The sequence below is a fragment of the Podarcis liolepis genome, assembly GCF_965112155.1.
Source record: "Podarcis liolepis genome assembly, chromosome: 9".
NCBI lineage: Eukaryota > Metazoa > Chordata > Lepidosauria > Squamata > Lacertidae > Podarcis > Podarcis liolepis.
Genome location: NC_139564.1, coordinates 33233078 through 33377256, shown reverse-complemented (window position 1 = coordinate 33377256; position 144179 = coordinate 33233078).

Here is a 144179-nt window from a genome sequence, read left to right as displayed (position 1 = left end):
GCAAGGGTGCAGGTAGGTTAGTGCTGTGCTCCTACAAGTGAATTTTTACCCTACCAACCTCTGTGTCACCTCAGCCATTCCCCTCTCTCTCCTGGTAAGCAACAGTGATGCACCTCAGCGGAAACTAGCCTAGTAGCTCTGCCTAACCCGATGAGCTGCTTATTTCCATAAGTAGCAATACCAACTTTCTACCAGACTTAGGAAGTGAGTGGAGTAAGTCTCAACCCCCAAGGAGGCCAACTGACCAGAACAACTCTTATTGGCTGCATTGATTGTCCACTTATCCATCCATTCTCTTCCATCTAGTACTCTGACCCCAAGCATTGAGTGAGGAAAGCAGGCAACCAACCTCTTCCATAGAAACATATGAAGCTGCCTTAATACTGAGTCAGATCATTAGTCCATCAAGCCCACTATGATATTTGCTGGCTGGAAGTGGCTCTATATGATTTAGATGTGTCCCTCCCAGTCCCAGTCCTGGCTAGAGATTAGGAGGACTGAATCTGCATGCAAAGCAGATGCTCTACCACTGAACTGTGGCCCTTTACCAAATCAGTTTCAGCTAGTACAAATAGCATAGGCAGTTGCCTTATGTGGAGTCATAAGTCAATCTATCTCCATATTGTCTACACTGATTGGCAGCAGCTCTCTAGGTTTTCATGCAGGAGTCATTTCCCATCCCTACCTGGAGATGCTAGAGACTGAAGCTCTATACCAATAAATTTCTCTGCCATTGACCTACATGCTTTTTCTTGGCTGCTACTCTCAGTGCAGACACTTAGTTTCTGAAGTTTTGTGGTATAACATTATGCAACCATTTTATTTTCTCATGTTGCCCACCAGCATGTACAGAGTGCAAGTATTTATCTAGCTGGCAAGCACATGGGCAGATAGGAAAATGGGCTTGTAGTGACAACAGCTGTATGGTGTGTGAATATAGTGTGAATATTGTCCATGTAATATAGGAACATTTCCATAATCTGATTTTTTAAAAACCAAATGCACTTCATTCTTCATCATTGTGGTCCTTCTCCTAGAAAAATGTAAGAAAGCAATCCGATCAAACTCATCTCTGAAAGTGCTCAAACAGGCAGATAAGGGGTGGGGGGAAGGATTCTATATTTTTCTCAGCTTTAAGTCAGCCTAGTTGACTTGACCTTCAATGGTGAACTCGATGGATGTACATAGGTGACATATAAGAGTCTGCCTGAAAAGGTCAGGTAAGCTGCTAGCACACTTTTCCTGCTGAGACACCTGTAGGAAGCAACTGAATATATTTATTTTGTCAAGAGTCAAATGCATTTGCGGCACGAGGGACTTCATGGCAGGAGAGAGGGTATTTTAAAATCTGTAATGTGTCATTTCTGAGTCTGGTGCAGGGAGGTGGGGGGCTTAACTATGGGAACTTAACTGGAATCAGTCAAAGTTGCTCTGCTCTTCAATCTAAAGCCCTGAGAAGCTTTTTGCAGGTTTGCAACTGTGATGGATTTCAGAACACATTACTGACAATCTAGTATCTTTCCCCAACACTTCTCCTTTTATTTATTTCTCTTTTTTTTAGAAAAGTCAAAACCTTTTCAGAGTCTTAGTTTGGATTGCATGTGTCATATTTCATTTCACTTTCCAGCAGGCACCATTATGCTGTTTTGATGGAAGAAGACATCATTGCTTTCCATATGTGATCATCTGAAGCATTGCTATAGCTCATCTATAAGGAATGAGTTTGTTACATAATTCCAGTGCTTGAAGAGATATGGAGATCCTCCCCTTATTTGCCATGATATCCTAAGTAGGACTTTTACAAAATACCTGAAAAGAAATACTCTACTTTTCCCTTAAACTGTTCAAACCCCATTTTGTACTGAGTGGTAACTGACTGTTTTTGTTAGCGATATAAACCATCACAAAATGAGCCAAGCCTTTCCATCCATTACAATGCTTTAAAGTAATTTATTTCTATGTCCATGTAAAAGACCATATACTAACACTTACAACACAGATCTGGACAAACACCAGCTGCTGCTGAGGAAAGGCCTGGGATGGAAAGCACAAGAGAGAGAGAGAGAGAGAGAGAGAGAGAGAGAGAGAGAGAGAAAGAGAACGATTGGTAGGCAAATCATATGGGGTGTAATCCTGTACTTTGGGAAGCATGCTTGAACCTGTCAGCTAAACTGCCCTAGGTGTGTTTGATATGCTGTGTTGTGCATATAGTAAAATTTGCATAAAAATCAAGTTAAAATGCAGCTGCATTCCATTGTTGGAGCTTCACATTTTGAAACTTGATTCTAAACTCAAATATGAAGCATCTGTGTGCTTTCTAGTCTAGTTAGAAAGCACCACATAATACACTGAACATCTTCCTCATTTTAATTTCCCTTTTAAGTTTCATCCGGGCTGACATTATTGCCCTAATAGGAGGAAGCTGAGAAAACTTATATGTTACAGTGATTTGGGGCCATTTTCACAAATCCTTTTAAAAAAAGAAAATAGCTTTATCTGCTAAGCTTCTATTATAAAGTTGTTCGACTTTTGGCACTGCACAATGTTGGAGGATATTTGGAGTAGAGTGATTACTATTAGTGTTGATAGTTCAAGTATCATGGGTTCATATTGGATATTTTGATGATGTCCCTAGTGACAGCCCTCACACAATCTTCCAACACGCATTTTTGTGAATGAGGCTGCTCAACTAGCCTTTTGTGAAAAACAAACATTTCCAGCAAAATATATCACTGTGCTCTATCTGCGTTCGTGCCTTGTAGGAACTGAAGCCTTGAACAGGTTTCATTACTGTACTCAGTATGAGAATGAAATGAGTCCCAGACCTCTGCCCCCTGCTCTCTAGGTAGAATATAACACAAGGCCCAGTGTGGTAGCTGATATCTCTTTGAAATCTCTCACTATGAAAAAAGAAGGTATATTTTAGGTGCAGGAAGATACTTGGTACAAATAAACACTGCATTGTGCTGTGTCAGGGATTATTTTACACCTAGGGACAGAAAGCTTAGCCTGGTTTGGATTTTAATGTGACCCTATCTAATTTGCACTCACCCATCTCAAAATGCAGCTGAAAGGAAACTGAAATGCAGCTAGCCTTCAAGTTGAACTCTTTGACTCCTGTAGTGCAGTTCTCCAACCAAAAAATATGAACCTTATGAGAAAGTGTGCATAGAAATGTATACATTAGTAAAGATAACATAGAAAAAAATGGCTGTGGTCCCCAGTGTTGGGCACAGCTGGCCTTTAAAGGCTGGGCGTGGACTGGAGTGAAGCCTGCTCCACTCCAGTCCACTCCCAAGCCATGACCACCCAGTGACGCCGCATCGGCCAGAATTCAAATATTGAGCAGTGGGAAAGCACACCAAACCTAATGGCCAGTCAAGGGATTTACCTGAAAGCCGCCCGCCCAGCCATGTGTTGCTCCCTGGGGGGAAGGGGCCAGTTGTGATGGGGCTACAACAGCTGCCCACTCTGAGACTGGGTAAGAAGTCAGTATTACATAAAATTGTAAAAAAAATGTGCATATTAGAAAAATGCACACTAAATGAAAATGATTTTTTGTAAGGGATTTAAAAGATGTTCACTGGCAACATGGTGAAATGAACTTAAGATTCGGAGAACAAGAAGCTGAAAGAAAACAAAACTGGCAGATCTTTGTGCATAAAATCTTACATGCTAGCCAAAGTCACATGCTTAATTAATAAATGCATAGGTATAACACACATACAGTTTATAAGATGCATGATTTGAAAGGTGCATAGATGACAATCAAATGAGCTGTTCCAACCTGACTGGCAGAGGTGAATCTGGCAGGCAGAACCAATTTTCAAAGTGTAAGAACCAAAATATTCTTCAGTAGCAACGAGACAGGATTCTACCCCCTCCACCCCCCAGATTAGAGTACATTTATATTACTTCCACATTCTTTATATATTATGGTTGTGTAAGTGTGAATTAGCCACTGAATCTGTGATTACAGCAACAAGTCCATAAACTCACCTCCAGATTATCAAAATTTGTGCATTCAAGTATACACCAGAACTTTAGGCTTCTACAGTTAAAGTGGATTACAGCGCTCTCTTGCAACAGATCCATCAAAAGCAAGTAGCACAAGCAAACAAAACTCTGAACTTTTTGCAGCTAAGAAAGTGATAGGGTGTGGTATGAATGGCTAGTTAATGGGAAGATGTCTACAAATCAGGATGAATTCAGGATGACTGTTCATTGTCAGTACAGCATCCACACAAACCAATCAGAATGAATAAAGATCAAACACAGGCTGTATACTGTACACACTCCTATTTATTCAGGATTCAGGATGCCCCCACTTTTGGTTTGGGAAACAGAGTACACAGGATGGTAGCCACAAGCCATAATCAATCCTGTATCTATCTTATAATTCCTTATTAAATAATGTCTTTTGATGCAGTCCCCCCCAAACCAGCATTGATCTGAATTGAGAAAAAGAACAACCTAGTTGTGTTTTAAGGCAGTAATGTTTCTCATTCTAACCTTAGCTTCTGTAAGCAAACCAAGATGGATGCTCAATCAACAAGGCACCTGAAGGAGTCCTGAGCCTGGCAAAATATTCCAGAAGCAAACTTACTGCTGGTTAGCCACACATGTTCTTTCCTAATATGGCCATAGGCAAAAACTTCATTGAGAGATAAGAAATTATACATTAGAAATATTTTCGCACTGACTGATTGTTGAGTTGGAGGATGTTGGGGGAAGCATGAACAGCTCACAGGAAGCAATTTTTCTTTTGAAATTTCTCCCCTGATTTTTTTGGCAATATCACAATAAATATTTAGCCAGTTTTAGAGATTCTTAAATTATCCTTTACAAAGAAGACCAGCCAACGTTAGCATTTTTCATTGAACTTCCATTGGTAGGCAGATTCCCCCCCCCCCCAATTAATGGTCAATCTATATTATATTAAAAAAAACAGAAATGGGCAGGGGCTGTACAATTTTAAATGCCATCTGCATCTTCTGAAGTTGAAACTGTTTATATCTAAGCCACTGATTAAGGGCCAACAAAGAAAACAATGAGAAATCAAATTCCATTCAGAACCAAATCAGTGAACCCGGATGGACTCTTCTGCAGTTCATTCTGGTGGCAAAAAAAGCTCTTGGATTTTAGTGCAGTATATTCGTTTTGAGCTCTGACAGCAAAGAGCATTTTCATTATATTTGTGCTAACGTTGTTTCCGGGATGAACTTATATTTGGCAGAATGGAAGTGCCAGAATATTAATCAGGAAAACAGGCAGATCTGGGGTATTCAAAACAGTTACTGTTGGCATCTGCCTGTCTTGAGAGAGGATCGAAGAGTGTGTCATCAGGAGCAAAGTCCAACCATTGGAGAGTTACAGTGCCTGCTGTGACTGTAGAGACCAATATGGGAGAGACATGTTTCACTGAAATTGCAGCACCTGGTTTCACAGGTGCACATGCACCATGGCGTTTCTTCTCTTTCGGTATTCAAACAACACTGCCTTTACTTTTAAATAACTTCTTTTTAACATCCTGTAGCTAGTTTTCAAATCTTGAAGTCAGCTCCTCAACTTTCTCATTTGCTCTCATCAGTGGAACATATGGCCAGAAATAGTAAAGTTAATAATAATGGGGAAACAAGTGTGTGCCAGAAGGTGTCTTTTTTATCGCTATTAAGAAACAAAAGTTTTAATACTGACACACTTTGGTCTCCTGACCAGCTGTTAGTGATACATCTTATTCTTCTATCTGCTTAGGGTATTGCCTGAAGAAGTTATGCAGTCTAGGTACCATATCTATAGAACCTTGTTTTATTGTTCCTTATTGGGCCTCCCAACTTTCTAAAAGTGCTACAGTTCTGTACACGAAATAGGGCAGGAAATGTTGTGCTGATGTATGATTTGTTCTCAAGACAGATGTGGATATAATCAACAAATGGAGGGAGAACAGGTTGCTTTGAAAGTTTAAAGAATAAACAGACACAAATTTAACACTGAAAATGGAAATATGCAACAGCCCATGGGGGGATATTTAAACAATCCAGGACACTCTGGAACAGGCATAGGCAAACTCGGCCCTCCAGATGTTTTGGGATTACAACGCCCATCATTCCTAGCTAACAGGACCAGTGGTCAGGGATGATGGGAGTTGTAGTCCCAAAACATCTGGAGGGCTAAGTTTGCCTATGCCTGCTCTGGAAGCAGCCTTAAAGTGGTCATCCTGGAGGAAGGAAACTGTGATGTGAAACCACTGAATTACAGAGGTCTTCCTTATAGATTTTTTTTAGGACATTATATGTGTCAGTTAGCATACCATGGCCAGGATGTCTGTAGTTTCAACAAGCATTTTGTAAATCTCTGTCTGCAATCAGTTTAACAATCAATCAATATTCACAGATAACTCTGGGAACTGTAGCTGTGAGAGGAGAAGAGGGGGTCTCCTAACAACTCTCAGCACCCTTCCCATGATTCTTTGAGGAAAGTAATGGTTGTTTAAAGTGGTGTGATACTACACTTTCAATGTATAGTGCAGATAGGGACTAAGTCAACTCTCCATCTAGTAATTATATTAACTATGTTCCTTTATTAACAAAGGTGGCTGTGTTGATCCGACATCCTTTTTTCTTCCTTTTTAAATAAAACCATGCAAAATGCTGCAATTATTTGTTTCATGTGTAAAGATTCCTATTTACACTTTCCTGGGAGTAAGTTTAATTGAACTGAAAGGAATTACTTCTGAGAAGGCACACATTGGATTGGCTTGCACTATAAAATGAATACTTGAATTTAGTCACTGAGTGGAGCTAAGATCTGCCCTCATGCCTTCGTCTATCATTGTGATGTATACAGACTGTCACATCACTTAATTGCATAAAAATTAGCATCTAATAAATTTTATCCACTCTTGTTACCGCTGAAGCAATTATATCTCTCATTCGCTGTAGCAATTTAATTTAAAAGACTAAATTGAAGCCATTTTCAGAAAGAGTATTTCCAGTATGCGGCATCACAGTCTGTCAGTAGTATGCGACTGTGTCAAAGAGCTTCCAGCAGGAAATTTATAACACAAGACTATGTGAAATGCCACAGTGTGTCACACACAAATCCAGATCCCCTAGCTAAAAAGGAAGCAGCCTGTGATTATCATTATTTCCCCCCTGTAGAACATGATTTACAGGGATCAAAACTATTGAAAACCTATGTGTGTGTCAGTCTGATGCTAGGTGGTATGTTGAGTTACAAATATTAATGCAAAATCGTACTACTGATGGAATTCAGTGCTATCCGCATCCTGCCATTTTTGTGATATATACTAACATGTTCCTGCATTCCTTTATCTCAGGAATGGGGAACCTGTGGCTTTCCAGATGTCACTAGGCTCAACTCCCATCAGCCCCAGAAAGAGGCAAGGACTTTTGGTTCTACCTCTTTCAGCTCTTGATAGAGAGAGACAGTGGTCATTATGCTTCCAAGGTGCAGCATGTGGTAAGCTATTTTGCACAAGGAGGTTGATGAGACAACATAGAAGCAATTGTGACAAGCTATGAACAAAATAAAAAAAATTCCTTCCAGTAGCACCTTAGAGACCAACTAAGTTTGTTATTGGTATGAGCTTTCATGTTCATGCACACTTCTTCAGATACAACACGAAAGCTCATACTAATAACAAACTTAATTGGTTTCTAAGATGCTGCTGGAAGGATTTTTTTAATTTTGTTTCAACTACGGCAGACCAACACGGCTACCTACCTGTAACTAAAGCTATGAACACTTTATGCTAAACCTCAGGTGATAACTCAAGCCCTGTACCATAGATTGTGTTGCAAGGGTGTAGATTTCAGTTGAGTCTCTTGGTGGAAAGACAGTGGAACCATATACCTAGCAGTGTGGTGGTCTGTTTTTCACTGGAGTTCTTTAAGCAGAGACTAGATTGCCATCTGTTGAGAATGCTGTAGTGTCAGCCTTCTTTCACTGGAAAGGAGTGTTTGTGTTTACAAAATGGCTTACAAGGCTCGCTGCATTTTCTTTGACCTAAGCATGAGACATAGAATTCTCTTCTATAATTTTTTTTTTTGGGGGGGGGATGGCAGCCATCTATCAAAATTCTCTGAATTTTGCAATGCCCTTCTCCAGCAAGTAATGTGTACCAAAAAATGTATTTACTGGGAGTGAGTGGGCATAAGAATGTGTATAAGCTACTACAGAATATAACATATAATGTATTAGGCAAAATTGCTTTGCAAAAGGCTACTCCCACACCATTTACACTTGGAATTATTTTGTCCCTTCCCCCTTGCTTGAGGGGAGACTCGGACTCTGTCCCTGTGTGTGGAAGATGGTGGGAGAATGGAATGGCCAGTGGGGTGAGGATGGCTTCTCCCCTTTATATGGTAAGCATCGTCTTCAGTCTTCTTAACTTGAGCCTTTGCAGCAACCCGCCCCCATCCTGTTAGCAGTGCCTGTTTCCTTTGGAAACAGAGTAGGAATTTTGATTCTTTTTCCCACTTATTCTGCACAGTTCTTATTTGGAGTGTGTTTGTGGATAGTTTTGTTTCCAATCAGCTATCCTTTCTTCACACCTTGGCATTTAGGTTGGGCTAAGAGCTAATCTGAGTTTGACCAAACTGCGGGAGGCAGTGGAAGACAGAAGTGCCTGGTGTGCTCTGGTCCATGGGGTCACGAAGAGTCAGACATGACTAAACGACTAAACAACAACAACAAGAAGAAGAGCTAATATGGATAGAAAGTAAACACTCTGAGGTGAAGGGTATCTCACCTACCACCTCACATTCCCAACCATTTTGAAAGGATGCTTGGGAACTGGAAGAACAACCCAGCAGAATACTGTGTTCACACTTCTGTGGTGAGTTGGCAAAGAGACATATATATTAACAAAATTTGTATTCCACTTAATTGTAATCAAAACCTATAAACCCATAAATGATTAACAGGTCTTACTCGTTGAGTTTGAACTGAGGGGATGTTGCCCAAGAACAGAGTTAAAGGTGCAAACATGTTTTGTTTTGTTTTAGTTTGCTATTCAGATGCCCCCATCTATGTTGGTTGGGCTGGCTTACTGCAGATCTTTTACTAGTTGATTATGTTGCAATATTTCCACCAAATGCATGTCTCATGAGTTTTCTCTCTAGGGGTATGAGGGCAAATTTGTCTATTAGGCAAAATTGCATGCAAAAGTGTCTGTATTAGGGGAAATACATACTGATGAATTTTCATGAGGACTTTTAAAAAATGCAAACTGATATGGAGATGCAGAGAAGTAAAGATTGGAGAAAATGAGAGAGAGAGCAAAATTGACAGATTTGCCCATCCCAACTCAGAACCCTTTCATGTTAAATGACACCATTTCCCACAATTTCATTTTTGCACCAAGGCATTCTGCTGACTAACTTGCTTCACAGCCTCTTTCTGTAAGGAGGTTTACTGTGACACTGCAGTCAGCCATCGCTGAAAATTGCTACTTTTCTTGAATCTGCAGCAAGCGGGAGGAAGGAAGTGGAAGGAAAAAGCTGCTCTTTGCATTCATTACACTTGCATGTAGCTGTTCTTGATTTGTGAATGATTTTCCAAATGTATTCCAGGCTGCATGTTCTTACTGAAGCAATTTGTGGCTTGAAATAGGTAGCCTGTCCACTCAGCACTTTTTATGTCTCTGCAGGCAGGTCTATCGGCCTTCTCTATGTATTACTATTTTCAGATTCTCCCCTTTTATTTACAAACCTCTTTTCCTTTAGTACAAATGTATATATTTTCTCAAGGAATATAAAGTTTAGTCATTTGTTACCGCCTGAAAGAATGCATATCTCACTCTGCCACTCTGTGTGCTGTGCAATTTAACCTCCATTCCAATTCAATGTTACAACTGGGAAATAGACCAAAAGTGCACAGTAAATCGCAATGAACTTCTCCCTAATTGCCTTTTGTCTTTCTTTACATTTAATTATTTCCCCTAGTTGTACTCCTTCCAGAAAAGCTAAAATAGAGAGTTTAAGAAGTATAAAATGGCATCTGTTAAGCTAATTTCATGCGTAGCATAATGAATTCTTGAAAAAAAAAAGCACTGAAACATTTGCAAATATGGAAAATGGTACATATACAAAGAAAGGAACTGTGTGTGGGTTTTGGGGGCTTATTGTAAACTTCATTTTTTTCCCCTTTTTATTGAGGGTTATTCTAAGTTCAGACAAGGTCACATGCCAGTGAGATCTAAGTAACATCAGTGAGATCGAGGTTGTAGTGTCATAGTAATGAGGGCTGTGGATGGAACTATCATCTGCTATGCTTTGCTTCACTACAAATGGTAAATCTGCCTTTCTCCCTTATTCTTTCCTCACTCTCCACAAGGTTTCATTATTTGAGAGTCATAGAATTTTAGAGTTGGAAGGGACCACAGATGTCATCTAGCCCAGATTGTCCGGAGCTTTGGGCTGGGCTGTCACCAATATGCTGATGACACTCAGCTCTGTCTGCTGATGGATGGCCACACCGCCTCGGTCCTGAACACACTAACCAGATGCTTGGAAGCTGTGGCTGGATGGTTTCATGGGAGCCAATTGAAACGAAATCCTTCGAAGACAGAGGTCCTATGGCTAGGTCGGGATGGCATGGGGATGAGGGACCAACTCCCTTCTCTTGTGGGGGCCCAATTAGTGCCATTGCCTTTCGTTAAGAGTTTGGGTGTAATCTTTGACACCTCCCTTTCCATGGAGGTACAGGTTACAGCAACAGCCAAGGCAGTATACGGAGACCCATAGAGCTCACTATTGCCTGCACTAACTGGCAGCACCTCTCTGGAGTTTCAGGCAGGAGACATTCCCAGCCATACCTGAAGATGCTGGGGATTGAACTGGGAACCTTCTGCATGCGAAGTAGATGTTCTAGCACCAATGTTCAGCCCTTCCCTGATTTGCAAATAGCATGTCTGAATGCCTGAAAATGGCAAGCTATATAGGGTTGAAGAGGTTCTTTATGTAACCTGGCTTGTGGATTGCATGTTCAATAAACTTGAACTAGAACCAAGAATCAGATTGCGTCTTCAAAAATGTTTGCTTTTCTGCCAAAAATGACCACTGCAATAGGATGCTGCCAGCCAATGCCTGCATCACCCAAATGCACTTTCAGAGTCATATCTCAGTTCAAGTGGTCAATAGCATCTAACATATGACATGTGAGCAAGGTTTGTGAGCTTACGGGTCAATCACCAATGAAAACAGAAAGGCATGTAGCTTCTTGTGTTGTGCCAAATGTCACTGGAAAAGATATTCAGTAGACTGACATAGCCAGAGCAGTGACTGACAATTGAGCATAAGGAGCCTGATGAATGCTCATCTCTCTCCCACTTTACGAGGTAAACTATTGAAAATACTTAAAATATTGTCAAGCTAATAAAAAATGAAAATACCTGGCAGGTGTTGTGCATAAAAGGCACTGAGAACGACAGTCTAATTCAAGCTAAAGCACTCTCCCACTCGTTTCAGACAAAAAGGAAAAGAATCTGACAGTGACTCAGAATCGAGTGGGAGGATTGCTTAAATTGAGCTAAAAGCTGGGGGAAAGAGGAACTTTGAAAGGAATATTAGTAGACTGATAGAACATCTTTTTGATAAAATGTGTTTCTGATGTAACCTGGCTTTGGGATAGCATAGCAGAAACACCTCTATGTCAGGAAGGGCATGGATGAGACACGTTTTTCTTTGACACCTCACATGACACCTTAAATTGAGCAATGTGGCATCATTGGGCAATTTATTGAACAATATGGTCTACTACACAGAAAAATCGGTGTCCTCATTTTATTTGTTCATTGCTAACATGATGAGGCATCTTGCAAGCTTTAATTTTGCGGAAATTGTTTATTTTATTGATTTACATATTTATACACTGCCCCTTCATTAAAAATACAACAAGCTTGTCTACTCCATACAAAACTACTATCACAACAATAAAAGCATAAGTAAATACATCAAATAAATACTGGCTGGTAAAAAGAAAATCACATTGCAGAGGCCTGTCTGAATAACACAGTGGTTAAGAGAGGTCTAAAAGAAGGGAGGCATGAGTCCTGATGAACTTCTACTGGCAATCAGTTCCAAAGGGCCTGCCACAGTAAAGGCTTGGTTCCTTAGGCTCACTGAACCTTAGGGGTATAGAGAAACATGAGAAGTGTCCCATTAGATGGTCTCAGAGATCAAGGTGGAGCATAAGGAATATCAGACTGTTCCAGGTTATTTAGGTTTTGTGAATTAACACAAGAAGCTTGAACCCAGCTCGGACTTTAAATCCTTGTTCCTGATATTAGAGAAGATAATCTGCTTGGGTATAGATTCTGGTGAGTCCTTGCTGACTTTTTGTTTTGAGGCACCCACAAATGCATTTTAAAACCAATCTTTAATTGTAAAGCACATTGTCCTTTGTGGATAAGTGACTGAAATAATTCAGCTCTAGCCTACCTACATTCAATCGACCACTCACTCCTCCAGTCCAGAAAACAATAAATTGAAGTAAGGGCCTGTTGTTGGAACAAATAGTAATATATTGCTGGTGGCTTTGAAAGCAGGTTCTAGACTCTCACTACAGAAAGGCAATGCATTCCTCGAAGAGTTCTAGCAGAGACAGAAATGTTACAGTCTTGGTCACCCCACTCCTAATACTGTCTGTCTACTTCTTTGATTTCAGGATTTTCAACTTAATTTATTGACCGATTGACATTTACAGACCATTTTCATCAAGGTGGTGTACATGGTTCTTCCCTTCTTCATTTACCCTCAGAACAACCATATGAGGTGTGTTAAGCTAGGGTTGCCATATTTCAAACAGTGAAAATCCCAACTGGCAAGTTGTTGAGCTTTTGGGGCAAAATTTTTTTTGCCAATTTTCAGCTATTTTTATGGAAAATCAGCAAAAATGGCACTGCTGACACGGGCTACCATACATCTGGATTTCCCTGGACATTTGTCCAATTTCTGACTGGACATTGCTGCCAACTTCAGTATTGTGGTTCGAGGACCCGATCCCCACGTAGTGGAATGAAAACACAAGGACACGAGATATAAGGTTAATGGGCAAGTAAAGGCCACAACTTTATTGATTACAGCAAGTGAAAAGGTATTGGCTTAGGCATGGGATTATGTCAGCTGACTCCACCCCCTCAGAGAGGGGTGAGTCTAAAACAGGGGGGGTTATTCACCAGTAGGTGGAGCCTGTTGATGCTAATCCAACTATAAGCTCTCCCCTGATGTCACCGAGGGTCGTGCCATGGCCTCCCGCCAAGCAGGCATCGGACAGAATACACGACCCCCAGATTCCTTTAACGGAATACCCAAAAATTGAAGGCATAGGCGATGGCCACACCTAGCCCTTCGACACACCACAACACATTATTCCAATGACTAACCTACCCACCAATACCACGAAAGTTGTGACGATTGCTACGAGGTAGGCGAAAAACCCCAAAAAGCCTAATGCCAAATGGAAAAATTCCTACCAGCCCCCCGGACAACCAGGGCGACCAACCTAAGGTCCATAGCAAGGCCAAATGAAAACTGAGACCCTGAGCTCTAAGGGAGTGGAGGGTGGGTGACTCGCGACGGGACGATGAAAAGTAAGGCCGGAAGGCTGGTGCCGCAGCAATTTGGGCTGCTAAACACGCCCCCTCGCAGGCACCTGGTTGGGTGCCTGCCCGTGGGCGTAGGCCAGCCAGGTGAGTGGGAGGCAGGGCGCTAACGCCCCCTGCTTGAGGCGGAGTCCGGCTCCCGACCACAACCACTCCCCTCTCTTTCTAGATATGTCCAGGAAATCCTGGACACATGGCAACCCTAGTTAAACTGAGCGATAGTGACTGGCCCAAGGTCACCCAAAGAGCTTCATAGCTGTGTGCGGATTTGACCCTGGTCTCCGAGAACCTAGTTCAACACTCTAACCACTGCACCATACTGACTTTCATATGGTAGACTGCTAGTGGTAGAACAAGAAGCTCCTAAGCTATAAACCATACACCTGCCATAAAAATCTCCGTTCTTTGCTCAGGATGGTAACCTCAAAGCGTGGTAACCTCAAAGGGATATCATTAAAATTTAGAAAGTGTGTCATATCAAGTCTGCAAAATTTAGTTAGAAATTATGATGCCATTCAATGTGATAAAATGTTTGGCAACAGTACTTGGGGCAAGAGGCATTTTTCTTTACAAACACTTCCTCCTCCAAAATGGTTTGCTTCCCATCCCCTGCAACATCCAAGGTAGGCTAGCACAATATTTAAGCAGATGGCCCAATGAGTGAGTGGGAATGAGTACATGCTCTCCACCCACCCAATGTGCTGCCTCTGACTTCATCAGCCTGCATGGACATATGGAGACAGAATGTATGAATGCTCCCTCAAGTTAACACATATAGGTGAGAATCATATGGATTATTTCCTCATTAAATCTGAAAATCAACCATGCACTTTTCATCTGCATGCATAAGTGGTATTTGCATACGTGGTATTCTCTTTTCACATGGAGATCAAAAAGATAGGGCTGGTACACCAAGTGTCACAGAAGAGCCAATGCCTATGTTTGCTCCTCAGCACATGGTTGGCCAAGTTAGGGAACACATATAATCTGATCTTGCCCTAGGCATCAAATGCACTAACTGAACACACAAGGTTTTATTGTGGATTGGATTTGTGATAGTGCTCTAGGCATTTGTGATGTGGAAATAGCTGGGTTTAATCACCTAAACTATGGTTTACTGGGATTGTGTGAATATGCTGGCTCCTCAAGAGGAACTTGCCCATGCTTTGTACCTCTCTTGTCACTTAGCTCAGTGTGGAGTGGCAGGTAAACCAAGATTTGGCTTACCACATAGGTGAGGGGAAATGCAGAAATGTGAATTATGCAACTGATGCCTTGGAGAATGTACAATGAAATGGTATGCAAATCTAGAATCCAATTCATTTAATGTTCCTATCTGAGTTTGACCCATGTAACCATTTTTAAGGGAGCAGGGAAGAATGAGAGCTCTCAAACACCATGCTTTAACACTATTTATGAATCAACAGCCTTTTTATTAAAATAGATTCTCAGCTGTTCTAATTATCACTTTCTTAAGGAGTTAGAAATAAAACATATGCTTATAATTAACATGCAGCGGCTGTCCTGACAATTGTCAGTATTTTGAATTTACAAGTAGATAATGTCATCAAAGTGTATGGGCATCCACTCTGCTAACAGGATTGGCAACCTCATGCCCAGGGACTGAACATGTCTCTCCAGGACTCTCTATCTGGCCCTCAGAATTCTCCTCAGGTGCAACCTCTTTAAGTATTTTTTTCCTCGCTGATAGTGCCTCCTGGTTGCCTGAATGAAAGATTGAGAGCAGTGTGTGTGTGTGTGTGTGTGTGTGTGTGTGTGTGTGAGAGAGAGAGAGAGAGAGAGAGAGAGAGAGAGAGAAGTAGCCCACTGAACAAATATAAAGCTTGTGTTCATTTCTCCACTCACATTTGCCTCTGGCCTCATGCACCACCAGCTTGTGGCCTCCAGAAGGTTGCTCAGAAGAAAATGCAGCCCTTGGACTGCACTATGTGCAGAACTGACAAGATACAATATCCTGTTCCTAGTTAGGTCTCTATTCATTTTAATTGAGGGTCAGATTCAAAAATGTGGTAATTTGCATGGTCAAATATACACAGTGGCTGAAAAACTTTCTGCCAGATAATTTTAGGCATGCACTGGAACTTCCATAATACTTTCCAATAAGCCCAAATTGATGATACGTTGATGATATAGGGGAGCATTGGGTTAGGATGGACATTCCCTCTGTGCAACTTTTCAGCTTTCCAGACTGAACCACCCCCCCCTCTCCTTTTCCTGAATGCTGCTCTGGGGGTTCTCCCAAATCCTACCCAAGATAAGTTTGGACTATGTGGTGTGCACAGGGGGAGGAAGTTTCATTGTGTAACTGGAAGTTCTTGTGTAGGGTTTCCACTGACAAGTCTTGTTAGCTGAATCCCTATTTCCCTTGAGCATCAGGGGTGGAGGAGACTATAGACAATAAAAAGAAAATAGCTATCCAGTTCCAAATATCTGACAACAGTTCAGGAGATGGTTCAAGAAAGGGACAAAGTTATGATGAAAACATGGTGGCACATAATCCAAGTTGTATCTGGCAAGCAAACTAAGTAGTCAACGTTAGTTACTGGGAATTCATTTCCTTCTTCTGAGGGGAAAACCATCTTGGGTTATCCATTGTAGCTGCCACAACTGGAAAAGTGAAAGTAAAGCAAAAAAAAATGCCATTATGTTTCTAGTCCTAGAAGACAGTACCTCAAGCGACTATATGCCTGAGGCATAAATGAATCTATTGCAGAGAATGAAATGAACACCCTAGATCAGGAGGCAATGGCTTGTTAATGTCCTCCAGATTGTTAGCGAAGCAGCACATCCATCCTTTCAAAGCAGAAGGATACACCGGGAATGTGAAATTGATTCCTTTTAAATATTACTATGCCAATATTAACACTTATCATTTACATGATATGAGGGATGTCAGGGAATTCTGTTGAAAACAAGAAATTGCCAGTGTTCGCTTATTTGTCCCATGCCAGGAGCAGAACTCAGTCCAGTGAATACAATCAAATTTCTCCTCATCCCTCTTTGTAACTTACCTAAGCAGCTTACATGTGAACCAGTTCTAACTACATAAAAAAAGTATCAGCTTAAATAGAATACTGGGATTGCTAACCGGATGTATTCAAAACACATGTATCATGAAATGCAATGGGTCTAAAGCCAAAGACAATTTTAATCAATTTCTGTTCTACTCTTTGATTCTAAGACAGTGGTGTAAGAAAGGCTTCCATAGGCAGAAGCATTTGACAGCTTTGCAGTGCTTGATGCACCAATGAACTTAAAATGATAATAAATAAATACAATATTCATGCAAAGTCACCTGTCAACACAATATCAAAAGCCAGACTTAGTCAGACATATCTCTCCAGCAATGCAGGTTGTGCAGATATTTATCACAGTGCTGAAGTGGGGAAATTAGAAAAGTTTTAGGTTCCAGTTCAGATTGATCCCATTTATTTTTTGATGGTTGTTAAAAAGCCATGTGCATTATTTTAGGCAATGCGATTAAGTGTTTTAAAAGGTGAAAGAAACTGGGGTAGATTTGTACCGGGCAAAAAAATAATAAAGGATCTACACTATCAGGACAGAATGAGTGGAAAATGTAACCCACTCAGTTGAATGCAGTCTATCAGCCACAAATAGTAGCCTACAAAAGATGCAATAATCCTCCTCGTTTGTTTGCAGTGCCCAATTTGGGATGGCCAAAACTGGGGTGGAATGAAGTTTTCTAGCACCGGGCAGGGTATAAAGACAGCTGATGGCTAGCAGTTGGGGTTAGCAAATCACTGCTTCTACAGACAGTAGAATATTGGGCGAGGAGATAAGAAAATAGTTCCACAGCATGCCATTTTTGAAGAGAAAGGGAAAATGGTCTAGTTCAGGAAACTATCATTTTATCTTTATTTTTCTGTAGAGAATATAAGATGAGCCCATCTAGTCCAGCATCCTATTCTCACAGTAGCCAGTCAATGTTCATGGGAAGCCAGCAAGCAGGACCCAAACATAACAGCACTCTTCCCTCCTGTGGTTTCCAGCAACTGGTATACAGAAACATTACCAGTAGCCATACCATACCATTATGGCAAGTAGCCATTGATAGCCTTCTCTTGAATGAATTTGCCTACTCTTTAAAGGCATACAGGTTGATGAACATCAGTTTCCTGTGGGAACAAGTTTCATAATTTAACTATTCACTGCAAATCACATTTCAGCTGGGATCATTCCAGCTACTTAATACAAACCCTAGATGGCCAATGAAGAACAACACAGGAGTATATATTCCCAAGGAAACCTGTATGGTACTTTACTTTCTGGATAACAAAATTGCTTTGTCCCTCCACGCCTAATGAAATATTTATAAGAGAAACTCATGGGACACTGGTCTTTCTATTATTAGTCCAGGCAGTGTGTGTGTGTGTGTGTGTGTGTGTGTGTGTGTGTGTAAGAGGAAGGATAATATTTTAAAACTAATTTGTCTTCTTTTAAACCTCCTTTCCAAAATGTTTTAAATAAATCAAAATCTGTTTGTTATTCTAGTCTTTGAGGGGCCATCAGGGCAACCAACATACTAGTAAAGGTTTCCCAGCACACTAGGAGAATGAAACTGTACCTCTGAGAGTGGAAATCCCACTCTGCAGAGAGAAAATTTCTGGGAACAGGTATTTCATCAAGTACTCATTGATGACAATTATGTGTTATTTTCAATTCAAAAACAATGCCAATAGAGCTCTCTCAGTATGAAACTTTAATGAGCAGCATGTTTTGTTGGAAGTGTCATAAAAGTTTCATCAAAGTTCAGAATATTCCCATGCAAACAGCTCTCTCTTTGACAAGAAGATCAGAATTTTGCAGTTCAGATCAAACAGTGAGAAGGAGAAGAGAAATGTCTTCTGTTATAATTATTAGGATACGATAATTATATCTTTACAAGCTCTGAAAAACTTTGAACGAGTCATTTTGGTTGGGGGGGGGGTTCACTTGCAAAGCATGTAAATAAAACTAGCTATTTTGGCACTAGGTTGGCTACTATTAAAATAGTGCCAGTTTGGAAGGTTTGAACAGAAAAGGGTTTACTGAAGCTCAAGCCTCTAGTCACCATGTTTTGCTGTAACTAAGAGTAAGTCCACATATCTGAAAGAACAAACTCCTTTCCCTAGTCTCCTCTTCCCTTTGCATCCTTTGTTGTTTTCCCTGTGTTGAAATACAGATTACAGATCCTCTAGACAGGGTTCTGTGCAATATAAAGGCAGGGACGGGAGCATCTTGCAAGCCTGTTATTTGTGAACTACTACTACTACTAATAATAATAATAATACAGGGTCTACAAAGCATTTCCTCAGTTTTGCCTAGGTTAGTCTTTGACCCACTTGTAACCAGTTACAAGAAAATACCATGACAGCAGAGCAAAAGAAAAGGGAATGGAGGATAGAGAGAAGTCTGGGCCTATGAAGAAATCTCAGACTTTTACAGGGGTGGAATTCAATCTCCTGTAGAAAAAATGAGTCATATCTATTGTGCCCACTCCCACCCCTGGCATTTTGCCCATAGGGAAGATGCCCTTTGAAATACAATACATTTTCTCCCCTTAGACTATGCTTAGTTTAATACAGCTGAATATGCTTAGTTTAGCCCAGCAGGAAAAATGGCAGTTGGGATACTGCCAGGGAGACAAAGTCCATCATGGCCCCCAAGCCGGCTGCCGGACAATCTATTGATCTCCTGTAGATACAGTATCAGCAATTAGCGACACAAGTTTCCAGAAATAGCTTGCCACATTCCAGAGCTCATGCACACTCTATCAGCAGATAATACACAGCAAAAGTCGCACTCAGGAGAGCATTATTTACAAGTTTTATTCAGCGTTGATCAGAACAAAAAAACATGACTGCCTGCTTCAGTGTCTCCAGACACAGAGAGAGCGAAAACAAAAGACACAACAGAAACATCCTGTGAAACAGGAAATACACAGACTCTGACTCACAAAGCCTGCTCCCTTTTAAGGTGGAACGGAAATATCCTAACACTATCTACATTTGTAAAAGGAAGCAAAAGTCTCTAGACATCTTGAAAGATTCTGAGAAAGAGCTTAAGTATGATTGCAAGTTAAAGACATCTAATAAAATCAGAAGGGCAACTGAACTAGAGACTGTTATAAAAAGAGAGACTTGATCTGTCAACATTAACAGAAAGATGGTAATAAGAGTTATTTAGTTAATTGTACTCTTGGTTATATAAGTGCATGAGGAGTTGTATTCATGGTATGAGAACTGAGTATGCTAATCAACTATTTTTCTTGCTCGGAAGCATAAAAATAGTATCAAGTATACGAGGAAAGGGTTCAGTTTAATAACCAAATGTGTATTCATATATAAAAATAATACAGTGTTGTGAAAAATTGTAATAAATTTGTGGGCTGTTATTGGGGAATCTAAAGAATACATATCCAACAGATAATACAAACATAACTATATTTTCCTGGGGATGCTTATGGGCTGTTGTATTAGGCTACAATCCTAACCCCATTTACCTGGGAGCAAGACTCATTGCATCCAATTGCAGTAGGGACTGCTGCCACAGCTTGGTAGTGCTTTGTTTCTGTGCTGTTCCCCCAAGGCATTCATATATGCTTGGGGCAGCATATATGAATGAGATAAGGAAAGAATTATATGAGAAAAGGAAGCATATAGGATAACAGAGGCAAGGAAGTCAAACAAAGTCATCTCATGGAAAGCTAGATCACCAGGGGAGAACATCATTACTGGCCTGAATAGCTCAGTTGGTAGAGCATGAGTCACTTAATCTCAGGGTTGTGGGTTTGAGCCCCACCTTGGGCAAAAGATTCCTGCATTGCAGGAGGTTGGACTAGATGACCCTTGGGTCCCTTCCAACTCTCTGATCCTAAGGTAGGTCAGACGGGAGAGTCTAACTCAATAACCTTAAAGGACTCCCCTCTGCTGACAAGTATCCTGGGATGTGCAGGGGCAGAGGTTACTGGGAGACATGTCCATGCTAACCCACTGAGAAGGAAAACTTTGGAATATTTCCTCTCAAGTCCTTTATCCTCTTCATTACTCCCATCCGTTGTTGACAGCTGAGCCGTCCCTGGAAAAGCAAACATGCCCTGCAGCATCCTAGGTCTTTCAGCATTAAATGTCAATTCCTCTCTTGTTACTGCTCCCCTATGATAATAGGATAATTATATCATCTACCACCTTTACAAGACAAATCTTTTTGCCTGCTCTCTTTCTAGATTTCCTAAGCTACCTTCATATGAGGGCTGAAAGGACAACCTAGCATTTATGTGAGGTCAAATGAACCCTAATTTCTTGCTGAGATGATACAACATGGGGGGAAATGTATCAGTACGAAAATGGTTTCACAAAAGTCTTTGTTGGCTAAATGATGTGAAAAGTGAGTTTTCTGGTTTCAAACCATCTCTAGCCTGCTGCTTTCTGAACAATATTCACAGAATGCATTCAGAAAACTCCCTGAGAAACCAAAACTCAGTGTAAGAGTTAATGATCTGAATATTTCTCATTACAAAAGGGCACCTGGCAGGGGTGTCCTCTTTCCTCTATTATTTCCTATGATGACTGAATTACTAGCAGTAATTATTAGAGGTGAGCTGGATATCAAAGGTTTTGTGATTGATTTCTACAGCAAATACAATTTCATTATATGCCATCAATGCCTAACGACAATGCATTTATTTTAACACTGCCAGATGTTGCTTCCTCTGACCTCTCCTCACCCCTCTCTGTCACAGCTTCTCTGCTGTCATTCTTACTATTTCCTTCACCTATTACTTTTGCCATACATCACTCCCAAGTGTTGTAATTTACCTCCCAACCAGTCCTCTCCTACTGCCCTGTTTTATGTTTTATTACTCCCTTCCGCCTTTTAAATGAGCTCCCTTTTTAATTCCAATTTACCCTTGCACTATCCCTATGAGATTATCATGGGCATCTCACACATTTATTGTCACCACTGGCATCATGTTCTGATTCATAGCATTGAAGGGTTAGAATGATCTCAATGGATCATCCAGATGCCTTTGTCAATCTAGTGTTCTGCAGATGTTTTGAACCACTGCTCCCATCAGCCACAGCCAACACTTGCTGGTCTTGTTTACCCATTACCTTTTAATCAAGAGACCTTACATTTAAAACATGTTTGAAACATGTTCCACCAATATCTCATTGCACAATTCTTATTGGGAATTGATGGTAATGATAAACTGATTCTGCACTTGGGAAACCTTTCCTAACCTTTTACCAGAGCCTCCTGTTCCAACTCTCCTTCAGTGGAGGTTTTTAAGAAGAGAGAGGTCAGATGGTCATTGGTCATGGATGCTTTAGTTGAGATTCCTGCATTACAGGGGCTTGGACTAGATCACCATTGGGATGCCTTCCAACATGATAATTCTATGATTCTGATCTTCGTGGACAGAGTGAGCAACTGCCCTAAGTTTTCTATATAGGTTCCTTTTTGTGCTGTCAGATCAGTAGTGTATGGCACACCAGGGAAAATGTGAAAACTCTATGTGAATCCAAACACAAGTTACAAATGATCAAGACCAGCCCACTATCTGCAATAGGTATGTGTGCAAGCAAGTTCACCAAAGTACACAATATTCAATCTGGAGATGAATCTGGAAATGAATCTGTTGCAGGGCTGAATATCCAACCAGATCAATAGGCCCAGTAAGGTCAGAACTGGTTCATCTATGTCATCCAGACAGGTTAATCCTCCACCTCTAAATTATAGACTATATATATTTATATTACCAACATGAGTTTGCCCGAACTGCGGGAGGCAGTGGAAGACAGGAGTGCCTGGCGTGCTCTGGTCCATGGGGTCACGAAGAGTCGGACATGACTAAATAACTAAACAACAACAACAACATATTTATATTTGAGTAATGTGGCATTAGCAAGCACAAATCAAGTTCAAGGAATTAGGGGGTGTAAACCCAATATCAATAGTTCCAAGAAACATGGGACACTTAATAGTGTCCATCCATGTCTTATCCTAAGGATCTGAAGAAGTGTGCTTGCACACGAAAGCTCATACCAAGAACTAACTTAGTTGGTCTTTAAGGTGCTACTGGAAGGAATTTTTTTGTTTTGACTATGGAAGACCAACATGGCTACCTATCTGTAACTTATCCTAAGGGCTAGTCCTAAATCTTTCTTATCATCATTGCTCTTTTCAAGGCATTGAATTTCTTCTTTGGTGATCAAAATGGGCAATAGTTGTAGTTCCTCTTCTCTTCTACCCTTTCCTCAACCGAAAGGTCTTAACTTGGGGGAGAAGTCAGCAAGTGATTGTAGCTCAGCAACATCTGAAGCATCATACCTTTGGAGGGTCATCCCTCTGCTGTTGATATACACACAGGGTTGATGTGCCTCAGTGGTTTAATCAGCCAGGAGCATCATTTCAGAATATATTTAAATAACAATGATTTTGGAAGGTGTCTGCTACTTAGCCCATAAATTAAATTCATCCTACTAACCAAATTGCGCAATTTCAGGCATGTCTACTCAGGACTTAGTCACCACAGAATCCAGTGAAGCTGAACTCCATCTAGGAATGGGACAGATATCCAATTCACATTTAAAGGCAGACCTACCTAATTTTCACTTTCTCAAACAATATATAAACCAAAATGCTGCCATCCTTCACCATTAACACTTCTCTGAATTTTGCAATGCATTCTCTGGTCAAGTATTATATACAAAAACTATAAATACTGGGATGAAGTTTTATGTACATTAGTGAAAATAATATAAAATATTAGGAGATTTTCTTTGCAAAGATGTGTATATTATGCAGTCACTGCCGCTCTTCTAGTAGTCCCTTCTGCTTTCATCCTTCCCTACCCACTCTGGAATAAAACTGGAGTGCTGCTAACTACAAAAACTGCAGAAGCAAGTGAAATAAAGTCAGATATCTATAACAGCAGGGTCACATGTCCAGGATTTTCAAGTGAAAGCTGTCATTACCCAGGGCAGAAAGGTAACCTATGTGCTTACTTTAAGTGTAATTTAAACCTGAATTGGCTAAAATGTTAAGAAATGCCATAGAGGCATGAATCTTGAAATTTAGGAGACAAAGAAAATCACTTAATGGGTCTTTCCCATTTCAATGATAATTTCACACATCATTGTGAAACATCAGCACTTATTGCATGAAGTCAAGCCATATCTATGGGAGCAAAAAATACTTTAAAAATCATTAAATTGTCATGTTCATTCTTTGAAAAGAAAATTGTCTAGCACATGATTATGGAGATCTTTTCTCTCTCTCTTCATTAGCCTGATAAAATAAGGTAAAGGTAAAGAACCCCTGGACAGTTAAGTCCAGTCAAACTTGACTATGGGGTGCAGCAATCATCTCGCTTCAGGCCAAGGGAACAGGCGTTTGTCTACAGGCAGCTTTCTGGGTCATGTGGTCAGCATGACTAAACCGCTACTGGTGCAACGGGACACCGGGATGAGTGTCAGAGTGCACAGAAACGCTTTTTACCTTCCTGCTGCAACAGTACCTCTATGGTAGTTTTTGTTATGTGAAAGGTGTCATGGATCCCCTGGGGTAGGTTACATAGATCCCCTGTGGTTCACAGACCTCCAGTTGGGAACTACTATCTTCAATTATTTAAATAGGCAGATCCAAACACATTTTCTTCCATGGAGTTGTCTGCATTTCTCTTACAGATGGGAGAGCTCAGATCAGCTCATTTTGGAACCGGCTTCGTGATTAAGTGGTCTATATTAAGCATTAATTCTGATTATTTTGTGGGGAAGTTATACATCAACAAGCATTCATTCTGTTTTGCTTGTGCAATAATTCTATGTGTTTTAGTTAAACATTTATTCACCACAGACCTTTCTGTGCATTTCTATATCACTTTCCCAACAGCAAATCAACAGGTTTTTTCAAAGTGGATTTGTTATGCCAGGGCAAAACTAAAAACTAAATTTCCAGACAAGTGTAAATCTGTCCTGCAAAGCAACAGATAGTCTGGAGGTGACCTCAGGGAACATTTGGGAAGCAAACTTTCTTCTTTTTTTCTGAAAGGTCCATATGCATTCATGAGCACCTTTAGGTTTATAAAATGTGCAGGTGTGTGTGTGTGTGTGTGTGCGCGCGCGCGTGTGTGTGTTTTACTTCACACATATTTATAAATGTTTCAAACATATAGTAGGCTACTGTTCTGCATTCAGTCAATATTACTTTATTAGGGGCAAGCTGAGAAACAGAATATTCTTCTTTGACAAGTCATCAAAGACAAACACGATGAAAAATAAGCTGCATTTGTTACTGGGGTAACATTTGTTTTGGCAGTACAGGCTTTCTTTCTCCATGATTATTGTTAATCCTCATGTTTTCTAAAAATAATAAGAAGTGGTATACAAATTCTTGAATCTGCTAAACTAGGGTGATTATACATTGAAAATAGATAAGCCAAACTATATTTTCTGAATATAAAATGTGGGCAGACAAGGAAATGATTGAAACATCTTATATATGAATGTAGTCTCGATTTGTTCTCTTGTTGGCTTTGGAAATATTAGACTATTCATGACACGTCATAGCAAGGAAAAATTCTAATAGCTTTAAACAGATAGGGTATCAGTTGTTTAAAATGTTCTTTGAAGTTTTTATTTTTCATTTGGGTAATTAAATTAATTTTGGAACTGTTCATCACTGATTTAAGCATGCAGAGCATAAAAACAGTGGCTTTTCACACAGGGAATATTCCATTTTTAGCACTAAGGTAAGGTAAAGATTGGGAAAACAGGATGTAACCAAGTTTTCTAATGCATTTCTAATGCCAGCACCCAGACCTGTTCTTCTGGAGTTCCTGACCACGCCTGGCTTCTTGCTTTGGACCCCTCTTCCCCCTTGGTGGACAGTCTCCAGACCCTCAGCCCAGGACTGGACTTTGACCACGCTTCACGGTAACCCCCCCCAGGACCATCACAGGATCCCACTAGGCATATAAGTCTCATTCCATAATACCAGGCAGCCAGCCAAAGGGAGGGGGTGTCATCAAGAACTTCCTGACAGTAAGAGCTGTTCGACAGTGGAATTTGCTGCCAAGGAGTGTGGTGGAGTCTCCTTCTTTGGAGGTCTTTAAGCAGAGGCTTGACAACCATATGTCAGGAGTGCTCTGATGGTGTTTCCTGCTTGGCAGGGGGTTGGACTCGATGACCCTTGTGGTCTCTTCCAACTCTATGATTCTATGATTCTATGAAGTTCTAGTGGACCACCATGCATGAACAGTGTTTGGGTTCCTCATTGTGGCTCACAAATTGCATAACCCTTCATTTCTAACTTCTATTCTGCAAGCCTCATTCTTAGAAATGGGAGTTGCACAGGGTTTGTTTATATTCTTGGGCAATTCTGTTTTATTTCATTGATAAGCTTTCTTATCTTATCTTCTCCATAAGGTCCCTGGATAGGTTATGGCAATATATAGCTATAAAAACAGATAAAACAGTTCCAACTATAAAAATGAGTGTTCCAACCAAAACTTGACAGTATAAAGTTAGCAAAAGAGATGGGTCCCAAAAAAACAAAATTTCTGAACCATCAAAGGCCAGTTTAGTAGATTCATTTGTACCCAGAGCACTGTACTTTTTGTTTCCCTATTGCTGCCTCTGCTGCTACACTTTTGTATTCCAGATGTTGTTTCACTGATATTCCAAAATTGGGTTTTACTAACAGGTGCTCTCCAGGCTATGGAGAGTACAACACACAAAAGATGTATTATAGCATCCCCTCGAGAAAGGACTTTGCTATTATAGAGAGATGCAGTGAATGGAGCAAAAATTCTAGTGAATGTCCACTGAACTGGCAGCCTGAAAGCCATACTGAAAGTGAATGGAAAAGCCACAGGAGAAAAGAAGGCTGGGGCAGCATAAGACATTTTAGTCGGCAGCAATATTAGCTCTTTCCAATGCATGCATTCATATTAATAAGTGATGAATGATTCTTGGATGAAACCTATTTCAAGGTTACTTAATAATATCCATGGAAGCTTTCATTTATATTTTCGAGAAGCTGTCGCAGCTTCAGCCAAGTGCTCTGTGCTGCAGTCTAGCATTGTGAATGTCTAGGCAGACTTTTATAGGATGCTCCCAAAGGACATGGTTCTGTTTTATTCCTACGGCTGCAGCTGAACCGAGCCATTTCAGTTTCAGCTAGAAAGAGCATGGTCAGGAAACTACCTGTGTTGTTCATGGAACCTGACTATGATTTTATATTAACAGATGAAAACCCACAAGGCATTTGTGGAATGCTTTAAACACCTCAAGCATTGCAAAGTCACACTGGAGACCTTTACAGCGAAGAGGTATCGGGAGTGTATGACTATTGACAGTCAATAGTCAAAGCATCTTCCCAGTTCCTTCTTCACAGAGGTGCGGAATTGGAAGTGCCAATGAAGCCAAGGGTGGGAAGCTATTTTCAGCCCACGGACCACATTTGCTTATGGGGAACTTTCCAAGTGCCACATGCCAGTGGTGGGCAAAAGTGAGAGGAGCAATATCTTTGTCCAGTAGGTTAGTTTCTACAGATGCTCACTTAGCGCAACCTTTTTTCCACACAGACAAGCAAAGGGTATAATTAGAATTCAAGGACAATTCCAGCCAGGCAAAAGTACCTGCGCTGCAAGGCAGGGCCAGTGAGGGGTGTGGACTGTGGGAAGAGAGCATGGTCTGGGGTGAATTCTGAGGGCCTGAGCCTGAGCCTTAAATATTCTTAAGTGGATAAAGAAAAGTTTTTTTTCTTCCCCTCTCGTAACACTAGAACTCATGGCTATCCATGGAGTTGGATGCTAGAAGATTCAGTGCGGGTAAAAGAAAGCACAGTGCATTGTTAAACTATAGAACTTGTGCCCACAGGAAACAATGACAGCCACCAACTTCAATGGCTTTATAAGTGGGTAGCACAAATTCATGGAGGATAAGGCTATCACACGGGTGGCGCTGTGGTCTAAACCACTGAGCCTAGGGCTTGCTGATCAGAAGGTCGGCGGTTCAAATCTTTGCAAAGAGCCAGTGTGGTGTAGTGGTTAAGAGCGATAGACTCGTAATCTGGGGAACCGAGTCTCCGCTCCTCCACATGCAGCTGCTGGGTGACCTTGGGCCAGTCACACTTCTCTGAAGTCTCTCAGCCCCACTCACCTCACAGAGTGTTTGTTCTGGGGGAGGTAGGGAAAGGAGAATGTTAGCTGCTTTGAGACTCCTTAGGGTAGTGATAAAGTGGGATATCAAATCCAAACTCTTCTTCTTCTATCAATGGCTGCTGGCCAGAATCACTATGCTGAGCCTCCACGGTCAAAGGATGCTTCTGAATACCAGTTTCTGCAAGCAACAGGAGGAGGAATTGTTGCTTGTTGGTTTCCCACAGGCATCTGGTTGGCCACTCTGAGAACAGGATGCTGGGATAGATGGGAGCAGGATTCTGGGATAGATCCCTGCAGACCCTTCTCATATTAAGTGTAGGAATACAGTTTTTCCTTAAGCCGTCAAGTAAGATCCTGCCTATGCCACTGTTTCAACAGGAAGCTTCAAAGCTCATAGCTACAAGACAATGTTACACAATGGAACTTGTTCCTCAAGGTGACAGGGATGGTCACCAACCTAGATGGCATTAGAAGAAGACAAATTCACAGAGGAGATGGCTATGGGAAACAATAGTGCTTCTGAATAGCAGTTGCTGGGAACCACAGGATGGAAGAGTGCTCTTGTGCTCAAATCATGCTGTGGTTTTCCCATAGGCATCTGGTTGGCCACTGTCGCAACAGAATGCTAGATCAGATGGGCCATTCGCCTGATTCAACAGGCTGCTCTTATGGTTTTATTCCCCCCCCCCCTTCAATTCACCAAGCTATAACAGTAAAGAATATTATTAAAAGAGCTGGAAAACTATTTCTAGTTCTTGAAAGAAACGCAAAATGGTGTCAGAAACTAATCTTAAATATAGAATTGCCAGGTTTTAGTTTTCCACCCAAACCAGTACATTGAAGATTATGGAGGCAATTTTCTCCTTCTCCATTCCCTGCTTCCCTGGATCCCAAGCCTTTCAAATTAGTAATATAATACTTTAGGTAGATCAATAGTACAAGGCCCCTAGCTGAGATTGATTTTGCTCCAGTGGGACTTTCACCTCATTCATCAAAAATCATTGTGCCCCATGCCATAATAGTCTTTTTTCCCAAAGAACAGAACAGCCAATACTTAAATTATTTTTAATGTGTTTGCTGTTAAAGTTATATGCCACCTATTTATTATTAACTAAAACCTCTTTTCTTGAGTCATTTGATGCAGAGCTAAATTTATTTGCTTGCAATTGAACCACAGCCCACATTTACAAGCAATCTCTTTTATGCTTGCCTGTGAAAAATCGCATTTTAACATTTTGCAACATAATCTGTTCCCATGATATTAGTTCTTGTCTTGCTGGCCATAGTCCAACTGTTTATTACATTCACCCAACAGCATCTGGCCAATACTTGCTTAAGTACAGCTCTGTCTCTAATTTCGAAAACTCCAGAATATGAATGTTTTGAACAAAACTTGAGGGATATAAGAAAGGGGAGTCCAATATACCTACAATGTTTTAATGCAGGAGCATTTGCTTTAAAGTTATTTTAGAACAAATTGAAGAAAGGCACTTTCATGCATCACATAAACCATTCCCCATTAAGCTAACATATATTTGGAGAATGTTCCAGGTTGAAACACAGTAATCCATTGACAGATAAATTACAAGAATTGTGCTCCTAAACTGAATTAAATTCCCTCCTCCAATGCCAAAAGAACAGCAACAAATACTTGAAATACCAGTACAGTGGTACCTCAGTTACATACACTTCAGGTTACATACGCTTCGGGTTACAGACTCCACTAATCCAGAAATAGTACATTGGGTTAAGAACTTTGCTTCAGAATGAGAACAGAAATCGTGCTCCGGTGGCGCGGCGGCAGCGGGAGGCCCCGTTAGCTAAAGTGGTGCTTCACGTTAAGAACAGTTTCAGGTTAAGAACAGACCTCCGGAATGAATTAAGTACTTAACCCGAGGTACCACTGTATAGGAAACCGATGATAGATAACTCCATCATAAGAAAAAAAACATGAGGATTTTTATACATGGGAAGCTCACTGTGTGAAGAGTTGAGAGAGCTGTTATTTTAATTCTGGGGCAGCCTAGTCCCACCTGACTGCAACCGCCATCAGCCCCAGACAATATGACAAATGACCAGAATGTTGGACCAAAAGGCAAAACTGTTGGACCTGTGCCTAGAAAGTACAGGACAAGAGGAAAGCCTCTTTGACCCAGTGCTCCCCGCCCCCTAGAAAAATAGGTGCTGGTACTCACCATGACGTTGTTACCGTAAGTGCCATAATTTTAACAACAAAAGAGGTGCCGGTACTGCGTACCCTTGAGCGCCTGCTGGAAGGGGGGAAAGTCCTGCTCGAACCTATGCATTCTAGGCACAAGACAATTGGAAGTGTGGACAAGCCCTTAGTCAGGTCCATTGGTCAATCTATAGCAGTATTGTCTACAATGGCAGGGAGTGGCTTTCCAGTGTTTCAGACAGGAAGTCTTTCACAGCTTTACCAGAGATTGATTTTGGGATTGATCTCTTGAGCTTCTGCAAGGCAGATGCTCTGTTCCACACTAAAGTGTTCAGAGGCTTAGAACTGCCTGGGGACATCTCCAACTGTACTAGACACCGCAGTTCGTGCATGTAAACATCTTATGGTCATTATAGTGTTTTTAAAATACACATATTGTGCAGATTGCACGATTAACCTTTATATTCAAATGGAGTCTAGCAATATTTCACTTTTCCCCAACTGTTGCATTAAAAATAAATTAAAAATTGATCCTATAAAAGGAAATCTAAATTCCCAAAATATTTTATAAGCTACATCTATAAAATTGAACTGCAAGGCCTGATGTCAGCAAAATGCCTATTCTATGTCACCAAAGGATGGATCATTCACATTTATCATAATTATCTCCACCTGGCTTGTGAATCATCCTCCAACATCAACTATACTTTGGAAGCACAGCGGGAGAAATCAGCCAATCAAATGAAATGATCATCCACAGCTGTCTCTTGTTCAGGATTTCCTCAAGCAGATAACAATCAGGATGACAATGTTCTGGATCTTCCTGCTTTAGTGAAATTTTGGCAAGTACTTTCCCCGGCTGACATTTTCGATGATAACAGAATTGACAAAGCGACTGTTGAATTCATTTACTCTTGAATCCCATATTATGTGTTGAATAGTTCTATATAGGTGTCAACAGTGGAGGCTGCTGCCCAGTGGCACTGGAAGGGCAGAAGGCAATGGTGCCAACAGTAGCTGTAGACAGGGAGTCAAAGTTGGACAGATTCAACCAATCCTGGTTTTGTCATTATCCTCCTCTCTGCTAACTTCTATAAGACAACACTGAGACTAAGGAAGAGGAGAAATTTGGCATAGTGCCACCCGCTAAACTTGTGGTAAGTAAGGAAACAACCTAGGGGAGGGGATGGTATGAGGGTATAGCGAGTTGGTGGGGCAGTGTCCCATTTGCCATAATGGATGAGCCTCCATCAATGATTACTTATTTCAGGAAGGGATTGTACTAAGAGGTCAGCCTGCCAAATGACAACCATGATAAAAATTGTGAAGTGCTTTACAAGTTAAGCATGCTCCTCAAACCAGTAGAAATGTATGTAGTCACTGTCAGATGATTGTTCTGAGCTCAGGTAAATCATGAGCCTGGGAACATATTTCTAGTAATAATAATAATAATAATAATAATAATAATAATAATAATAATAATAATACCTGTGCTTTGGGGGATTTCACAAAAAGACTGATATAAAACAACAGTTGCTTCTATCTATGACATGCCTAATGACATCCTTATAGGTTGAAACACTAGGCATAATTTGTTTGGTTTCCTAACTCCAGTATTTCTAGATCTACAATTTTCTGTTTGGAACTAAAGTCCAATGTGAAACTACCTTCTTCGTGCTATGTTTCCAAAAGAAGGGGGTTGGACTCGATGGCCCTTGTGGTCTCTTCCAACTCTATGATTCTATGATTCTAAGATGAAATCCAACACCAGATGGCACTTAAAGGTCACATATTAGACCAAAATACAACAAAAAGCCCCAGAAACAACCTTCACCCAAAAACCTGAATCCATATTTGATATAGAAGAAATGAAGAGTTTACTTAAAAGGTCACTGAATTTGGTTAGCAAGTTAAGAGTTCAACTTTAAGAGCTATCCTATAAAAAGAAACTGATACGTAATTATTAAAATATAATCATGTATACATATCTCTCTGCAGAATACATGCAGAACATAAACACTTATTAGGTAGCTATTAAACAAAATTCTGAAGTCTGAAATCATTATCACAAAGGGGGGGGGTGCGTGCTACAGATTAAATACAAGCTGTTGTCTGTAGTCTTCCATAGTGAAGAATTTGGGGACAGTCTGTGTGGACGCAGAAAGCTGTTTTATACCAAGCCAGACCACTGAGCTATCTAGTTCAGTATTTTCTACATTGAGAGGTGGATTCTTTCCCAGCCCTACCTGGAAGCAATGAGGATCTTCTGCATCTAAAACATGTGCTGTACCACTGAGTCATGAAACCAAGTCTTACAGGTTAGAAATACCTTTATAAGCTGTCCACCTTTGCCCCTATATTTGGCCCATCCCTTGGCTTGGTACTGTCAGTAGCAGATTTCTTCCCAATTAAAGTGTCATCTTCAGATGAGAAATTTTCCTCAGTGCCACAGCATTAAAAGAAAGGGTTAAAACCACTCTCCACACCTGCTATAATCTCCATAATTGCCACCCCAACTGATTATACTGGCTATTTTAACAACTGCAAATGAAAATGCCTGCACTCTAAATAGAGAGGCTCTCATTTAAAACAGTTTCATGCCATTTTATACAGTCATAGCTTCCCTCAAATTATTGTGGGAATTGTAGTTTTTGATGGACGCTGAGCTACAACTCACAGTGTTATTAAACAATCGACCATTCTACACAGGGATTGTAGTTGTGAGGTGAATAGTCTCCTAACAATTCCCAGCACTCTTAACAGAATGCAGTTCCTACCATTCTTTAGGTAAAACAATGCCTGTTTCAAGTGGTATGATACTGTTTTAAATGGATTGTGCAGATGGAGCCAAACATTCACTGTTCCATTGAGACTGGCATTGAATGTGAGATCATGTGATTTTATCCATTGTTTTGCTTGCTGCCTTTGTAAACTATCAGGACTACATGAATGCTCTCTTACTATATTACAAAAACAGCATGTGATGCTGATATTATTTTGCTCTGAATAGCGGGTTTCTTAAGTACAGTACTTTGTTTTGCAAGTGATCTTTTGTGAAACGAAGTGGCATCAGATGGCCTATTCCTTAACACCCCAAAGCTTCTACTTCTCCTGAGTAGCAATATTCACCCAGCTACTGCCTTTGTCTTCTAGATCATCCTCCCTATCTTCTAATAGAGGTTCACATGATTGGCCATTTGTAGCTTTTTAGCAGAAAGGCATACTATGTGCCAGATCTGAATGTGTTAGGGAAAGCAATAGGGTACATAAAGCAGCTTGTGTCTGCTGTAGTAAGAAGTCGAGGCAATTCAATCCCTGCACGTTTCCTAGGGAAATCTAATTAAATATCACGTCATCAACATTTTGCCCATGTCAGATCCAGCACTTTCAACATGATACAATTTTTGGCATGGAGTAAAACAAACAAACATAGGACTGATGTGATACCTCTGTGGCTTGGTTTCTTACGTCTCTTTTCATCTCACTTTGCTCACATGGGGAAACTAATGAAAAACAACAGAAAAACCATCTTTAGCTGAATATGCTTCTCAAGTTTATTTCTGGAGTTTAGGGATATGCCACGGGGTAGAGTTTCTGTCACATGCAGGGACCTTGTTTGGAAAGCTTCTGCAGACTGAAAGGCTATTTATTTTTCCTTATAATGAAAATACAAGAATAGGATAGGAATTCAATGAGTGATTTTTATTTATTCTGGCACCTACTTTAAATATGCCATTTAGCTGCCAAGAAAGAAACACAAACAACCTTTCTTTTCCCTCTCTCCTTATTCCTCACTCCATCCATTATGTGCACACATGGCACTAAGTAGCGGGTGGTTCTGGTGCTCTGTGTGTAAATATATATGCTGTATGGGGAGTGTTTTGAAACACATAACAGTTGTGAAAATATTGTTAAAAGAAGAGGTACCAGGGGAAGAAATGCACACACACATGCACACACACACACACACACACACACACAAATCTCTACACAATTTCAAACTGTTAATAATATATTAAAGATTTAAGGCTGAGTGAAAAGCCGTCTGCACAAAGTCACACAGCCAAGATAATAGGAAAGTGGAAGTGAATGCATAAATAAATTACATGGGCAGGCAAAGAACAAATCCACAGAGATCGGTGGCAACATATTGTCAGAAGACAGCTTCAGGCAAAATAGGTGAAAATCACAAAGAACAGACTTGAAACACAGAAAGGGAAACAAAATTTCAGGAGAGCAGCAAAAGCAAAAAAAAAAGATGCATGATAGTTTTCTGATGGAGATCAGCTGACAGTGCACCTGAAGAATTAGGATCTAATCAGTCCACAGGGCTGCAACTCTTTGGAAAGGCATAAATCATAGAAATGGAGTATTGCAGGCAGCGGGGAATCTAAGAAACAAAGCAATTGTGAAGAGACTGTTATAGTCTGCTAAATATATCTTGACATGGAAAGTGACTGACAAAAAGCTTCATTTCAGTTTGAGATGTGTGGGTCATGTCGCTCCTGTATGCGCAGATAGGGGCACAAAGGTTTTCCCCCAAGACAACCTGTTGAAGGCCTGCAATGGCAGCTTTTTGTTAGAACAAATTATGAGAAACGCCGTTTAAGAAATAACAGCAGGTTCAAGTAATTATGGAGAGGGCTAATCCGCAAAGCAGTCAAATAAATAAATAAATAAATAGCTGGAGAATGGAATTTAGATTATCCATCTTAAAAAGAATTGGCAAATAATGTCATAGATTGAAGTCTTTAATTCCTTATCGTATTAAGAAGCAGGTGGTCTTCTAATATTTCTTCCTCTAATATGTTAAATGGATTCTCAAAGAAGGACTTGGATGTAAGCTTTCTGTAGCAGCAGGTTCTCATTCTTCTCTTGCATTCCCTTCAGTGAAATCCTGAGCCTGAATAGGTCCAAAAGGAATTTGTAACATGTTGCAGAAAGTTATTTTTCAATGTGGAAACTGTTTTCCTTTCCTAACCATGTGTTTTGGGGATACCTAAAGTTGCTTCTTGGAGATGTTTGAGAACATGTTCAATAATCTGTAACAGGTCTCCTTTATTTTGGTGATTGGTGATAATTGTTTGATTTGGAATGGAAAAGATGACTTTGCAAATGGGAATCATGGTATTAGCTTGATGACCTGTTTCTGAAAGTTCTGGCACGTCTTAGACTGGTGCAAAGTTATGGCTCTTCCTGGCTCAAACTGGACTTTCAAAGTGACTGTCGAACATGCACACTGAAAGCCTATGTAGGTCCTCTATCAAGCTTCTCCCAATTTTGCACACTTACCCTTGCCCCTTATAAGTAAATGGAACAAGCATACCACTCAGTTGTATAGTGAAATACTGTATTTTTCGCCCTATAGGACGCACTTTCTTCCCCTCCAAAAATGAAGGGGAAATGTGTGTGCATCCTATGGGGCGAATGCAGGCTTTCGCTGAAGCCTGGAGAGCAAGAGGTGTCGGTGCGCACCAGCTCTCCAGGCTTCAGGAAGCTATCCGCAAGCCTTGGGAGCCCGGCGGGAGTTCCCGGACAGCAGCCTGCAGCCCGAAACCCGGGGAGCGCAGCGGGGGCGCACCCCGGGCTTCGGGCAGCTCTCCGCAAGCCTTGGTAGCCCGGTGCGACTTCCCGCCAGGCTCACAAGGCTTGCGGACAGCAGCCTGCAGCCTGAAACCCAGGAAGCGCAGCAGGGTGTGTCCCGGGCTTCAGGCTCCCTAGGCTTGTGGATAGCAGCCTGCACCCCGAAGCCTGGGGCGCACTGAGGCTAAAAACAAAGCCAGGACAGCGAGCGGGATCCATCCCGCTCGCTGTCATGGCTTCTTTGGGCTTTGGGGTTCTTGGGGGGGCATATTTTTTCTTTATTTATTTCCCCCCTAAAAAAATAAGTGCGCCAATAATTGCACCCTATGGGCCGGTGCGCCCTATAGGGCAAAAAATACGGTAGTTTATAATCATGGAATTATCCACATGTAGGGGACGCTGCACAATATAAAGGGAGAGTAGACGATGATAGTGGTGAAGATGGTGATGATTTAATATCAATTTCTATCTTACCTTTTATTCCAAAGGAGCCCAGGTTGACGTATATTAAAAAAGCAAATCAATACAAAATATAAACAAAATCAAATATCCTCACAGATAAATAGTTTCAAGTTGCCAGGAACATGATATTTTAGACATCACATGCCTAGGTGAGCAAGGTTGTTTTAAAGTTCTCCATCTGTGTGAATAAGGTGGGAGACAGGTGCCTCTCATCAGAAAGAACATTCCATACATGGGGAACTGTTGCTGACAAGCTCCTGTTATGGTATCTGCATTAACCAGGCAGCACCCTGCCCCCCCCCCCAGAGTTCATGTGTTAGACATGGGCATTTGCAGGAAGGAAGCCTACACGTATTAGCAGGGTTCCTGTAATGAGCTACACATGTAGAATTGTCCCCTGCACATATCTATACCCAACATCTGGATGATACAGGTGAAACTGGGAGGAAACTGAGGAACGTTGGGAATAGGGCACAGGGGAGCACCACTACTGCTTGATCATGTGGAATCTATTTTACGCTTGCACAATCTGATGGGTGCTATTGAGTGTATATATTTGTATCAACCAACCCAGAACTTGTCCATAGATCTCGTCCACCTATTATTATTCTCCTATTGCTCTACCCAGCCAGATAGGCAAGGTATAAATTCTTCTTCTTCATGTCTCCTTGCTCTATACTTTTGCTTCCCTCTACCAACTATATGTTGTGTTCCTCTGTGTGTATGAGTATACACATATATCCTCTGGTGGCCATGTCAAAGAAACCACACCCCAAGGGACAATTCAGATTCAAAGAAAACTGTCCTTGCATCTACATTCTCAAGCAAGTCAGTACCTCAAAACACTTGCAGGAATTGAAGCTAATTATTTGTGAGTTTTGACACTTTTAGATTTTGCAGATTCAGGTGTTAATGAAGCACCTTTCAATTGTTGATAGACAATTCATTGATTATTCCTATTGGAACCAACTTCCTTGACAGCTGGAGGTACAGCATAGCCATTATGGCTAGTTGCCACTGATGGCCTTATCTTCCATGAATCTGTCTAATCATCTTCGAAAGGCATCCAAATTGGTGGCCTTGCTCCCTGCCTCCTGTAGGTGCAAGTTCCATAGTTTAACTATGTGATGTGTGAAGAAGTACTTCTGTTTAGAGTTCTAGAGTTATAAGAGAAGGAATTTTCTCTAGCCACTCTCTCCAGCCCATACATAATCTTATGAACTTCTATCATGCTACCTTATAGTCCTTATAACGAATGAAGATTAATGTTCAGTGGCAATAGATGCCTGTGTCTTAAATGGAAAGCATGTACCAGATTAACTGCATTTGAACAGGGCAACTGAGTGCTGTGACATAATGAAAACCAAACATTTCACTTCCTTGCAAGATGGGGACTTGTACTAGCACGCCTTCTGCGGCCTATTGAAGACCATCCTTGTCCTCATATTACACATCAACTAGTCATTACCACATTACATGATATGTAGGCTGCACTTTACTACATGGGAGATTATTGCTTACCTTGAACAAATTACCTCTAGCTACCGCTTAAAGGGAAGCTTACTGATCCTTAAAGTGTATTTAGCATCAATGGTTCTGGGCTTACAGCTGCCTAGAGGTAAACAGAGCAGTTTCTGGAAACAAGGGATAAATTTCCTATGTACATGAGCTCAGCGTACAGCACCTAGAGAGAATTACTATAGGAAAGGAATCCAAGTAATTTCCCCTCAGCAAGTGAACAGATATCAGCCTTGATTAGGGGAGCCTCTCTGGAAGCATCTGCTCGCATTTTAAAAATGTCCCTTTAAATTAAAATGTTCTTCAAAATATGGAAAATGCTTTGAATTGATTGTTTTGAAATTTCAAAGTCACTTATTTGAACCAGTACAGTACGCATTATATTTTCTAAATAAGAAAACAGCCCTGTTATGCTGCTCATTAACCTGCATCCTTTGTTCAAATCTGTCTTATTTCTGTGTGGAAGTGAAAATATTGGTTTTTGCAGTTGTTGATTTTGGGGGGTGAAGGTTTTGTTTTTTTGCCTCCAGCCTCCTAACAAATCAGTCCTGAGCACATTTATTGGCTGCAACGATGATTTATCTCCAGGGGAGAAATCCACTTGTTTTGTATTTACATTTATTTCGGATTAGAACAGGCTTTGTAATTCTAAAAAGCCTAGGAATATTTAAATGTAAGTAGCTGTAAACGTGCGGAATCATACTGCTGGAATTCAATGTTTATAATAATAATAATAATAATTTATTATTTGTACCCCGCCCATCTGGCTGGGTTTCCCCAGCCACTCTGGGTGGCTTCCATAGAAACAAAAAATACAGTAAAATATCACAGATTAAAAACTTCCCTGAACAGGGCTGCCTTAAGATGTCTTCTAAATGTCAGGTAGTTATTTATCGCTTTGACATCTGATGGGAGGGCGTTCCACAGGGCGGGTGCCACTACCGAGAAGGCCCTCTGCCTGGTTCCCTGTAGCTTTGCTTCTCGCAATGAGGGAACCACCAGAAGGCCCTCGGCGCTGGACCTCAGCGTCCGGGCAGAACGATGGGGGTGGAGACGCTCCTTCAGGTATACTGGGCCGAGGCTGCTTAGGGCTTTAAAGGTCAACACCAGCACTTTGAATTGTGCTCGGAAACGTAGTGGGAGCCAATGTAGGTCTTTCAAGACCGGTGTTATGTGGTCTCGGCGGCCGCCCCCAGTCACCAGTCTAGCTGCCGCATTCTGGATTAGTTGTAGTTTCCGAGTCACCTTCAAAGGTAGCCCCACGTAGAGCGCATTGCAGTAGTCCAAGCAGGAGATAACTAGAGCATGCATCACTCTGGCAAGACAGTCCGCGGGCAGGTAGGGTCTCAGCCTGCGTACCAGGTGGAGTTGGTAGACAGCTGCCCTGGATACAGAATTGACCTGCGCCTCCATGGACAGCTGTGAGTCCAAAATGACTCCCAGGCTGCGCACCTGGTCCTTCAGGGGCACAGTTACCCTATTCAGGACCAGGGAGTCCTCCACACCAGCCCGTCCCCTGTCTCCCAAAAACAGTACTTCTGTCTTGTCAGGATTCCACTTCAATCCATTAGCCGCCATCCATCCTCCAACCGCCTCCAGGCACTCACACAGGACCTTCACCGCCTTCACTGGTTCTGATTTGAAAGAGAGGTAGAGCTGGGTATCATCTGCATATTGATGGACACCCAGTCCAAACCCCCTGATGATCTCTCCCAGCGGCTTCATATAGATGTTAAATAGCATGGGGAAGAGGACGGAACCCTGAGGCACCCCACAAGTGAGGGCCCAGGGGTCTGAACACTCATCCCCCACCACCACTTTCTGAACACGGCCCAGGAGGAAGGAGCAAAACCACTGTATGACAGTGCCCCCAGCTCCCAGCCCCTCTAGACGGTCCAGAAGGATGCTATGGTCGATTCTATCAAAGGCCGCTGAGAGATCCAGCAGAACCAGGAAACAACTCTCACCTTTGTCCCTAGCCCGCCGGAGATCATCAACCAGCGCGACCAAGGCAGTTTCAGTCCCATGGTGAGGCCTGAATCCCGATTGGAAGGGATCCAAATGGTCCGCATCCTCCAGGCATACCTGGAGTTGTTCAGCAACCACACGCTCAATCACCTTGCCCAAGAATGGAAGATTTGAGACTGGGCGATAGTTGCCCTACTGGCTGGGTCTAAAGGTGGTTTTTTTAAGAAGCGGTTTAATGACCGCCTCTTTCAGCGGATCTGGGAATGTTCCCTCACAGAGGGAAGCATTCACCACCCCGCAGAGCCCATCGCCCAGCCCTTCCTGGCTTGCTTTTATTAGCCAGGATGGGCAAGGATCAAGGAGACAGGTGGTTGGTTTCACGCGTCCAAGCAGCCTGCCCACATCCTCGGGGGTAACGGATTGAAATTGATTCCATGCAACTTGACCAGACAGCGCTCTAGCACTCTCCCGCCCCGGCCCTGCTCCCACGGTGGTGTCTAGCTCCTTCCGAATATGAGTGATTTTATCTGCAAAAAAATTAGCAAAATCATTGCAGGAGATCTTGGGGTCTTTACAAGGCCCCAGTGGTAAAGGTGGTTCCGTTAAATTGCGAACCACCTGAAAGAATCTCCTGCTACTAGGTTTAAGGTTATAATGCTTCTTTCTTCGAATGTAATTTCTCATAAATCACAATGCCCTTACCTAATATACTTGGTGGACCTTATATTGTATTCCTGGAGTCAGATCCTTAACTCACTGGCATGTTTAACAGTTTTAATTAGCACCTATGAATGTGTTAATGTTCCATTTATTTCAGCTTTAAAAAAATTGAGCCAATGGGGAATTCAGCTAAGGTGATAGGAAGCACCAGATACTGTGGCACTACCATTTTTAAGTGGATATGAACCAGAATGAAATGCTATTGAGAATCCTATGTAGGAAGAGAATAATATAAGCATTTCAACTTTTAAATGCCTACTGAAAACCCTTCTAATCCACCAAGCCTATGCAGGTAATTAGTACGTATATCCATAATGGCTACTCACTGCCTTCCCAGGGGCAACATTTGTAGTCCCTCACGCTCCAGTTTTGAACCCCACCACCTTGCAGCACTTGCTTTCCACCTGTTGTGGAGGATTCCTTGTGGCCTGGGGATCTAGGGGGAGATTCCTGCCAAAATACCCATTCTAACTTGCAATCAGTGATCACACTGCTAGGGTAGAAACTTGATGGCTGGCCAGGCATTGGCTCCAGCCCTGCCTGGCTGGGTAACAATGCTTAAAAGGGCTGTCTGTGTGGTGAAATTCTGCAGCCCGGTTGGCCCCGGGACAAAAAAGCCCTCCCTTATCCTTATGATGCTTTTAACTCAGGGTAATCCTTATCACATTGTTCATATTATTTTCCTTTTCAGATTCCATATCTACATTGCTTTTCTTCCCTAGGTCATTTCCAGCTTAACCATTTGTTTTCTCCTACCTCCTGACATACATGAACTGAAGCACAAATTTAGGAGGACATGAAAGGAAAAATGTTGGCTGTATAATACATAAGTTCTAGGGCTGTGTATCTGCTCTGTGTATAAGAAAGAACAAATGACATCCCCACACACATACACAAGGGCTCCCTGACACACGGGATAGAGTTTAGAGCAGGGGTCGGCAAAGTTTTTGTGGCTTGGGCCGGTTCACAGTCCTGCAGATGCCTTGGTGGGCTGGAGTGTGTGTGGGTGCATGCACACATGTGCAAACGCTATTTCTGGTGCTCCTTCCGGTGTGGAGGAGGCGTGCACAGCTTCCCATTGGCTGCAGGAAGCTGGCCAGCATCACAAAAGGTGGTCCCCACTCTGTTCCATGCTGGTTTAGCACGGCACACGGGAGCCGATCGAGCGGGCGGCGGGGGTCCAGGGCTGGTTAAATGAGCCCCATGGGCCGCTAGTGGCCCATGGGCCTTAGGTTGCCAACCCCTGGTCTAGAGAGACTCAGGAGTTGAAAGGGGAGTCTCTCTAAACCAGGGACAGATACTTCTGCTCACGTAATATCTACTCCAATCCAAAACAGTTACAACAATAATTGCAGGGGTTTAGACAAGATGTCACTTCCAACTCTACAATACAATGAATTCAAGATTGATGGAAGCCAGTGGATATTTATCGTTACCCTGACTTCATTTCTCCCAGTCACTTAAATAATATAAATAACTAACTGTAAGAGCAGAATAACTGTAATGAAATTGAAGTAAAATATTATTTAGTTTTTCATATTAGTGAACTTTTAATATATATGTGTAGAAAACATGGTGAATTTGAGACTGGGGCAGTGCACTCCTTTTATTAGCTTTAACTACAGGAGAGGAAATTCACTTTTTTAACAGTCTCCTGCTATGCACTAGAGTTACAGAATATATAATTTTTTTTAAGCACTGCATTATCCTAACTTTAAAGTTACATGAGATTTTTTATATTGCCTTTATGAAGCTCATTTATAATGAAAGATGCATTTACCATTTTCGCCCTGAAGGTCAGGAAGGTTTTTTTGCTTAGTGAAAAGCTAAGAATGTAGTCCTAAACCCATACAACCAGTGAGGGGGACTAAGTGTAGTTAAGAATTCTCTGTTTGACTCACTGCTGTAATCTAGAATGGTGATTACCATAGGCGTGACCCAGAGGTTATAAGTGGCATTCAGAAGTGAGTGAGTGATCTTCTTTGAATCTGCAGTATTAGGCAATGTTGTAGACAAGGCTCCCATGGTTGTGATTGGTTTAAAAAATATGATATTGCAGAGGCTGTGAGAAGGAAGCTTACTTGTTAGGAAGGCTCAGTGGTAGAATACCACCATCCCCACCATCTCCAGGTAGGGCTCAGAGACTCCAGTCTGAAGCACCATAGAGACATTGCCAGACCCTGTAGACCGTACTGAGGCTACATGGGTCAATGGTCTGACTCCGTACACAAGCAATACGTTTATGCAATGTCATTTCAAGTATCCTCTCCACAGAGGTTCTTGTGTTGTGGGTGGAATAAAAGCATATTCTGTCTCATTTAAAGAAGGGAAGCCAAGTCTCGCTAAAAGTGTCTATCATTGAAGAGCCTTTAATTACCCTTCTATGGTGAGTAAGGCATTCCGATAGAGAGACATTCCAAATATTATTTACCCAGGTTTCAATGGGGATTTCTATAGGTTGCTTCCAGTACCTGCCTATTGTTAATCAGGCTGCTGATAATAGAAAAAATACTGAGCCTCTGCATTTAAGGTTATTATTTAAATTTGAGTCCAATGTGAACACGGCAAGAGCTGAATTGGGTGGAAGGGATTGCTGAGTAATTTTGGCAATAATCTGGAACACCTTTTCCCAAAAGGAGTATACCATTGTGCAACTCCACCCTGCATGAAAACATGAGCATATCTCTCCTCAGCCCTTTCAGCATAGGGGAGAGATGGTAGTGTTTAATTTGGCTAGACATCATAGAGTACAGTGCCAGCGAAATATAATTTTAAGAGAAGCCTCCTTCAAACGAGCAAAGATTGTTCGTAGGGATGGGTTATGCCAAATGGATTGCTACTTATTATCTGTGGTTATGATCCCTCTTTCCCATACTGTGTCTGGAGGCCTCCTGTATCACCTGCACCTTGTTCTAAAATAATGCTGTAAATTAAAGATGCAGCTCCTTTTATGCCATCTTTTGATTTGTTACATCGAGACTCAAATGATGTAAGTGAATAAATGCCCTCCCCCTTGCGTTCCAAGTATCTTGCAAATGTGCACCATTGAATAGGTTGAAACCAGGTTAACTGGACATCATCCAGTTTCCCCATGAACTCATGCATAGAGTTTGCTTTACCTCTAGGCAGAAGGTCTCCTATCTGATAGATGCCTTTCTCCTCAAGTTTCTTTCCATTGTCCATATTTATCCTCTCGTTGGAATGATGGATGGTCCAACAGTGGAGTCAATGGCAAGGGTTGGGAGGCCAGAACTGAGTCCCATGCCATCAGCACTGCCTATAAATGGGATTTGAATCTTTCTGCACTCAGTCTGCGACAGTTTTAAGAAAGGACATGCCCTTACTGATGGTGAAGAGGGAGGAGCCTTGATCTGTACCCATGGAATATCATATTGTCCCCTAATCAAGGAGATCAAAGACTTAATTTGAAATGCTGCATAATGGAATCCTAGAATGGGGCATCCCTGTCTTGAACATTCACCTCCACTCCATGGATCACACTATTGAACTATCTCTGGGCTTGTCTCAGACCACAATTATCTATATTTTCTAACATAATATCTGCCTCCAGAGGTTATTCCTGCAAAAATGTCAGGCTTGAAAAGGTAACTTTTCTTATTTGATCATGATTGATAAAACCACGAGACTGCAGGTTACTTCCTGGTTTCTACCTCAACACCCTCCTGGAATTAGTGCCACTGTATTTGCCAGGATAGAGATGGGATGGGATGTGATAGCAGTGAGGTTGCACATGCAAAAATGCTTACTCAGAGGAACCCAGAGTTCCTCTGACCTCATCACCACCTCACGTCAACTCATCCTGGTGAATGCAGCACCACTGTCACTGGAAGAGCACTCCATGCATTGCTGCCACAGTTGTTTGCAGGGCAATAGTAAGTAAAGGTAAAGGGACCCCTGACCATTAGGTCCAGTCGTGACCGACTCTGGGGTTGCGGCGCTCATCTCGCTTTACTGGCCGAGGGTGCCGGCGTACAGATTCCGGGTCATGTGGCCAGCATGACTAAGCTGCTTCTGGCAAACCAGAGCAGCACACAGAAATGCTGTTTACCTTCCCGCAGTACCTATTTATCTACTTGCACATGGTGTGCTTTTGAACTGCTAGGTTGGCAGGAGCAGGGACCGAGCAATGGGAGCTCACCCTGTCATGGGGATTCGAACCGCCTACCTTCTGATCGGCAAGTCCTAGGCTCTGTGGTTTAACCCACAGCGCCACCCGCGCCCCCTAGGGCAATAGTACCCTGCACCTATTTTGAATGGCTATGCTCTGCCTCCATGGCCGGACGCTTCTGAATACCAGTTTCTGGAAACTGCAGAGGGGAGAGTGTTGTTGTGCTCAAGTCCTGCTTGGCATCTGATTGGTCACTGCACAGGCAGGATGCTGGACTAGATGAGCTATTGGCTTGGTCCAGCGGACTCTTCTTATGTTTGTATGCCTGCAGATGCTTAGCGCTGTTGCCTCTATATCTGTCCTGAGTGAGTTTTGGTTTAATGATGGCCACAAGTATTGATCAAAGAACACCGTCTTCACTTTGTAGTCACTTTGTTTATCCCTGTTACATACACTGCCTGGTTTATTTCAAAGCCTCTATGAGCTTTGAATATAGAAGATGAATATTTCCCCCTTTTCTTTCTCTGAACATTTTCTGTGTATTTTTAATTATGTATGATGGTTCAGTTCCTTTAGGTAATCAACAAATGCTGTCATGCAGCCACTAGACTGTCAAATACTGGCCATCTGGTAAAAGCATCTCTGCTGCACGTGCATTTGGGTTGGTGAAGGTCCTCAATTCCGGAAGGCACATCATACAAAAAAGATGAGGAAAACCAAAGCCTCCTTTTACTTGTCACATGCTGAGCTGTCAGATTTTGTGAAGCAAATGTAGGAAGCTGCCATAGCTGGGTCAGTATGACAAAAAAATAAAAACAACCCAACTTGTGCCTTCCTACATGGCAGATTGTCATGGGATCATAAGCTAAGATAAGGATGCAACATGCAGACCCATTGCAGGAGAAAAAAAACACCACATCCAGTTTAGCTAATGAGCAGAGCAGCAGAAAGAAAACAAGTCTTGACAGTTCCTTGATTTTAAGTGGTATGACCTAAGCCCATAGCTGTCAAGCTCTTTGCACAGCCAGGAGGGAAATTTTGGGAGTCTGTAACAGTCAAAACAGCTCTAATGATTTAGGCTTAACCCCAACAATGCTCCAAACCACTTTTTGATATAATGACTCACCTTGGAGTTCACTAGTTAAATACATATTTTGATAAATGGGGAGGGAGGGAGGTAGCTCACACAACTGTGTATATAAAAAGAACAATATTGACAAAACTGCAGCAGATTCCACTTTTAACATATAGACCTGCTAGAAAGTGCTTTCCCTGAAATTTGGGCAAGATGGGGTACTTTTTCTAAATGCTTTTTCTGCATTTTTAGATGCTATTGTTTATTTGTTATTGCAAGATTCATTGATTGCCTGCAGAAAGTTTTGCAGTCTCATATGCCACCAAACATAAAATGGTGTAATGCCAATGTTTGAATCACCTTTTGTGATTGCCTCCTTTGCTTATGTTGACAGAAAACAATTGGGTGAGCATGATTAGCCTAAATTTGATAGGAAGACAGAGACTGTAAATTTCTCTAAGGGCCCCATGATATTTCACCCCCATTAAACAATCAGAAAAATAAGTTCCATATACCCAAGCATTGGAAATTCACTTTTCATATTTCTTTTCAGAGATGTAGCTACCGCCCCGCTCTTTATTTTACAGGAAGTTCTCACACAGGTGTTGTGCATTGAATCAGAAAATAGTTTCATTCAAATCTTAGCAGACACATGGAGGTGTCGCTTAGGAATCTAAAGGCTTAGAATGTAAATTAATATTGTTCTCTTGGAATGAGTGTAAGAATTGAGACAAGACACTAATTGGCACCTATCCATGTTCTAGGATTAGATACTGTATCTTTCAATAATAATAAAAGACAGATAAGCAGTTCCCTTGAATTTTACTTCCAGTGAAGATTATCTGTAGTACATCCAAATTTAGGCCAATGAACAGGCTTTTTAATAAATAAATAAATAAATGCCTTGATAACCCTTTACTGTATTTCATGTTTATAGTCCTTAGAGCAAATAAGCTGGATTCCTTGCAATACTTCTTTCCCCTTCCCCCCAACCAACTTTGAATGGTGCTTATTACAAAGCCCACTTGACCTATTCATCTGCAATTTGGCCCAAACTGCACAGTTATAAATATTTTCAATAACAATAATATTAACAACAACAACAACAATTGTTCCCAGCAGAATAGCCTCTGGAGAAACTCTGTAATTTGGAAGGGTTTATCACCTCTGGATGGACTAGTATGCCTACAAATTTCAATAACTTCTGCCATTATGAAAGAAAAACCACATTCTTTTAAAAACTACCCTAGTGTGTCGAGGTGGGGTGGTGGTGGTGGTAGAAAGCAGACTTATGTAGATGTTACTAATAATTATTATTGATTCTCGACAAAATTTTACTTTTGTATATTATATATATTTGGGTCTATTTTCTACCCTCTATTAACTAGCAGCCTACTTCAATAGTTCTTTGAACTTCATTATGCACATGAAATGCCACCAGAATAGGGGTTATCTTATTCTCTTCCATGTAGTGGAAAATTTGCACATCCTCATTCCCATGTGCCTGAATAACTTTCCTTAACATGGAAGAAGATGAGGCAGGCCTTTCTCAGGCAGAATTGCATGTGAGCACATGAGTACCTAAATGCACACAAGAATTGATGGATTGGGGCACATATTTTTAATACTGGACTTAACCTGTTTGGAGGATTTTTTCCTTTTTAAATAGTTCTGTATTAATTTTTAATCATGCTTATTTGGATCCGCCTGTGTTTATAAACATGATGTGCTGATGAGGAATAGAAAGCACAACTACATTTCAATAGCTGTTTCAAGTGATTAGTATAACACCAAAGTGAGGAGAATGCAGTAGGCCAGCCTTCCACAACCTGGTGGTTTCGGTGGACTTCAGCCGACATGCCCATTGGTCAGGGCTGATAGGACTTGTACTCCAAACCATCAAGATTCAGCTAGGTAGCCGTGTTGGTCTGACGTAGTCGAAATAAGTTTAAAAAATTAAAAATTGTTCAGTACAATCTAACTAAGACCAACTAAGACCAACTAAGTTTGTTCTGGGTATAAGCTTTCATGTGCATGCACACTTCTTCAGGTGTTCTAAGAAGTGTGCATGCACATGAAAGCTTATACCCAGTCCAAAGTATCAAGTTGTGAAAGGTTGTATCAGCTTATTCTATTCCTGGAATCATCCTTAGTCATACCTTTTATGACTTTACACAAGCAAAGCAAAAAAAGGTGGGGGGAGACTTTCCTGTGGTTAGTCCCCCCCCCCCTCAAAGCAGGTAAAATACTAAATCAGTCATTCATAGTTACTTGGAACTCATTTCCGCATAAGTGGTTTAAGATTACTTTCTAAGTAAGAACTGTATCACAGAAACAGTTCTCATTAAATGCAGAGTTTGATGGTCAGGAAAAAAGCTTGTTTTCGTGTTTATATACTCACCTCTTGGTTAAAAAATGAAAGAAACCACATGCCTGTGGGGAAACAAGTTTACCACAGGCTGGAGGAGAATTTAATTGCCTGCAAGAGAAAAAAAAAAGTGCCTGTTCAACAAATGTTGTCTTGGGAGAATGAGGCATTCTCAAAGCTTCAATAGAATTTGGTTGTCTCAAACAAAGCTGTTCTCCTATATGCCTATGCTGGAATTGAAAGACCTGCCTGCAGCATATTTTATTTTTTTATCAGCATTAAATTGTCAAGTAATCAATGATGGCAATTAGGGTTTGATTCTTATGCATAGTCTGATATCATACAGGCCTGGGAGCACATGAAAGCAGTAACTACGTGTGATCAGAAGGATAACTATTCCCCACATTACATTTATCTAGCCCCAAGGCGAGTTGCTACTAGCATGTCTATCCCATACAGTTCCTGTTGTCAACTATTACCATGTCATGTGGAAGCTGTGTCTGTGCCACAGAAGCAAAACTAGCTTCCCTTGATTTATTACTTGAGGCCAAAGATATGCTGTTGCATCCATGATGCCACTGCATTTTGTAGGGCAGGGGCCCCTCAGCTGTGAGGATGGAGTTTAACAACATCCTACAAGCTGCCCCTGCTTTTGTCTTATACAATGTGCAGCACAAGCCAATGCATATCCACACATGCATAAATCCTATTTAAGTCAATTGGACTTACTCTCAAGTAATCATATAGGGTTGTAGTCTTGTAGTATACCTTTGCCTGGCACACTACCCCTACCCCTATAATTTTAGTTAGGGGCATGGAAATGGGAGGAAGAGTTCCACTTTTCTTTGTTTATGATTCCACTAAATGCAACAATATGTAGTTTCCTATGGACTCGTCCATTCTGGCAGTAATCATGGCACAGGTGCTGCTCCCAAGTTCCCCAAACCAACTCCTTAGACGAGTAAGATTTTCATAGGCAAAAGCCAATTTAAAATGATGTAGAGCTGTTCATGCACACAAAGCACTTGCTCCTTTCTCTTATTTATTTATATCCTTTTCAGCATTACCTTATCTATTCATAGTTCAGCAGGTAGGCCATGCTCATCAGTTTCCAAATTATTTGCTTCCTTCCTGGCACACCTCTTAGCTATTTTTATCTGATATTTCAAATAAATTACAAAATGCTTTGAATTGCATGATTAGTCCATTATGGATTCTGTTTATTACAATTATATGAACTTTTGATTAACCTCCCTAACTTTCATGAATAAATTATTTGGATCATGGGAAATGCCACTTAATGTAAGAAGGCTCAAGCAGAAAGTTTTCAAGAGATTAATCTACCTGGTTTAGGAGTCCTTTCTTCAGTTTACTTCCTTATTCAAGTTGTTCAGTACTGATACTATATGGAGAGAGTGAGTGAGAAAGAAATAAAGTCTATTTTCCAATCCACCTTATGTGTGGGTGTAATATATACTCGGGGGGGGGGGGGTCCACTCCTCCTGCAGGCATCTGGCCATGTTGCTGGCAAATCTATGCTCCTGTGAATTACTGTTTGTGGATAGATGGTGCCACTTGTGGGTTGCTTTTTAATCCTGCTTGTAGAATAACTATGACTTCTACAACTTCCACTACAATGGAGCTGGGGAACATGTGGCCTTCCAGATATCCTTGGGCTACAATTCCCATCATTCTTGACCACTGGCCATGCTAGGTAAGGATGATTGGAATAGGAATCAGCAATATCTGGAAGGCCACAGGTTTCCCTGATGTGAATTACAAGACTGCCTTTCTGTCAAATTGAAGCTCAAGGTAGCATACAGAGATTGAATACTAATATAAAGCTAAGAATATAAACCAATTCAGTGCACAGAGATGCATATTTACAAAACAACTACCACACAGTAGTGCTGGGCACAGCCCCCACAACCCCACTCGGGGAGAATCCATCCCTTCCTAGATCCCCAATCACTTGGGGGTGTTTTGTTTTGTTTTGTTTTGTTTAGAACTCTAATTAAACATATCGGATGGGCATGGGCAATGGAGATGCTACAATGACCGCTCTCCACATCAAATGGAGGGCACCCTTTGTGTGCCCGCGTGCAGCACCCCCCATTCCTACATGACTCCCGGCAGAGCACTCCTGGACTGCCTCCCCAAGTCGCAAACCTTAAGGATCCTGCCAAACCTCAGCTCAAAGAACCAATTGTGACTGGAGAAGCGTAGCCAGGGTAGAGGACCGAGTAAGGGTTGGGTCCGCTCTTTAAGCATAAAAAGGGGGTGGAACCTACCTGGGAGCTCGGGTGGTCTCCACCTGGGCATGCAATGGAAATATTTCCAATTTTACACCCATCTGCCCCATTTTACAACCATGTATCTTAGGTTGAAACTACACTTCACACCCATCATATAGCTGTCACCTCATCTCCTTTCTCTGAGGTTTTTTAAAGGCAAGTTTTTAATATAACATAACTGTGCTGTGAGATTTTCCTTTCCTGTTCCATTCATTGACTGCCACTTATGATAGCATCAGGAGATCTTCACACTAAACAATTTGTGTTATTTAAAATTCTGTGAAGAAGAAGCAGGAGGAAAAAAACCACAGGGCCATCACTTATAGGGGTGATCACAATGGCAAACAGCAACAATCCAAATTCTCTCTGTGCTTCTAGCTCTTATTTAACAGGTATGATGGAGGTGATGGATGAATAAATATTCATGGTAAGTTCATCATTTCTTCTACTACCTGCTGATTTTTGCAGCATGGTAAAGATTCTCATACAGTAGATAGGATATTGCAATCACTTAGCTCAAGATGTCCATTCATTTTCATACTTCTGCTCCTAACCCACTATGAAGCAGCCTGTGGCCATGTGCAAAACTGGTAGCCTCTTCTCTCATTCACCCACAGCTTAATGAAAACTGAAGAGAAGAAGAATCCATAAGATGCAAAACATACTAAGTCCAGTGCTGGTATTTACAGTTCTGGCATTTACAGGTAACAGGTGACATGAAGGACCTCTGCCTGAGATCCTGGACCATGGGTCACAGTCAGAGTAGGCAATGCTTGGCTGAATGGACAAAGATTTTGAACTGGTATAAGGAATGGTTTTGCAAATTGTTCAAGACTTCCTGTTATTATTTTTAATTCAGATTTCTAAAATAATGTACACGAGACAAGGAAAGATAAGAATAAAGCCCGTTAGATAATGTTCAGGTGTTCCCTCCAAAAAAGCTCAGCTATATAACTTTATGATTTATGATTCTAAAAGGAAAAAGAAATGAGTGGGAATAGAAAAAAAAAGCTGGCATATTTATTCAAGGTTGTACAAGAAAAAAAATATGTTAAGGTTACTTGTGATGTCTTTTCTACAGATGAAGGACATGTATAAGGAGAAATCTAATTAACACACAGTTGAATAAAGATTTATTGTTAGAAAAATCCACTGTGCATACAGTGAGAATGAATTTTGCAGACAACAGAAGCAAACAGCAAAAGGAAAATGTGCATTGCTAAAAGCCATTGAGCCTTGTGTCATCTCCAACTTCCCACCCCGCCAACACACACACACACCTTTATAAAAAATAATATTGAAATCCAGGCCTTTTCATTTTCCTCGGTGCAGTGACATTTTGCGAATGGTAAAACAGTGCAATGCCATCGGACTCCTTTGTCTATTTACAAAAGGAAATGTCATCAAGCATTCAAAATGTCACTACCTGCTGAGATGACGTCATAGAAGCTGCCATGGAAATTCAGCTTTCCCCATCTCCTGTTCCGAAATAAGAGTGTTTTGTGTACTCGGATATAATGTAATTATGATAATCTGCTTTTGATAGTCAAATAATATTGAGTGTAATACCTACAAAATGAAGTGAGGGGCAAACAGAACTGAAGGGATTTTCCAAAGAGCACAGATGATGGCTAACATTGTCTCCTGCTTAAGCCAATTATTATTGCTGTACAGACAAATGTGTGCTAACAGTGTCTACCTCTTAAGCCTTCTTATTACAGTCCCTTTTCAAAGTGTCAGACACACGTAAACCTGCATATGAGTAATCTTTACACTAAGCACACTTCACCTTAATTGCCTTGCCTCACGAAATAATGCAAACATAAGTCTCTTGTATTTGTGCAAGAGCTTTTCTGAAGTCCAAAGAATAGGGATCCACTTTTGCATTACTCAAGCTCTATAGTGGGTTTACCTTACAATCCTTTTCTTCCCTTTTCTCCCATTTCAGAATGTCAAAGCCCTGGTTCTTATTCCTCGCAAAGTGGCTGAAGCATATGACTTTGGGACGCAGATGATATGTTTGAGAGCAGATCTCTCCAAACCTGACCCAAATAATGATATTATTTAAAACATTGTGTACAAGAGGTTGTTGTTTCAAAGCAAAAAATAAAAATAGTGAAACATGGATGAATGTTGCCAATCCCAAAATTCTCCTAATTCTTTTCTGAAAGGGAACAAAAGCATTAGAACTTTTCCATTCTTCTTCCATTTCCAAATTTTGTATGGAGAGCTTTGCATGTACAGTATATAGCTCCTTATGGCCAGATTGTTGTATTTGGGGTCAGTAGTTTCATGTATTAATTCATGAGTCTGAACTGTCCCATTGCTGTATTGTTCTGAATGAAAAAGCAAAGCAAAAATTCACATTATGCTTCTACATATTTTTACAAAATATGCATTTTACCTCCAAAATGTGAATTTTATTCTACAAATGTTAAACCAAGGTACAATATTTTGTATGCCTTTGGGTGTGCTTGTTGAGCCAAGACTATACTGAAAAATTCAGTATAAAAATCAAAGGAAAGCTGCATGAATCAGGCCAGTTGCACTTAAAAAATGTAGGCCAAACGAAATTCTTGAGCATCCCTACTTTGATTCAGGATAGTCCTTCCATCACATCCTATATTACATGTGCATGTACACATTGATAAAGTACTGCAAAAATGAATCTTTCTGTGAGTGTACATATTATTATATCAAGAATGCCTTCCTATAGTGCTTAACCAAGGCCCCTCTGCACTTGTGTTCATTGATAAATCACAGCAAAAGAAGGGGGAAGGGGGAGCTTTTTATATGTTTTTATATAAGTTGTATCAAAATACATTTGGTGTGGTGTTTTACCAATGCACAGGTATACCTGTGGGAACCAGTACACATAAAAAAATATAAATGCAGTCATATATATAACCACAGCAGATTGCTATGTTCAGAGTATTGTCAGTGCATATGCATTTAAAGAGGAAATACATAGAAATGATCTGAAGGATATGAATGGTTTGGCATGCTAAAAATGCTCAATTTCTAAAATAAGCTATAATCTTCTTTTTCTTCTTCACTCGTAGCCAAGTAAGATTGTCTTCCATAAACACGGTTTTAACAATGACTCTGTAAGTGACTGTGGAGGCCAATTCTGGAACCACACGTCCTTCCACAGTGGGGACATTGGTGGAGTTGATCATGGTGTGGATTTGCCAAGCGTGCCTTCCTCTTAGTATGTTTCTCCCTTGCCTCCTGAGTTTGAGTGTCTTCAAAGCCCATGACACCTTTGGTAAAGGCTGTTCTCCAATTGGAACACTCACAAGCGTTTCCCAATTGTTGGTGGTTATACTACATTTTTTTAGATTTGCCTTGAGACAGTCTTTAAACCTCTTTTGTTAATCACCAGCATTACACTTTCCATTGTTACATTCGGAATAGAGTAGTTGCTTTGGAAGACGATCATCAGGCATCTGCACAACATGACCAGTCCAATGAAGTTGGTGTTGAAGAATCATTGCTTTGACACTGGTGATCTTTGTTTCTTTGAACTAATACACTGGTATTAGTTCACCTCTCTACCCAAGTGATGTGTCAAAAGTTTCGAAGACACCGTTGATGGAATCTTTCGAGGAGTTGGGGATGGCGTTTATAAGTGGTCCATGTTTCACAAGCATACAGTAAGGTTGGTAGTACAATAGCTTTGTAAACAAGCATTTTGGTTTCCCTGTGAATGTCCTGGTCCTCAAACACTCTGCACTTCAATCGGGAGAAAGCCGCACTCGCAGAGCTCAGGCGATGCTGGATTTCGGCATCAGTGTCAACCCTTGTGGAAAGATAGCTGCCCAGGTAGGAGAAGTGATTGATGTTTTCCAACGTTACACCATTGAGTTGGATTTGTGGTGCTGCAGAGGGGTTATTTTGTACTTGTTGGTGCAGCACTTTGGTTTTTTTCATGCTGAGCAATAGGCCAAGCTTTTCGTAAGCTTTTGCGAAGATATTTAGGATGGTTTGGAGGTCATTCTCTGAGCGTGCACACATTACGTTGTCATCAGCATACTGAAGCATATTGAATTTCTAAAATAAATTCCTAAATTTCAATTTCCAAAAGTTCAATTCAAATTTAATTCAGATTCAAATTCAATTTCTAAAATAAACTCTAATGTTGTGCAAGTGAAAACCATAATTCAGCAAGAATGGAATTCAGAGCAGAAATGAAGGAAGTGGGCAAGCTGCTCATTCTTAGCAGTACAGCACAGTTCCTCTGCAAACTAGTAAGCACTTGCAACCGGTCTCTCTCTACCACAAACAAATCAGGGCATAAAGGAGTATGATTTTGAATGCTTTCTTAAGTCAGTGAAGTGATGGGGTGTATCTAAGTGCAACTGTTATTATGTGTCCCAAGTGTTTTTTTCCCCACCAGGATAGTAAAACAATAGTAACAAATTCCATGCACACTGAAAGTTGTTTTTGGAACAAAGGGAAAATTCATATTCAGTGTGGCGTGGAAACCTGCTGTTTAAATAAGGGGGGGGGGGGATATCTGCATGCAAGGTCTTGTAACCAACATAGTTTTTCATATATTAAGTTTGGATAGCATCCTTTATGGCCAAACTACAAATTTTGTCATTTTGTTTCCCAATGAGTTCTTCCCCAATAGATGTATAGCCACAGGAGCAGAGGGCTGTTGTTGTTGCTGGTGGGTGCTTAGCTCACCCATGGAAAAAACTACCCATAGCTACTTTCCTACCAGCAGCAGTCTCCATTACTTTCCCTTCAACTGGAGGAAAGCAGTTCCACTACAGTCACAGCAGAACAAAGCGGGAGAGTGGGGAGGTACATATGTAAAGTACATATGTACTTTAGGCATCAGTAAGGCTATCACATCATTCCCACCTGGCCATGAGAGGAAAGAAGGTGAAATAGGGGAAGAGGGGAAGAGGGACTCTTTGATAAAGTCTGGAGGGGACAAAGGAAATATGTTTGACTAGAAATTGTGGACGGGATGATGTGCCTGGGATGATGTGCCTGGAATTTGTTGGGATAGTGTGATAAAGAAGGGAATTAGCAAAGCAGTTGATGGACAAAAAAAACCTGTGGCATTGAGATTGGGGAAGAGGATGATTTGAATGGGAAGGGATATAGAGTTCTTTGTGTGTTCTGCGCAGTCTATCAGATATCATGTCTACAGTTTTATGGAATCCCATCTAAATGCTTACATCTCTAGGAGTGTGGATCAGATGCTGTCAGGCAATGGGGAAATGCTAGAGGAATGAGGAACTGGATCAGCTACAGCAGAGGTAGTATGTTCTGGACTACAGCTTCCTTTAGCCTCAGCTAGCATGGCCAAAGGTCAAGAACAATGGGAGTCTTAGACCAGAACATCTGCAGGGCACCAGGTTGATGATCCCTGAACTAAAAGATCACTGCTAATATAATAAATTATGTTTGATGCATATGGTTTTTTTAGGAGTTCATGTAGAAAAACAAAGAGGGGGCGAGATTTGGATAGCTCTTTGGTTCTACTGAACAAACCACTAAAACAAGTGACATATTAGGATCCTGGTATCTCATAATGTAGTAGTCATGGTCTATTTTAAGTTACCTTAATGCTTGTGATTGTGTAGTTTATTTATAGAACAGAGTCTTTTGATGTAAAGGGTATAATGGAACAAATAGGTTTTATATAGTATTCCTCCTCAAGGTAAACTGGGATGGGTAATTTAATTTCCAAGGCGACAAATTATCTTATCATGAGTGAGCAGGCAATTTCTTTCCTGCAATAAACTAAGTAGGTACAGACAGTTCTAACCAGATGAAATCATTATCCTTTAAAAAAGGGAGAAACATTGAATAAATGTAATTTTTACAGCACTGGTTTTTCAAATCACAGTGGGATTCTGTAAACAAATTTTAGCCCTAGGTAAGATCAACATGCTTAACTCTTTCTCTTCGAAAGGACAACATACATCATAGGTCTATTAGATGTTGGGATTTGCAGGCAAAGACGTTTGCATTTGATACAGAAAAATATATAGGGCAACCTGAACAACTGAAAATAATGGCTTGATTCGCTATTATATAATTTTGAGTATTTTTCTCCACAGTGATCTAGTATTGATTTAATGGCCAAAGTGTATCAGTTAGCTATCAACATTTGTTCTTAAGAAGGCACTGTGCAGTGATGGAGGCGAAGCGTGAACTGGGAGTTAAGAGTACAACTTTCCCTGTTAAATATGGCTCAGCACAACTACAAAGTAGTTCTAAATTTGGGCCTGGGTCCATAATGACTTGTATCAGGTTTGCCCACCACCAGGACTGCTGACAGACAATCTCTCTTTCGTTCCTGCTGCACTTTCCCTTCAAAAGAACAGTGGTGGGTCAGTGACATTGGTAGCAGCAACAAGGAGGTCTCTCTCTCTCTCTCTCTCTCTCTCTCTCTCTCTCTCTCTCTCTCTCTCTCTCTCTCCATTCTTTAAAGGTTGCCTTTTCCTCGCTCCCTTTTTCTCGGGCATAAACAAGAGCAGCATCCCAGGCATAAGCAGCTCTAGAGAGCTATGTTTCTCAAGATTCATGAACTCTTCTTGCATTTTATGATCCCTTGTAAACATTAGAAAAGGCCAGAGAGTTGTTGTTTTTTAAAGAAGAAGAAGAAGAAGAAGAAGAAGAAGAAGAAGAAGAAGAAGAAGAAGAAGAAGATTGCAAGAAGAACTTAATTTTTTTCCAAGCCACCCATCACTAAGTTTCAAGGCTCTTGTCATGTCCTTCCTGGACAAATCCTCTTTGGAATATGACCTGCGCTCCCAGAGGCAAACACCATGGAGGAGCAGGCCATACTGAGAGATCATGAGGCACTTGAGGCAGGTCCGAGAACCCAGGGCCCACATTGGTCATGGCAACCCAACCTCCCCTCAATAAACAGATTTGGAGGTGGATGCCAATCAGGCACCTAAAGGTGTAGGTTCAGTCAACTGCCAGCTGCTGAAGGACCACCTGGGGGACAAGGTTTCATCATGAATAAAGGGATATCCATGAGTACGCTACTCATCACTAGTGGAGTAATCCTCATACAATCAAGATGGCCTGTAGATGTGCTCTGAAGGACAAGGCTTAAAGCCTTCAGGTCCAAGCATAGAGCGTTGGAACAATGGTTTTGCATCAGCTCTGTGGGTGCCCATCTATCAAGTGGGATGGCTCATCTTGTGTTAGTCCTGAGTTTAGATGTTAGACTGTTGTCAGACTGTGATGTTAGTGCTAATCATGGTTAACTCTATACTGCTTTGCCTGATGGCCACCTGATGGCTGACTGGGAGCTTTGATCAGCTTTTGAACCCTGAACTGTGGCTTTGGACAGCACAAGAGCATACTGAAAAAGAAACAAACGATCACTTACAAGGGACTTACTTTAAGGATGGCCCCTTAACTGGTTATCTCTTCTCTCCCCTGTGATTCTAAGGATGATTACTTTAAAGGTTACTTGAAATCTTTTCTCTCCTTGCAAGCCCATTGTGCTGTCCAGCAGAATGGGGAACGGGTGAAAGGTAACCAGACTGTTGGCACTAATATCAAGATGGAGAGCAGTTTTTAAACTGATTTCTCGGGAAAAAGCCAATTTGATGATCCAAACATTTGCACCACTATCCCTCAAGGATGAATTATCCCATTCCAAGTGTATCACTGTTCAAAGTGGAAGGCAAAGAACCTGATAATGAGCGTGTGTGTGTGTATCACAGAGAGAGAGAGAGAGAGGATAGCTGTTTAAAGATACCAAAAAGTCATTGAAGAAATTGCCCATGAGAAGAAATCTGGAGAATGATTCCGTCTGTAAGGTATGCTAATGATAGAAACTTCAAAGTCAAATTGGGAAAAATGAACTACTTGTTTCTAAAAGAAAACTTAGTTATAGTGGCTACATTAGAAATCTAGGGCAATATACACAGTGAGATATGGTTACGCTTGGATATTAAAAAAAAGAACCAGGAAGGATGCATTGAGAATAGTGTTTTTCTGAATGTCAAAGGGGACATGGAGTCCAATGAACTAGAAAGCAAAAGAGGAATCTACTTCTACACAGAATCAGCGTGGGTGAACATACCTCATCTGAAAAGTAATTTAGTACAGAACGCTGTATTGCTGCAATCGTTTTTTCCACACTTGTGATTTTCTTTAGTTTTGTGGTTTCGACTTATGTCTTTAATGAATTGTATAGTGCTTTAAATTGGGAGCTTGTATGTAACATGCCCGGGGACCGTTTGCTGAAGTATGGGTTATAAGTATAACTAATACATAAAAACAAATAACATTGCTTCCTTAGCAAACCTCTGAGAATGATCTTTAGATGGAAAAATAAATTGTGTAATATGAGGGACTAGAGCTATCCTCTTCTTGATTGGGCAAATGTGACAAGAGAGTCAAAAATGCTAGAGCTAATAAATAACTGTGGCTTTGAAGAGTCAGGCATGGAACTGATTAAAGCAGAGACAACCCTGGACTTTTAAGCTTGGGTAGTGTTCAGGAGTAAGATGTATTTATTGTTGAACCAAGTGGGAATAGTGAACAGAGTGCTATCAAATTTGACATATATGCAAGTGGAAAGTTGCCCAGAAGTCCAGCACAGTTACATTTAATTTCATCAGAGGAAAGTTCTCAAAAATGACGGAATTAGTTAGGAGGATGTTGAAAGGGAGAGTCAAGAGGATCAAATCTTGGAGGTTATGTAAAAACTGCAAAAGGAGAAGCTCAAATATAATGACCCATAGATGAGGAAAAGTGTGAGCAAGTTCAAAAAGATGCCACAGCAGTTAACAAGCAGAGCTGGGGAAGGTGTAAAATATCAGAAGACTTATTTTTTTAAAGTGGAAGTCGTTCCCAAACAAGGAGAATGAAAAAGAGAACAAGCTCTGACAAAAAAGAAGGAAACCAGCAAGGGGAAATGGCTGTCTTGTAGAGCTGTGCAGAAATGCTCTCTCAGAATTATCTATCCAATTTATGACAGTGAAAATTGGACGGTTTTTTGTGTTTGTTTGTTTTTTAAGGCTCTAATACAGCACCTTTCTTTTTCTCCCAAGAATACATTTTTTTCTGCTGCTGGTGAGAAAAACAGAAAATCTCAGGAATTTATTTGGAAGACAATGGCACGGAGAAATTTCGATTCAGCTGTGGTCATACTATGAAATGTTGCAAATGTATGAAAGGATTACTGAAGGATAAGTTAATGTTCTGTTCCTGAAGCCATTCATAGTAGTGTTAATTACCTTTAATGTCTTAAATGGTTTAGAACCGGGATATCTGAAGCAGGAGACTATTCATCCCACTCATGTACAGTATTCAGATAGGAATCTTTTTTCCACAACCTGCTGCTATGATGGGTATATATAGGGTGTCCACTTATGTGATACACGAAGAGGAACTAGAATGCCAAATATGCTGGAGGGAATAGGACATATTTTCATACAATTTGCATATGCACATGCAACTTACATGTAGAGATTTAAAATGTAGTACTTATTAATACAATTTTAATATATCTTATCATGGTGGAGAAGACTATAACTACATGATCCTTGTGACTGTGTCTAGGAACTAACTGTTGATTTGTAACATCAAGGTCTCTGCTCTCCTTTCTTTAAGTTTCTTACGTTTATTTATCTTTATCTTTAAACTAGACATAGACCAGAGAACTCTTCAAATAGGGGACTATCCTCTGACGTAGGACACGTGGATGCCCTCGGGATACAGGAGGCCATGTGCCCTATTATCCAAAGGACAAAATGGGGTATTTCCCATAAAGAACTTTGGAATTATTTGCACCAGGAGATATCCTTGGCCCTGAGTGGATTCTGCAGACATGTAAAAACCATGCATATTTCCTTTAGAGTTTGTTTGTTTTTTGTCATTATCAAATGTGTTTAGGATATGTGTTAGGATATGTGCCTACCCACTGAGTCAAAGAAATATGGTTAGGTTGTTTATCTTTCACTTTTGTGATTTTCCAAAATTTGATAGATTATTAGTGGTTAAACTGCTGTGGATTTAGCATTTTGTAATCTCAACACTGAAGATCTACAGTTAGGCCATTCTTGAGCAATAAAGTAAGCACCATTTGGCTGCAAATATTTTTATTATATATATAATTGTGGGTTGTTGTTGTTTTCCATTTTTGAGTAGCATAGCCCCAACAAATGTAAAACTTGGTGACAAAGTCCTGCAGATTTGTGGCTGTGAATCCCTAAATGCTTCCCAGGAACCTATCTTGTTATAAATAGCTGGGTTCTTAAAAGTGCAAATGAATGTGTGGGCACTGAAAATGTTTCTGCAAAGCTACAGCTTTCCATTTGCCCATCCTCTACCAGACCCATTCCCCAAAGAAATGTGCCTTGCTGTTTCCAACAAATATTCCCCAGCTAAAAATAAAAAGGAGCACTATTATCTATGAGTCTTGCATAGGTAGGCTGACAGTTTCATTCAGCAGCGGGGGCGAGGGTGGGGGTGGAGAGGTGATATTGCTATTGAAATGAAAGTTACACTGCCTTGGTGGGTGGTTTCATGTGGACATTATATATTTCTTCCCAAATTGGAAAGGAAAAGTAAACAATTTGATACAAAGCAATTTCTGCCATTCACTTCCAACACCTGATTCTTTAATCTAAAAATCCTTACATTAGGTTCATGTTTCCTTCGAACGGATGAGGAATATGTGCCACCGAGGGATTATGAGAAGATATGGAACACCAACAAAATTACATTGCTACCTACTATTTCTAGCAAAATCAGGTTCAGCAATATCCTTGCTTAGGGCTGTACTACTTTTTCTCCCTTTCAGAACTCTATTACTTCCCTGGATGTGTATTAACTTTGAAGGGCAGAGAGCAGCAGAAAGCAAGGGGTTCTTTATACCTTATAGCAGATTTTCCCATTTATCAACTGAAAAGGAAAGTCCAGAAAAACTCCTATTCTTGCCTTTCTTTCTTCCTTCCTTCCTTCCTTCCTTCCTTCCTTCCTTCCTTCCTTCCTTCCTTTTATTTTTTTCCCGGGACTGATGAGGAATTGCTTTCTGAAAATAATCTCCATAAAACACAAAGCTCACATTTAAAAAGCACCAGTATTCTGTATTATTATTATTTTACACAACTTTGGATGAATCAGTGACATCAGTGAAAACACCATTCTGGACTCACAAATATCATCTTCAGTTGTTTTAAGGTTTTATGTCTAGCATAACCTTTTAAGCATATAAGACATTCATTTTAATACCTCTTTCTCTACTGGTAGAAAACTCTGCTGATAAATCATCCAATAACACACTTCGAGACACCTATGGTGTAAAGAGTGGGGACAGTGTAGTGGTCTATACTGCTTCTTTTCTATACGTTTCAGTGGCAGACCATGGGGTCTCAAACCTGTGTGATGCCAAAATTTGGCACCCTTGCCTCTTGCCTTCCATTCTACATAATAGTTATAGCACCCCCAAGGGGCTGTTTAAAACAGCTTACATCCAGAGGAATAAGACAGACCTAAAAATGTGAACTGCCCTGAGACCTCCGGGTATAGGGCGGTATATAAATCCTAATAATAATAATAATAGTAGTAGTAGTAGTAGTACATCTCAAATGTGAAAAACCAGGATAAAGAGGTGTCTTCAGCATTTGCGTATTGAGTCACAGTAGCCCCCCAATAATTCACACTTCACACATCAATTTTTGTTTAAGGTTTTTGGCATAATTTTGGCCACAACTTTATTCAAATACAAAAAATGTGAGTGGTTGCTTAGGCACTGGTTATGACTATCTGTCCTTGCCCTCAGGGACAGGGCTGGCCTTCCGGACACCAGCGGAAGCCAGCGTGGGAAACAAGTATTGGGTGAGAAATAAAGCCGGGAAACAGACCATTACCTCTCACCCTCATGTTCCTGTGGGGCTTGCCCGGCCCAAGTCCGACTCCGGGGACAAGGACGAAAGGATGGCAAGCCCCTGGATTTCCTTTAACGGAATTCCCATTCGCCTCATTTGGAGGGGTAGGCACTTACCCCTCCAAGCACCAATTTAACCAGTGCCTAACCGCCAACCTTACAAGTTGTGACGATTTGCTACGTAGTAGGCAAAAACCAAATGGCACCAGCCAATCAGCCAGATGGCAAAATTCCTACTAGGCCCCCGCACCAAGGCGGACGACCCCATGACAGGCAATAGCAAGGTCAAGCGAACCAAAACAAAAAACCACCCTATAAAAGGGCGGGAGGGCGGGTGATCCGAGGAAAACGGCCAAGAGGCCGTGCCAAAGTTGGGTCCCTGTATATATAGACTCTGACCCCTCCTCCAAAATAGTAACACTCAAAACACCCCAGCAACCCAATTTAACCATTTAAGTGGCCATGATTGATCTAAATTTGCCTAGTCACAGGAGGGTGGCCTGTTCCCAACCGCAACACGTGCTCTCTGCTAGGGAGAACACGCTTTGCGTATTGAGTCACAGTAGCCCCCCAATAATTCACACTTCACACATCAATTTTTGTTTAAGGTTTTTGGCATAATTTTGGCCACAACTTTATTCAAATACAAAAAATGTGAGTGGTTGCTTAGGCACTGGTTATGACTATCTGTCCTTGCCCTCAGGGACAGGGCTGGCCTTCCGGACACCAGCGGAAGCCAGCGTGGGAAACAAGTATTGGGTGAGAAATAAAGCCGGGAAACAGACCATTACCTCTCACCCTCATGTTCCTGTGGGGCTTGCCCGGCCCAAGTCCGACTCCGGGGACAAGGACGAAAGGATGGCAAGCCCCTGGATTTCCTTTAACGGAATTCCCATTCGCCTCATTTGGAGGGGTAGGCACTTACCCCTCCAAGCACCAATTTAACCAGTGCCTAACCGCCATAGAGCCCTCAGCTCACCGCCAGACCACTCACAACCCCAGCCAAGACCTTAGCTTGGCTACCACCGCACCTAGCCAAACCTCATTCCCAGAAGCAGAAAGGTGCACTCCATCAGCCCTAAAGAGAGCTGCCGCAGGATAGGAGATTTCATGGTGAAAGATCACCTCCCCACCCAGTTCCACAATCCTTTTGGAAACTGCCGCATTGATGCGTTTTCTGGCCCTTTCTGTGGCAACCGGGCAACGACTTCCCAACCAAACGCGTCGTTGCAAAAGCTTAGACCAAAATAACTTAGCTGTGGGCACCATTGCCCGCAGTGTCTCCAGGTCAGCCAAAATTGCAGCACGTAATGATAAGCAGTCCATGGCAACCAGGTCATTCTCTCCCAGCTGCACCACAATAGCCTCCGGCGGCCCCTCCAAGAGCAACTGCCTTCGAATTCGTGGCAAAAACTCTGACCACCGCATTCCTCGTCTGGACAGCCAGGAAACCCGAACGTGTGAAGGAAGGCCGAGACCTGGACCCAATCCGGACTGCCGTGCTGCGACACCAGCCCAATGGATGATGCTGTGGCCCACCATCCAGACGCGTACGGCTGGCAGACCTGGGATAAATAAACCAAAACAGTATCAGACACTAAAATCGTTAGCGAACATATCCTTTAAACGCATTTGACCTCCAACGCCCCAAATCCTGAATTCTAGCAGCTGACAAACCCCAATGAGCTGCAGTCGTGGCAGCCCCTATCCTGAAGGAATGAGGGGCAAAATCCGTGGCCACGCCACCACAGGCCAGGATAGCTTTTCGCATCACCCCTGCGAACTGGTGCCTTGTAAGGGGTGACCCATTCTCGTGCTGAAGCAGCGGCCCATCCCCGTGCGCTCGCACTGTTAGATATTTATTAACATCCTTTACTGGGCAAGGGCCTGCCGCCCCAGTGGCAGGAAGACGAATGAGAGCGCCCTTGCCCCTCTGATCCGTCTTTGAATACCGAACCGTAATTCTCAGTTCAGCAGGGGATAATTGCACATCCTGGAGCAGAAGGCCCCTGGAACGACCATCCCGGTGGTCTTCCACAACCAATTCACCTACTCTCAAAGCTCCAAAGAAGGCGATTGAAAAGGCAGCCGCGAAAAGGCGAGCCTCATAGCTAGACCAACACACCACCCTCAAACTTTTGCGCATCTTGCTCAATAACTCAAACGAGATGGGGCGTCGGTTTGTCGGCTGAGAGGGACATAGACGGCCCCAACCCTCTAGGGCTCTACGAACAACAAATTTTGCACAAGGATCAGTATCAAAATGTGTCTTACAGAAAAATGATATAGCAGCTGCCTGCATCCTAAGAGTCCTACCCGCACGCCCTAGCTGAAATAAATGGGCCAAATATTGTAGCACCTGCGAAGAGGTGGGGGGAACCCCAACTAGTAACCTAGCTGACTGTTGTACAAATGCCTGAAAATCGGCCCATGCTTTACTATAAGATCTCAAGGTAGAAGGGGAAACCGATGCCGCTACTCCCTGAAGGACTAATTGCTGCCAAGGTTCCAGAGATGATCCGGGAAATATTCCGGACGTATCCGCGCCTCTGGAACCAGAAGTCTGAACCGCTCCATCTGAAAACGGGACAGAGCATCAGCAATTTCATTTGACACCCCGGGAATAAAACGTGCAGAAAAAACTATATTACAACGTAAGCAATGCAGCACAAATGCTCGCAAAAGGGCAGACACCCTAGGCGAGCGAGATGAAAGCTTGGCCAACACATTCACCACCGCCTGGTTATCGGTCCAGAAGCAGACACGGCGGTTCCTGAACTCCTCGACCCACAATTGTACTGCCACTGCAATTGGAAAAAACTCGAGAAAAGTTAGATCCCGCGTAATCTCACTTCCCTGCCACTCAGCCGGCCAACGCTGAGCGCACCATCGACCCTTCCAATATAGGCCGAAACCCAAGGAGCCTGCCGCATCGGAATGCACCTGGAAGTCATTATGCAGGTTTAAAGTGTCCTGCCATAAGGACACCCCATTGAATTCCTTCAGGAATTCAAGCCAGATGCGAAGATCCGCTCGCACCTCACTAGAGAGGCGGACCCGATGATGCGGAGCCTTCAACCCTACAGTGAGGCGAGCCAAGCGTGAGCAGAAGGGGCGCCCGGGGGCCACCACCCTACAGGCGAAATTCAGGTGTCCCAAAAGCGACTGCAGCTGCCTAAGAGACACTTTTTTCAGAGGAAGTAAGTCCTCAATGATCTTCCTCAAAGCAACCAACTTGTCCTCTGGCAAGCTGGAAGTTTGGGCCACAGTATCCAACAGGATACCCAAGTAAGTGAGCTGGGTGGAAGGACCCTCCGTCTTGTCGGCTGCAAGCGGAACTCCCAATTCCTGCGTAAGGTCAGCAAAGGCCTGCAGCAACATTGCGCACTCGCCAGAATCGCTTGCCGAGGCCAGTAAAAAATCATCCAAATAATGAGTGACTCCGCCCAAACCTGTTTTAACTTTTAGGGCCCATTCCAAAAAGGTACTAAACGCTTCAAAAGCGGCACATGCCACGGAACATCCCATAGGCATGGCCTTGTCAAAGTAATAGCTGCCCTCAAACTGAAAGCCGAGCAGCCAAAAGTCCTCTGGGTGAATTGGCAAAAGGCGAAAGGCTGATTCAATATCGCATTTCGCCAATAATGCTGCACGGCCGAACTTCCTAATCATCTTGATCGCTTGATCAAGAGAAGCGTACCTTACGGAGCATAGCTCCGGAGGAATAACGTCATTGACTGACGTGCCTGTGGGATGTGACAAATTATGAATTAAACGAAATTCACCGGGGGCCTTTTTAGGCACGATACCCAATGGGGATACATGCAAATTAAGGAAGGGAGGTCTATCAAAGGGGCCAGCCATGCGCTGCATGGCCACTTCCTTCGCTATCTTCTTGCGAGCGACGTGAGGCAGCTCGCGAATTGACTTTTGATTAGCGGGATTCTGTGCCACGGGAGGCATGGCTACAGGAATCCGAAAACCCTCAGAAAAACCCTTGTACAAATAGGCCGCAGCCTCCCTATTAGGGTAAGACTGCAGCCACAACAGCAGGGGCTGTAGGCGAACAGGAGTGTACGCCAAGGAGGTCAGCGTGTCATTTCCCTGCAGCTGGAGTTGCAGGGGAGGGGGTTGGTTTGTGGCTTTGCTGAGAACCCCCTCTGCCCCCTCGAAAGGGCCGGCGACCACTAAAACAAGAGGAGGCGGCATGCGAACCATTGCACTTTTCACAGACATGGGCATATCTGCACCCCTGACGCTGACAGGAGCCCTTGTTAAAGTCCCAGCATATAAGCCTGCGACCAGACCTAAAGGCTGCCGGCTTAGATTTCAGCTGCTCTGGCGCTTTCTTATCAATGAAAGGGGCCACGTGGGTGGTCCAAACATCGAGATCCCTACGATCCCAACGGGCCGTAGGAATCTTGGCCGCTCGGCGCCTGAAATTTTCATCATATTTGATCGCAGCCCGTTCACCAGCTTTGGTGAAAGCAGAACGAACAATGGATAGGTAAACAAACAAGTGAAGAGACCTCCGAGGATAGGCTGCCACAACAACGCCAGCGAAGACTTGAAAACAGTCGAGCCAAAGCTCGAATGTTCTGTCTGTACTGGCAGCGCCCGGGCGCTTCTTGGAAGAAGGCCCCTTCTCTTGATCTTCCGAAGGTGGGGCCAACTTAAAAATGTCTACGTAACGGCCATTCAATATCCTAGACCGAAGCTTCGTAGCCAGGTGTGAACCAGGAATAATGTCCCTGGCTGAATTGGTAGAGACCTTAGTGTCAGGTACCAACACACCATCCCTGCACTCTTGTACTGCACCATACCTAGCACGGTGCGTATTGGCCCTCCGTTCCCAGGCCCACCTGGGGAGCCCAGAAGCCGTCTCCCCGAAACCCCAATAAAGTCCCATTGATTTACCAGCCTCATCGTCGGAGCTAGATGACGTACCCGTATAAGATGAAGAAGAATCCGCCCTCCTGCGTCTGGCACGCTTCCGGGACGATCTTCTGCGGTGACGCTTCCCCCCCAATGATCTCTTAGCCGGGACTGGTAAGCTATCTTCCATAGAAGAGGCCGAGTCAGAATTTGGCTGAGAGGCACCTGGATCCTGCGCTGAATCTGGGACTGATGGAGAAGAGACAAGGAGTGAAAGGCCAGAACCAGACGCCACCTCAGCGGGAGGGTGGGCACTCCTGCCCCTGCGGCTGGTAGATGCCGGAGGATTCCTCCCCCCTGTTGCCCTCCTGGCAGAGCGACTTGTCCTCCGTGGAAGGCCGCGAACTGCAGGTGAGTAACAAGGCTGTGTTAATTGGGAATCAACCCTGCTACCCCCAGCTGACAACTCTTCTCTCCCATCCTCGCTAGAGGCAGAGGACACCGGTGACGACACCCTCACTGGACGAGGCGGCCGTGCAGACGTGGAAGGCTGACTGGAGCATTGTTGCAGGAAACCGTCCATGTCCGCTGCGAAGCGAGACAAGGCTTCAGGATCACCGGCCATGCTTGCCACCAATGACTGGATCCGCCCCACTGGTTGTCTCGGAGCCGAAGAGCGGAGCGCTTGAGATGGTCCCTTAATAGGCCGTTTTGTAGAGACAGATGTGCCAGCACGGGTTGAAGCTTTCTTTGGAGCCATACCTGCTAGTTAAACAAGGAGATAAAGAAGACCCCTATCAATAAACCCGAGCAGACTGTCAGCTTTGGATAAAGGAACCGAGAATGGTCAAAGGCCTTCAACTCTGGAGCACTGGAAAAGTACCCACTAGTGAGCCAAAACACTTTAGGAACCCTTGACTAACCACTATTAAAAGGAACTAAAATCCTGCAGAAATAAAATTCAAGGAAGGTAATTAATTTAAGTAATTCTAATGATTATTATAACACAGTGCGCCCCTCAATGCCGTCCTGCAGGGGCACAAGCAATTTAAGCACAGTGGGATAAATCGCAATACCAGGTCGAGCCACTAGGCAGGGCTATTACAAGTTAAATTGCAGCAGGCTGCAATACTCAGGTGGCCAGAAGGTGGCTCTATTTGCTCTAAACAGTGAGCTAACGAGCTGCAGTGCTGCTCTGAGCCACTAGGGGAGCTCAAGAGCAGGCAGCCTGCAGTTACACCAGGCGGCCACTAGAGGGCCCGCAAGCAATTGAAGCCAGAGCAGGTAGATCAACAGTGCAGGCCGCACCGAAGCCTTGGCCTGCTCGCGGATCCCGGACCGCAGGGGGGGCTAGCGGGAGCTCCGCCGCGCCACCCACTCCCTTAGGGCCGCGTAGGAGCGCGCCGCACCAATGGCGGAGGACCAAGCGCGGCGGCCGCACCGACGGAGCCGGGCCTGGCGTGGTCCGAAGCCTCCCCGCAGGTGAGCAGGGTCAGGAGGGTTAAACAGCCCGGCAGGGCCCGGCGGCCGTGAGGCCACAACCCCCCGGACCGGGGAAAGGCGCGGCGCGTCCGCCGCCCGTCGGGAGCTCCGCCGGTGGGGGACCGCTCTCTGGGCCGACTCTAGGCCCCAAACACAGGCAGGGGTGGGGGGGGCAAGGAGGCGGCGGAGATCCTCGGCGGCGTAGAACCCGCCGCACCCCGAGCTCCCGGGGCCGAGCGGGAGCAAGGCCGCTCACCGCGGCGCACCCGACGGAGCCGGGCCGGGCGCTCGGGAGCTCCCAAGCGGACCAGCAAGGCCGGGGGAAAAAGGTAGCCGGAAGGGGCCCGGCAGCCAAGAGGCCGCGATCCCAGGCCCAGGGGGGAAGCGGCGATTCCGCAGTCCGGTGGTGCCCCACCGGCGGAAGGCCGACCTCTAGGCCGTTACTAGGCCTAAAACCGCGAGGCAGGGGTGAGACGGGGCGAGGAAACGGCCGCGATCCGCAGCCGCGGCACTAACGACCGGGGGGGGGTGTTCCAGAGGGCCAATGCGGCCGCAAGCCTGCCCTCCCAGGCCTACCCCAGGCCGGGGGGGGGTGCCCACCCTCAGCCTTCTAAAATTACGACCAGGGCTGAGTTAAACAGTAAGAAAAGGAACAGACTAGAAAGGAAACAGGCCAATAGAATAAGAAGGGAAACAGTAGGAAAAGGGAGAGTAAGAGAATATGGGAGGAGATGGGAAAGGTAAAGTTAAAAGGGGACAATAAGGGCGAGAATTAGGAATTCAGGTAGGTTCAAATACAACCGTCTTTGAGCTCCTTGATCCGAGGAAAACGGCCAAGAGGCCGTGCCAAAGTTGGGTCCCTGTATATATAGACTCTGACCCCTCCTCCAAAATAGTAACACTCAAAACACCCCAGCAACCCAATTTAACCATTTAAGTGGCCATGATTGATCTAAATTTGCCTAGTCACAGGAGGGTGGCCTGTTCCCAACCGCAACACGTGCTCTCTGCTAGGGAGAACACGCTTTGCCAAAAGCTGTATAATGAAGATGCCAGGCACACATCTGCTGCAGAGAATGTCCTTTGTGTGTCAAGGTCCCCAAGCCACCCCTCAAATAACTCACAACTCACACATAATTTTTGTTTAAGGTTTTTGGCATAATTTTGGCCACAACTTTATTAAAATACATAAATGTGAGTGGTTGTTTAGGCATTGGTTAAGACTATCTGTCCCCCCGCCTGGGGACAGAACTGACTTCCGAACTCCCACGAAAGCCAGTAAGGGAAAACAATATTGGGGAGAAATGGAGCTGAGCCACAGGCCCTCACCTCTCCCCACATGCTCCTCGGGGCTTGCCAGCCCTGGCCCCATTCCAGGGATTCGGATGAAATCATGGCAAACCCCTGGATTTCTTTAACGGAATTCCTTTTCATCAGCAGCACTGGAGGGGCAGGCCCAGCCAATCCTTACCCCTCCTCCAACCAACTGATAGCCAATGCCTAACCGCAACCTTACAAGTTGTGACAATTTGCTACGCAGTAGGTAAAAACCAAATGGCCCAGCCAATCAGTCAGATGGACAAAATTCCTACCAGGCCCCTGCCCCAATGGCAGACGACCCCATGACAGGCATAGCAAGGTCAACACAAACCCCCTAAAATTAGGGTGGGTGAGCAGGTGATCCGGTGCACGCAGAGAAAGAGAAAGCTCAAAGCTGCGTGCACAGAATTTAAAACGTTCGATCCCTCCCACCAAATTGCAACATAGAATTTACCCCAGCAACCCAGCCATCCAATTGTTGCCACAGGTCAGCTTAGTAACCCTGCCTGGCAACAGAGGGGTGGCCTGGCAGACCCCACTGCAACACGTGCTCTCTCTGAGGGAGAACAAGCATTCTCTCACCACCACCACCTGAAGCTGTAGATGGCCACCTGCATGCTTTCATGCTCTAAATAAAGAGACTGTATATTAAATTGGAATAGATAATCTGGCCAGGAGTGCAGTAAAAATAAAGCTGAACTTAATATCCCAAAGATGACCTGAAAGAGCATGGCATTGAATAGGAGTAATGGAAAAGGGGGAGAAAGTGTGCTGACCTTGGAAAGTGAAATTTCAGCCTCGGCAAGGAATGCAGCGGTTAAAACTTACCTTTTGCCAAATAGACCTGCAGGATTCTACCAGTTCAAAGTAAGGTGACAGCAGTGATGAAACAGAGATGAAACTTCCCTAGCAGCAAGACGGCATAAAACACTTATACTCCTGAGATGTACAGGGAGTGACATCCCTGTTCTTTCACTCTGTGTGCTCAAAGCAAGTCATTTCTACATTGTTATAATAAGTTTTGCTGGCACAAGAATGATTCAATAATATTCAAGACTGTGCACCTAGTAGGAAGTTAGGACATGATCTAAGAGGATGCAGTCTGTACAACAGGAAAAATCCTTCATAGTTCAAGCAGCATGTGAAGGTGGTGGACGACAGACACAAATCCAGAACCAATGTAGGCGGTTCCAAACTTGAACCCATTTATGAACAATGCTGTTCTCTCCATGTGAATACCTTGAATAAAAATACATAAACACCTGCTGTACAATGTGCTCAAAAGCCACAATATGCCAGTAATTGTGAATCATCTATTTTATATCGCTGCCGTACATACTTTTGTCCATGTGTAGAATTTTTCAGATATTTTCCTTTATCTCTCTGTATAAAGATTTCTCAGGGCCTCCTTCACATCAGCCATGGGTACAACTTTACAAAGGAGAGCCCTCTGTTTGAAGAACTGTCAGTGGACAATGATCTATTTGAAGGACTCCTCTTTTCTGAAGGAATGCTTGGTCCAAATCTTCAAAGAACCAGAAGGGACCTTGAGCAGGGGCCTTGGATCTGGTCATCAACACTGAAAATCTTGATGAGCTCACCAAGCAGGTACATAGATTAACTTGTGAGATATGTTTGTATTTATAGTAATTATTTCTAATGGTGTTTCAAGACTGTCACTATTTTGGATGAGATTCAACTGCACAGCAGCAAATCCAGATTATGCAACTAAAGAGGGTTTTTTGATCATTTAATTTTTCATAAACAGGTAAGTAAGTATACACATTTGTAACCAAAAGAAATGAAAGAAAATGAACAGGGATGGGACAGAACCCTGTTTGAAATCCTGGAAAGCCACTCTCAATAAGTGAAGACAATACTGAGTGGGAGCATCTGACTCAGTATAAGGCAGCTTTCAATGTTACTATAATAGAGAAGTTTGAAATTGAACATTCCATCACTACTCTCCAATCAATAAAGCTATGAGATACATCTCTTGACACTTACACACCACAGTTCAAACCGAAGCCTGGATGGAATGGTATGTTGTAAAAGTTCTAGTGCAGCCTTTGATCTGAAGCAAGGATAGCTGCAGTAGTAACCAGGAAGATGTGTGTGTTTGGCATGGTGATAGAATAATTAAAAGTCAGAAAATGAAGAAAACATTTCCATGATTTGGCTCTCCCTTAACTGCATTGTAAGTCCTGGGCTAAACACACTGTGTAATGCACGAGTGAATGGCATAACACATTAAGAACATTTATTTCCTTTTGTAAAGTCCTGTCTCCAGACAATTCTATATATCATGACACTGGGGAAAATCGACATGGTGCAGAACAGAGGAAGAAAAGAAAGAATATATATTCATTTTCATCTAGTCACTGTAGTATGTTTGGCCTGTCCCTTTAAGAGACATGTTTATTCTGTAATAGAAACTCCCATCCTTGGTGTGAGTCCCACCATAGCACAGTTGAAACTCAATGGAACATTCTCCTTGCCTGTGTAGCAAGTCTTGGCTGCTTTGCTGAGCTGCTAATCTGTTGTTCACAAATAAGTGCAATTATGAACTTCTCCTGACACCTGCTGCATCCAGACCTGTTGCAAGGTTTCTTCACACAGTGAGTACCTTTCCACAAGATACTATCATCACTGTAGTTGACATCTACATACATGTGTGTGCACATGCACTATAGCAGTTTCTGCAGTTAGAGAGGAAATGTGGATGTCTCTTTCACAGGAACAGTATGATTACTGTTCAACAAGTTTGCCAGAAGCCTCCGGATCTGCTTGCAGGGCAGGCACAGCCAGAGCCCTGAAATTCTATGTTCTGGGTCCCATTTGCCTCTGCCGCTGTCTGAGATGTGTACAGAATGTAGCCTGTACTATGTAATTATTCAGAGTGGGGAAAGGGGTGTCCAGGGAAATCTGTCCTGGTGAATTAAAAATGGAATAGGAAAGAGCTTTCTTAGCCTATCCATGGTCCCACCTCTTTCAGTCCCCTCCTCCCTTTCCCTTTGACTCCTGCAATAAGGTTGCCATATGTCCTACAGTGGTACCTCTAGTTATGGACTCGATCCATTTTAGGGTGCCATTCGCACCCTGAAAAGTCTGCAACTAGAGTGCCACTTCTGTGCATGCATGATGTGCACAGAGCGCTTATGTGCATGTTTGAGATGCGCAGAGTGCTTCTGCACGTGCACGCGTGGCAAAACCCGGAAGTATACACTACCGGGTTTGCCACATTCGTATCCTGAAAAAACGCAACCAGAGACTGACGTATCAAGAAGTACAACTGTACTTTATAAAGGACACTGCTCTATTTGCAGGACTTTCCAGCTGAAGATCAGTGTAAAGATAAAGAACCATAGGAAGGGAGAGGAAGGGACTTTAAGTTGTCCATCAACAAATCATTGCTTGGGCAGATGAAGCAGACACACAGTTCACCTGAAAGCATGTTGTATTTTCTATTTGCCTATATATATATGTAAATGGTATACAAACCTATGTTCTTTTCTTCTTTGGTGGTACATCTGTGGCCATCCTAGATGGCCATCTGTTGGGTGGGCCAGCTGTACCAGACAAAGCCAATATTCTGTGGCTGGGAATCATCTGGGGATCTCCATCCTCTGGAATACAGCACCCCATGCCCTGGAACAGATGAGATGATGGCACCAGATCAGGACTTGGGTGGCATTACACCAACTGGCTATTGACACCATATCTTCCAGTGAATTTCTTTTCCCTCCCCACACTTATGGGTCTCACCTGTATGAGGGCAGAATCTGCATTTCCACCTGTCTCTCATGAGACCTAAAAGGAAGCACACTCATACTTATTTTTGCATTGTCTTTTTCAAAATTCCAAGTATGTGGAAAATAAGTGCTTGTAGTAATTTGTTTGAAAATATGTAAATTCAGTCCTTCTGGAAGCCTATATTATCTTTGATCACTTGAAACGGTACAACTAAAAATAAAGAAAAGAAAGTTCTCCCACACATTAATATAGAATATGAACTTAATATGTGGAAGATTCAAGTATAAAACATATCTTCTAAGGTAATTAATTTAGGCTAGAAGGATATTTTTTCCCCTTAAATTGTTATCCACAGAGAACAGAGTCCTGTAATTACACAGAAGGTGTCAAAAGGCCATTAAAAAGGTCTAAACAATCAGATATTATCTATCATAACAAGATTTTGTGCACCTCTGATTAACAATAGGCTACATCTACCCAGATAACCTAGAAATTGCTCATAACCATGTTACTATTACTGTAGCTGTAGCAACATTGTGGTATGCAGTTACATCTTGCTGGAAGCAGAATCTGCAGATCTTTAATGAGCTAGGACCCTGAAAGAAGTTTCTGTTTTGTTTTCTGTTTCCTCACACCATCAAATTTCTTCACCAAATTTTTTCTGGACTCCAATTTGTGCCACATTTGTCAAATGTCAATATCTCTCAACACTTTTAAAAGTCCCAGTTATGAGTAGACACACACAATGGTTGTTCCTTGTCAAGTAGTGGGCAGCTCCTAGAGCAGGCTTCCTCAAACTCGGCCCTCCAGATGTTGTGAGACTACAATTCCCATCATCCCTGACCACTGGTTCTGCTAGCTAGGGATCATGGGAGTTGTAGGCCAAAAACATCTGGAGGGCCGAGTTTGAGGAGGCCTGTCATAGAGTTTCAGATCTATGGCATTCTCCCTCCCCATGTAGAGTTGGCAAATTCCAATTTCCTAAATTCAAGCAGCCTTAATTGGAAGTTTATGCTAGTAATTTTTCACTAAAACATCATTACTTTGAGGGGTTTTTAAACATTTCTAAATGCAGCGTGTATGCAAGTAAGCCAATGAAACACAAGGCTCTTCTGCAGGCACCTCAGTGCTGGGTTGGGACTGGTGTCCAAGTGACCATTAATCCTGATGACCCATGATAGTGTTTAGCTAGTTTGTCTCATCTCCTGCTTGAGATGGAGCACCAGGTTACCTGTTGGGCTAGGAGGGGCCAATAAGAGAGAAATAGAGGTTGTGGAAATGCAGAAACTTCTTTATACTGTGTCCATCTCATTCAGTATCATCTACATGGACTGGCAATGGCTCTCCAGGAGTCTTTCTCAGTGCTACCTTGAGATGCCAGGATTGAACATGAGAACTTCTTCATGCCAAGCAGATGCTACAACTACCAAGCCCTTTCCTTAAAAGGCAAGCACCACCACCTCTCTTCCAGTTTTTAATATCTGAAGCAGTAGCTCTGCCCCACCCCAGATGTTCAGCATAGGATTAGTCAGTTGACTAATTAAGTCACATAAAATACATTTTGGGTCTGTCTCTTAATTCACAATCTGGAGCTCATTATTTTTAAAGCCTTCTTCATGCTATAGTGGGGCAGTGAAATCATTTGGCTGTTTTGGCGAATTATTTTTTAATTCCAGAGGTAATCCTGGTCAGCACTGGAGAATAGCTTTATGGTGAATGGGTAGTTATGTAACCAATCTCTCACAGCCCTTTGGCTTAAGGGAATATGCAAGGAGACCTACATTGGGCCAAGATGGTTTCATAATGTCTAAGGCTTACTAGTTGGAGTGAGATGGTTATCAGGTGCCTCCTTACAATGAACAGGTGTGGACAAGTAGAGATCATCTGCCAACTGATCTGGTGCTTGAATCCAGGTTGAAGATTTATCCCTTTGTTTTTATCTTATTTATAAATTGCTTCCTATGACACATCACAAATCAACCTTGCAGTGCAACAAAAGTATACATAAACCAGACATTTTATTTATTAGATTTTTTTTGTTACCTGCCCTTTATAATCATGTCCCAGAGCATGCTACCACAATAAAATATACTATCATGAAACTAAAACAGTTACAATCATAAAACAAGTGTAAAAAAGTAAAGCAGTTACATTTACTTAAAAAAATACAGCTACAGATCTAGGTAATCATTAAGGTGACTTGCTAATCTACAATAAAAATTAAAGAGCTGTTGAAACTCCACTGGTAGAATGTCCCACGACATGGTACCAGTAGCACTATGTAAAACAACTAAAACCAATTCCATATACAAATGCTGTTCAAAAAGACTTCCATGCAGAAAATAATATAGAAACAAATTTATTTTTCTAAATAATAATAAAAGTTGAAACAATTGCATATAGAATAAGCCACATATAAAAATGAGATGCCCATGTAGCATAGACAGCTCCTTGAGTAAAGCCAACCTCTTCTCTGCCCATTTCATGCCTCTTCTATAGGAGGGGAGCTTCTTACAGTAGGAGATGGAGACACCCATGACTCTTCCTGAGGCTGACTCATCTCTGCCTCTTGGCTTCCCTCCTCCCCCTTGCCTGCCTCTGCTTCTGCTTCTGGACTTTTCTCTGCCACAGACTCTCTCAGCTCACTTTGCCCTGTTACCTCTTCAGTTTCCGACACTTCCTTCTCCCAAATTTCTCCCTCTTCCCCCTTTGACCACTCATTGTCATCCCACCACCACTCCCTGGGCTCTGAGCCTTTTCCCCTTGACGGCTCCCCAGCTGGTTCCCCCCACCATTCCTCTGTGTCCAACCAGTCCATGACATTAGGTGATTTGGGAAATGGAAATCTAAATTCTCCTCACCCAACCTCTCAACTGCAATATGGGGATAATGGAATGCATTGGCACCAGCACATCAATATGTTTGGAAAGATTTGTTGTTTTCTTTTGGCAGTTCGCACTTCTGCCCTGGAGGTACTGTGAACAAGGAAGTTCCATCTCTGGACAATTGAAATGTTACTTCAGGATTTCTTTTCTCTGTTGATATCACTGTTTCCCTTATGCGTCAATCCTAGCTGTGTCTTCCTTCACTGGTTTGACAGTAGAAGCTGGCTCATGCTTCACAAAATGATTAGGTAGAATACTGCCTGCACATATTTATTTGTTAGCTCCCTTAGCAGCCTGTCACCATGAAGTTCCAGGGCAGGATACAACACTTGAAAAAATAAATCAGTTTTAACAAATTGTCTCTCATATCTGGTTCTATAAAGGCTAGAAATACCTAGCTGTTCTATTTTAAATGTAGATTTAGCACACATGGAGGAGAGTTGTTGAAAGCTCACTAAACTCTTTCCCTATTGCCACCCTAGACACCTTTCATAAGATGGTGGTCAAACTTCAGAGGTTGGGAGATGCTCCTGTACTTGTGAAAGGTCCCCACTCACCAAGGTTCTAAATCATGCAAGGACCCTCCTTGGTTCAGAAGTTCAATCTCCAACCTGGGGAAGGTAATTGTGGGAACTTAATATTCCCAGTCCCCTCTTCCCCTGCCATGTATTAAATAAACACACAAAGAGAACACTGGACTTTAGTTTAAGCATGTAACCCTTTACTTCAGGGGCACCAGCTCTATGGGGCTGAGGTGTCTTTACCCTTGCCCCCAATATTTGTTGGGGGGCGGGCCCTCTCAGTGTTGAGAGGATGGAGGAGGCCAAGCATGGAGCTGATTGAGGCGTGACTTCTCCAGCTGGTTCCTCCTAAGGAGCCACAAGTCATTAAAGCTGTGCCCCACTGGGCTCCACTCACGGCCTCCTTCCAATGACGTGATGTGCATTGCATGTATAACGTTACTTGTGCATGATGTCTGCTGGGCACATGATGTCACACGCATGCTGTGCATTGCACACCTGACCTCACATGTGTGCATTGCACATCAGACTCCTTCAATCTTGGGCACAAGTTGGCACCTCTGCTTTACTTTGATTCTGTGCATGGAGCACACAGGCCCCTCAGCAACTTGGTTTCTTTCTAGTATAGCCAACACGATGGTCCACTGTACTTTGGCTTGCCCTTGGTTCATGATCACAGGTGAGTAGACTGTGAGTCCTTGATGCTCACTATATAAATCAAACAAATAAGCTGGCTTGAAACAATAAAACATTTGGAATTCAAAGGCAAGGTGAAAGATCAGATGGAGAGACATTATACTAAAGATGTCCAAGTTACTTTGTTACATAGCATATTATATTGTTTTGAAAAATGTTTGAGCCAGGGATTGAATTAGTTTAGTTTTAGCCTTAGAACAATATGTCAAACAATCTGTAGAGATCATATGCAACAATTCGAAGCTCATTATTTTTTTGTTCTGAAGATGTCCTGCTGCTCTTAGCAGCTGAAAAGCAGGTCAGAACCAGGATTTCTAATTAGACACGAAGCCAGGTGATGTTGAGAACTTCCCTAATCAGTTTTAAAGTGTCTGCTGCTCTCCAACCTAGAAGGTTGACATTACCCTCTCCCCAGGTAAATACCGTAGATGGAAAGGAAAATTGCTCTCTCCCCTGCATTACTCTTGTCCCAAATTGGCACTCATTAGAATGCTCTATGACCCCAGACTCAGAAATGCCAGCCTTAACTAAGTTTAACAAACTTTCCCCCCACACGTAGGAAGTAGATTTTTACAGCCCTTGGTGAAAAGTATTTCGAATCTTTGAACTTGCTGGACCTCTCTTATACAGAGGAGAAGGGGGGGGCATCTGCCTTTTAAGAGCTTCTCTGAAATATTAAAAGCAAGTACAGTAATGGGAGGACTTTGGTCTTTAAAAATTAGACATATTTAGTTCCTTCACAGATTTTCACAGTCTGGATCCCAACAAAATGACATCTTCCTCGATATGTTCATTGTAGCCAGACATTATCTCTATTAGAATTCTCTGACCCGGCTGATTTGTCTGAGATCGAATGTCAGATTTCAAATAGCACTTTTGCTCTGCCGGTAGAAAAAAAGAGACCTCCAGTCATCCAAGTGTTTTTCAATAAGCAAGACTTCATTTCAAAGCAGACAAAGTGTTGCGCAATCAGCAATATCATGCCTCAAATATGTTTTCTTCTCCCTAACCAGGTAACCTTACCCTATGTTTCAGAACATATTTGCATAGAATCCATTCCTATAGATTTCAGAAACAGTTGAATCCAATGTCATAATTTATTTGAACAAATTTCTTTAATACAAATTTCCTGAATTTCAACAAGAAATTGGGTTGGTGCCTTCCAGCATAGCTATTTCATTGGAAGCGAATCCAGAGGTTACTGTTTGAGCAACACATCTTGAATAGTTTTAGGGGAAGCCTAGGGAGTTAGAATAAGATTGTCAAAATTCCCAAGGGCATTTCACCCAAGGACTCCTCCAAACAACCTATTTATTGAGGATTCATCTTGACTTGCTTGCACAACGCTAATGTGGATAATAGATTGCATCTGGTTTTCTTGTTCTTATTTATTTGTTGCTTTCCCATATTGTTGTGCTTGCTGGGTATTTACACATGTTCTTGTTAATCATTTGTAGTACTTTTTCCAAGGCATTCTTCCATTACTTTCCAAACCACACACAAAAATTTTTAAGTGGATTTGTTGCACTAGGGAAACAGTGCTTTAATCCACTTTAATTGTGGAAACCTAATTTAAGATATGTGCTTGAATTCTGCCCACAATCTGGAGGCACCCTAAGGTGCTACCAAATTTAATCCAAAGCAAAATAATGAGGATCATTTGGTGACTGCAGCATTTTGGAGTGAGTGAAGAGTTTCAACAGAATTAGCAAAATTTCTCAAATGAGTTTTGTGTGTTCTCTCACAACAGAAAGCAATTGTCCAGGGGAAAATGCTTACATTATATATTGCATTTATTATTATTATTATTATTATTATTATTATTATTATTATTATTATTATTATTGCAAACCAACTATTAGGATCCAGGAAGTGTCTTTTTAATACTCTACTGCACTTCAGCTCTCCAAAGTACACTTCATCCATCTGATGAAGTGAGTTGTCGTCAATGAAAATTCATATCTCAGTAATCATAATCATATACCCCACCCATCTGGCTGGGTTTCCCCAGCCACTCTGGGTGGCTCCCAACAATATTAAAAAATAAAATAAAACATCAAACGTTAAAAACGTTCCTAAACAGGGTTGCCTTCAGATGTCTTCTAAATGTCAAATAGTTGTTTATTTCCTTGACATCTGATGGGAGGGCATTCCACTGGGGTGGCGCCACTACTAAGAAGGCCCTCTGCCTTGTTCCCTGTATCCTCACTTCTTGAAGTGAGGGAACCGCCAGAAGGCCCTTGGCGCTGGACCTCAGCTGAACAATGGGGGTGGAGACACTCCTTCAGGTATACTGGGCCGAGGCCATTTAGGGCTTTAAAGGTAAGCGCCAGCATTTAGAATTGTGTTTGGGAAAATACTGGGACCAGTGTTATATGGTCTCAGTGGCCATTCCAAGTCACCAGTCTAGCTGCAGCATTCTTCCTTAATTGTAGTTTCTGGGTCACTTTCAAAAGTAGTCTCAATAAAGACCAGACATAGTTTAACCACCATACAAAACTTTGTTTAAGCAAATCAGGGTGAATGCTGGATAAACAGGCTATCTGAAGGAGGCTTATGTTAGTGAATGAGGTGACTAGATTGTATATGTGAATGAATGGCACCAGTTCTGTGTGTATGTGAATATTTTGTTGATATGCAGTTTGCCGTCACTCTCGAAAGCACACTCTCCTCCATTGTCTCCTGAGATAGACAAATACCAACAACAGCAATATTTCTATAAATTGAGATGACTTGTGAGTAAATGGGAAGGTAGGGTGTGTGTCAATGAAAACTATACCCAGAAGGCACATTTAAAACAAAACAAACAAATTTATGAGAATATATTAAGGATAAAAGTCATCTTCTCTGAAAAGGGACACAGTTGAAAAACTGAAGGAAGGAGAGAAGGTTATACATTCCTATTCTTTGCTTCGTTTAACTTATACAGGAGGTAAGATAAATAACAAGGAAACAGTTCTGCATATTTGCTGTTGGTTTTGTGTAGTACCTGTCATTACTACTATATATATATATATAGTATATAGTATTCTGCTCAAATAGTCCTGAATAGTCCTGAAGCATTTTTTTTTTTACATTACTTGCCAAGATCCTGCAAAATGTATAGCCAGATCACTACTGTTTGTGAAATTGGAAACTATGTTGGAGTTTCTGCAAGAGAGCCATTATCCCCATTTAAATATGGGTGAGAGAGAATGAATATACATACAATACTATCGTCTATCTGTGATAGATTGGCATCTTAAACATAAAATGTAAGCTGTGTGTCCCTGTTACAACTGTTGAATGGTTTCTTTAAATGCAAAGGTTCATCATTGTTCCACTCGATGTGTGTGTCTTTAAGGGGCCGGAGCAAGGGCCAGAGCAAACTAACGAGACCCAGCTTTACAGCTGTGAAACATAGCAGGTGCTGCTGAGTTGTATTTGATTAAGGTGTGTCAGCATTTGGGTAGAGTATATAAGGAGCAGCACCTAGCTCTCCCATTACCCTGGGGGATGGGTTGGTGGTTGGGTCTGGTTTGTTTGTTAATATATTTAGTGTAAATGGAGTTTTTGTTTTTCTTATTAAAACCTTCTTTAAGTTATTTTTGAGTCCCTTCTTTTTAATGCATGGTCTCCCCAGCAAGCTCTCTGCAGCGCCACTATACTGCAAAAAGCCAACATCTTTGGTTATGGGCCCAGCTGCTGAGTGGATGACTGCATATTTTTGGACTCTGAGAAAGGTTTGAAAACTCCTTCTCCTGTTAGCATAGTTTTTGTGGGTCTGGAAGAGTTCCAGAATGGTTGACCGGGTTCCTGAAGCTGAGAAGGCTCTGGTCTTCCCACAGCTAACAGATGAGAACTATAGTTTATGGTCTTTTCGGGTGGAGGCGCTTTTGACCTCTAGAGAAGTATGGACCTATGTAACTGATGACCCTCCTGACCCTGTAACTAATGCTTGGTCGAAAGGAGATGCGAAAGCCAGGGCGATAATTAATTTGGCAGTCAGCGACCAGCAAGTAGTCTATATAAGAAATAAGAAAACTGCCAAAGAAATGTGGGACAGTCTTGCAGCAGTGCATGTTAGAAAAGAGTCAGCGTCTGCATTGACCTTTTTCAAGCAGTTGTACCAGACGAAGTTGCAGCCTGGTGGTGATTTGGCAGCACACTTGAGATGTCTGGAGGCAATACGCGGCGAGTTAATTCGAAGGGACATGGAGATACCTGATATTCAGTATGTTTTTATCATCCTTTGTTCCCTTAATGAGGACTTTGATGGTATAGCTAGCCAGATATCTGCTGTTCCACCAGCACAATTAACTGTGGAAGGGGTAACGGCAAGATTAATGGGCGAGTTGGATAGAAGGGAGGCTTGTGCCATAAGCACTCCTGTTTCCAGAAAGAATGAGGAACGCCATATGCAAACCTGTGGTGATACAACTGCATTTAAAGCGGCAAAGCGTTGTTGGTTCTGCAATAAGCAAGGACATTTTGCAAGGGACTGCAGAGCCAAAAGAAAGCAAAGTACTCCCAAGCCTGTTTCTGTTCGTCAAAACGAGCCGCGAGCTTTTCACGCTCGGACTACAGATCGTAAAAGAATTAAAGATGCCAAGTGGAAGTCTTTTGTTATCGACTCAGGAGCATCTCAGCACGTCTGCAATGATCGAAGCTTGTTTATTTCTTTCGAAGAGGAAATTGGTAATGTACATTTAGCCAATTCACAAGTCCTGCAGTCGCTTGGCAGGGGTACCGTTAAACTTGACTCTTTAAACATTACAATAGCGAACTGCATTTACTGCCCGTCAGTGGACAATTTATTGTCAGTAAGGTGCTTTGCCCGTCAAGGCATAACTGTGCGTTTCTTAAAGTCTATGTGTGAGTTTTTCGAGGGGAACAAACGTCTATTGTATGCCCGGGAGTCTGATGGTTTATATAGACTGTATTTTCACACCTACTCCCAATCGCCTATAAATTGCAGAGCAGCACAGTCAAACCAGGGGTTGAGGAATGTAAGACCACATTCTGGGTGTGTCCACATGGCGCACAGAATTCTGGGGCACCTGAATTTTGCTGATGTAATTAAGACAAAGAATATTGTCGATGGCCTCAACTTAAAACCATGTAAATTCTTTATGCAGTGTCTATCCTGTTGCAAGAATAAGATTAAGGTTGCACGCAAGGGTAGGTGCTCAGATAGGAAAGTAACTGAGCCATTTGAGCGTGTACATTGTGATTTAGTTGGGCCACTCCCACCATCATTAGGAGGTTCTAAGTACTGGCTTACCCTGATAGACCAGTATAGTAGATATTGTTGGACTTATGCAATAGCTGAGAAGTCCCAAGCATTTGAGAAGTACAAGGTTTTTTGCAACTGGGTAAAAACACACTTTAACAAACCAATTAAGAACCTGTTTTCTGACCGGGGCGGGGAATTTGTTTCTGAGGATTTTGAGAAATTCCTGGAAGCGCAGGGGACTACTCCTGAGTTATCTTGCCCCCGAAGTCCCTGGCAAAATGGGCTTGTTGAAGTTGTGCAGCGTGACCTGCAGGCAGGGGTTAAAACTTATCTGCACGATGCTAATCTGCCCAAAGACTTTTGGGCTGAAGCGCTCCATGCCTTTTGTTATGTTAGAAATCGCAGTTATCATTCTGGTTTAGATGTCACCCCCTATGAGAAGTTGTTTAAAAAACGCCCTAATCTGAAATACCTACGCATTTGGGGTTCAGATGTAATTATGCATTATCCTGCTAAGCAGAAATTGGGTGAACGTAGTGTTCAGGGAAAATTAATGGGCTACCAGCAGGGGGCGTACAGAATTTACATACCAGCAACTGGCAAATTTCATATTACCAGAAGCATGATACAAACTGTAAATTGGAATGGGGTTGCTGTTTTCCAAGATACTGATGGTATAAATGATACTGAGGAAGAAGAGGAAGCAGCAGGAGGAAATGATGATTCTGAATTAATAGAAAAAGACAAAAAGCCTGTTGAATCTGATAATTTGTTTGATTTAAAGTCACAGGCATCTGAGGGGAGGTTAGATTCTCTTGAGTTTTCTGACCGTGAGCTTAGCCTACAGGCACCTCTTCAGTCTGACAATGATAATTTACAACCTGAAACTAGTAGTTCACTCAGTCCCATTAAGTCTGAGGAGTCTGACTCTCCTTCCGGACTGAGACGTTCAGACAGAAAGAGGCAGAAGCCACAACGTTTCGCAGATGAACATTTTAATACTGTGTATGCCAATAAGGTGGTTTTTGAGCCAAAAAGCTACAGTGATGTTCAGAATTTACCTAAGCACCAAGGTGTAAATTGGTATAAAGCTATGAACTCTGAGATAGCTTCTTTAAAAGAGCATAACACTTGGTCTCTTGTACCACAAACCCCAGATATGAGACTTATTGATTCAAAATGGGTTTATAGAGTTAAAATGAATGACAAAAATGAAGTTGTAAGGTACATGGCAAGACTAGTTGCTAAGGGTTTTCAACAAATTCCAGGTGAAGATTATGATTTGTGCTATTCACCAAGTGTAAAATATGAAACAGTTAAGCTTTTGTTAAAAGATGCATCACAATGTGGAAAAGCCCACTATGCAATGTTTCTCAGCTCTTAAGAGAGTGGTAATGTACCTTAAACATACCAAACATTATAGGTTGCAGTTTACAACCAGTATTGATAAAGGTTTTGAAATTTTCTGCGATGCATCTCATGCAGTGGAACAAAATAATTGCAGGGGTGTGTCTGGTATGGTGTTTTGTTATAACGGTTGTCCATTTGAATGGAAGTCCCAGACACAAACCATTATTTGTCTCTCTATAACAGAGAGTGAATTATGTGCATGCGTTCAGGCCACTCGTGATGTAGAATGGTAGCTGCAAGTATTTGCAGACCTACAGATGCAAGTAACACTACCAGTAAAAGTTTACCTTGATTCCCAGAGTGGACTTGCTATCCTGTGTTCAGAGACCAATACGCAGCGCACTGGAGTCTTAAGATTACGTTTAGAATTTGTAAAGAAACTAATTGCTGATGAAATGGTTGTATTTAAATATGTTCCAGGTGACAATCAAATTGCGGACATTTTTACTAAAGCACTTCCAAAGGTTACACATGAAAAACATGTACAAAGTATGCTTTATGTTTTTGTTCCACAATGATGAACCGCAGGGGAAATGTTGAATGGTTTCTTTAAATGCAAAGGTTCATCATTGTTCCACTCGATGTGTGTGTCTTTAAGGGGCCGGAGCAAGGGCCAGAGCAAACTAACGAGACCCAGCTTTACAGCTGTGAAACATAGCAGGTGCTGCTGAGTTGTATTTGATTAAGGTGTGTCAGCATTTGGGTAGAGTATATAAGGAGCAGCACCTAGCTCTCCCATTACCCTGGGGGATGGGTTGGTGGTTGGGTCTGGTTTGTTTGTTAATATATTTAGTGTAAATGGAGTTTTTGTTTTTCTTATTAAAACCTTCTTTAAGTTATTTTTGAGTCCCTTCTTTTTAATGCATGGTCTCCCCAGCAAGCTCTCTGCAGCGCCACTATACTGCAAAAAGCCAACAACAACAAGATCCAGGAATGACAAATGAATGGGTTGTGGTATAGAAGCAAATAGCCTTCTCCCTTTCTCCTCTGACTCTCCAGCACTGCTGTTTGTGAAAGTAGATATTTATGTGCTTTCTGCTCCAATTTTATGGAAATGATGTGTTCCTCCCACCATCCACACAAAAACAAAGATCATAATTGCAGCCCTTTAGAATCTGTGCATGTAGCAATCAGCAACCTAAATTATAACCTAGATGTCAGCTTTCCCTTAAGATGTTAAAAGTTGCCCATAATACTTTGCATTGTGTTCCTCAAGGAGCACAAGTGATTTGGAGCTATTGTATGAAGTTTGACATGGTTAATGCAATTTGAAAGTAAGTTAACTGAATATTAACCTCCTTCTCCAGGGCCACGTCAAAGCAAAGAGTGCTTTCTTCCCAGCCAAACAAGCATTTGATTGATTATGGGCTTTCTTTTTCTGAATAACTGTCAGTAGTCTGTAGTTCTATTCACATATTTTGATTGTAGGGCATCACTGTGATAACTCTGGAGTGAGCCATGCTTTTAGGCCCACTCGTGATGTTGCCTCATCCTCAACAGTGAATTACCTGTGGTTGTTTGAAGTAGGAGTCCAAAGTTTAAGCTCCTAGTCATGTGTAGTTTTCCATGCAATTGTGACACCCTGTTGTGCAGGTATCTCAGTCGCATGGTACATATGAATATTGGTATCTCAGGCAACCTGTGGTAGTGTAAGGAGGGAAACACCCCATTGGTGATTTGCCTAAAAATACATGGCAATACTCTCTGCATGAGTAATATGGTTAATAGGGCTTGTAGTGTTAACCAACCAGCAGAAACTATATACCATTTCCTATTACTCTACAACAAGAGACTATAAAATACTGTAGAGGATATTCCTGAATATTCTTGTATTTATGAACTAGTCTCTAGTATGAATGTTTCACATAGCAAACTATGTTTTTTCTGTTGAAATGTACCTAGGCTCTTCACATCTGGCATAGAGAAAAGTTGTTTGGAGAAGTAGTTAGTAGATTCTTGACAACCTAGCTTCCTAAAACCACCCTCTTTTTTTCACCATTACCTGGAAGTTCAGTTGTGCAAATCACTGAATCTTGGGACACATTAGATGCTGATCAATAAGTAACTTGAGCTCTGATCTGCCTTCAGCTGTTAGGGATATAGGAAGCTGCCTTATACTACATCAGACAACTGATCCAGCTTTCTCAGTTCTTCATTATATTTGAGCTTTCACATGATGTAAAAGCCACTTCTGGAACTATAGGGAAATATAGTACAAGTTTAGTGCTCATTTCTATGTTATTTGCGTCCAGAAAAAGAAAATCCATTTTCAAATAATATGTTAATGAGTGCTAAATTGGCACTATATCCCACTATAGTTCCAGAAGCAGCTTTTACATTGTGTGAAAGCTCAGATATAATGTGGAAATTAACAGTTAGGGAAAGTGGAATAAACTGTCATGTGAATGCCACCTAACACTGGCTGTGGGGAGTGCTTTACATAATGTAATACCTCTTATACACAGAAATGGTTATGTTGCTTAATTTTCTTTCCTACCTTGCCTCTTGTCTTATTCCACACAAGTACAAAACAAAATAATTTCCCCTTTGCCACCTCAGTTTAAGCAAACTACTGATACTGAATAGAAAACAGGTTGTCTCAAACACACCAATCTTGGTTTATCATCCAGCAAAGAGACAGGCTCTTTTTAATGGTAATTGTGATGCACTTTGTTAATTTGCTCTTCTACCCTTGTAATAAGCTAACAGTTCAGCGTGTGCAATCTGGTCGGCAAAGTAAGCCCCAGAGGGCTATTAACACAGCTTCGTTATTTAGAAATGTAGGAATAACACTTTATTGTCAATTGGAATTCTTTGTGTGTAGCTTCACACATTTCTGATATAACTGAGAAAACAACATAGGCATTGTACAAAGCCATTTTGGAAAAGTTTACAGCTTACTGTAAGAAGGGCTGTGTTGCCGTTAGAGTCTCATATGTTTTTGCCTAATATAGTAAGTAAAGGAAGAAATACTTTGCGAAGGATTATCAACGCTACCTGCATAATAGACTCTGCTTCCATGTTTTTCTACAAGTTCTAGCTTTTAAACAATACATTAAAAATACTACAGCACAGAGCCCCTTACTGCCTCTGAATCCCAAAATGTCAGAAGATTCCCCATCTGCATAATTGAAGGAAACTGAGATTGAAGCAAGGAAACAAGAGCAAGAGAATACTTGAAGCGGAATTGCTTCCTAGAGAAGAATATTCCGTTGTTAGCTTCACAGCTAAGCAAGGGTTTGGACCTATATGTCAAATACAACACTCTTACACCATACATCATAAGAAACATACACGAATCTGTAGATTTGTACGTATCCATTCTTAAGGAAATCAGCCCTGAGTGCTCACTGGAAGGATAGATCCTGAAGCAGAGGCTCCAATACTTTGGCCACCTCATGAGAAGAGAAGACTCCCTGGAAAAGACCCTGATGTTGGGAAAGATTGAGGGCACAAGAAGAAGGGGATGACAGAGGACGAGATGGTTAGACAGTGTTCTCGAAGCTACAAACATGAGTCTGACCAAACTGCGGGAGACAGTGGAAGACAGGAATGCCTGGCGTGCTCTGGTCCATGGGGTCACGAAGAGTCGGACACGACTAAACGACTAAACAGCAACAACATTAGCTGAATCATCGTGTCATCCATATTCCTTCAAATACATTTCAGGATACAACTATGCCCTTCTACATGGGGGGGGGGGGCATCTCCAGGCATGGATGGCTGTTTTTCACTCTGTACTAAACCACTGCAATATGAAACTCAAACCAAATATCTTATTATGTTTCAGTGTGGATTTGCATAACCCCCATCAGAAATGGAATCATGAAAAGAGCTCTAACATCAACCCATTATAGCACTGCACGAATCCTTACACAAGCAGAGCGGTGCTAGCAGCTACACTTGTCCCAGTTATTGGATCCATCCCATTTATTTCAATAATTCTAGAATGTGGCCATTATTTATTTATCCATATTCCCTTTCTGGAATTAATTAAGCTCATCTAATTTAACTATTTGTTAAATTATCTAATATGACTACAGTCATACCTTTGAAGTCGAACGGAATACGTTCCGGAAGTCCATTCAACTTCCAAAACATTTGGAAACCAAAGCGTGGCTTTTGATTGGCTGCAGGAAGCTCCTGTACTCAATCGGAAGCCACGGAAGCACCGTCGGACGTTCAGGTTCCAAATAAAGTTCGCAAACCGGAACACTCACTTCTGGGTTTGCGGTGTTCAGGAGCCAAAACGTCTGAGTACCAAGGCATTTGGAACCAAGGTACAACTGTATTTGTTAAATACTGGAGGCCCACTAGCCAAAGAACTACAGTTAGTTGGGATATTTTATGTTTCTATATATGAGCCTAACAACTGTTGCCTTTGTTGTTTTCAGCATAATACTATATTGTTGCCAAAATCTGCTATCTGATCTTTAAGTAATTTTAGATATCCTAGCCCCAAAGCAGCCAGAGAAACCAGAATATCAGGAATCCTTTAGATTTGTGATTTTGAAGAAACAAGCATCTTTTTTCCTTTCATTCTTATAACAAATGGTTTCTTGTTCTAAATTAATCAACCCCTTTGGCCCAAACTCATCATAAACAGTTGGCTTTCTAGAAATTCTTTACGGTTTGTGCATATTGGAAGGGTTATAGAATAAAGAACATACAAATGCTTCTAATATTATACTAGAATTGATTAACAATGTTTACAGAACAGATATTTTAATTTTCTAAAGACACATTTCTCTTTATTTTTGGAAGATTTCCATCAACAATATTAATGTGCATTTTAGAATGTTCTTTAGGGTTGTGAAATGTGTGGAAACACCCATCCTGAAGTGAATGAAATGTTTTCTATTCTTGTCAAACTCCATGAACACCATTAAATATAGTGCAGAGTTAATTGGAACCAATAGGCATGGCACTAGTTAGAAAATTAAAGACCAAAGAGGAAACAGAGGGTTGTATCCAATGTAGCATTAAGTAACTTGTTTAATTAATACAAGAATTCATGTTTTTACCATGGAACTTTTTCCCCTCTCCTGCCTCATGCCCACTAAATGTATTCTGGGTTGTAAACCCTCCAGATGATGCACAAGGAAGAGAGGAAGCTTTCATTGTGCAAGTGTAAATCTTTGTACTATCACAATGACTGCATTCAATACCTCCCAGGGTTACTCTTTTTTACTTTGTCATGAAATATTTCACATAACGAGAATATTTCAAACAATACATGTGATTTCTATGAAAAATATAGATTTTTAAAATATGCATTGTTGAAGGAAATGCTCTTTTCAAAAATGGAAAAGATGAAATAATAACTGAAGGCTTTAAAAGGTTCTCATAGTTTACAAACATTGCATAGCCACATACATTTAAAACAGATGGTGCTTTGTGTTTGCATTTATGCATGTGTCTCATAGCTCAAGAATCACTGACACATTGTTGTCCTTTAGTATTAATAATATGCTCCTGGGTCAAACTTTGAGCCAATATCATTTATCTTTTGTCCTGCTCACAAACTTTAATCCATTATTAAAATGCCCCCCTCCTCCTCCATATTTGCTGGTATAGATTTAGCATTTTAAGTGAGTGAATAATGCTAGTTTTCTTAACCTTGCAACAGGAACCTTAGCTGGACCTTCTCAGTGAGAAGCGTCTTAGAACATTGAAGTTGGGTTTAGATTTCATTAATCATTCTCTATCTTTAGCTTTTCCAGATTGATAATCCATAGGGAGGAAGAAGTATTCTCCAGATTGTTCCTTTTCCTTATGTGCATAGAAGCAAGCAGATCAGCTTCACGAATATACTGCACATATGCAAAGCAGTGTTGTCATCACTATATATTTCAGTTGTAGCTAATTTAATTGAATATACCGGTACTTTTCAAATGTTATCTATATAAATAGTGTCATACCCATGATTCTCCTAGCCGCCAGCCAATGCCTACTCCTGTCCAACATTATATGGGGAAGGGCTATATCTCCATGGCAGATCATCTGCTTTGCATGCAGAATGTCCCGGGTTCAATCCCTAGCATCTCTGGGTAGAGCTGGGAGAGATCCCTGATTGAAACCCACTGACCTACAGAGCTTCAGCAATGTGATGGCATCATGTGCCATCAGAACATGCCCTTGGCCTCTTGGCCCACCCATACTTGGTTCTGTTCAATAACAATCCTACTATGAAGCCTCAACTTTGACAGCTTGACTGAAACCACTGAAAAGTAGGGTGACCAAATCTTTTCGAAACCTAGCAGATAGATAGATAGATAGATAGATAGATAGATAGATAGATAGATGATAGATAGTTATAGATGATAGGCAGATAGGCAGAAATCTTGTACTTGACTGTTAGCCAACACTTGAAGGTATCCATTAGAGCTTTGAATGTTCTAACATTCTCACATTATCAGTCACAGAAATCTGCCTGTAAGCATATATAAAAATAATAAGGTAAGAATGAGTCAGACACATATATTCAATAATTGATATGGGTAGGACAACCTCATTTCCACCTTGAAAGTAAGTCTAAGTATGTGCACTCCTCTGTAAGCAAGAGTCATAGCAAGGGAAATAGCTCTCTCTCTCTTGCCTTTAGCTAGAATATCTGTTATGCTGGTAGTTTTCTGCATAGAGATTTTATGTAATCCACTGTGACTAACTGCTTTATATATCACATTGCTCTCAACAGGGCCAGCCCAAGATACTTTGCTGCCTGACATGGAACACCAAATGGCACCCAACACATGGCTTTCCCCATACATCCTTGTGGCCCTGACAAAACAAACCATTAAAGTAATTTCTTATGCACTTAGACGCTGACGAATATCTCTCCTGAGTCTATATTGTTTTCATGAACAAATTATGTAAGACTATAAAACACAAGCAATTAATGCTTTGCTTTCTTAAGAAAAAACTGATAATCAGCGGAAGCCTAAATAATGTCCCTATTTAGTGGGAAACACAATTTCCAGACAAAACTGAACACAATTCAGGTTGTGTTGTTCTGAAACACAAGTTGGCTTTAAAAATGGATGCTTGTTCTTTTCCCCCTCTTTCTCACCCACAAGTGCATTCTTAATCATAAACATATAGTATATTTTCAATGTGCTTAAAGCATTTTGCACATTTCCCCCAGTGCTTCTTCCAAACACTTTCCAGTACAATAGGGTGTCACAGATGAAGTGATAGAAACAGATGGTGGCATAGGAGCCAATTCCTAAGGGTCATGGGGCTTTGGCCCGCCCCCACAATAAATTATTTGAGGGGGTTGGGCCCACAGAAATTTGATGGACATTGCCATTAAAATGGGCTGTGTGCACTGTGTCATGCGATTGCTTATGTGGGGCTGGGCTTACCTGGGCCCTCACAATATTTTATTTACGTTGGCACCCCTCGATGGTGGTCAGCTGAGGGTATAACTAGATGTTGCATTATTGACTCTCCCAATGTATTTTCCTTCTCCTAAAAGCATCTGTGTGAGGAGAATGATTTAAATAAGGGCTTGCGTGCAAGTGGAAAGAAGGCTTAACTCTTTCCCCCTCACACTGATTATCTGATACAAATTCCCTCCCTCCCTAGTTTCCATTAGTTACAACTTGGAAAACTTTCAGGCACTCATATTTTGCTTATGTTTTCCCCACCCCACAGTTGCCCTCTTGAGGAGTAGATTACTAGGATGGGCCACATCATTGCATGAAAAAAGAGTTGCCACAACTGCCCCCCCAAATACCCTTAGGCTCATAGAATTGTAGAGTTGGAAGGGACCCCCCAAAATCATCTAGCCCAGTTCCCTGCAATGCAGGAATCTTTTTGTGAGACTTGAACCTGTTACTCTGACATTAAGAGTCCCAGGCTCTACTGACTGAGCTATAAGAGCAGGAAAATTACCGGTATGTCAAGAGATACGCTCATGAGACTTCCATATAACATCTACTTAGATCCTAAGTGAGTTCACATATATGTGTGCAAGTATGTTGCTGGGAGATGGGGATTGTTAATTTTTTTCACACAAGTTCCCAGGAATCTCGTTGATTTCCTAACATTTCCAACATAAGAATAGTCCTGCTGGATAAGAACAAAGGTCTATGTTGTCCACCATTCAATTCTCACAATGGCCCACCAGATGTCTCTGGTAAGCCCAAAAGCAAGACAGGAGAGCAAGTGGTATTCAGAGGAGTGCTGTTCAGTACTTCAGAGGTCACTTCGAACAAGCAACTGCAGCAAAGAAATGAAAGCATCCAATATTATTTTCTGGCTACAAGGTATGCCTGATTTTCATATGGTATGAATCTGTGTTACTTTAATTACTTTGATTTCCTATATTTCAAGTATCTCTGAGGTATGTGCCATTGCTAAAGAAAGAGCAGACTCCTTTGTGATCCCTCCAAGCCTTCCTCTTCAAAGTTCTGTCTTTATTTCAGTAGAGCAAGAATCAATGTGTTGACCTGCCCCAGTTCTTCAGTATCCAAGTTGCTTAAGCAACTCTTGGTGCATTCGGATTATCAGGTTAGTTTTCCTGGACAGATTTGCTAATCTCAAGCATTTTGTCCTCCCCATCTGGATTTAGACCTAGAAGGCCAAGGGAAAGTATGGGTACATGGAGACTAAGGACTCATTCACAGGTCCTTTTGTGCCATTTTTCTAGGTCCAGTTCCAGACATTCTAGGTCCATGTCTGAATGGGCTTTTGTCCTGGCACTTTTCCTGGGAAAACCCCTGTTTTACCACTGAAGTGGATCAAGCCCTGTATCAGAAATTTTTAATGTTTGACATTTTATTATGTTTTTATATTCAGGTAGGTAGCTGTGTTGGTCTGACACAGTCAAAATATATTTTTAAAAAAATGTCCAGTGGCACCTTGGAGACCAACTAAGTTTGTTCTTGGTATAAGCTTTTGTGTGCATGCACAGTGCATGCTTCTGTTTCAGTGTATCTGAAGAAGTGTGCATACACACGAAAGCTTATATCAAGAATAAACTTAGTTGGTCTCTAAGGTGCTACTGGACATTTTTAAAATATTTTTATATGTGCTGGAAACCACACAGTGGCTGGGAAAACACAGCCAGATGGGTGGGGTATAAATAATAAAATAGTTGTTGTTTTCTACAGATTGCTGTTTACTCCAATTCACTGATGGGTTTTCCCAGGGAAAATGGCAGGACATACACACACAAAAAAACCTGGTCAGACACAGACCTGGAAAGCCCAGGCCTGTGCCTAGAAACACAACACAAAAGAAACACGTAGAGTTTCTGTTCCACTTTCTAACATTCCTTTGGAACTGGGCCTTTTTGATCAATATACCGCCATGTCACAGTAAAATTCTTTCACACCAGTGGGCATGGTATAACAAAGCGGTGGATGTGATTGGGCGTGTTATGACCCTTTCTGTTCATATGTGTTTCTGTTCCCCATGATTCACCCATGAAAGCAGCCAGAAAGAACCGTATGCTGAAGTCCTGCTCCAGATTTTATCACATGGCACAATCTATGAAAATATCTGGAAGATTACAGCAGAACCTGCTTCCTCCAATTATTTTCTGGGTTAAAAGGCATGGAAACAGGTTTGTTTGGTTTTTTTCCTATAAGCAATTAACATGAAAATGAATGTTAACTTTCCACCAAATTTCAAGAAGTGGATTTTCCATCATGTCAAAGATCACTTAAAATGCATAAATTATGAGGTAAGGGTATGTCAGGAAAATGGGATGAAGTGATGTCTGAATGCAGCCTCTGTGTGTCCAAATGTTATCAAGACTATGAAGACCCAGGTGGGCTTTCACTTGTAGGATATGCTTTTGTTTGAATAACACAATAATCAATTAAAATGATATAGATATGTTGGTAGAATTCAAAGTATTCATATGTAACAATGGCTGTGTGTGTTCTGTGTGTGTTTTATATGAGTAACAAAAAGCAGCATCAAGCCTGTGGTTCTTTGATTATTTATCTTGAGGCTCATAAAAGACACTGTACAACCCAATTAGAAAATACAAAGAGTCTTGGACAGATAACCGTTGTAATATGAATCCCTTTAACATGAAAATGCAAAGAAACACTAAAAATTTATAATACAAGATAAAATTTAAAAGGTATCGCATATTGAACACTGGGGCCAGTTTGTCCCAATTAGCTAAGATGGCAAATCAGCCCTATGCCAACATTTGCTGCATCACCAAAAAAAAGTGCTTAGGTGAAGCGTTATAAAAGTTGACATTACTCTGCCATTTCAGAAATCAGTTCCTCAGACTTTAGAAAGTAATGCTAGTAGAAATGTTCAGAACCAAAATCCCAAGCTTTACTTTAAAAAAACTGAAGGGAAAGGTTATTACTGAACTAAATAACCTCCAGATTAATTCACTTTTATTGTGTTGTTTTACTTCATTTGGGTCAGCATTGATTTGATTATCAAGAAAGCAAGATGACAAACTTCAGCACGTTTATCTTTTAGAATGAGTGTGTCCAACCCGTGGCTCTCAAGATATTGTTGCACTACAGCTCCCCTCATCCCTGAACGTTGACCAGCAATTGGAGCCCATCTGTATGTGGAGGACCATACTGCTTTACTTCCCTCTGCTTTACAATAGCTAGTATTCAAAAGGTGGTTTCAAAAAGCAAACCTCCCCAACTCCAAAAAAGAGGGTGCCTTGTTCTCAGTTAGGGCCAGGGACATGTACATCTGGATTGTGGTCAAAGGGTCACTTGTTTTCTGCTTCTCCCTTCCACTTCAGGTTTGTCCTTTTTGAAAGAAGAAATCTGGTTGCATCTGCAAAATGGGAGAAGTAACCAGAAGCAGGTGGGTTTCTTCACAAAATAGGCAGGTCATTTCCTCCTAACAAGGGATTTGTCCTTTCCAGACCATAATTTCTATGTAGATTCCCCACTACTGCATAATCAGAAATACAGCTTGCTCAGTGCTATCCCCAAGAAGTTGGCTGCCAAAGAAGCATTCCATTGTGCTGTTTTCAAAAGAAAAAAGGAAGGAAGGAAGGAAGGAAGGAAGGAAGGAAGGAAGGAAGGAAGGTAGATTTTAACCATGAGGTCATCTCATGGCCAGACAACTTTCATGTGAATTGGCTCACTATCCAATTCTGTTGTCTGCAAAGTTGCCAATCTCATTCATGTGAAATGAGTTTATCTGTACTATAAATCCCATTCTTAAAAATCTATCCCTCTCCCTCTCATATTGATAGCCTCAGGGCTAGCCCACCCATGAGGTAAGGTGAAGTGACCACCACAGGTTGCCAGATCCACAGCGGCAGAAGGTCCTCATGTAGATCTTTATTATTCTCCCTTGTTTCTGACATAGATCTTTACTAGCCCCTTCTGGTGAGGGGTGGATGGGCCCCATCATTCATTCATTCATTCATTCATTCATTCATTCATTATCTTTGACTGGCCAGTAATAGTCTTGTTAGGACTCTGTCTCAGATTAAATGCTATAAAGACTAAGAGCACTTTTTTGCCTCAGCAGTGATTCTACAGGGTTAAGATAAGGTAACATGAGGACACACATTCTTAGCTGGAGGGCAGCACTTTGGTTCATAAAGGGAACAGCCACTCCTTTGAAGAATTTTATATGATAGGTGTAGAAACAAATATTATACAGACTGGTTTTGGACTCATTCGTGTGCTATGTCAGATGCTGTGCTGTGGGGAAACATGAGATCTGACAGTGACAGGTAGACATATCCTTCAAGTTGAGAAGTTAGTCAACAACAGCAGCAGCAAAATCAACATCAAATTCAAAGAAATTATTTTTGGTCCTTTTTCATGGCAATTCAATAACAACTGTCCTTTAATAATGTATTTAAAATATTTTTGAGTTGAATCTTGGGGTTATTTTTGTTCTTCTGTAAGTAGATATTGTTGACATCTTTCCCATCGTTGACAGGTAAGCATCTCTGCCTGCCTGAATTCAGAGAAAGAGATGAGAACAAACAATTTCTGAAGCTCTTCTAAATCAACGGAACTCATTCAGTGCCAGTTCAGAGAAATGCTTTGAAATGTCTGTTTTTCTCCCATGGCCTGGTATAGAAAATAATGTCTAATATTGCACATGTTCTTGAAAACAACTTCTTCTGCATTTGAAATGCTTTGAATCTCCACTATTCCATGTGTTATCTTCCATAAACTTTTATGTAGAATAAAAAAGGTCAATATTCTTATATAATATAAAAATTGAAACAATTGGAAGCAGGCTTTAAATGTCAGAAAACAATGGACAAAATCCATTTATGCCTTCACACTTGAACCATGGAAATTAGCTTATACAATGGGACTTCTTGTTTTCTTCTTTTCCCTCCAACCCCATCAACAGATCCCAAAACAGACTCCACTTTTTGTTCCAGAAAGTTGGAGGACTTCTGAAGTAGATTGAAAGGGCTTATTGGAGAGGGGGAAGAAGGAATCTCACCTTTCTCAAATACAAATAAAAACATTTATAAATTCTACTTCATCACACTTCCCCATGTTTTTATCCATAATCTCATTCCAATTCTATTTTTATCTGTGCTTTAAAACAATTATATTAAAACTTGATTAAATATGTTTGGCTGCATTCAGACAGCACTTTGTTCCATCTTCATGATGTTTCAGTATGTGTGTGTGTGTGTGTGTGTGTGTGTGTGTGTGTGTATACTCTTTCACATAGTATAAAAATTGCTTCTGGGAATCTTGTGAAAGTTTAGTGCTCATTTCTATATTAATACTTTCCGGGGGGGGGGGATCTGTTTGCAACTCTGGAAACCTGGAATAATGTGGGTGTTTTGCTTTGCACATTTCAACAGTTCTGGATCACACCTCCCTTGTTCTCTTAGAATGTCAATGGCACCCACCTGAGATGTGCCAGAACTGAGTTCCGGCAAGATCTGGCTGAAAAAAAGCCCTGGTTGTGGTTATTCATTTTAATAGAAAGGTACCCTCTGAGCCACTCATTTCTTACTGATGACATGCTTGTAAGCTACAAAATACAATTCTTAGCTTTCCTAAAACACCTGGATAGAAAATCCTGAGAAATAGTTGCAAATGGTTCTTCTGAATTGGTAGAACTCTGAATTTGGATTTTGTTTCAGTACAACTTGTGTAAACCTGCATCGATTGAAAACCTATGAGTTTATAAGCCATGTTGGACACCTGCCAGTGTTCATGTTTTTAAGTGAATAATATACAAATAAATAAATACATAAATACATAATAAAAATATTATATAAGAAATTACAATAATTAGCAACAACACATCATACACTCTTGCAGAAGGCTGCCTGCAATATTCATAAGCCCAGGGTAGTATCCAGTGCTCCACATGCATAGTTCCACTTGTGCAATGGAATTTCTGCGTTCTCTCATCCTCTCACATGTCCCCCAAATCTGCTCTAGATTATCATTTCTCCCAAAACTGATTTTGAGGGTAGAGATGACAAGTAGGGGGAGAGGACGAACCATTGCACTTACTTAAGTCCTATGTACCAGTGGGCCTGCAGCACTGGATACAGCCCTTAAACTCTAAAGCATTGCTTTATTCACTTTGTGAAACAAGACCCCATGAAATGTTCCCAGTACTGTACTCTCAGCAAGAGGTTAAGCATGTAGCTTAATATACCTTGGATAACATCTTTGTTGGAAGGTATGTGAACGCCTAACAAATTATGTGTCAAAAAGCACTGCTTTAACATTTTAATTAATTGTGCGTATTTATTTGCCATACCCCTTATCCTGAAGATTCATAGATATTATATGCCAATGGAAGTAACTTGAAAACAATTCCCAGTAGTTCTCATTAAGAGCAAATGACACAAGATGAATTTCTGTATTAAAAAATAATAAAATTAGGCGAAGCAGTTTCAACAAAGACTCTCCTCTTCCTGGAGGGGAGGGGTTGTGAGCGGAAATCACTTCCCGTGTGCACAGGGGAGGCGTGGCCGGGCCCCCTGAATCACTGGAATCCTGTGCCCGTGTCATGCACTCCAGCCAGCCAATCCACCATGGCTGGTGGGCATGGTTTTAGCCATTTAAAACAGCCATGGGCACACAAGCTCCTCCTTCTTGTTCCTGGCTTCAGCTCAGGTGGCAGTTAGGCATTGGAAATGGCGTTGTGTGTTGGAGGGGAGGTTGTGGCCATCACCTACCCCTCCCGTTGAAGGGTATTCCTTTAAAGGAATCCAGCGGTCATGGTTCCTGTTCAATGCCCAGGTGGTGGCTAGGGCCATGACACAACCCTCCGGTGACTCTAGGGTAAAGCTTCCAGTTGATTCGCATCAACAAGCTCCCCCTACAGGTTGTTAACCCTTGTGTGACTCCCTGCAGAGTGGGCAGGAGTCAAGTATAGTATTTCGGGTCCAATGCCTAAGCCAATATCACTCACATTCTGTAACCAATAAAGTTGTGGCCTTTTTTAGCCCATTAACCTAAAATACTTGTGCCCATGTGTCTTATTTCATCACACGGGGGGGGGGGGCTCAACTCACAAACTGTGCTTTCCATGGAAGCAAATTAGAAGTTTGCTTAGTGACAATGCTATTGTTGAGAGAGAGAAGACACTTGGGCATTTGCTAACAAACACATAGCATTAACATGGAGTGGAAACTGCATATTGAGCAGCAGCTAGTATGACGTAGAACCAGACCTGGGATCCATCAATGGCATGATGGCTTATTGTTATGAAAATGTAACTGAATCTATTATGATAAGTGTTCAAGACCTTGGCTTATAACTTCAGTTATATGTAATGAATTACAGAACATTGCACAGGAGCACAGATTTCACCATTGCTCTTCTGCAATTTTTATTGGAGCAATAGAAAAATGTCACATTTCACTGAGGATAGATTAGAAAGAACACTGTAAAAAGAGTCAATGACAAACTGGTGTGCATCTCTAGCTTGGAGTCCTTACGCTGATATGACCTTGGACATGACATGCTCCTAAAAGTAGTAAGGATAAAGGTAAATATCACCAATGTGAGCAAAGGGGCTGCAGTCGCTGCCAGTTACCCAAGTTTATGGCATTAGTTTTGGTTTACAAAGACCTAAAGAGTTCAGGACTGCAGGACCAGTTCCTACTTGCTTCCATTGTCCTGACAGTACCACAGTTTACAAAGGTTGGATTGGTGGGAGAGAAGGGCCTTTTACTTTGTGATGTCTACTATGTGGAATGCTCCCAAGGGAAATTAGGCAGTTAGAGACCCATTTGTTTACCCTGGACTTTTGTAACCCCTTTAGTATCAGTCCCAGATCCATTTGCATTATGAAGCATATGGATTACTTCGGTTTTAGGTGTGTGTGTATGATCCACTTTATTCTTCTCATGAATGGAAAGCGGTTTAGAATTTTTAGAATAAAAATAAATGAGTAAAAATAATAATTTAATGGAAGTGCATGTGCAAAGGACAGCAGTAGATGATCCAGCATGTGTCAGAAGTGATGCAACAAGTAGGAAATTGTGCTGTTTTCTGTGTTCCCTGAACAATCATGCTAGGGAGCTTTGGGCAACTCCTCTCCACTTTGAAAGAATATGGGAAGGGGTTATGGGACCACATAAGCTTAGTGCTGATATACATGTGTTCCACATGAGGCAGAACTCTGGTCCAATCAGAGCACATACTCACCCTGACATGTAGGTACTTAAAATGTATACACCGGTACATATGTACTGCAGGGGAGGAGGAAGGGGGTGCGGTTGGTGTGGGCCACCCCAGATGTCACCACTGAGGCGGGGGGTGGCAAAATGCCAGGTGGCACTCACCACAGGGCCTGCAGCGTGTCCGAGCCACGCATCTCTCCTGGGAGAGAGGCAGTGCTGTGGGTGCATGCAGGCTTCATGCTGCACAAACAGTCTGCCCGCTGCCTCCCCCCCCCCAGCTCTAGGACAGCTGAGTGGGAGGAGGCAGGTAGACTCCGGAGGAGCCGCGTTGCACCCCGCCCTATGGGTGGCTCGCCCCGCCCTGGGTGCGCCGCCCTAGGTGCCCAAGCAGCTTCGTCCACCGCCACCTTTCTGTGCTAGTCAAACAGATGGATAGTAAAGCTATGGTTTGTATGCTCATCAGTTCAGCAATCCTCCTCATGCATTCTAAATAAATTACTTAAATAAGCCTCATTCCATGCCCAATAAGCATGGGATGCCTTTGCCAGGTGGCACTGTGGACCATAGATTGCAGCAAAGTCCTGGGCAATTTGCCCAATCTCCAGTCTGTGTGGGCTCATGAGAAAAAGCTGTCCCATGAGCCCTTGCACAGGGGGAGGAGAGAAAAGGCTATATAAGGCTGCTTCCCCTGGAGCTCAGGGCCATTTTGCCCCAAGAGCTTCCTGCCCACCCACCCTCGGGTTAGAGCCTTCGCTGAGAAATTTTGGGTCACTAGTTGATAGGGCCAGCAAGGAATTTTCTCTCTCAACCTGATAGGCACTTGGGTGTTTTTTGTTTGTTTGTTTGTTTGCCTTTCCAGTAGTGAAATTGTGGCATTCCTTTGTTAGGCAGAAGAACATTGCTTGTATGTGGCCAGAAATGGCATTAGGCAGGATCATACGGGGGGGGGCTCCCATCGGGGCCTAAGAGAAAGATTAGCAACAGCACCTCCACGTTCGGGATGGGGTATCTGCCTGGCTGGAGTCTGTACCCTGCCTCCCAGTGAGACCTTGCTTGCTTGGCTTCCACCCAGCGGCTCCAGAGTCTGCCTGCCTCCTCCCACTTAGCCATCCTACAGCTGGGGGGGGGAGCAGTGGGCAGACCATTTGGGCAGCACTGAGCCTTCGCATGCCCAATCCACCACGTCTCTCCCAGGAGAGATGTGTGGCTCAGGTGTGCTGCAGGCCCCATGGTGAGTGCCACCTGGCATTTTGTCACCCCCTCAGTGGTGACACCCGGGGAGGACTGCACCCACCGCACCCCCTTTCCTCCGCCCCTGCTTCAACCACAGCAAGGTTCAACACTGGCTGACTCCTATGTAACAGGTTTGGGGCAGTCCAAACCCGACAGATCCATTCCATCAACATGGGGTTTGTAGAATGATGAACAGATCCTGGAGCCCAATGCTATGCCAATCCTTGCCCTGCCTGCTGATAGCAATAAAGATTTGGCCTGATCTTGTCCCACCACCATTCTCTAGTCTGGTTATTTGCTGCTCTCATGGGTCACATAATGCGCCTGCCTGGGCAAATAAATACAAATACATAGATATCATAAAATGTCTGATCTTGGACTTCTATCTGTAAGTGCAACCAAAAGCACACTTAGAGCATAAACAATTTCCATCTACAAAGACATCATCTACCATGATTCCAGAGCTTTCAGCTTGCACTCTTTTGTTACCCCCTGTCCTCTCTCTCTCACACACATCTGCCTTGCAGACCATACAGACTCTTATGTGCATTATATGTTTGACATTTGTAGCTGAACTTTGAGAAAGTTTCCTCCTAGAAGTTTGTCCTTCAGACAATGCAATGATTTGTGAAGAGAGGGGGGAAGATCAGAGACATTAGCATCAGTGATCTGGGACAAAGATCTTTGAATCTGCTGACATCAGATTTACCTGTGTTGGTAGTCATCATGGAAATGGACAGGTGATTTTCTGGCTGAAATGGCACATCGTGGAAAGTTTGCGACTTCTGACTGCTAAGATGACATTGGCTCACATGTCACATCCTTTCCCATGTGGAGAAGAACATCATTACTGCCGAGGCAGTTGCAATTGTGTTCCAGTGAAAGCCTACTGAAGAAAAAGCACTGTGTGCTCATTGTCTATCCAGAGTCTGTAAACCTCACAGAGGAACAAAGCATGCTGGCATGGTTGCAGTACCAACAGGAGAACTGCCAGCCTTCTACTGTTTTCAAGTTTTCTCTTGTAAACTCTTCAGAAACTTAAGCACATTCTTTTGCAGCGTTTCCGAACAGAGGAAGTCTACATTAAGTCTCCAAGTGCCTTGATGAACTAGTGACTGCATGGGGTCATTTTCTCTTGTCTCCTCCTGCCTCTTTTGTCTCTTCCTGTCTTTAGAGAAAGTGCAGAGAGAGCAGAATGACTGAAATGACTTTTTTGTTAGATAAACGCTCAGGACTGTCTTTTGTGGTATAGGATATTTCTCTCTTTCAGCCTTTCTTGTGACTCCTCTATGGGTTTCCATTACAAAAACAAAAAATGGGAAGAAGCTATATATATATATATATATATATATATATATATATATATATATATATATGGGAGATATTATTTGAATTCCCTAGCATCTGTCAGGTTTCTTGGTTTCTTCTCATGAGATAAAGAGATACTTGTGCTTTTGATAACCTCTCACTTAGGTTCACTTTTGAATTATGTGAACCAGTTTCAGCTGAACAAGTGGAACCTGCAAAGGAATTAAAGAAATGTTGCAGCACAGAGAGCTTTAGTTGAGGATTCCAGACATTTCATCACACACACCCTGCCCCAGTTCTCAACTTCTACCCTTCTACCCTTTATTGATTTTATACCTCACCCTTCTTGCCCAGGGAGCCCAGGGGTGGGGTGGGGAGTTACAAAATTTTAAAACAAGCATAGCAAAGTCATTCTTGAAAAGTTAAATTATTCTAAAAACAATTGAGATTTTTTAAAAAATCTAAAATGACTACAATTAAAAAATTATAAAAACAGTCACAGTTACAAAACATTATTCCTTCCACTCATCTTAAGAGTTGCCAGGAACAGTATTCTTCAATCACCAAATGTCTGAGCAAACAGAAACATCTTCAAATTCCTCCTGACAATTTAGAATGATGGAGACAGGGTTATCCAGTTATGTGCAATTGGAGGGGGGTGGAGGGGATTCCCCATGTTACATTCCCCGTAATTATGAATGTAGGGAAAACAGAATTTTGTTTTTAGAAGATCTAATTTGGTCCCAGTAACAGGCTGAATTAGAGAGACATATATATCCCTTGGCTACATAGGGCCTCAGATATATGAGCTGGAGTTAGAATATAATGATTCCTATCAAAGAGCATTACTTTCCAATGCAACTCATCCATTCTGCAACACTATGAATCCTGCACACTGCATAACATAATAGCAGGCACGTCACATAACCTGTCTCCTCTGCTAAAGTTGTAGGAGCATAGTGTAGTAATTATAGACATTGTGCTCAGGGGAGATATTCCATAAGATATCTCAGTTTACTAAGCAAATGATCAAGCTGTATCCCAGATACATATTGCTAATGGTACTTGCTGATAAATATAACAATCTTCATAAAGACATGAGAACATTTTTGATGGCTGCAGCTCACTTGAAATTGCATAACATTTGAAAAGTTGTAAAAAACAACAACCCCACTTGCTGATGGCAAGTGACTGGAGATCGTTGTGTTCCTCCATCACTGTAACTTCAGGTGTTGTTCTGGACAGACACTCCATGATTAAAAAAACACCAACAACATAAACACTGTGATTGTGAACATATTCTGTGAGGATACATTTACAAATAAAAATGCCATACCCCACAAGTGTCCTGGAAAAAACCTGGACATCCCATTTTCTCATGCGAGAGCACAGCATCTTAGGGTCTCTGTGATAATATGACACGTGCGGGAGGAAGGTAAAAAAAAAATTTGTACCAACTGTTTTATAATGTGAGGGGAGTCCTCTATCTTCCTTTTTATCCATGTACATAATAAAACTGTGTCATTCATTTACAAAGGAGTCTTTGTGCTTCTACCGAGGTTAGTGCTATAGGCTAGCTTCAGTATATATCATTCTGCATGGGTGCTTGGTTGTAGCAGCTTTTACAAGACTAATCTTTAAATCCTGGGTTTATTTAATTAGTTATTAAGTGTTAAATAAAACCAAGCTTTTTTGATACAAAAAAACTAACAAAATCCACACATTGTGCTGTCCCCCCCGCCTTTATGGCTTAAGCCTGCCACCCAGTCTCTGTGCAACATTATTTATTTTATTAATTAATTCCATTTATCAATCACTTCCAACAAAACCATTTAAGAACAAAAACAAGAAAAATATATCCAAACCAATCTTACAGATTTAGGATACTGCTCTCTTTGGAGATTTATTTGTAGAAGGTGATGGTGACCACATACCTGCAGAAGGAAACTCAAAGCACCTGATATCCCACTTCCCTGAGTTGCTTTTCACAAGCTGCTTTACATAACGCAGCTGAGAGCTGGAAGGCCTTTTCATAGGGAGAATGCTCATCTATCATTGTAGATGATGGATCATTTTCCTTTTCTCTTAAAAAAGCATTTTTCGTGTTAGCGCTTCCACAAGAATAAATAATGGCATTTGAGAATGGCGGAATGTGTTCAAATAAAAATTCATGCTGACTTGAATTCCATACAATCAGGTTTTATATATTCAAGATTTTAAGCCATCAAAGGCAAAGGTGGAGAGTATTGGTATTCATTAACGGTTCATTCAACAGATGCTTAGCCTGCTCCAGATAGTGGGGAAATCCAGTGCTGTCATTAGACTTGCAAAATAGCTTTTGATCCAGCCCAAGTGTCTGCTATTGTAGGAGGGGAGGCATTTTTTCCAGGATTCCCCTTTCCCACTGCAGTCCTTGTGATGCCTTTGATGCTGCTCTGACAGGTCCTCAACCCTCTGGAACAGACTATGTGGGGGATCCAGATCCAGTGGGTCACATTGCTTTGATGGAGGCAGGGATAGCCCATGCAGATCCTCTATCTCTCATACACACACACTTCATGTTTTATTACAACAGATGGGTGTTATTAGGATCTTCCTACAGACTTCCTGGTTTTTGAAAAGATACGAAAACATTTAAAGAAGAAATGTGAACCACTTAATCTCCACTCTGTCATGCTTAAGGACGCCTAGAAAAACAAAGATGGTATGACAGTAGCTAAAAAGCAAAGTATATAGTTTGATAAGGAGAAACAGGAAAACAAATAGAAAAGCATGTTTATTTGCCCATATAGTAGTTCATGGTCTGAGACGTTGCTTCCTTGCCAAGTCAAGTGGTGTTCCAAAAATACACAACAAAATCTCTGGAATCGTGCACATAAATACATGCATTAACATTTATAGACAACCTTGTATTTGTACACTTCTTTTTTCCACCTACATTTGTTTGACTTAAAAATAACACCATACTCAGCTTTCTCACAGCTGGGTTATTGTCTTCGGATGCATATTTAAAAGCTCTAAAATAATGCCAGGTTGGAAGAAACAGAAAAAAAGCTCTAAAATACATGAGAGACAGTTCAGGCAATCTATAATTAGGTGCCTGTACTTTCATTCATTACTCCATTGATTCTTTTATTCTAGGGGAAATTGCAATAAAATCAAAAGTAGACCTAGAAGTCTCAAAATTCATTACAGTTCCTATGCACTTTAAAAGTTATTCCTGATTTGTTCTCTGAAGAATGCACAGCAGTATAATTGGAGTATATGAAAGTGTACAGCCACACTGATATTCTCTTCCCCCGCAAGAGTCATTTAGATTAATAAGGAAACATGACACACTTTCAATGGGCATATGGAGGTTTGCCCCCCTACAGATGTGGCAAACTACATTTTGCTGCCTGAAGTGAACAAGATGCCATTCCCTTCCTATTCCACTTACAGAGAAGTCTGGCAGTGGGCTGGTATGCTGTGCTTGACTGTACACAGCTCTATCATCCAATAGAGCTGCATGAGGAACAGTCCGAGGGCTGCAGCCATTCCCCGCCCTCTCCCCCAAGACCTGCTGCCTGAGACAGGCACCTCACTCTGCCTAATGGCAGGGCCAAGTCCTAGACACTTCTGCAATGTCACAGTTCTTTCTTTGTCAAGGATAGCTTTGTGCTAAAGGTTTATGCCACAGAATAGAAAATGCTCGATATCAAACATTTATTTAGCCAGGAATGCCAGCTGTTCTTACAAGATAATTACAGTGAGGCTCGGGTCAGCCCAGGTCACTTAAGTATGAGACTGAGCATATTTACTTGCAACAAGCCCTAAACTGAATCTAGGCAGCTAGTACAGAGGGAGAAGGCATATATTGTATGTATAGCACAGCATTACAACACAACACTTGTTTCAGAGTTTTGCTGCACTATCCTGTGTATGTTCACCTAAAAGTAAATGCCACTGAGTTTCATTGTATGCATTTGATTGGTAGCTGTTCAATCGTTTTACTATGTAACATTACAGTGTGCATTTCTACATATGCCAGAAAGTCAATTTGTGTAGGATTTGGATATGGCACTCCTAGTGGCCATCTCATGCATATCAAGGATTCCCTATCAATGTAGAATTGAAGAAATACAGTGGTACCTCAGGTTACATACGCTTCAGGTTACAGACTCCGCTAACCCAGAAATAGTGCTTCAGGTTAAGAACTTTGCTTCAGGATGAGAATAGAAATTGTGCTCTGGCGGCGCAGCGGCAGTGGGAGGCCCTATTAGCTAAAGTGGTGCTTCAGGTTAAGAACAGTTTCAGGTTAAGAACGGACCTCCGGAATAAATTAAGTACTTAACCCGAGGTAGCACTGTACCATCGTACTCAAACTGAGAATTTTAGGAAGTAGCTGTCACAGCTAAATACTCCCCTCTGTAGCTCCCTCTAATTTTGGGATACTGTATTTAAAATTCTTGGTAGAATTAGTAGATCTAGAGTTAATAGGTAACTTATTTGCGATTGCGCAGATTTGCATTTTTATGCACCGGCAAACCTCACAATTCCCATCAACTTATGGTGTGTTTTTTTAAAGTAAATAAATAAATAAAGTCTATTTTGCAATATGTCACTTCAAAAATCAAGATGAAATCATTGTCTTTCTTTGCAGATTACTGGAAAAGCAACTTTATACTTAAGAGACAAGCAGTTCTATTTTGTACAATTCATGGGCTGTATTTGGAGGGAAATGAACTGCAGCAGACCGAAAGAAATGCTGATTATGACAAATTCAGGCCAGAACAGAAATCACTGCCTTCTCTCATCCCTAGCTGGGAGACCTTTAGAGCACTTGGGGAGCAGAGGAAGGGGAATTTCCATTGCATTTTTGGTATTTCTTTCTTTCTTTTACTATGCTTAGTTAAGCCATCTTTGATAGTTTTGTCTCTGAATTTAATATAAAAAATATGAAAATAATCAAGATCCAATTTGAGTTGGCCTTTCACATGTGATCATTGTTTCAGGCACTTTGATACAGAATTCACTTTTCTTAACAGTGAGGTCCCCCCCCCCCAAAAAAAACCCATGCAGCAACTTCAGTAATTTGTGTGGTGTAGGTAGCAGTCGTGTCAAATGCAGATTTTGTGGGTGGGGAGAATACCGGTATATGGAATTCCACTTGGAGGAGAGATTGTTTGGCTATAAGCAAAGCTATTTCAAAGGGAGGAAAACCCATCTCAAGGTCAAGGTATGCCCTTTAAGAGTTGTTTTTATTATCCAAACCATCCTCTTTCATGGGAGTATTGTACCTGTGTTTGGTCTTCTAAGAAACCTTTTATCATTTGCTTCACCAGTGAATTATTTGACATAGATCCATAAAGGTCTGTGCTTATTTGACAAAGATATTAAATATTAAGTTTGATTCAGTGAAGGCTAAATTAAGAAGTGACTTAGGGTCAGCAGCAATATTGAAATCCAATAAGATCATGCTCAGCTGGGTGTCTCTTAAAAAGGAATATCATCATGCATCCAGGAAATTCCACCTTATACAGAATGCATAGAGTTACAGATGTCCCTTTAAACAGAAATCACTGTGCTTCCTCTTTTGTTGAGCGAACTCAGCTTTGCAAACACAACACATTTACCGGTAACTAACTTACCAGTGCATATTCCGTTGTGTGCCTTGCTCATTTCTCTGATGTTAGGTAGGCTTTCTGTCTATTTGTGTGCTCATTTAAATGTCCATTCATCTTTTCATTTTTGTTAATGAAGAAAATATGTTTAAACATCTTCCAAAACTTCTCCATGATGGGAAAGAGAAAGGGACCTGTAATATCACAGACACCGGGCAACCAGTGCTGTGTGCAGCCCACTCTAACTGCAGATTGGTAGAAGTGTGTTCCCCCTTTTATGGAAAATTCCATATATGAAACTGAAAGTTTGCATGTACTGTGGTGAATATGATTCAATGGTAGTTCAGCCACTTAGGCACTTAACTAGGGAGAGAACCCCAATGAACTCAATGGAATTTACTTCTGGGTAGACACTGTAGGATTGCACTGTTAAAATAATGTACATCTATAGGTGTACTTAAATGTTTGATTCTTGGGCCATTAAAAGATAAAGTTAAAGGGACCCCTGATGGTTAAGTTCAGTCGTGAATGACTCTGGGGTTGCGGCGCTCATCTCACTTTACTGGCCGAGGGAGCCAACTTTGTCCGCAGACAGTTTTTCCGGGTCATGTGGCCAGCATGACTAAGCCGGTTCTGGCGAAACCAGAGCAGTGCACAGAAATGCCATTTACCATCCCGCCACAGTGATATCTATTTATCTACTTGCTTTTTTTGGCATGCTTTCGAACTGCTAGGTTGGCAAGAGCTGGGACCGAGCAATGGGAGCTCACCCCGTTGCGGGGATTCGAACCACCGACTTTCTGATCGGCAAGCCCTAGGCTCAGTACAAGGAAATGTGCTCCTATACTGAAAATACCACCTTTGAAAGGTATTGAGGGTAGTTATGAGAAAACAGGGCTTTTTACGTAGTAGCTCGCCCTCTATGGAATGCTCTCCTAAAGAAGACCCATCTTACACCAGAATTGTCATTGTCTAGCCACCAGGAAAATATGTATTTTTATCTACTGGACAATTAAAACACCAATGATTGCATATTTTTACTCATTTGGAAAAAAATATCATAGAAAACTATCATAGAACCATAGAGTTTGAAGGCATCCCAAGAGTTATCCAGTCCGCCCCTCTGCAATGCAGGAATCTCCTCCACACATGGTTCCAATTTGAAACCATACTTGACAGGCTTAGCTTTGCAAATGTGTAGGCAGTTTTATTGTGGCACCACTAGGAGGTGATGTTTTTATAATATGCTCATGTGATTTTTTTTCTGTAGCGCTGTATTTTATTCTTACTCTCTCATAGGCTTTCTGTTCTGGGAAGCTGTTTATAAATTTATTTAACGAAACTAATTATTCATTTGTTAAACCATTACAATCTAATTATATATACTTCACTACTATAGAATGTAAGCACAATTCTAAAACATAAAGAATTATCAAGGATTAAACAAAACACATATAGTTCCCTAAGTTCTCGTGTGTCCCTAAGTTCATATCCAGCTCTTTTTTTACATGTGTGAAAGCTTTAATGCATGCACAAGCATTCCTGGTTGGTGGAATTCCCAATTATAATCACATGTACGAGCAGCAGAGGATCATGATTTGGAGAATGCTATTGACTTAATATCCTGCTAGCGGGCTTGTCATATGGAACTAGTTGGCCTCTAGTGCCAAGAAAAAGGTGCCAGAATAGATGGACCTTTGGCTTGATCCAGCAGGGTTCTTTGATGCCTCTGGCACTACAGAGAAACGGGAAGCCTATTCTCACCAAAGCTTTCATATGTTTATCCCACCCCCCGTCAGGGTCCAAGACACAAGAAAGGCCATGGGCAGCTAGCCAAAGTGCATCGCTTTTAGTCCCTATACTTTTCAGTGAGAAAAAGTTAAGCTGTTTTTGAAATCAATTAGACTCAAAAGGGATGCATTTTGGATATACATTTTGTAAATCAATGAAGACTCCTAGCTAGCTTCTCAAAACATGGATTTATTTCAGTATTGTAAGGTGCAACCAGAATCTGAAGCAGATGCCTGCTGTACCAATTTCACAACCAGCCCAGCTCATGTGGCCAGTTGTAAGAACATCAAAGAGCTGCTCAAATCTCTTAAACTGCTTCCTGTGTGTGCACTGCATCTGGATTTAACAATATGTTTTGAATGATTGATAAATTTTCTATGAGAAAAGCCACAGTAAATAAGGAGAACTGGGGCCTGCTGTTCTCAATCTGTCTTTTTCTAACTGAAAATGAAAGTTTAAATTAAAGGGTACTGAACAGTATTTGGTTACACTGCTAGTGCAGAACAAAAAAATGTCAAACTCGGAGCTTCTCAGGGTATTATGTAAAATGCCACACTCAAAAAGTATGCAATTGAAGTAAGTTTCTCAGCTACTTAAAATAGAAATAGCTTCATCATACCTGACTTATTTTTTTACCATGGATGCATCTGTTCCAGAATTAGAATAAAATTCCAGGTGTTTTCTTCCAAAAAGAAATCTATCCTTTGAAATAGTGTTTTATTATATCCTTTGAAATAGAGTTTCTAATAAAAATAAAAAATCAAAAATCCCTTATCTCTTAAAAATGAAATCTGAAAGTTCAAGAATATATTATAATACACCAAAGAGATTCCAGACTATGTTTTATAGATCCATTAAACATAGCCTGGTCAGATGAAGGCATTTGGAAATTCCCTAAGCATATATTATTAATAGCCTTATAAACTGTGGTCCTGTCCCCTGTAAACTGCTGCCTGTCTGCCTTTTACTATACAGAGCAAAAAGTGCATTGCCACATAGGATCATAAAGTTTCCACATACAGTATTCATATTTTGTAAGTTCTGTTGCAGGGGTGATTCTGATACATAGGAAATGACCGAAAAAAACAAAACATTTCAAAGATCTCTCTCTCTCTCTCCTTAAAACAAAAACAAAAAACTGTGCATCATTTCAAAAACATTCTTTTAAAACATTCAACCGCTCTCTGGGATGCATTCAGCTCAGGTTTCTTCAAAACTCTGTGCAGATGGTCAAATGCTATAGAAATGAACATGTGAAGGGAACCAGGGCAGACCTGCATCTGTCGAACAGATGAAGAAGGAGAAACAGAAAGAAGAAGAATCATTAAAAATGTTTACAAGGCAGCTTCATGCCATATCTTGAGTCTTGGACCATCGGGATGAGGAAAACAGAATCCTATTCATTTAAGATATTCAGGACTAATACAATGAGATACCTCTAAGCTCATGAACAGAAATCATTGTGATTGTCTCTGAATGCTGACTATCATCTCACTGGCAATGCCTTAACTGGAAGGCAAAGAGTCAAAATTCTACTTTCAGGTTCTATCAAAGCACACCCAAAACTATCAGGGTGGGAAAAAGCAGCAGCAGCAGCATGGGCCTATGCCAGTGTGTATCTATTCCTTAGAAAAATTCCTTGTATTTTAAGATCTCAGGGATTGTGTATGGCCTTCTTCAGACATTAGTCTTCCCTATGTGTCTTTAAGACTGGAGACACAGAAGTGGTAGAAACAGCTAGTGTTGCTCAATGTCAGGGAACTGCCATCGGCTCAGAGGCGAGAGATAGAGGGGCAGGTGTATTACAGGGAGCCTCCGAAAATCTTGGGAAGCAGTTCCTCTTCTGGCGAGGAGGGAAGCCCCACCTCCAGTGGGGAAGAGGTGCAAGGACCAGAAGATGCTAGTGAGAGCCTTAATGCCGCTCCTGAGCAAGCCGGAGAGGAGGAAAGCACACCCTTGCCATCGCCCATCCCGTGCAGTAGTCTGGGGTGCAGGAAGGGGCAGAAAAGGCTGGGGGTGACGAAACTTTTATGTTGGGAGAGGTACAAAAACAGACCACTCCCGGATTCTGCTAGCGATTGAGCCAGACATGAACTTATGATGCTCTTCATTGTAAATAGTTTGCACCAAAATAAAGACTGTAAAAGACAGGTCGGAGTCCTGCCTGGTTACTCTCGAGCAACCGCAACAGCACCTGACACTCAACTTTGTAATGTATGTGAATTTGACCTATGGAATCTAAATATGCTCCCCATTATTTCATACTAGCGCTGAGGGGGGAAAAAACCTCAGGTAAATCTACGGATCTACATTACTTGCCCATGTGACCATTGCCTGGTTAGCAGCTTGTTTCCAGGTGTAGTTCAAATTGCTGGTGATTCAGGCTGTAAATGGTCTGGATCCTAGATACTTAAAGGGCAGCCTCCTCCCATTACTAGTCTGCCTGTTGCCTAAGATCTGGTACAGAGGTCATTTTATATGTCCTGCAGTTGTGCCTTCCATTGGACTAACATATATAGACACACACATGCACACAGCAACACAGGTGATAGCTGTTACAATTTATTAAAGTGCCGGTTACTTAACTGGGGTACTTCTCATATGTTCTTGTAAATCTTTTGAGGTTAAGGCACTAAGCCTCTTCAGGGTGATGGGCTGACACAGATAAGTAAAAGGGTCATATCATCATAGAATTGTTGAGATGGAATAGGCCCTTAGGGTCATCTAATACAACCCCCTGCAATGCAGGAATCTCAACTAAAGCATCCATGACATATGACCATCCAACCTCTGCCTATGAGCTATTCCCCAAGGTTTCAGGCAGAACCCCTTCTTGGCACTGTTTCTACTGATATTCTTCAAGATAGTCTACTTCCCCAGTCTGTCTCTGAGTCTTCTTCCTGTGAACCACTTCTGCTAGGGTAGAGGTTCAAAGGGCAAATTATGATGGGATACTGTAGAGAGATGACCTTTGGGGGGGGGATAAATACCATAATCCACAAGCCATATGAAGGTGTTCTGCTCACATGACAAACCTACACATGAGCAGGGAGAGCCGGGATATGTACACTAATTTACGGGGAAAGTCTGTTCTCCTTGGGAGTGACAGGATATCACCAAGACCCATGAGGTTCAGCTGGACCTTTTGTCTTGCTGTTTTCCAAAAGGTGATGGAGACATTTATATTCTGTTAGGCTTTTGCCTTGCCAGGTAGATAATGTTTTAAGTGGAAGATTGTTTTTTTAAAAAATTTGTCCTGCCTGCCACTATTATATTTCTATTGGTGCTATGGTTTAATAGTGACATTCTAATTTTAATTAATGTAACCTGTCTTGTGTGATGTGTAAGCAACAGAAAAGCAAGGACAATTTCCCCTTAATAAAAATGGTGACACCATTAACAGCGATTTTTTGCAATGCTGCAAAATTCTCCATGGTTAGATTTACAGTGTATATACCTGCTACTTTTTTCTTTTCTTTTCCTTTCTTTACAAAAGGCAGCAATCTTTTCACATTGTATTGCATTAGTACAGATTATTATAAATTAACGGCAGAAGTTGTGCATTCCACATTGGAAACTGCTTCATGGAATTTATAAAAATAGTCACTAATAATGCATTCATAACTATACTTACTTGAAAAGGCTCCCCTGAAAGACACACAGTGGTTATTATCTTTTGTCCATTCAAAGATATTTAAAACTCATGAAGCGTACACAACTGATGTCTCAGATTTTCTCATCTATTCCCTTCAATTACATTTAATTGTGCTCATTAAAGTAATCTAGAAATCATTTTACTTGTCTACCTAAAGACCAAGGGGCATAATTATAAAAGTAACTTTCCCTTCATTTCCATTCAAAAAGATTTAAATGAGCTGAGGTAAGCACTTTTGTTAAGTAAAAGGTAATAAGAAAAATAAAGAAACTACAAATTAAGAAATATTGAATATATAGGATGTCATCCAACCCAAGAAATTTGAATATCAGTGGCACAGAACATTAATGGAACATGATAAATTGATCAAAGCAGCTATGAAGGTTTTTAGTCTTGCATCTCTTCCTGCAAAAATAATTTAAGGTAAAAATAGAAGTCGAGGAGATCTGTAAATAGACACATACCCAAACACACCTGTTCATTATGTAAATCTATATCGCATGTAGCGTTTTCCCCCCCTTATAAAATCTGAGCTCGTATTTCTTCTTCTTGAATGGATGCCTGATTATTTAGAATGAGTGAACAATAAATTGTAAAACAGCACATTTCTAGAATCCACTTTTGACAGAAGAAGAAATTTACAATGAAAGAAGAGGACAGAAAAGGAGTTAGAAGATGCAGGAGAGATGTCGGGCAGAATATCATATCAGTTCTTGTAAATCATTTATTGCAAATGTCACAAAATGTAATGGTGGGAGATCAAGACCATATTCTCTCATATGAACCTACCAGGGTTTAGGGATATTAGGAGGACGCCCTTCTCTCAGCCCTGTCACCCCCACAGGCACACACAGTGGGGACATGATAGAGGGCCTTCTTGGTGTCTGCTGCCAGACTTTGCAACTCCCTCATTACTGTCCTTCCATCAGCAGGTAAAGACTTCCTTGTTCCAACAGGCTTTGGGAAATGACTGCTTTTAATTAAAAGGCTGGTGCCGTGCTGATGTTTTTATTGCAATTATTTGCATGTTTTAAACAGATTTTATATATGTATATAGTTTTAATTCTATAAATGTTTAATAGTATTTTAACAATCAATATTTCTATCTTTTTAGTGGTTCATGTTTTTATCTGTAAGCCATCTTGAGTCCCATTAGGGAAAAAGTGGGATATAAAGAAATAAAATAATACTATTAATTAATTAATAAATAAATAAAGGAAGAGAGGAAGGAAATTCTTTAAAAGAACTGATTTCAAATACAGACAATAAATGTCACTAGTTGATAGGGAAATAGAACATCCAAATAAACAACCCAAATAAAATAAAATAACCTGGGATATTATAGCACAATTTGTTTAGAGAATAAATTCTTGCTGCATTTTTGAAAGCACAGCACTGCACTTTCTTTCATTATCTGTTTCTTACAAGTTAAAAAGCCATATGGCCTTCCAGCAGTAGCAGAATCATCACTGGTCACTGAGTACGTATCTGAAATGAATCATTCTTAAGCTAATTTTATTTCAGCATTGAAATTTTGAAAATTCTGCTGTATGCAGTTAGGTACTGATAGCATGGACATCCTGATCCTGGAATAGTTCCAACTCTCTGCCTACTACCTTGGAGGTAAGACCCATTTTACTCAGCAGGGCTTTTTCCCGATCCAGAACTTGCCGGAACTCCTTTCCAGCACCTCTCAGGTGGGCACCATTGCCAAGATAAAAAAATAAGGGAGGCCTTAATGGTGAGTTCTGGCACCTCTTTTTCTAGAAAAATAGCATTGGTACTCAGGAGGACTTTTGAATAGCTATGTGTAGGATGGTGCCATCAGGGTCTTAGCTAGCATATCAAATAATATCTGAATGATGCATCCCCATTCACTTAAACATAGCTGGTTGTGCTGGTTGACATTCCTCTCTACATTGGGGGCAGAAATAATGGGTCACAGATGGTGGGCAGGAGTGGGAGGTGCAGACTCTATGTGCTGAAGAGGTTCTCCTGAGCAGTTCTTTTATGATTAATGTAAGACAATTGATCCCTGTTTATTAAGTAGTAAAGGGATTTGTGCTTTATTCATAGGCTCATTCAATTTGTATGGCAATAGTTATAGAATGAATGAACTGGCCAGAGATACAGCATGCCCAAATTTTGTGTGGTCTCAAACATGGGACTAAGGTGAGCACATAGTTCCCCCCTGCCTAAATGACACCTCTGTGTACTTCCACATACTGAAGGACAGTGGACAGAGAGTGTCACAGAAAGCTATGGGAGTAGCAGTCTGGAAATACATGTGGATCATATATATATATATATGATCCACATGTATTTCCAGACTGCTACTCCCATAGCTTATATATATATATATATATATATATATATATATATATAAAACCACAGCTCGCCCCTATACACGAAGCCAAGCCAGAGCACAACTAAGTGCAGTACAGCCATCTTCTCAGAAAAACTCTTCACAAGCTCAAGAGGTCAAGACACGAAAGCTTTAGCAACTAATCCACACCTAATGACCCACCTAAGTGGTACTCAGAATATCACTCAAGAAATCACTCAAGATATCCCTCAAGTAATTAAGGAACAAAAGAAGAAAAGGCACACTAACCTGGGAACTTCCTCTCTGCCCAGAACGTTGGAGGCTATACACCACACCTCCTCAACAGTATTTATAGGAACTCAAACACTGAGATCCTGCTCTGTTCCAGTAACAAGAAGCCGAAAGCACCAGCCTGAAGATGACGAGTGAGACCTCGTCGAAACGTCGCCTAGACACCCCAACTCTTACACGGGAAGACACCCGAAGACACCAAAACCTGCATATATATATATATATATATATATATATATATATATATATATGATATTTTACTATGGCGAGGTAATCTCTTGGTATGACTGATATTAAGACTGTATCAACAATCACAAGCTATGTTTGGCTCCTGCTGTGAGGCATTATTTTTTTTAAAAAAAATCCCAAAGTGCAAAGGATCATTAACTGTTTCCAAATTTTCTCAATTTCTAACCACTGGGAGAAAACTTCGTGAAAAGTCTCATTCCTTGAAAATGGTAGAATTTTAATTTGTTTTTAATCAAGCCAAAAATATATGCAAATATTAATTTTGTGATAATTTAGATCTTCCATTCCACTCATTATTCAGATGATAATGAAAAGATACATTAGCCATGTTTTCCAAAACCTGTTTTTAAAATCCAAGTATGAAGAAACATTCTGCTTTGTAATGTGTTTGCCTGCCTGCAATTGTATGCTACTTTTAAGTGGGAGGCATAAGCAGATGTCTGATACCTCAAAAGAGGTGTGGTGCTGGAGAATCTTGTTTCATGTGTCCGGATTATTGATATGCACTAAAACCTTCATCCTTCTTTGCAAGACAACTGAATGCCAGAGTAGCCAACTGAGGAAAGTACCATATGTTAAAGATGAGCTTGGCTAGGTTATAGACCACAGCAAATGGGAATTTCAGGAGACTTCCTGACCCTGAGAGAATCCTGCATACTTATGTCTGACTAATTGGGGAAGTATCCATAAACTGGTGGAAGAACAAAAACAGAGAGCATCTCAAGAAGGCTAAAGAGGAGTAAAAAGGTGTTTAACCTCCATCTTTTAAATCTAACTTAGTATTCCATTCACGATTCTCTTTGAGTTGCAGGTAAGCACATGAAACAATATTCAGGAGGTTAGATTAGATATACTTCATGTGCCAGCATAAGGTCAGTTAATTATCTCTGATTGTCTATGGTGCATAATTTGGATGTGCTATAATGTTGATCGGACTCCTTTTTCCCAAAAAATAAATAAATGTTAAGATGCATTTGTTAATTACAAATAAGGGGGAGGAAGAGAGTGAGTTATTCATTTCCATAATCTTAATTGGGGAAGGGAGGAGAGAGAAGGAAAATGGGCCATGATAATAGTGTGTTTTCGATCCCAGATATGGAGCCTATTTGTATTAGAGGGGGGAGAAATGAGCAGCTCCAGAAACTTTACTAGGGCTGTGTCCCAAATTTGGGTGAGGCCTGAACCACATTGGGCCTATTTGGAGAGACTGAACAAGTCAAGTTCAAACAGCCATGGGGCACTGCAGATTGGGTTGAAAGGCCTAAAGTGATTTGTGGCTGTCAAAGGGCATAACATCAGACAGTAACATGAGGCTGGCAACATGGGAAAACCTTCCTACCATTTCATGCCTTGCTCATCAAGGAGCACCCCCGACGCTCAACAGCAGAGGGGCTGATACTGCAAGGAAAGCTAACTGAGCTTCACCACCACCCCAGAATCACCCCCTCCACTCAACGGCTGTTAAATGGAGAAAACAATACTTCAAGATGTGTGTGATTAGCCAAAGAGCATCACAAACAAACCAGGATCATCTGGTTTTCTGTTGAGCAGACAGGCAGTCCTGGGAATGGAGAGGAACCCACAGTCTCAGTAGGCAGGGAGAAGGAGACACTCCCTCCTATCATGTTTTCCTTTGTGATTTCCAGATGCAGGGTATTGCAATAGGGATCAGAAACCATGAAAGTATCAGCTGTGTGCATCGGTATAAAGTCCATCATTTGCCCTGAAAGAGAAAATGATGTCCTTGAAGTTGCAGAGTATTTTGTCAAAGAAAGAAAATGAGCACAGTAAATGCCTTTGTGGAGTGGGAAACATATGTTCTTTTCTTCGGCATCATGAAAAGTACATATGTTTAAATTCAAAATATTTTTCCACTATGCCTTCAAGTGTCTGTGATCTGTTTTCCTAGCACAATGTTTGGGGAGCAATTGTTTGAAAAGGTATATCAAGCTAAAGCACTTTTTAATCATTTCTTTTCCTAATAGAAAAGAAACCTTTCATATTTGGTCTCTTGAAAGAAATAGTTTCAATTTATTATTGCTACCTTTGTACAAGTAGTATAGAAATCCTTTGGCACATCACCCCTTGCAAACAAGTGCCATCAAGAATTGTGAAAGAGCAGCAAGAAATGACACCTGTTTATTAGTTTTCAAATGACCAGTTTGAGGAAGGACTATATTTCTATAGTAACTACTGGGCAGCAACATTCTTAGCTATGAAAGTGGTTGGAAGTTAGCTGGTGCTTTGTACCTGTTCACCCACCATTAAGGGGCACAACACTTACTTTGTATTTGAATTAGTCAACAGCTTTATTTCAATGTAAGGGATGTATAAGGGCTGTAGCTCAATGGTAAAGCATCTACTTTGCATGCAAAAGCTCCAACTACTGGCAAAAGATTCAACTACTGGCAATATTAAGCAAGATGGATCAACAATTCCATATAAGCCAACTCCATATGTTTCTTGTAATATCTGAAACTGGTTTGGGTTTCAGCCATGGTTCAGTGGAAGGGTATCTGCAGAAGATCCTGAATTCAGTTCCATAAATCTCTAGTCAGGGCTATGAAAGACTCGTCTGAAATCTCAGAGAGTCACTGCCAGTCTGCATAGATAATACTGAGCTCTAGGGACGAATGGCCTGACTCAGTATAAGGCAGCGTCCTGTGGTCCTATGCAATAGGAAACAGCCTAACATAAATTGCTCTCCCACCTCCGTGTGAGTGACCTGTCAAAATAAGCTAGACAGAAGCATGTTCACCATTCTACCTCATTTCCCCCCTTAGTGAGCTTCTCTGGGTCTTGTGCTATTTACATTTAGGTGTTGAGGATGGCCTGTCCACCTCACCCTTGAGCCTCATGTATTTGTTTAGGTGAGTCAGACAAAATCCAGGTGGAGGTGATCCTGGGCATTATGATATGCTGGAGGGGTTGTTGGGGACATCAGGTTGTGCATGCCATTTTCACAAATGGGGTTTGCTTGGCACACATGAAGACAACACTATAATAATGCTTTTCTATCGAGAAATAACAAGACACCTGTCTGAGCTTGTAAATTGTTGGATTAATAACTTGGCAACCTAACTTATTTTTGATGGGGGTATGTTTATCCACATAGCAATGCAGGCCAAGACTACAAAAAAATAATAATAATTCAGGCCTGGATTCAACCAGCCTGCCAGTGGAAGGGCTTCTGCTCGTACAAAGGTGTGTTTCCTCCCTTTCTTCCTCCATGCCTTCTCCAAATCTGTTCTAGAGAGTCAGGAGAATCCCCAGAACAGAGTGGGCAGAGAGGGATTATTCCATCTGGTAAGCAGAAATGTTTGCACTAATGGAACATTCTGAAGAGCACAGCATTGAAACGATGCCTTATGAGGAACGGCTAAGGGAGCTGGGCATGTTTAGCCTGGAGAAGAGGAGGTTAAGGGGTGATATGATAGCCATGTTCAAATATATAAAAGGATGCCACATAGAGGAGGGAGAAAGGTTGTTTTCTGCTGCTCCAGAGAAGCGGACACGGAGCAATGGATCCAAACTACAAGAAAGAAGATTCCACCTAAACATTAGGAAGAACTTCCTGACAGTAAGAGCTGTTCGACAGTGGAATTTGCTGCCAAGGAGTGTGGTGGAGTCTCCTATTTTGGAGGTCTTTAAGCAGAGGCTTGACAACCATATGTCAGGAGTGCTCTGATGGTGTTTCCTGCTTGGCAGGGGGTTGAACTCGATGGCCCTTGTGGTCTCTTCCAAATCTATGATTCTATGATTCTATGATTCTATGAATCCCTCCCCCAGTGTGGTTCCAAACCCAGCAACCAGTGAAATCTACCCTATCTACTAGGTGGCATTCTCTCTTTTGCCTGAGTTCTCCCTGTTCCGTTATCGCTGTGATGTCATGGGATGTCTGTGGCACACTAAACACTCAAGGGAAATTTCACCTTTGATTAACCAGAAATATATGTTTCTGCAAGTTTCTAATATCTTTAATTTATTCAATGTCTAGTATAGACTGTGTCTCAACCAATCAGGAATATCTCAGCATACTTTGCAGTGTTGTCACTGTTGCCATTTGTCTGTCCCCATCAGGATGGTCACTGTATCTGTCACCCATTTCCCCCTTGCTGCCATCTCACTGCTAATGATGTATATAGGCTTGCATGCATATAGGACCAGTCATGCATAAGCCGGCTTTTATAGCACAACTACAGTATTTCCAATTAGACATTGATTCATATTGAATGGCAATGAGCAAAAAGTGATGGTGGTGTCTTGCAACAATGGAGATGGAAGTAACAGTGAAGCAGATTGAGAAAAGAGGATAACAGTGATTTGGATCTTCCATGCAACAATACAGACAATCCTGAGCAGGAAAGAACTATCGGCATTCAGGGCTGTGTTTAAATCCAGCAGGTCAAGTCATATATACAGTACAGTATGTATCACTTAAACTGAGAGAAAATAAAAAAATTCCTTCCAGTAGCACCTTAAAGACCAACTAAGTTAGTTCTTGGTATGAGCTTTCGTGTGCATGCACACGAAAGCTCATACCAAGAACTAACTTAGTTGGTCTTTAAGGTGCTACTGGAAGGAATTTTTTTATTTTGACTATGGCAGACCAACACGACTACCTATCTACTACTTAAACTGAGAGCAATAACAAATTCAAATCCATTATCTATAGACCTCTAAAAGCATTTCATATTCTCTGCCTTCATCCTCAGACTTTGTTTTCTGATAGAGAAAGAACACTCACATGGCCCTTTTGTACTGGTTTATTATGGTTTGAAAACAAACACTGCTGGTTCTCTAGAATCCATTCAATGTGTGTGTCTGCGAACAGAGGGCAGATAGGGAGGTGAAGCAACTGTAGCAGTTTCTTCAACATTAAGCTCCCTGGGAATGGAAGAAAAATAAAATGCTGATGCTCCAAAGCTTTTAGTTAGTCACTGACGCTTTGTGGCTGGCCTTGGAGACATTCAAGCATTGAATGACACAAAGGCAACAACATAAACTGTTGTTGCTGTTGTTGTTGTTGTTGTTGTTGTTGTTGTTGTTGTTATTATTATTATTATTATTATTATTATTATTATTATTATTATTATTATTCCCACAGGTTTTGACAGAATTCATCTCTGAAATTCTTGGGATGTGTTTAATAGACTATTTAGTGTATCCCTGGCTTAAATTATAATCAATGATACTAATTCAGGAAATTTTGACTCTCTCTCTCACTCACACATACACACACACACACACACACAGAGAGAGAGAGAGAGAGAGAGAGAGAGAGACAGACAGACAGACAGACACACACACACACAAACACTGATGCTAGTGACATTCTTTTTCAACTGATTGCATAAGAGGTATGCTGTTTGATTGAAAGTGTGACAAAGCATAAAAATCATATTCATCTTTACGTGTCAAGATGAGCCAAACTATAGCTTGCTGGAACCTTAAGAATGTGCAACTTTTTCCATTTGTTTCTTGCTCTCCCCTCCTTTTAAACCCACACAACTTAGAGTGCTACATGACTCTTTTTGCAGCTTCCCACTGCCCACACTTCTTGGAACGTGTGGGAGTGACACTTACACCATGTTGCGTTATGTTGCCTCCAAAGCCTTCCAAGAAATATTGCAGGTGGGAAGCACTTCCAACCTCTCTCCACTGATTCCCATGAGCCACACTTCCTAGCATGACCTCGTAAGGTAAGCACCAACCCCATCCCCAGATTTTCAGAGGTTTCTCCCACCATCCAAAGAAAGAAGCAGAAAATCAGGTTCCATTTTTAGAGAGGATGGATATTTCTGGGACAGTTGTGGAGACACTTGGATAAAACATGCAAAAGGAAAAAGATATGATTGCAGGAATGAGTAGAATGAAGCATTTCCCCAAAGGCCACTAGCTGGTACTATGTTCAAGCTGCCACTTGCAGAATAGGCAGAGGAGTGAGGCAGCCCTTTTCTAGGACCTAGTGGCAGAAGGTAATTATAGAAATCATGCTACTTAAAACCATAATTAGGGGGATGCAGAGGATAGCAAATCTATATAATAATAAAGGAACTGAAGGAGAGAGGAATCCTTTCAGTCTCAGTAGCTAGAGTTTGCTTCCTTTTCTCACTATTCTGCATCTTCCTGTGTTCATGATCTAACATGCCAATTTGTTGTATTGGGTATCAATTTTTATTTCAATATTTGGCAGTGACCTAGAGAATTACATATTTGTAATTCTTAGTTGTAAACTACATCTGGCTGAAGTTACGTTTACATCCACCGTATCTCAGGAAAACAGAATGAATGGAGCCTCCCCCTCCCCCGTCCACTTGAAATGTACAATGGTTAGTTATGGCATCCTCTGATTGATATATATATATATATATATATATATATATATATATATATGGTATAGTTTTCAAATATGGAACAACAGAAGTCAGATCACTCTAGAGAGTAACACTCTATAGAAGGAAAATAACACTCATAATAACATAGAGTTAAATACCCAGCTATTAACCAATGACGGTTTGTATGGCAATGATATTATAAGTCCCATCTGGGCTACCTGCAGACCACATATGATCCATGGCCTATTTCCATGCAGCACACAGGAACACCATCCTCCCTCCAGCTGATTGACCCTAAAAGTAGCAGGGAAGCAGGGAGGCTGAGTTACCCAGTTATTCCTAATGCTTATCAGCTGGCCTGCTAGGATGAATGTGAGGGTATTTGTTGGGATACGGTGTCTGCCTTTGTGTGGAGGGGGGAAACTGTGTGTGGGGGGAGAGAGAGTTGCGAAGGGGAAGAGCACATGCTCTACCTCTGGCCACTGATAGCCTTGTCTGCCACATTCATGTTTCCCCCTGTCACCACCCACCATCACATGTGGTCATCAGAGGCAAAACAAAAAACAAAAACCCACTCATGGTTTGCACTTCCCAAACCAAATTTCTTTCAATTTTTACACTTCTTTACATTTTGCACTGCAGTTTTCCAGCCAAAATGTACACACAAGGATGCACATATTAGTGAGGATAATTTATAAAACTGCATTACACCGATGAATTTGCTTGAAAAATTATGCAAAATTGTGTATAAAATTGCATATATTGGAAAGAGTGGCATTACTTTTCTTTTGCAGGCTTTTTTTTAAAAAAAAAACCCTCATAAATTCATGTAGATGTGGGACAAACTGAACTTAAGGTTGGAATCCAAATCCTTGTAGCAAGGAATGGGGGAAGGAACCCAACTGTGTGTTCCAACACAATTTAATAATTGACTGTCACTGTAGAAAAATCTGGATAGTGAGCTATGACTACTGCTTATGGCTATAAGGATGAGCTCTGAACTGGAAGTCTGCACTTCAAATCTTAGTTCAGCCATGAAAGAACTGCTGGGTAGCTTTAGGCAAGCCACTATCCCTCTTCAGCTCTATGCACAATGGAGTACTTTGGGTTGACATGCAATGCAATAGATCAATAAATAATATAGGAATTGTGTGGAAGTGGAAGGCTATAGGGGAAGGAGGTAGCAAACAACTGTGCTTCCAGGAGGGAGGAGTAGAATGAAAGTAGCCAAAGGCTCAGTACAACTCAAAGCTAGCAACTGTGCATTATGAGAAATGCCAAAATGAGCCTAAAGCATATTAAAGATCACTGCAACTGTAAAAGTGGGTGTCTAAAGTTGCATTTGCTGTGGAGCAAACCAATTAAAATTGCTAATAAAGTGATTCATGTTTTTGAGATGTGTAAAACAATCAAAGAATGGGGGATTGAGGTTTTCTTCTTCTTCAATGGAACTGTTAATTAATGCATTACCTTTCAATTAAAGAAAACAAAAGCCTGGTATCTCAAATGCATTCACAAATAAATCTAAGCAAAGGACAAGAATATTTAGTTAACTAACACTGCAAAACATATAAATATGCTAATCAAGGGTTTGGTATTTGAATTGTCCCTTTCATGCATTTGCAATGATTTTAGCATTGTTCGCTTTCTCTTCCTAAATCCCCAGTTAAGAATCCTTATGTGTGCCTTTATTAGCCATGGGATGCGTGCTAAGAGGATGGTAATTGTTTCTTGTCTAATTGGACCAGCAGATGTATGTAGTCTAACATTTTTGCAAAAAATCTCTTTGTTTTATGTAGGCTTATGTGTGAAGCATTTCCCCTATATCACTGTACCTTGGTTTTCTAACACGATCCATTCTGGAAGACTGTTTGAGTTATGAAACATTCAAAATCTGAAAACTCAGTAGCCAACAGCTAGGCCTCAGGATCTTGCAATCAGTGGAAGCCGCATGGCATGTTCGACTTCCGAGGCCATGTTCAAAAACTGAAGCATTTCCTTCCAGATTCGAAAACTGAAATGTTCATCAATGGAGACGTACGAAAACCGAGGTACCACTGTATATATTGTTACTAGTGCTGTGGTCCACCCTGGTTTGCTCTGAGGGATGGAGGGGGCTCTGATTGGCCCTTTCAAATTTATCTTTTGACAGGAAGTCCCACCCCACAGCCAAGCCAGCTGGGGAAAATTCCCAGCAGCTTGCCAAAGAAGTTTGTTTCTGACTATCGGGGATGGTGGCAAAAGGTGAGGAGCCACAACTGCTACCCACCCAGAATACACTACCAGTCAAGTCCTTGCTGCTCACTGAAAAGCTGCTCCTGGAGGTCACGTGACTGTCTGGAATAGCTTGTGATGGAATATGGGGGTGGCAGTGAGATGGAGAAATTGGGAGAATTTGGTGAGGTTGTCCTGCATGAGCAGAAATCCCTTTCCACTCATGCAAAACATGTATGAATCCAAGCACAGCTATTATCTTTTACTGTATTTATATCCATTCAACTGGCTACCTGGCTCTTACATAAATTGGGGAACGACCAGACTGGGGCCTGGAGGGAAGCTCTGACCTCAGTGCTAGGTAAAGTGGAGGGCCAGACATATCAATCTGAATCACTGTGGTCCCTTTTCAGAATTTATCTAGCACTCTTAATCTTGGTAGTCTGAAACTGAGCCTGTCCTTGGTTTCTAGTTACAAGCAGCATGCTGGTAGTGGGCAGATGATGTGTTTGCCCTTTTGCCAGGCATATCAAGATGCTACTTTAGGTGGCTGACCTAGGAAGCCGAATAGCCTTAAGGCTCTTGCTTCTCATACGATTATTTGACATGACATGTTCTTAAATCAGCCTGGCTGTGAATTTCCTGCAGCCTCTTTCTTGTTTTCCTCTTCACATACTTTCTAACATACATTTCTGCATGCACATGATTACTTATGCTATCTGCATACCTTTCCTGCATCGAGTATATCACACTCCTCCAGTGATTCTCGCAAAACAGACTGCAGTTTCCTTCTAGCAGCTTTAAATAAAGGCTTGGTAGCAAGACGATGACCAGTCTCCTCACCATTAAATCAAGCAACATATATAAGCAACACGAACAGGAACATTAGCCAAAAGGGCAAAGAAGTGAGTAAGAACAGCCCATGTTTGCATGCACACACATCTCTAGTTCATTCTCCAGTCCAAATCTGGACCATATCTCTTTCAACTTAATGCCATGGCACAGAAGCTTTGGTTGAGATATTAGTTTGTTACTTTCATGGATGCTCTTAATGTTTAGCCTCCTTTCACAGTACTCTACAAGCACCTCTGTGACACCTCAGCACTGTACGTGTGTTCTAAAATAAACATAAATTAGGAGTGAAATAGTCAATTTAAGGGGGGCCACTAGGGGGGGCATCGGAAGGTGGCTGACAATAACATCTCTCCGACCCACACGAGGTAATTTGGAGGCTATGATGGGGGTAATTAGCCTCCTTACCCCCCCCTGGGATGGTGGGGGGGACTGCCCTTGCCTGCTGTGCCCTACACCACCCCCGAATTTGTGGGGGTGGGGGAACTAGGCACAAAGCCCTCCTGTGGGATTCCGGCACTCCTAGACGCTGTCCCTGATCCGCGCCACTAGCTGCAAGAACTTCAAAAGAAACAATTTGGATGAAGCTAATTGCACATATTTCAATGAAGAAGGGGGAGTAAAAGACTGCTAACAGAAGAGATCTCTGATAAAACAAGACAAGAATAAATCATGAGAAGATACGCCAAGATACGGTATGGCAAATGACTGATGGGGGAGGAGGGAAAAACTTTCCTTTCTTTCCTTATGTGGTTAAACAAGAATCCCCTCCCCTCACGAGTCATAAATGTCGTTTTAAGGACTTAAGCTGTGGATTTAAGACTGTGTGGAGATAAACTTCCGAACCAAATCATGTTTTAAGAAGAGCGTCAAATGTACAAGAGCTCTGGAATGACGCAGTTAAAATTGCCGTCGCCATATTGGGAAGTTCTGTTGGAGGTTTTGAGTCTGGGAGGAGAAATAGAGAAATAGAGCTGCTTTTATACTGTGGGTGAAACTCCTCAGAGGGACTCAAGAGCGACAGTTTTGCGAGATAATGATGGAAAGAGCGATGTTATCTATGAAGGTGATGATATATGAAAACCATCTTGATTTGAGGATTGGAAGAACAGAAAAATTCACACAGGATTAATATTGGTGTTTATCGGCTTAAGGAGACTATCAGAAGAGATCATAAAGAAAAAAGAGAAAATATATGAACAAGATGTGATGTGGAAACAGCAAGATAAGACTGGATAGAATTATGAACTCTGTTTGGACTGATTTGGTCTGATTTGGTCATTAATGCAGTAGCAAGAAGATGATCAGAATCCCCCTTCGGATCTTGAAATATGGGTTCCCCCAAGAAAATTTAAAATTCGGCTTTGTAATTCGGAACTTATGTGATGTGATTTAATTTGATTTGATTGGCCGGTTAATAAAAATTATTTATATATAAAAAAAGAAGTAGTCAATTTAAATATAATTTAGAAGTAACATCTTAACACATGTATTGTTTTCACAGTCACAGTCTATCAGCTATCCCATTTCTTGTATGGTAAGCTCTAAACCATGGGTCCTCAAACTACCGTCCACAGGCCTGATCCAGTCCTCCAGGGTCCTGAACCCTGCCCATCCGGCAATTGCCTGGGCGCTGCAGAGGGAGCAAGCAGTGGGGGGGAGGGCGCACGATTGTTTCTGCTCAGGCAGCTCCACGTGGCAATGCAGCCTTGCTGCGGAGTTGGGAACTACGTGGGGCGGGGCTTTCCCGGGAGGGACTGCACGCAGGCAGGCACTAGAGAAGCCCAAGTCCCTTTCCATCGCAGGAAACATTGCAGGCGGCCACTATAGCAGTTGCCATTTCTATTTCTCCTCTGAAAGGGGAAGGAGCAGGAGGCAGGGATGCGCACATGGCTTCTCGGGTTGGGCGCCCACCGAACCTCAGAAGCGGTGGAGCAGAGGGAGGTGGGAGGCTCCGCGCACTCACAGGGCGGGGGCAGAGGAAGGCAGAGTCCCTGTGCCCACTGGCCGCTCGCTTGCCCACTTTCTATTTCCTCTTCTCTGTGTGGCTTCCTTCCCCCATCTCATTATTGTTATTATTCTTTCCACCCATTTGCTTGCCTCTTTATACCTTGCACTCAGAGTTCTTTTCTCTGCACTTTGTTTTATACTTCTCTCTCTCTCCTGTTTATTGATAAATTAATTAAATTATTGATAAATTAAATAAATTTAAGGGGAAAAAAACAAAACAAAAACTACATACCATTTAGAGAGAGTGAAACCACATCCAGAACAGGTAAGCTTCTCAACCTCCAAAACTGAGAACGACTCACCATTGTGGGCATTTGTGAGGATGATTTTAAAGTAACAGATTAAAACAGAAATGAGATGGAAGGGTCTTATGAATGAGGAATTGCAACAGTGCTGTGAACTAGAAATAGAGTTCATCCACTGCTAAGCCACATGCACTCTTCCAGAGATGGCATGCCTCACCTGATTTCTTAAGGATCTCTAGCAAGCTATTGCAGCAGCAGCAGCAGCAGCAACCAACATTCTGGATCCCCTTCGTGCAGTGATCCATAAATGCAATGTTTCTTTTTTAGCAGCGATGTAGGGGAAACAGGCAAATGTGCATCTCATCTACCAGGGTAACTGCAGATCAGGAATCAGAATTACTGTGAATTCACATTGCCACATTCATAGTCAGGATGTATGCCTTTCCTTCTTTTAAGCTGAGCCAATTAGCAGGAAATGGGACTGAAATTGTGAGATACATTTTTAATAAATGTATTCTGGGGCATATTACATTTTCCTTGAAAATGTTTTAGATGTACAATTACATTTACCACATCTGTGACACAGGAGGAGAGAGGCTTTGCCTTTGAAATGCATGTACACACACACACACACACACACACACACACACACACACACACAATGTGTGTGTATTCCCAAGGTTATCCCAAACAGTGAGATTAAAAGCACTGCAGAGCAAAAGATGTTTACAGAACCACCGTTTCCATTGCAGGTACTACAATGACACCATTGTCAACATAGCAATTGTACACGCTCTCAGCGCCTGCCACATGGATCCACTTATCTGGAATGATACTTAAGATGTCAATTATGGAAGCAATATTAGAGTAGCTAGCCCTCACTAGTTCTCTGGGTATTGTTGCTGCTTTCACTTCTTTGGGAAGAGGACAGGATGACTGATGGCTCAGAATTAATTGCTGTGCACTGACAGATAAGCATTATATGTACTAATACAGTGCTAGTTGAGATGTCAGCAAAAGAGTGAGTGGACTATTCCCTTTTACTCCCTTGTAATTGAGATTCAACTTTTTGTGCCTCCACTTCTAAATATATTCCTTGCAGTTGTGTGACTAAAGTTGTATTCAGCAAGGAAAAACATGCCCCATTAGTGGAATGAACTTCATTTTCATCTTACAACCACTCAGAAATCTGCACACGCTCCCTACATGCTGGAAAATCTATCCATTGATAGATAGTAGAAGACAAGCTGCGATCCTTCCCCTTACTATTTTTGTTAACATTAACGTATTATAACTGAAGATCACAGTAGCACATTCAGTGATGTGCTGCAATCACTTTCGCCACGTCTGAAAATTAGCATATTCGTGGGTTGTTTCCCCCTGACAATTTCATCTGGGATGAAAGATTTCTTGCAAGAAAGGAAGACAAACTCCCAAAAGTATCCACATATTTTCAATATATTATAGTTTATAAATACATAAAGGAAGACAAAAGGAAAGTGAATGATGCCATGAGTTCATGATCGACTTCGGGTTCGGAGTCTGCTAAATTGTGAAGGTTCTAGCCACCTGCTATAAGCTACCACTTCTCAAGCCTCTAATACAAGAGGCACTGTCATATTTAGGGACGGGTTCAAGTGTCTCAATTGCATTCACCAAGCAGTTGCATAGGTAGAGAAAACCCAGTTCCAGAGTCATGATATGGCTTATTTCAGGCCAATAAAGGTAAAAGGTACCCCTGCCCGTACGGACCAGTCGTGTCCGACTCTAGGGTTGCGTGCTCATCTCGCTCTAGAGGCCGTTAGCCGGCACCATCCGAAGACACTTCCGGGTCACGTGGGCAGCGTGATGAAGCTGCAGCTGGCGAGCCAGCACCAGCGCAGCACACGGAAACACTGTTTACCTCCCCGATATAAAGCAGTTCCTATTTATCTACTTGCACCCGGGGGTGCTTTCGAATTGCTAGGTGGGCAGGAGCTGGGACCGATCGATGGGAGCTCACCCCGCCGCAGGGATTCGAACCGCCGACCATACGATCGACAAGTCCTAGGCACTGAGTTTTTACCCACAGCGCCACCCACATCCCCGCTGGGGCCCATAGATTGCAGCAAAATACTGGACAAGGTTTTGACCAGCATCTTGCCCATGCTATGGCCTCATGGGAAAAACCTGTCCCATGAGCCCTTGCAAGTAGGAGAGGAAAGTTTATATAAAGCTTCTTCCCCTGAAGGTCTGGGTTATTTTGGCTCAGGAGCTTCCTGCCCACTCACCCTCGGGTTAGAGCCTTCACTGAGTACTTTTTGGTTGCTGGTTGACAAGGCCTTAAAGGAATTTGTTTTCTCCAACCTGGAGGATTTCCCCCCAACTTTCCCTCAGTGAAATTATGCCTGCCTTTTGTTAGGTGGAAGAATATTTGTATGAGGGTGGAAATGGCATTGGGCAGGATCAACATAATATAGCGTCCCACCCACCCAGCCACCATCCCTCCATAAGGGGCCTATGGGGAGGGTTGACCACAGCACTCTCAAGCTCTGGTTGGAGTATCTGCTTGGTTGGAATTTGCACCCTGGTCACCCAGTGAGACCTTGCTTGTTTGGCTTGCACCACAGCAAGGTTCAACACTGGCCGACTCCCATGGAATGGGCTTTGGGTGGTCCAAACCCTGTGCACCCATTCCATCAACATGGGATTTGTGGATTGAGGAACTGATCCTGGCCCCAATGCCATGCTAACCCTTACCCTGTCAATGAATATTTGGCTTGATTTTATCCCATCACCATTGTACAGTCTGGTTCTTTGCTGCTCTTGTGGGTCACATAATGCACCTGCTTGGGCAATCAAGAAGTTAAAGCAGATTTAGGGCTTATCCACACTTACCTTTTGCACTACTCTTTCCCAGCACTGGCCCACACTTTAAGCTCTGTTTCTGAGCACTCCCCCCCCCTTTATTCACCCTCTGGAGCTTTCCCCATAAAAAAACTACTCTTTAAAGCTGAAGCTCAACAAACAGCAGATTGCCATTTGCTCCTATTCGGCTTTAAAGAGCAGGTTTTTGCAGGCAATGCTCTGGAGGATGCTCAGAACTGGAGATTTAAAGGACAGACCATGCCAGGAAAGGTAAATGTGGACAAGCCCTTATTTAGAAAAAGCAAAATGTGTATGCATTTTAAAAGTAAAATGAGATAAAGGTCAAAAGAACTGCAATGCAAGCTTCTTGCTACCTATTTCAGCTTTCCCCACAGACACCTCTTTGGTGTTCATGAAGCTCCCTGCCTCCCAGATTATCTTTATAGTTTTTATTTTTTTAATCTGATAGGTAGGCATCCTGCAACACAAAGTGCTGGTCTCCAGCCATCTGCCATTTTAATTTACCCAGAATGTCTCTAGTCCCTGCACATTATGGGTTTTATAGTTATGAGGCTGCTAAATCAGGGGCCTATTTGATAAATAGAAACTTTAGGTTTGCAGAATTGCTTCATTTAGTGGACACTATTAGAGAAATATTACATCACAGTTAGCTTCATTTCCCCACTACGACCAATAACAACACTGAATTATTTAGTCTTTTTTTTTTTTTTTTACTTATGCTTCCTACCAAAAACAGTTCTTTGAAGCATCCTATTAATTCTCGGGTAGTAAAATTAAGGATGCATGTAAGTGTTTGCCTCAGAACTAGATCTAAACAACTGATTCAGTTTTCTTTCCACTGTCCACTGATTCATCTTGTAAATGAGAGCCAAAAGGCTGGAGCATTATAGTGTATTTTATTTTCTACTCCCTCTCCTCACTTGCCTCTAATGCCTGGTGGCTTTCCAACTCTACAATATTATAATTCTATGATCTGTGAATATATTACATTTAGTTGCCTTCTTGTTCAAAAGGAACTTGCTATGTGTGATGAACTTGTGGAATATAACTGAGTACTCCAGTTATTTGTAGCTAAAGGAAGCATGCCGCATGTTGTTGTTGTTGTTTAAATATCGCCCTTTATCCAAAGATCCAAAAATCTCAGAGCGGTTCACAAATGTGTTGATGCAAGTGGTATAAGATTTTTGAGATGTCAGACAGAACAACAGTCCATCTAGCCTGTGGCTTTCCAGGGGCAGGTCCTTCCTAGCCTTACTCAATGAACTTTGTTGAAAACCTCTTTCAACCCATGGACCACAATCTATCATGGGGAATATTTGGGGAGCTACATGCCATTGGTTAGAGGCAAAAAGTAGGTGGAGCAATAGTTATGACTGAACAGTAGGTTAAATTCCATTCATGGAAATGCCAGGTGTCTTTAAACTCACCACCACCCACATATCTTTTCATCATTTGACTCTCAGGAGACTCCAGTGTTTCTAGTACCAGCCCAAAAGAACTTTGCATACACTATTAAGTTGCTGGCATCTATCTGTCTTGAGAGACAATGGAGTGCACATCCGGGGATGAAGTCAAACTGCTGTATTAGCAGCACCAAAGTGACCACACCAGGGTGCAAGCCTGTGGAGGTCCTGGGCTGCCCTCCCTAATGTGGTCCAAAGAAAAGCAGAGCAATGTGTTTGGCACCAACTTGACTGAAGGAGTTACCAGAAGGAGACATACAAGGCAGCTTCCAACCATCTTAGGAATTCCACTCCAGATTTTGTAGGGTTTACTCCTTTGTCTTTTCTTTTCCCAAAGATATCCTACAATGCAGCAGAGGTTTAGAATCAGAGGTTTCATTCTCCTACATGGGCTACCTTCCCATGTTGACAGGCCCCATCTGCCTCTCATTTCCCTCTGCAGCATGTGCAGAAACCACCTTCTTGACCGTTGGACCCACTGTTAGTGCATCCTTACGAAAAGGACATCTGATTGAAGTAGAAACGTCATCTTTAGAAGTTATAGACTTCTAATGTGAGGAACAAACTAAAAAGGAAGGATGTTGGCTTCATAGAATATCCAAAAACATCTGGAAGAATAATTCTGGTTTGCTTCTCAGAGGTTCTTCTTACATTCTAAAGTGGAACTTAGAGGAGAAGTTGTGTGTAATTTTTGACACAAGCTACCATCATATTAAAAATTTGACACACATCCTACTACAGTAAAGTTTCCCCACTCATTAGAGACTCCACAGTTATGAGTTGATTAAAAATATCTTGGGATCATATCCAAATAAATGAATAATTTTTGTTTATTTATGTGAGATTGACTGCTTTTGTACTTCATCTTGTGACACAGCAGATGCTGTTACAGTCACTGGCTTCAGGAAGAATATTTGATCTCACCTCTCTCACGCATGTAAGTGACAAGTGGCAATTTGGGCACAGACATGACAGAGAGGAAGACTTTGAGATGTCTATGTGGAAAGAAGCAACAGATGTCAGGTACAAGTGGCAGCTACTGCAGAAGGCTCGGCAGGCATTTCAGGGAATAGATGTGAAATAATAATCATGTTGAAAATGGCAGCATATGTTTCAGCTCAGTTGAAAATGGAGGACATTATCTAAATTGCTCCTTAGGCCTTAAGCTGCCCTCCTTGTAGACTTGACAATTTCAATACAATAATTCATAATGGATGTATTTTCTGGATTTAAATGAGAGGGGGTTGCTATGAGGTGTGTTTTAATTCCATGTTTCATTATTTTAATGGATTCAACCATTTTGTTTCTCATTTTTATAATTTATCAACATTTCCATATCAATTTGTATTTAAAACAAAAACAAAAATGAAGTGCTTATGAAAATCCATCAGCATTTGAATGTGAATTTCTCCTAAGATACGTATTTCTATATACAATTTTTGCAGTCATTTCCCCTAATATAATGCATTTTTGTGTTATTTTTACTTATATGTATTTTGATGCACACTTTACCTTAGCATGTTCTTTTTTAAAAAAACACATTACTTGAAAATTCAGCTGCGTGAATTTCAAAGGATAGATGTGTTTCAGTTACTACATTGTTTCAGAAAGTGTGAATTATGTAAATTGGCTGTTAAATGTGAACCAAATAAAATCTCTCCTCCATCCATAATAGGTTATACTGTTATGTTCATTTCAATCAACCCTGGCCTGGCTTTTTTTTTTTTTCTTTACTAAGTGCCCCATTCTATTTCTGATTCCAGGCATTTTCCAAAACATACACTCTAGCTCTAGTTTCTTCCTGGCCATGTTATTACTGGTAGTGACAGTGCTGGTAAGCTGTCAAAAGAAAAAGAAAAAAAAGTAAGTCTGAAATGTGAGCCTCCTGCGAGACTGTCAGAGCTGGAGACAGCGATTTGAGAAGGAAGATATTTCGCTTCCCCTCTCCCCCTTTCCTTATACATATGGTCTGAGTCCTCTCTGGCTCAACTGCTTGACTGTTTTTCAGACTTTTGATCCATAAGGAAACCTGCTGTAGTGACACTGGTATCAGAGACAGCCCTTCAGGTGCAGTTGGTACAGATGGAAGCAGACCTGGTATTGTTATTCTACACGTTCCTTGGCAAGTGGCTTAGATAAAGTCACTGTTTCTTCTACTGATATTTCAAGCAATATTTTGTATTCTTTAATATTGGCTGGCAGCTCTGCAGAGGTGACTGAAGGACCAACCTGCAGGGCTTGCTTTCACAACAGCCCGGCTAAACAATTATAAGAGTATTCATGTAGGTTACAATTCATCGCCTGAGAAATACAAGAACACTGGAGCACTGCCAGAACACAGCTGGATCTTTCCTTCTCCTACCGAACAATGAATCCTCAAGGCATGATATTATGTATATAGGTCTGATCCAGACTCTCAATCTTGTGCAAGAGGAAGGGGGAGGCAATTTCTGCCAGTTCTTCCTTCATCCTGCAGCTTTCTGTGCCCCCTGAAAATCTACTTCAAATGCTTGGAGGACCCTTTTTATTAAAAAATAATAATAATCAGTTTTTGATTGAAAGTTTTCAACATAAAACACAATAAAAATCAAAATAATCTAAAGAAGAGAGATTAGAAGGGGACCAGAAAGAAGAGAACAAAAACGAGAAACAAGCAAGCAAGCAAATACCAAGCCCTCTCTCACAATTATATCTTAACCCTTATTCCACACACAGAAGCGTCAGCCCTCCCAGCTCTCACCTGGCAGCTTCCCCCTCTTTCCCCAGCCTCCCATCCTGAGGGATCCTTTTTATCCTGCCTATCACACAGGACCCTTCATCTTGCATTAGGAGGACCTTCTATAGTGGAATGTGAGGGAGCTTAGGTACTGACAGGCAGGGCTGTCTTAACCATAGGCACCAGGGGAACGGGGCACCCGGGCGCAAGGCTCTCAGGAGCACCAGGCCAAGAGTCCGGGGCCCGAGAGTTAGAGTCCAGGAAAGAGCCCACCCGTCGGTTGGAGCACTGTGGTGGGCTCTTCTGCTGCGGATGGCTTTGTGCCGCGAGTTTGGAGGTGAGCGAGCCTGGGATTGGCACCTTGGGCTGGTTTGTTGCACTGGGCTCCTAATGTTTCCTGTTTTCTTTTCCTGAGCAGAGATAAGTGTGGTGTCAACTCCCTAAAAAAAAAAAAAGGTTGACAATTCTGGGCAACCTGGGGGGTGAGGGGCGTCGGGCGGATCCTTGCACCCTGGTGCCACATATGCTTAAGACGGCCCTGCTGCCAGGGAGGAAAGGGATAGAAAAATTTGTCTCCTTTCATTCCTTCCTTGAGACCTCTAATGGATCTTGGACAGAAGGAGCTCTCTCAGTCTTCTTATACACAGGGATAGCTGTGCGGGTGGGGATCATGAATGACCATATTCCATGACTTCAGCAGAACCTCAAAGAGATCCCCTGCATGTGCATAGAGATATTTCTCCTTGGGACTGGGAACACCCAAAAAAGGTTCAAATTCAAAGGAAGGCTATTGAGCTTATTGATATTGCTCATGAATATTGTTTTAGTTGTTATGGTGGAATCCCCTGTCCATACCACCCTACCTCAATATAGTTTTTATGACTGGGTTGTCTACATTCCACTGAAACCAAGTAAACATTTTTAGTATTTGCGTGCCATACAGAGAAATCTAAGCTTACTGACATGCAGAGCCGATTTGTTTTCTAGGATATATTCTCTAGAACATTCAGCAGCTGGGATGCTTCAAAGCAGATACCAAATCCTCATGAGGTATTAGTGCACTTGAAAACAGTACAGTGACAATTTTTATCTCAAGTAAAAGATGAAGAACATTTTGGGTATTTGTTTCCCGTGTTGCTGTTGTTGTTTTTGCATTGCCTAGTTTTATAAGACGGTAAATATATGTAGAAATACATCAAAACTGTTAATGGCAGGATAGCCCTATATCAGGAAGCTTTTTATGTTTGATATTTTATTATGTTTTTATATGTGTTAGAAGCTGCCCAGAGTGACTCAGGCAACCCAGCCAGATGGGTGGGGTATAAATAATAAAATTATCATCATCATTATAGCAAAACTAGATCTTTATAGCTGATGCAAATCTCTGAGAGACTCTATTGCGTGTTGTTCTGATCCAAAGATGTTCTTCTTTGGAATGTGCTCTATGAAGAAGGACAACTAAATTCAAAAATGTCATTCTGGTTCTGCCTATGTTGCAAATTGTGCAATCTCTTACCCAAGCAAAAGCATGAAAACAGCTATAGAACTGTGTAATTGTGCTCTGTGAATTTGCAGAATTTATGAAACTTTGCCTTCCACTCTGAGCTCTTTGTATCCAACATTATATTTCACATTCTCTGTGTGTAGGGACATTACAAGGATTTCAAAGGTAGAAGTCATATCCAGAGGGAATTTCTGGAAGGCGGCGGTTTGTTGTTGATTTTCACATGTTTTTGGAGTTTTTGTTAAAAAAACAAACAAAAACTCAGTAACTTTCAGGGTGTCCTGGTTTTTACTTTTTGAAATCCTATCTCTGTGTATATTGTGCTCATAGATAGATGTAGACATGGAGTGGGGTGTAACATGGGCCACATTAGTTCATTTTGCTAATGCCCAGATAATACCCAAACCTTCAAGAATTTTTTTTAAAAAATTTGCAATAAAAACCCAGACAAATAATACCAAGAGAAATGAGGTGCAGCTTTTTTTAAGTGCACCAAATATATCACTGAATCCATTACATTTATTCCATATTACTCTTGAATAGTGGATGAGCCATTTTCCTTTTTTAAAAAAATAGATAAAAGGGAGACATAAAATGAAAAGTATTAAAATCAATTAATCCATAAACAACAACGTCACTTAATGGGTCTCAGACAATGAACTGTTTAGCTACTGACTTTATGGAATGGAACTGTGCTGCAATAATGCTACAATTTGAAATTTAAATATAATTTTACAAGATTATAAGTATATGAGGATGGGAATGAGCACTATTATTTTTGTATCTTGGAGTATTTCAAATGGCAATTATCTAGTATAAAGAGAGAGAGGAAGAATCTGTTTTAAAAAATGTCTTCTAAAGAGAATGGGTTTACTAGCAATGTTGCAATACCGGTAATTCCTAATTCTGTTTCATATGTATTAAAAGAGAAGAGACAGCTGTATTATTTATCAAAAGTGAAAGGAATTACATTAAAATTAATAAGTCATAATGCTTCTGATTGGTTCCAAGCTGCAGAAATTTACTGCAATCGTAAATGGATTTCCTTATAAATGAAGGTTGAGCATTATTATGTAAAATAATATTCTGGCACTCTGTTTGGCCTATGTGACTTCTATGTGTTTTATGAAACAAACATGATTGAAGATGCAGTTTCCATTGCTGCTTTCATGGCAATTTCCAGTGCTGCTTCCACCTGAAATCAGACAACTAATGATTTCTTTTTTAAAAAGCAATACAGCATTTTTCTAAAAAAATATTGAATTTATACACTGCCCCATATAACAAGATTATATTTTTTGGTAACAAATTTGTAAGCCTCTTCACCTGTGGTTTCCATATATTAAATAAGAGAAGCAACAAGTAAAGGATAAGAAAGACTGCTTGGATGTGAACTTAATGTGAACCCAGGAGTGGACCTTCGTTTTTTGGGAGAATTCACTGAATTCAAACATGTAGATAAGAGATAGAGATATTATCTTTTTCAACTGCTTACACATTCAGCAATCTCTCTGATTTCTATCTCTGAAAAATCTACCAGCAGATGATTTTAAACCTACTGAAAATAAATAGAAAAACACCCATCTCTATTGTCCAAACTTAGCACTTGTCTTCTATTTGAATCCCTAGCACATGCTTCCTCAACCTTGGCCCTCCAGATGTTTTGAGACTACAATTCCCATCATCCCTGACCACTGGTCCTGCTAGCTAGGGTTCATGGGAGTTGTAGGCCAAAAACATCTGGAGAGCCGAGGTTGAGGAAGCCTGCCCTAGCAATACAGTCAGAAGGAAACATCATTGGTGACTCTCATGGGTTTCTGGTTCTTTTATTATTATTCCTACCTGCATTTTTGTAATACTTTCAAAGCACAATGGTAAAGTACAAAAGGACCTTAAGTTTAGGCTGCCACCTATCTAATACATATCTGCTTTACCACTAGGGATGGGAGCAAAATTCAATTTAGCTCACATTCAAAAGCAGACTTACCTAACCCAAACTTTCCGAAACAGTTTGTGATCCAAAACACAGACATTCTTCAATATCTGCACATCTCTAAATATTGCAGTGCAGTTCTCCAAACAAGTAATGTATACACAAATATTATGGTGAAATATGCATAAAATTCATATAGTCATGAACATAGCATACAAAATGCATTATATTCATGCAGGAAAAAAATGTATACCAGGCAAGATTGCATGCATTGGGTATTTTGGGGGAAAATTACACTAAAATGATGTGAAAATGTCAAAAATTGAAGCCTTAGAAAAATGAGGAGCTAAGAGATACCACAGTTAACATATTTGCTCATCATGCTTTTACTTTTGCTGCATTTAGAAAGATTAACAGATTTAAACCACTTCTAAGTAAAGAGAAAGGAGAGAATATGGAAGGTGTTCTTGAAGCCATCAAGAGTACAGATTTCAGTGTGAGTGGTTAGTTGATTGACCCTCTTCACTGTAGCCACAGAACATAATATAGATGCATATAGTTTGAATTATTTATTGGCAAGTCTCAAAGCATAGCAGACAGACAAAACATTCTGACAATTTAAGTGGAACAATATTATTCAATCATCATTTCAAGAAAGAAATACAATAAAATGTATTCTTTCTGGGGCTCTCCTCTAATATCTGTAGCACTGAATCACATGAAGTCATAATATTCATAAGTTATGTCCAACAACTTGCCAGAAGGTGCCATCAAACCATCTTAGGGACCCCACCCCAGATTAGCTTTTTCTTCTCTGAAAGATGTCCCGCAAGGCAGCAGGTACAGATTTTTCATTGAGGTTTATTCCCAAAGCGTTTTTCATGGATGGGTATAGCCATAAAGCAACAGAGTTTTAGAATCAGGGTTTTCCTTCTCCTAGGTGGGCTACCTTCCCAGGTGGACAAGCCCCCTCTGCCCCCACTTCCCTCTACAGTACGTGAAGAAACTGCCTTCTTGCCTGTTGGACCTACTATTTGTCTTGTCCGCTCAATCCACCAAAGCTTGTCTTCACATTCAGGGGAAGTCCCTTACTCATTGAAGGTTTGAGACCCATCAGCTTCCCTCACCTGGTTTAGCCATCCAGTCAAATCCCCCAGGTTGCAGCCACTGTCACATGCTGACAACTTCTAAAAGCCACAGGTGAGAGCTCAATGTAGGGTGGGGACCAAAGGTGGACAAGCTACCCCAGAAAGAACATGTGTCCCCCACCAGAGATATTACCAACTGGGTACAAGTATCGATACTGACATTCCTCAGGTGTTCAATGGAGAGCAGAGTTACACTCGGTAGCTCTACCCCCCCCCCCATTTCCAATTCAACATCATGCTATTATAATTGTTCAGTCGGAGAAAGCATTTCTGCTTGCAAAATGGAATCTCCCTTCTACTCTGCCTGAACACTTTTCTAGGGTTTCTCCTGACCCTGACCTCCAGGGCTAATTTGGAGGAACGCAGGAGGGTGAAATGAGAGATGAGAGCAGGGAAAGTTCCATTGCATTCCTTCAGTTAAATCCTGCCCCTTTATTTTCAATGTACATACTATATATCTACAGTGCATGCAGAAATTGTGGAGCTGTAGGTACATGAACTTATTATTGTGGATGTGTCATTATAGGGTTTCTCAGGTGCCATTGCCATATCCTTTTCTAATCAGTGGGCGTTTTCATTACATGATCTTTTTGTTCTCTCATTGCCTGGCTGTCCAGAAAAGATGTTTCCAGAGCTATACCGAAGTATTTGATGTTTCATTTTGCTGAAGGCAGGACAGCTGTGAGATTAGTCGCTTTCTATAATTAGAGTAGCAGTTGTGTCAAATGTTATATGCTTGGGAATAGTATAGAAAGTTTATGTGCATTCCTGCGTGGAGATGGAAAGGAAAATACAAAAGATCACAATGAGCAGGTGAAGGGATGTCATAAGGATGTTAATCTGAAACAACAATCTTACATGTGTCTAGGCACAAATGTCTCAGTTGAATGGATGGCAAATACAATGGATGACTTTGAAAGAGGATTAGACAAATTCATGTAGGATAAGGCTATCAGTGGTGTTAACTGTGTTCTGCCTTCCCATAGGTATCTGCTTGGCCATTGTGAGAACAGGATGGACCACTGGCCTGATCCAGTAGGATTTTCGTATGCTGAACAAAATTTATATATGAACATACATGCATGCCTAGATAGGATTGTGTTCTTTCTTTAAAAAATTACCGGTCTCACCTTAATCATTATACACAAAAGTAGTGCAGTAGTGTAGATTTCTCCAAAACAGCTTCCATCAAAAACATTACTATGAAACTTTGGATACTGAAGAAGATGTTTTTTAAAAGTGAAAAATGCTCACTTACTAGTAGAACGCTGCTTCTACCTGTTTCTCTCCTGACAATAAACTGCATTAAACAATCCAAGATCTGTGGATTATGGATGGAACATTTTGTATGTGCATACTTTATATTTAACACTTTCCTACTGGCGCGGGGGCCTCAAAGTAGTGTGCAATGCCTCCTGTGTACCAGCCTCAAGTTTCATGAAAAGATGTAGATGAAAAGCCAGTAGAGCACACAACTGGATGGGGAAAACAACCACCACCACCACCACAACAACAGCTAGGATATATGTAGCAAAGATGGGGGAAGGATGAAGCAAAAGGATCAATTCAAATAAACATGCAATTTAAAACTGAAATATAAGTAGGAGGGAATGTAGTCACCCACTACTGATCAATGAGGATCCCTTAGATATGGCTGACATTTCAGAGCCCTGGGTTGGATTGTAGCTGATGGCTTTGGCTTCTGTTATTCCATGGCTTCGGAATTAGTGAAAACATTGGTCAGCTGTTCTTTTTTCACTGTCATCTCTGGATAGTCCCTTTCTCCCACCCTTCCTCTGGTCTCCCAACTTTTTCTTTACTCTCTAAAATCTTAAGCCACCTCCTTCAGAATCTACACACAAAAACTCCACAGAAACTTCTCAAAGAGAGCTGTAGCGCCTTCTGGTGACGACGACGACGACGACACTAATGTGTCCAAGGAAGAAAAAAGAGGTTTCAAACACCTATCAAATAACCACATACACCCTTGTGGATGGCAGAATCTAGAATAAATCTAGGTTGAAAGAAATATGTTGAAGATGCATGTAAATGGTTCCAGACTGTGCTGTGAGCAGGTTAGCATGTATGCAACCAGCAAAAGAGTCTTTCTTGGACCCTGTCTCTAGCCATGATCAGCCAGATGCTTCTAGGAAGTCCATCACTACATTTTGTGCCATAGGTTTCCATAAGCCCATTACTTGTGTTATATTTCTGATTAATGCCTCCCAGACGCACCCAGTCCTATTCTCCACCCTCTACCCATCTTCCAGAGCCAAGTAGGGAAGGCTAGTTTAATTGTGCATACTAGCTCCATCATCAGGCAGAGTGAAGTGACTACCCCAATTTGTTATTTTTGGGTTCTGGATAGTTGTATTTAATCTCCAAAGGAGAGGCACCTGTTGACTTTTCAGCCTCAGGTGCCAAAATAAATTGGGCACTATGCACCTTCAGCTGATGTCTTGCACCAGCCCTGTACTCCAGATCCCTCCCCAGCAAACAGCTGTACCAATAGAGGGTGTATCATGTTCTTTGTAATAAAGATGTAACAAATAACTGCTGTTATTAGGAAAAGAATGGAAAACTCATATTCTTCAACAGTGATGCAGTATTACCAGCAAGAAAATACAGACTAAAATAAAAGCACCCTTGTGACTTCTCTTCCCTATATAATATAAAGTAAAATCATCCTTCCACCACCACTCTTTAGTCTTTACAGTATGAAGAATAAACTCACATGACCCGAATATTTTGTAGATGCCATTTGACTGTCAGTGCTAAAAGGCACTGGAGTAGAATTACTGAAAGAACTGGCAGAAAACAGTTTATAAATGAGAAAATGCTTTGAATGGCGTTTGAGACAAGTCTAACATGGAAAAACATAGAGGGAGCATCTTTCAACTGAAAGTGAGCAAAATATGAAAATGAATGTGAGGTCCATTTATATTCATGATGAAGCCCTTGGGACTAACTTAGAACTTTTTTTGGCAAACTTCTGACTGAGATGAGTGTCGCGCCCCCCCCCCCCCGCCTTCTTCTTTACCTCTGAATGAAATCCAGGGCTTTCACTATTCTTATTTAAATAACTTAGTATGGTTATAACTCCGAATCTGTGATGGAGGCATATTTAGCAGTTTTATAATTTTGATTGGTATGCTTTTCTTTTTCCTTAGAAAAAGGAAAGAAAACCTCATTAGTCTTGAACATAAACCCCATTCAGATACTATTCCTTTGTAAGAGCTCATCTTGAATAAAATTAATTGCACATTATTTGGGAAGGGAACTTTCCAATATCTTCAAAATCTTTACATGAGTGCTGAAGTATGAGAAGCTGCTCCACAAAAGAACATAACCCTCCTCGAGAAATCCTGATTTCCCTAGCTTTGCTGTTTGCCTTCTGGAAATGACCTGAAAACCTATCTCTGTCTTTAAGAATTATGAACTACTGACTGAACAGAGCAGTGAAATGATTTTGCCAGTCGGCATAAAGTACACGAGCAGAAAAAAAGACAAAACAAGCTTGTTGTGGTAGAAAATACATTTATTTTATATGTCAACGAATGCGTTAGAACTCTCTCAAATGGAAGCAAGGAATGCTGTGTTCATCAGCAGCCTGGGGCCATTTTGCCTATTTATGTTATGTGGAAAACTTGCTATATTATATTAAAGCCTAATGATGGCCTATGACATATAACCATATAAGGAGATGTGTCCCAGTAAACTAGAGCTGAATCTTTGTTATATACAGTTCAATGTTGCATGTGTTCAGAAAGAAGGTAGCACTGGAGAAGCAATGCCCAAGAAAGGAACCACTTTTAAATGTCCATCAGTGAGAACTCTTTACAAAATGGGCAGTTGTGGCACACAGAAGGGCTTCGTCAGATACGTGCTGGAGTAGCATCCCATGCAAATCCATCTTGCTAGGCTGTGCTCAATTGTAATGGCTTACATTCTACTACTACATATCAGGTGCATACCAACATGCCATTGCAGTGGCTCCAGGTGAACCCAAATCCCTTTAGTGTCTATTGTCTTTTTTAGGTATGTGAAGGGGCTGGGGGAGGGATGCACAGGCCTAGTCCTGCTTTCTTGACAATGATGCAAGCCAACCATACCACCAAGCCAGTATGTGCCAATCTGAATGTGTGAAACATATCCTACACAGGCAGAAACCCCTTATTCATCAGGGTTCCCATGCTTTTTTTCTAAAAAAAAATGTTTAGGGCAGGGGTCAGCAACCCGCGGCTCCGGAGCCACATGTGGCTCTTTTACACCTTTGCCGTGGCTCCGGGGCGGATACTAGCGAGGGGAGGAGGCGCATTGTGCGCCCCGACACTCCCCACTCTGGCAGGCGCTGTACTGGCTGTGACGTCACATGGGGGTGGTGCGTGTGTTAGTCACGCACCGTCCCGACGTCACCTTCCCGCCCGCTGTCAGATCGGAGGGCAGCGGCGCGCATGCAATGGTTTTGCGGCTCCCATTTTTTTTTCTTCGGAAACGGGTCCAAGTGGCTCTTTTTGTCTTAAAGGTTGCAGACCCCTGGTTTAGGGGTACTCTCATTTTGACTCAAAACCCCCACCATTTTATAGTTCAAATTGGGAAAAATAAATACAGTAAATGGACAAAAGTACAAAGATTCACAAAATGTTTAGGGGTATGTGTACCCCTGTGTACCCCCATAAAAAAGCACTGCCTAC